Raw genomic sequence first — 102,555 nt, forward strand, 5'->3', positions numbered from 1 at the left:
TAAAAAAAAAAAAAAAAAAACCCTTAGTATCTATCAAATAGCCATCTCTTCCCAATCCCAGCCTCTACCAGTTCCCCTTCTAAGGGAGAGAGGGGGAACTATCTGTTCAAGGGTAAAAGATGAATAAAATCTAATTGTGGGATAGGGGTGGTAGCAGGGTGGGTAATTAGGGTGAGAAAAAGTCTCCAGAGTTACTGCCAGACTCAGCTACCTCACAGAGCTCATCTACCCTGAGGTACAAGGGGGGGATCTTCCTTTTCACCTGGTTCAGTTGGGGAAACCTCATGGCAAAATAGGTCCTGGAAGTTATAGCTCTTTAAGTTCACACATGGAGCTATATCACCAAGCAATATCCAGAGTACCTGGATCACAAGGGGTTCTAGCATCAATGCCACCTTGGGCCCACAATACGGACTTTCAACAAAATACACCCTGGTGTATTGAATCACCAGTTCAAACTCCCTCATCTTCATGGTGAGTTTTCTCTCAAGGACATTCACTGCTTTCTTCTACCTTCCTATGGACTATTTCTTCAGTCAAAGCCACCCGAGTTCTTCAGAGCTCTTTAAGACTCACTAGGGGAAGACTGGAGTCCCTGGGTGGTACGTTCAGCTACTAATTGAAAGCTTTGAGGTTCAAGTCCACCCAGAGGCTTCTTGGAAGAAAGGTCTGATCTACTTCTGAAAAGTCAGCCACTGAAAACCCTATGGAGCACAGTTCTACTCTGGCACACTTGGGGTTGACATGAGTCAGAATCAACTCTACAGCCACTGGCTGGCTTTAGTGGGAGATTAGAGTTCCAAGCTCTTTTCTTCCAGATTTCTTCACTCAGCACCCTGGAACCAAATGCAAATGGGTTTTTTTGACAGAGAGGCGACAACTTACACCTCTAGCCAATGAAGGTTAAATCCTAGGCCTCGCCGAACCAAAAATGTCCTGTTACAGCCTGCTGCAGTTAAAACAGAACAGAGGGTAAGAAGTCTAAGGTTGATGGCTGGCCACTTGAGCAGGGCCTCCCAGAACAGTACAACCCTTAGGAAAGGGACTTTTGGAATGAAGTGAACTGGGTAACCATAGCCTAGCGACTGTCCTCAGATTAGCAAACTCAGAAACAGTATTACCACTACTCCTGGTGGACTGATTTGATTTAAAAGAACCAAACTCTCAAGAGGCAGATGCATAAGCCAGTATATAACAAAGATAGTAATGGGGACAGGTTAAAGATATTCTGTTCTAATGAAAAATCTATTTCTCTTCAGGAATAAAATAAAAATCATAAGATTGAATAAAGGACCATTGAGAAGGATAGAAGGGAGGTAGCTAGAGATAAGGGATATTTCTTTCAAGCCCTGGTGAGACCAGAAAAAATATACTTGGCCCCACAAGAGTCCAAATCTCTACTTACTGAAATATTTGTGCCCAACAGGTCTGGAGTGGTAACTAAACATCAAATTCTTGCTCTCTGAGTTTCTCTCATTCTAGGCTCCATGTGGCTATCTCCCATATCCTCTCTTCATTCTGTACAATTTATTAGACTGAAGCTTTCTTAATTACAGTCACAAGTTCCAAACAGACCTTCTTGAACTTACCCCAAATCAGATTAGTTTGAACCGTTCTTCTTACATACAAGACCCATTTACTGACAGTCTTTAGTTCTAAAGGGTTTAATACATCTGCTTGTCTTATTTCCAAGCTTTTGGAGGGGACCTCACTCTTCCCTGCAGTATTGTATATATTTATCCCGCTGACTTTTCCATAAAATAAATATATACATATTTTAAAGTCAATCACCAAAGTGCCAAATGAAGACCGCCTTTAACTGCCATCTACATGAATGTGGTCGACTGTAAGCTCAAAGGAGCCGAATTAACTAGCATGAATCCACAGTTGACAGCCAAAGTACTAAAAGGGCGAGAGAAAGAAGTTTGGTGAACTCTAGAGGGGAATAACAACAGATTAATCTCAGGCCAGGAGACATGGTCGCACAGTGCTTAAGCACTTAGCTACTGACTGGAATCCACCAGCCGCTCCAAGAGAAAGATGTGGCAGTCTGCGTAAAAACTACAGCCTTGACAATCCTATGGAGCACTTCTATTCTGTCCTATATGGTCGCTATGAGTCAGAATGGGCTCGATGGCAAGGGATTTGGTTTTTTTGTTTGTTTTATCTCAGGCCACTGACAGTTCAAAAAAACGAAAAAGCAAACCCACCGCCCTTGAGTTGATTCCGACACACAGTTACCCTAACCCTATTACAGGGCAGGGTAGGACTGCCCCACAGAGTTCCCAAGGCTGTAAATCCTTTTTTTCCCCCGGAGGGGCCGGTCGGTTCGAACCGCCGACCTTTCGATTAGCAGCCCAGCTGTTAACCCACTGCGCCACCAAAATCCGTACCGCTATCTCAGTGACCGGGTAATCTGAACACCACCCCACTGAGGAAACCCCGCGCACACACTGCCTACCTCCGGCGCCTCCGAGAGCCTCGAGGTGCCGGAGCCAATGCCGCGCCCCCACAGCGTCCCCAGCAGTCACGGCTCCCATTGGCTGAGGGAGGAAACGGTAAACCAATCCGCATGGACTTTACCCTCCGCCTTTCGGGATCACTTCCGGCGCTGGGGTCAGGCTCCGCCCAGCCTGCCCGGCTCCGCCCAGCTTGCCCCGCTTCGCTCGCGCTGCTGGAGTCAAGATGGAGGAGTATGCGCGAGAGCCTTGGTGAGCCTTATCCGCTGTCCTTGCCTTTCTCCTGCCCTTCTGCCCACATCCGCCTTTTTCCCTTTTCTACGCCCTGAGGTACAAGCCGAACTCGGCCGCAGGCTCGTCGATATAGGCTTGGTAGCCGTGGGCAGCGCGGGCTTGAGCGGCCAGTGGGATCCTCAGCCCTGTACTTCCCGGGCCGCGTGAGCGCCTTGTCGGCCCAGCCCAGCGCCCCGGCCACCTTGCGGCGAGTGGTCAGGAGACCCAGGCTCGGACGCATGGAGCCGCGGAGCCTCCTGGCAGCCCGGGCACAGTCGGCCTTGTGCGGGGTCAGTAGTGCTCGGCTCGCTCGGATGACCTTGGACACGGCTCTGCGTCTCGCTTCGCTCAGTTTCTGCATTGAGAAAGGGGAGATAGGCCTCTGAAGCGGTGCCGCTGGCTTGAGACTTACTCATATCGTGATATGTCTCCGCAGGATGAAGGTTTTCAAATGAATAGAACATAAGCTTTACCCAGAGAGTCTGGATAAACCCCTTGTAGGCTGGAGCCTCCTTTTCTGGCTTGGAATTCTCCCTTCGGGGGGGGGGGGGTGCAAAAATGACCTGGAAAAAGGGATAGTAGTTTGTGTTTCCTGAAAAGCCATGAGCAAAAATTCATTCATTCATTTATTCAACGTTTTTTGATTGAGGGCTCTGTGCCCAGGCATTGTTAGGCTCAAGGAATAAAAATATGAATAAACCAGACACTAACAAAACCGTTGCCGAAGTCGATTCCGACTCATAGCGACCCTATAGGACAGAGTAGAACTGCCCCATAGGGTTTCCAAGGGTGTAAATCTTTATGGAGGCAGACTGCCACATCTTTATCTCGCAGACCAGCTGGTGGGTTCCAACGGCCTACCTTTCCATCAGCAGCCCAGTGCTTAATCACAGCATCATCAGGGCTCCTCAACCAGACACTTAGTTAATTATGAAACAATGTAATTGCTGTCAGAAATCCAGGTTGCCTGAGTTTTAGGCTTCTGGGACCATAAGTGAAAAACCAGCTCTTGTTATTTGGTCTTATCCACTGTTGTGTAAGAGCAAGAACTGAGGTGTCCTCAAGTTGTGAAAGTGTCCAGGATTTTAAATTATTAACCTTGTCAGCATGTAGCCCTGTTGCTTGCTTTGTGTCCCCTGCCCCTTAACAGGTATGCAGGATATATGTTTCAGCCCCTCCCAGCTCTTTTAAACAACCTTCACTGAGGCATTGTCCCCCTTACACTGGATTGTACTCAGATTGCAGCTTTCAGCACATTGTAGAAGTTGACACTGCTCTTGGATGGTGTATGATGACACAGGTTGGCAAGAGGGTAAAATATTTACCTTTGTTGGATTAAAAGTTATAAGAATAATGGGTTTGGATTTACTAATTCACTAGTACCTACTTTTTGCTTTCTCTTAGTATGGATGTCCTGAAGCAGTACAGTTTTCTGGGCAGCTTTGCTGTCAAAGCTGCTTTATCTTCTGACGGCCTGTTTTTATATAGTAACAGCATTTCCTCAAGTCATCCCAGCTCAAAACTACAAGCATATTTTCGTACAATACTTATCTTTTCGTGACTGACTTTTTTCACTCGGTTTTGAACCACTGCTAAGAATTTGCATTTCTAACAAGTTTCCAGGCGATGCCAATACTGCTGGTTAGGGACCAGTTGTGAGAACCACTAGTAGAGCAGTGTTTCTCAGAATTTATCATACGTAAGAATCAGCTGGAGATCTTGTTAAAATGTAGATTCTGATTCAGTTTATCTCGGGTGGAAATGCAAATTCTCAGCAGGGCTTCAAACCAGAATGAAGCCCTGATTTCACTTAGCATAATGCTTTCAGGATTCAGCCATCTTGTAGCATGTATCAGGGCTTCGTTTGTCTTTATTGCTGAGTGACAGTCTGTGGTGTGAATATGCCCCGTTTTGTTTGTCCATTCACAGGTCGAGGGGCGTTTAGGTTGTTTCCGCCTTTCGGCTGTCGTGAATGCTGCTGCAGTGAATATCCGAAATACTCCTTTTTATCATGTGTTCTCAAAAACCCTTAGACCATGTGATAATAGTGGAGAGAATATGGGCCTTTGGAGTACTAGATGTTGCATTTAAATTGATTCTACTAGTTACTGCCCGTATGATTTTGGACTAGTTACTTAATCTTTCTGAGCCTTGGTTTCCTCACTCGTAAAATGAAGAGGATAGTACTCGTTTTTGCAAAGTTAAAAGATTTTGGACTGTATATGAATTAGCCTAGCTTTCTTGGAATTCATAGGTTTTATTTGAGTTATGGGACACCTAAAACATAGTTGACCCTTAATAAATGGTAACTTTTAAATCTTATTACTGTTAGTTACTGGCTCTCTGTTGCCTGCATTTGCCTGACATTTACCTTAAGAGTATGGCTTCAGCCTTTTTTTCATATAGCCCATTATTTCCCATAGGAACATTTATTTGATTTAGCTAGACTATGTTCGGAAACTTTTTCCATCCTGCCTTTGTTTTGGACATCCTGTCTTGAATACGGAAACCCTGGTGGTGAAGTGGTTAAGTGATACAGCTGCTAACCAGAAGGTCAGCAGTTCGAATCCACCAGGTGCTCCTTGGAAACTCTATGGGGCAGTTCTCTGTCCTATAGGGTCACTATGAGTAGGAACCGACTCAACGGCAGTGGGTTTGGTTTTTGGTATCTTGGATACTGTGGCTGCTCTCTGATCTGAATCCTGCCGTTCTTCATCAGTTATTTTAATGCCCATTTATTTTAGCTCCAGCTAATTAGTGAGATCAATTAGGCAAGACGACAGATCTTGAGCTTATTAGACCCCTACCCTAAACATCTGTCAGTGATTTCCACGTAATATTCTGTAAACAAACAAAACGCCATTGCTGTTGAGTTGATTCCAACGCATGGAGACTGTAGACAGAGTAGAACTGCCCCATACAGTACTCAAGGCTGTAAATCTTCACCGATCTTTCTCCTGTGGAGCGGCTGGTGGGTACGAATTGCTGACCTTTCACTTTGCATCTGAGCACTTTAACCACTGCGCCATCAGAGCTCGTTATAGTCTGTAAAAGTTAAGCCTAATTGATCAATCTTAGGGCAAAAAAAGATGCTGATTCTTGCCTCTGGTAAATTGCCGGGGAGGAGGTATATAAATTGAAGTAATAAACTTTCTTTTAATGTGAAAAAAAGTTTGTGGTAAGAAAAACTCAAGCGGTTGGGTATTGGCTGTTATTAGTTGCTGTTGAGTTGAGTCCACTCATGGCAGGCCCATATGTGCAGAGTAGAACTGCTCCTCTGGGTTTTCAAGGCTGTGACCTTTTAGAAGCAGATGATCAGACTGTTCTTCCGAGGCGCCTCTGGGTGGGTTCGAACTGTCAGCTTTTCAGCTAGTAGCCAAACGCTTAACTGCACCATTCAGGGACTCCTTGGGTATTTTTAGCAGGTCTGAAATCATCCAACTCCCTCCTCCATCCCTGTATCCTGTCCTTTTTCAGCGGAGAGAATGTTTTGTTGCAGAAGTCATGGCAACCAAAGGGAACAGTCCGTGTGATGTGAAGGCCGTTGGATAACAGAGCTTTGATTTGTTTTTTAATCATTGAAGATTTGGTTTTTCTATTACTCACAAGTACATAAGTATCTATAGAGCAAAAAGCTAGCATACTAGATGTTTTGTTTGTATTTTTAGGTTCCATCATTTAAAATTTTTATTGTTAACCTTTTGATTATAAAATATAACCCATGTAATTTTTCTGTTCTTTTAATAATTATGTTGTTGTTGACAGTTGCCGTTGAGTTTATTCCAACTCATGGCGACCCCATGTGTGCAGAGTAGAACGGCTCCATAGGGTTTTCAAAGCGGTGCCCTTTCAGATGCAGATCTCCAGGCCTGTCTTCCCAGATGCCTCTGGGTGGGTTTGAACCACCAACCTTCCAGCTAGTAGTCAAGCGTTGACTGGTTTGTACCGTCCATAGCTAACATCTGTTGAGCACTACCTGCCAGTCACTGTCCTTAAATGTTTTTGGTTTGGCCTTTAATCCCCACCCCAACCCTATGAGGTATTATGTTCACTTGGTGGATGAGGAAACGCTGGGATTTTGTCACTTGCTGCAGATCATGGAGCTAATAAGTAGTAAATCAGGATTTAAACTCAGGATTGGAACTAACCTAATAGCTGCCTCCCATGGAACAGAATTCATTCATCTGGGAAGAAATTTTGAAACGCGATGTATAGGCTCTTCCCACTGCCCAGCATCAAATGAATACCCAGCAACATTGACTGAGGATTTGTAAAAACATCTGTTTTATTTATCTATTTATTTATTTATTTTTGAGTGTCCACATAACATAAAGACTGCTTGTCTGCTCTTTCCTGGGCCACTGTAGCTGCACATATTATTCCTGCCTCATTCCTGGTTACTGACCCACCACTCACAGAGGGATCGCTACTAGTTCATTCTCCTCTACCTTCCCTCTTTATTTCCCACTAATGTTCCTACCATTTTCAAGAAGTTTTCCCAATTCTTTGTAGTCCTTCAAGGCAGTGCTTCTCAAACTTTTAATCTGTAATCAGGTCACCTGTGGATCTAGCTAAAATGTAAAATTTTGATTTGATAGGTTTGGAGCGGGACCTAAGAGTCAGCAGTTCAAACAAGCCCACAGGTGTTGCCGATTTTGCTGGTCTTTGGCCCACACTTTGGATAGCAGAGCCACAGTGAATCCTGCAGGTTGAATTATCTACTGCCTGATGTATGTGCTGGTTCAGTGGTCGAATTCTCACCTTCCATGTGGACACCCTGGAGCCCTGGTGGCTCAGTGGTTAAGAGCTTAGCAGATAACCAAAAGGTGGGCTGTTTGAATCCACCAACCGCTCTGTGGGGAAACTCTATGGGGCAGTTCTGCTGTGTCCTATAGGGTCACTATGAGTCAGAATCAACTTGATGGCAGTGGGTATGTGGGACACCGAAGAAGATTTATGCCTGTGTTTTCATCTGGCCGATGTACCTCACGCATAGACACCCCCCATCTGTAAATGGAGCCTTGTGTGTTGCTATGATGCTGAACAGGTTTCCACGGAGCTTCCCGGCTAATAGGGACTAGGAAGAAAGGCCTGATGATCTACTTGCAAAAATCAGCTAGTGAAAACCCTGTGGATTACAGTGGCCTAATCCTCAACCAATCATGGGGATGGCACAGGACCTGGCAGCGTTTCATTCCGTCTTACATGGAATTGCCATTAGTTGGGGGCTGGCTTCACAGCAGCTAACAACTGCATGAGATAGTCATTCTCTACAAGGTCCTGGTTTCTATCATTCTTGAAAAGGATACAGTGTTTTGACTTCAGGGCCTTGTATTATATTACCTGGCAAAATCAGAAATTACTCATTATTTAAATTCACCAGCAGCAACAGAATATACTGAATTCGCAAGTTTATGTGAGGAGGTAGATTGCCCACAGGTTCACTATAGCATTTGTCCTTTGGACTATGTAAAAAAAATTCTTTTACTTCTAGTGGTTTGAAAGTGAGTTTAACTACTCACACATGGTTCTCTGAGCCAAGTTCGTAGAAGAATAGTTCTATTCTGATCGGGCTGCTCAAATTTCACTTTGTCATATAGGTGGGGTGCTACATTGGGAACCTCGGTTTATAGATTTAACTCTAATTACTGGGTATTAGAGTATCCCAGTGTCGTAAATGGATCTGAAACAAACTCCAGTGCTAAGCACTTACTTGTCCTAAGTAACCCAGAAAGAATTTCAGACTTTTAAAAGTTTCGAAAATCTGTTTTCTTTGGTAGTTATTGAATCTTCCTTCTTTGGGTCTCAGTTTTAAATTTTACTCATTTTGGAGAGCTTACCTTGATCACCAAGAGACTGAATCGTCATTGTTGATTATAGTGTTACTTCCTGTGTACTTGTTCATTTGCTTTTGACACAGTGCCTGGCATATAATAGATACAATAATTGCTAAATGAATGAATAAAGTACTGTTAAGAGTAGGCAGTTAACGCCAATTCCTTTCCTTCTAACTTAGATGATTTGGGACTAAATATGAATATGCTCAGAATCCTTTTTCTGTTTATAATTTATAGGCCAAATGCTTATTGGTCACAGTGGGCCCTGAATTGGAATCTGTTGCACACCTTACTGCCTTAGCAAAGAAGGTTTTATGGATTATAATCCATCTTTGTTTTCGTCCCTCTATTCTTAGTCCCTGGCGCATTGTGGATGACTGTGGCGGGGCCTTTACGATGGGCACAATAGGTGGTGGCATCTTTCAAGCAATCAAAGGTTTTCGCAATTCCCCAGTGGTAAGTGGGTGAACGGCTTTATTTTATCATCACTTGAAACCTCAGTTTGATAACATCATTCATGGTCCCACCAGTGGGTTGGAAATGTATTGTATTTCTAATACGTTGTATTTTTGGTTACTTCCCTTTCCTTATAGGGCGTCAACCACAGACTACGAGGAAGTTTGACAGCTATTAAAACCAGGGCTCCACAGTTGGGAGGTGAGCAGACTTTTTCCATTTGTCCTCTAGACCCTTTTTCCTATTTGTTTGAAGATGGAGCTCTTTTTTTCTTCTTTAGATTATATCAATTAGTGATTTTTGTTTTCTCAAACAATGTGTCACAAGCTAATATCCCTATCGGTTCATCTTCATTTATGGTTTATTTAGAAAGTTAACTTCAGTTGCACCCATTTGAAAATGTTATCTCTGTCCTTCAAAATATATATTTTTTCTCCTTACCCAGAAGAAAGACAGTGTCTTTAAAGGTTAGGTTTGTGAGGGTCAGGAACAATAGCTTCAGAGGTCACATAAAGCTAAAGAGAATGTGATCTGAGGGATTGGGGTTTCATAGAAGGGAAACTGGTTGGGTTTTTCTCCAAGGTTAGCTTTTAGATATTTGTAGAGGTCAATTAAAAATTTGAAAATATTCTATTCATTACACCTTTTAAACTTGGTCATTCAGAGCCTGGAGAAGGGAGATGATAAAAAAGCTTGGAGGTTATAGTCAGTTACAAAGGTTGGAGAGACAATATGTGAGATAGGAAAAAGACTATTCTTTCAGTCATTTCTTGGAAATTCTGTGGGTCAAAAGAGATACCTTTCTTTTTGTTTGTAGCATATTTTTCTTTGGAAGATAATAGCTCACAGCTACCATTATTGAGTGCTCATTATGTGCCAGGCGCTATGCTAAGTGTTCTACAGCATTATTTCATTTAGTCCTCACAGAAACCTACGAGGTGAGTGCTATTATTATCTCCATCTTCCAGACAAGGACATTGAGGCTTGAGGCTTGAAGTGATGAGTATATTCATTTCCTTTTTTTCCCTCTAATAACTATGCACCATGAAAAGTAAATAGTGACAGAGTTTCCTTTGTTTTCATGATCTCCATATTATTCAAAATGATACTTAGTACTATAAAAAAAAAAAAAAAAAAAAAAAAGTACTATAGTACATGCCAAACCCTAAACCTCCAGTATCTCCTGAAGTCTTAAGGTTTTTACGTGTTTTTTGAGAGGCTGGTTATATCTCCTTATGCATTTTCAATGAGTAAAAAACAATCAGGTAACTGTCACAGCCAAGAGAAGCCTAAGGAGGCATGATAACTAAATGCAGTGGGGTATTCTGGATGATATCGTGGAACAGAAATGGATATTAGGTAAAATCTGAGGACATCTGAATTAAGTGTGGACTTCAGTTAATAATAAGGTGTCTGTATTGATTCATTCATTGTGACACGTGTACCATGGTAACGTTAGATGTTAGTGATGGGGGAAACTGGTGGTGGGATATGTGGGAACTCTGTACTGTCTTCACAACCTTTCTGTAAGTCTAAAACTATTCTAAAATAAAAAGTTTATTTAAAAAAATCACTGAACTATAAAAATCACTGAACTAGAGGGAAGAGGAAGCAGTGGTGTGAGTGAACTGGAATCATCCATGTTGAGTCCCTGGCATCAGCTTTTTTACTTTCTCTGTTTCCTATGCTTGAGCCCATTGTTGCAGCCACTGTGTCAGTCCATCTTGTTGAGGGCTTTCCTCTTTTCCCCTGATGCTCTTTTTTTTTTCTTTTTTACCAAGCACGATGTCCTTCTCCAGGGACTGATCCCTCTCGACAACACGTCCAAAGTATGTGAAATGTAGTCTCACCATCCTTGCTCCTAAGGAGCATTCTGGTTGTACTTCTTGCAAGACAGATTTGTTCATTCTTTTGGCAGTCCATGGCATATTCAAATATTCTTCACTAATACAATTCAAAGGCATCAGTTCTTCAGTCTTCCTTGTTCATTGTCCAGCTTTCACATGCATATGAGGCAATCTAAAACACCATGGTTTGGGTCAGGTGGAAACAACATGGCTTGAGTCAGATGCACCTTAGTCTTCGAGGTGACATCTTTGCTCCTGAACACTTTAAAGAGGTCTTTTGCAGCAGATTTGCCTAGTGCAATGCATCTTTTGATTTCTTGACTGCTGCTTCCATGGGTGTTGATTGTGGATCCAAGTAAAATGAAATTCTTGACAACTTCAATCTTTGCTCCATAAATGTGTGTAGATTTATAAATACACATATACCACGTGTATATGCACACATAAATTTGTGTTTATTACTGTGTGTGTATACATACTGAAAACCCTGAGTTCATGCTAATACTTCTAACTCCAATCCAGCCTTGCAGGGTTCATTCTTATTTTCTCCCTTTTTTTATTCTTATGCTTCTCTATATCCTCTGCTTGGGCTCTGGCCCTTCCAGGTGGCCCTTCCACGTGGATACACATGGAACACTACATACCAAGCCATCTTTCCTTGTGGTCCCCTCCTCATTCTGCTTGGGCTTTGACACTTTGAGCTAGGCTGCCCGGGGGCATGGACACCCTCCTCACCCTGCTTGGACTCAAACTCTCCACTCTCATCAGTAACTGTAGCTTTCTGCAGCAGGGATTTCAGACTCTCAGGAGGAAGTGGGAGACTTTGAAAAATTTAGAGAGGTAGTTCTAATATACCTAGACCGCATATCTCCCCCAAGGCATGGAATGACTGAGGTGCAAGAATGAAATGGTTTAAGTGCAAAGGAATCTGCTGATTTAGGGTTGTTTTAAGTTTTATGCTTGAGAAATATAAAGGATAAAAAGGAGGAAGGAAAGGTAATTTCTATCCCCTTTATGTTCCATAGCTCTTACTATTTGTATTCGTCATTTGGCACTTCAGCACGTATTGGTTTATGCCTATAATACGTTCCAGCATAGCTGGGTTTCTTTTGTATTCCAATTGGTGGTTTTCATAGAGTAGATGTTCAGTGACACTTAATGAAGAAAGGAAAAAATAGAGGTAAGGTAGAGCTATAAAAGAAAAAGAAGATGTGGAAACAGGGTAGATTTATTTATTTGTTGCTTTTTAAACAAGGATACATTGTTCTGAAAGGGGACTTGAATATTTTTACACATCTACATCCTAACTTTCTTTTAGGCTTTGGACCATTGCTAGTTTTCCAGGCGTTATAATATAATCTAGGGCTTTATTAAAAAGATAAGGATTCTGATTTCTGCTCAGTGCTTATTCAGACGTGCATTTGCATGTATTTGTTTGGAGTATGAGAGTTTTTAGAGTAGAATGAATGTAGGTATTTAAAGTTATTTTTGACTATAACAGTTTAAATATAAGATGAAAAATGACATTTAAATTTGCATTGTACTTTTTTTTTTTTTTTAATAGGCAGCTTTGCAGTTTGGGGAGGTCTGTTTTCCATGATTGACTGCAGTATGGTTCAAGTCAGAGGGAAAGAAGATCCCTGGAACTCAATCACAAGTGGTGCCCTAACAGGAGCCATACTGGCAGCAAGAAGTAAGCAATAGCATGGGTGTGTATGGTGATTAAAGGGGAAAACATACATAAGGGAACTCCACGTTTGAGAATGAGAGAGGTTGGAGTTCTTACCTTTTTACATTGCACTGGTTAAAGCGGTTTGAGTCCCAGTCCTGCCATTTACTAGCTGTGTGGCTGGGCAGTTTGTCAAACTTTTCGTGCTGTAGTTCCCTCATCAGTACTATGAGATTAATAATAATACCTGCCACAAAGGATTGTTAAGAATAAAGAGCTTAGAATCATCTTTTGAATCTTTGGGACAGAGAGCAACCCAGAATTTTTTTTTGGACTCTGTGACCTAGGCCAGATGTTGGCAAACTTTCTGAAAAGGTCCAGATAGCAAATATTTCAGACTCTGTAAGCTATGTGGTCTTTGTCACAGCTACTCAACTCTGCTGTCATAGAGTGAAAATAACCATGTTCTTAGTTGCCGCTGAGTCAGTTCCAACTCATCATGACCCCATGTGTGCAGAGTAGAACTGCTCCATAGGGTTTTCAGGGCTGTGATCCTTCAGAAGCAGATCACTAGGCCTGTCTTCTGAGGAGCCTCTGGGAGGGTTTGAACCATCAACCTTTTGGCTAGAGTCAAGTGCTTAACTGTTTGCACCACCCAGGGACCCTGAAAGCAGCCATAGACAATACAGAAATGAGTGAGCGTGACTGAATTCCAATAAAACTATTTACAAAACCAGGTGGCAGGCTGATGTGACCTGCGGGCTGTAATTTGCTGACCCTTGGTCTTGGCCAAGGAGAAAGAGAAGGCTTGTAAAATGGAAGGATCATGTAGTCATATGGAGAGCTCTTTCCTTTATTATATCTTACATTACACTAGATTTCTATTAAACTAATCTCTGTTACTAATACTTTCAGATGGACCAGTGGCCATGGTTGGGTCAGCTGCAATGGGCGGCATTCTCCTAGCTTTAATAGAAGGAGCTGGTATCTTATTGACAAGATTTGCCTCTGCGCAGTTTCCCAATGGTGAGTCTTCTTTCTACTTAATATCACAGCTCAAACATTTTGGAGTAGTTTGGATGCTTAGAGAAAACATTTTGTCTGCTAAAATGTGAGAGGTTATAGTTTCTGAGTTATGTATTAATATGCAGTGTTCATGAGGAATATGATAATAGACTGGTTTATTTGAAAAGGTAGATATGGGTGCAATCACTATGTTTATGGATAGATGAGATTATTTCAATAGTGTTGATTACTGTGAAGAAAATAAGAGTGGTAGAAAGTGGCAGAATGTTTGGGAGGGCCACTTTAGGATTCACAGGGAAAGTGTCTTTGAGAAGTTGGTAATATAATTTGTTGCTAATTGTTCCTATCTTTTAATAGGGGAAAAGTTAAATTGTAAGCTACATGATTATTACATGGTCATGGAATATCTGTTTGGTTGTTATCTTGTGCTGTTTCTTATAACTATTAAAAACTTCAGTTGTCCTTTTGGCCAAAGCTTCTGTAGAAGAATCCTGATCAAAAAGGGGAAAATGCAGAACAGAATTTCAAATCTCATGGACTCCAAACTTTCTGGAGCAACGGACGGTGGGTGAACCCCTGAAACTATTGCCCTGAGATAATCTTTAAACCTTAAACCAAAAATATCCCTGGAAATCTTAAACCCAAACAGTAGTTTAGATTAGCTAGTAAAAAACGTCTGCCTGAGGAGTATGCTGTCTTAAGAACTAACTGTACAGGATCTAATTGACAACAGCAACTCAAAAGATTAGACAGGAACCTTACAGGACAGTGAGTTTATGTTCACGGGGGAGGAACAACTCAGGAAAGGAGGGTGAGAATGGTTGTACAATTCAAAGAATACAATCAGTGTCACTGAATTTTACATTTAGAAACTATTGAATGGGTGTGTATTTTGCTGTGTATATTCTCAACTGCAGCAATACCCCCAAAACATCAGTTGTCTAAGTGAGAATATTCCATGACATCAGAAGGAAGCAGAAGGATATTGTGAGGATCACAGTGGTAAAAACTTGACCTGCTGTTTTGGGGGAGGAAGTACACAGAATAGTGAGACAGGTTGAAAACAGGGTTTTGAACGGGCTAAAAACGGTTCAGTAATTGCCATCATAAACAAGGGCCGTATATGTGTTGCATAGCAACCAAATTTGTTGCCCGTAGGATTTTGACTCAAGGAGGAAGAAAACACTGTTCCCTGCTCAAAGATGGCAGATGACTGCACCACTTCGAATGTGTCACTCTCCGCAGTCCTGCCAGTAATGTTGCTCTTCGAAAGTCCTGCAACAGTGCTTCCTTCTGAAAGTTTCCGGAGCATGATGTGGGAGATTAGATTGTTGGCAGGACTGTGGAGAGTAACACACATACAAAGCAGCACAGCTGGCCGTCATCTTTGAGCAGAGCACAGCTGTTTCCTGCTCAGGTCAAAATCCAGCAGGCAACAAGATTGGTTGCTGTGCAACACGTAAGTGGCCCCTATTTACAGCAGCATTTACTGAACCATTTTAAACCGGTTCAAGGCCTGGTTAAAAATTATTTTTGGACCTTGGAAAGGATTCAATATAAAGTTAGGAATAGATCATACCTCCCAATTTTGATTTGATTTCCCTGAGGCACCTAGAGAGAGATTCAGTATCTTTTTGGCACGATTTTCACACACACTGCTCTCTAGATGATCTAGATGACCTCATGGACCCTTCCACCTTATGTTTTTGCTTTTCGGTCGTTACTTCTGAGTTAACATTATTATGATGGTCACTTTCTAATTTTGCTTTTCAGTTTGTTTTTACCGTTTCAGTGTGAAAGAGTTCAAATAAAACATCTAAAGAGTTCTGTATTTTCAGAACTTCAGAAATTGATATAACAAAATATTTGTATTGGTCTTGGTTACCTTGCCTTAGGCTTTTTTTCTCCTTTTGAGTGATCAGAACTTAGCATTTAGAAGTAGCCTAAGAGAAGTACATTTTGTTTTAGAAAGGAGATGTAGTTCTGAAAAGCTGTGTAGGAAGAAAATCTTTGAAGAGTTAATATTTTTCCAATTAACTTACACGAAAAAGTTCTTAATACAGTGGAAAAACAATTAAATAGAAATGTATTTAACAGTGGTTACCTTTATCTTTTCACCCAGTATCTTCTCGAGTGTTTTTTAATGAACAGGTACTGATTTTATAGTGAAATAAAAATGTAACGTTGGAGTAAAACACTTGGAAAGCTTCAGGGGATTTTACCGTTGCGCCTTTTCTCTCTTCCTTCCTTCTAGGTATTTTTTAGTCTGCTTCAGTTTCCCTAAAGGAAAAAAGAATGATTATTCCCATAAAAGCGTTTTTTAAAGAACCACAGTTTTTTCTTCATTTACAGGTCTTCCCATCCTTTGAAAACTAAAGATTGTGAGACTGTTCTACAGAGGGTTGGGATGGGGGATATCTTTTCATGTTTCAGAGCTCATTCTGTGTGTAATTGGTTATGTAAATTGGATTACCGAGTTCTCTTAAAAGATGGCTAAGATACCTATGCTTTGTGAAGATAATTTTAAATAGCTACTGAAAAATATGTCAAGAGCTGGGAGAGGGTTCCTCCCGTCTGGATAGGTGGCAGCGTGGTACAGCAGTTGCTTTAGAAACTTGAACCTTGCTTCTTGCCGTAGTTGATCCATCTGGCTTTCCTGGCGTAGCAGGGAGAGCTGTTCACTCTGGTCTTGCCGTAGTTGATCCATCTGGCTTTCCTGGCGTAGCAGGGAGAGCTGTTCACTCTGGTCTTGCCGTAGTTGATCCATCTGGCTTTCCTGGCGTAGCAGGGAGAGCTGTTCACTCTGGTCTTGCCGTAGTTGATCCATCTGGCTTTCCTGGCGTAGCAGGGAGAGCTGTTCACTCTGGTCTTGCCGTAGTTGATCCATCTGGCTTTCCTGGCGTAGCAGGGAGAGCTGTTCACTCTGGTCTTGCCGTAGTTGATCCATCTGGCTTTCCTGGCGTAGCGTGGGAGAGCTGTTCACTCTGGTCTTGCCGTAGTTGATCCATCTGGCTTTCCTGGCGTAGCAGGGAGAGCTGTCCACTCTGGTCTTGCCGTAGTTGATCCATCTGGCTTTCCTGGCGTAGCAGGGAGAGCTGTTCACTCTGGTCTTGCCGTAGTTGATCCATCTGCCTTTCCTGGCGTAGCAGGGAGAGCTGTCCACTCTGGTCTTGCCGTAGTTGATCCATCTGGCTTTCCTGGCGTAGCAGGGAGAGCTGTTCACTCTGGTCTTGCCGTAGTTGATCCATCTGGCTTTCCTGGCGTAGCAGGGAGAGCTGTTCACTCTGGTCTTGCCGTAGTTGATCCATCTGGCTTTCCTGGCGTAGCAGGGAGAGCTGTTCACTCTGGTCTTGCCGTAGTTGATCCATCTGGCTTTCCTGGCGTAGCAGGGAGAGCTGTCCACTCTGGTCTTGCCGTAGTTGATCCATCTGGCTTTCCTGGCGTAGCAGGGAGAGCTGTCCACTCTGGTCTTGCCGTAGTTGATCCATCTGGCTTCCCTGGCGTAGCAGGGAGAGCTGTTCACTCTGGTCTTGCCGTAGTTGATCCATCTGGCTTTCCTGGCGTAGCAGGGAGAGCTGTCCACTCTGGTCTTGCCGTAGTTGATCCATCTGGCTTTCCTGGCGTAGCAGGGAGAGCTGTTCACTCTGGTCTTGCCGTAGTTGATCCATCTGGCTTTCCTGGCGTAGCAGGGAGAGCTGTCCACTCTGGTCTTGCCGTAGTTGATCCATCTGGCTTTCCTGGCGTAGCAGGGAGAGCTGTCCACTCTGGTCTTGCCGTAGATGATCCATCTGGCTTCCCTGGCGTAGCAGGGAGAGCTGTCCACTCTGGTCTTGCCGTAGTTGATCCATCTGGCTTTCCTGGCGTAGCAGGGAGAGCTGTTCACTCTGGTCTTGCCGTAGTTGATCCGTCTGGCTTCCCTGGCGTAGCGTGGGAGAGCTGTTCACTCTGGTCTTGCCGTAGTTGATCCATCTGGCTTTCCTGGCGTAGCAGGGAGAGCTGTCCACTCCGGTCTTGCCGTAGTTGATCCATCTGGCTTCCCTGGCGTAGCGTGGGAGAGCTGTTCACTCTGGTCTTGCCGTAGTTGATCCATCTGGCTTTCCTGGCGTAGCAGGGAGAGCTGTCCACTCTGGTCTTGCCGTAGTTGATCCATCTGGCTTCCCTGGCGTAGCGTGGGAGAGCTGTTCACTCTGGTCTTGCCGTAGTTGATCCATCTGGCTTTCCTGGCGTAGCAGGGAGAGCTGTTCACTCTGGTCTTGCCGTAGTTGATCCATCTGGCTTCCCTGGCGTAGCGTGGGAGAGCTGTTCACTCTGGTCTTGCCGTAGTTGATCCATCTGGCTTTCCTGGCGTAGCAGGGAGAGCTGTTCACTCTGGTCTTGCCGTAGTTGATCCATCTGGCTTTCCTGGCGTAGCAGGGAGAGCTGTTCACTCTGGTCTTGCCGTAGTTGATCCATCTGGCTTTCCTGGCGTAGCAGGGAGAGCTGTTCACTCTGGTCTTGCCGTAGTTGATCCATCTGGCTTTCCTGGCGTAGCAGGGAGAGCTGTCCACTCTGGTCTTGCCGTAGTTGATCCATCTGGCTTCCCTGGCGTAGCGTGGGAGAGCTGTTCACTCTGGTCTTGCCGTAGTTGATCCATCTGGCTTTCCTGGCGTAGCAGGGAGAGCTGTTCACTCTGGTCTTGCCGTAGTTGATCCATCTGGCTTTCCTGGCGTAGCGTGGGAGAGCTGTTCACTCTGGTCTTGCCGTAGTTGATCCATCTGGCTTTCCTGGCGTAGCAGGGAGAGCTGTCCACTCTGGTCTTGCCGTAGTTGATCCATCTGGCTTTCCTGGCGTAGCAGGGAGAGCTGTTCACTCTGGTCTTGCCGTAGTTGATCCATCTGGCTTTCCTGGCGTAGCAGGGAGAGCTGTTCACTCTGGTCTTGCCGTAGTTGATCCATCTGGCTTTCCTGGCGTAGCAGGGAGAGCTGTTCACTCTGGTCTTGCCGTAGTTGATCCATCTGGCTTTCCTGGCGTAGCAGGGAGAGCTGTTCACTCTGGTCTTGCCGTAGTTGATCCATCTGGCTTCCCTGGCGTAGCAGGGAGAGCTGTTCACTCTGGTCTTGCCGTAGTTGATCCATCTGGCTTCCCTGGCGTAGCAGGGAGAGCTGTTCACTCTGGTCTTGCCGTAGTTGATCCATCTGGCTTCCCTGGCGTAGCAGGGAGAGCTGTCCACTCTGGTCTTGCCGTAGTTGATCCATCTGCCTTTCCTGGCGTAGCAGGGAGAGCTGTTCACTCTGGTCTTGCCGTAGTTGATCCATCTGGCTTTCCTGGCGTAGCAGGGAGAGCTGTCCACTCTGGTCTTGCCGTAGTTGATCCATCTGGCTTCCCTGGCGTAGCAGGGAGAGCTGTCCACTCTGGTCTTGCCGTAGTTGATCCATCTGGCTTTCCTGGCGTAGCAGGGAGAGCTGTTCACTCTGGTCTTGCCGTAGTTGATCCATCTGGCTTTCCTGGCGTAGCAGGGAGAGCTGTCCACTCTGGTCTTGCCGTAGTTGATCCATCTGGCTTTCCTGGCGTAGCGTGGGAGAGCTGTCCACTCTGGTCTTGCCGTAGTTGATCCATCTGGCTTTCCTGGCGTAGCAGGGAGAGCTGTTCACTCTGGTCTTGCCGTAGTTGATCCATCTGGCTTTCCTGGCGTAGCGTGGGAGAGCTGTTCACTCTGGTCTTGCCGTAGTTGATCCATCTGGCTTTCCTGGCGTAGCAGGGAGAGCTGTTCACTCTGGTCTTGCCGTAGTTGATCCATCTGGCTTTCCTGGCGTAGCAGGGAGAGCTGTCCACTCTGGTCTTGCCGTAGTTGATCCATCTGGCTTTCCTGGCGTAGCGTGGGAGAGCTGTCCACTCTGGTCTTGCCGTAGTTGATCCATCTGTCTTCCCTGGCGTAGCAGGGAGAGCTGTCCACTCTGGTCTTGCCGTAGTTGATCCATCTGGCTTCCCTGGCGTAGCAGGGAGAGCTGTTCACTCTGGTCTTGCCGTAGTTGATCCATCTGGCTTCCCTGGCGTAGCAGGGAGAGCTGTCCACTCTGGTCTTGCCGTAGTTGATCCATCTGGCTTTCCTGGCGTAGCGTGGGCGAGCTGTCCACTCTGGTCTTGCCGTAGTTGATCCATCTGGCTTCCCTGGCGTAGCAGGGAGAGCTGTTCACTCTGGTCTTGCCGTAGTTGATCCATCTGGCTTCCCTGGCGTAGCAGGGAGAGCTGTTCACTCTGGTCTTGCCGTAGTTGATCCATCTGGCTTTCCTGGCGTAGCAGGGAGAGCTGTCCACTCTGGTCTTGCCGTAGTTGATCCATCTGGCTTTCCTGGCGTAGCAGGGAGAGCTGTTCACTCTGGAGCACAGGGGAGCCGGCCTGTCGTCTCTCACACCACGTTTGGAGGTTCTCCAGTACTCTCATGGGAATTAGGCAAATCTAGAAAGAAATTCAGATTATAGCTCTAATTCAGCATATTATTTGTATTGAGTTAGTTGATGACTCTCCACAGACGCTTGCTCTTTTTAATTATATCATATTCAGAAGATTTTTTTTAATATGTATTTTATTTATTTTTGGTGGCAGTAGTCACAACCAAACATATATCCATTCTCGTTTTTTGGATAAACAACTCAATAACATTGGTGATATACTTCACATTGTGTTATCATTCTATCTCTACTCATAGTGTTTCGTCACCATTAATTTGGCCTCTCTTCTCCTTCAAGTTCTCATCTTGCTTTACATTAACTGCTATTAGTTTACACACCTACAGATAATTCTTTTTAACCTGGAAACCCTGGTGGCGTAGTGGTTAAGTGCTACGGCTGCCAACCAAAGGGTCAGCAGCTCGAATCTGCCAGGCGCTCCTTGGAAACTCTATGGGGCAGTTCTACTCTCTCCTATAGGGTCGCTATGAGTCGGAATCGACTCGATGGCACTGGGTTTTGTTTTTGTTTTTTTTTATGCCTGAACCCTGGTGGCATAGTGGTTAAATGGTATGGCTGCTAACCAAAGGGTCGGCAGTTCAAATCCACCAGGCACTCCTTGGAAACTCTATGGGGCAGTTCTACTCTGTCCTATAGGGTTGCTATGAGTCGGAATTGACTCGACGGCATTCGGTTTGGTTTTTTGGTTTTATGCTTAAGGAAGATATTCTTTATTAATTGGGCTAAACCGTTGTTTAGTTTAATTATGGCTTCATGGGGATAGTTTCAGTTCAGGGTTTAAAGATTATTTCCAGACATTAGATTGGGGGATTCCCCCAGTCTCAATGGATCTAGTAAGTCTGGTTTCCATAAAAGTTGAAGTTCTATTCCATGTTTTTCCTCCTTTTGATCAAGATCCATCTGTTGGGTCCTTGATCAAAATGCTCAGTAGTGGTCATATTCAGATGATTTTAAAAATACTTTTATTTCTTAACTGCAGGTCCTCAGTTTGCTGAAGATCCCTCCCAGTTGCCTTCAACTCAGTTGCCACCCTCACCTTTTGGAGACTATCGACAATATCAATAGGACGGTGCCCTAGGATTTAATGGAATGAGCTATGTAGTTCAAGAAGGATTTTGGAAGACCAAGTTACAGTCTGTTTTTAAAACCATAGGTGGGACAACTGTGGCCAAATAGGCTATAAGAAGACATTTAGAACTTTTTTCTATTTAAAAGAACATGGGGAGGGGAGAGGTATTAAAAGATAATACATTTATTTATTGACACTTGGATTGAATTTGTGATCAAAATAAATGTCTAATATCCTAAAAAGAAAATATAATGAATGCTTAGAAGATGAAGGACCAAAGGACAAATAACAATGCAGCAGGACCATCGTTTCCTTGGGGACTTCTCTGCCGGGTTTTGTGTGTTCTGTTATTCAAACAATAAAAACTCCTGGAACTTGCTCTTTCTTTTAAGATAAGTTGCGGAGTTCTACTTTTCATCCTCGAATACTTCAAATAACGCAAAGTACATTTAAAACTGCATGTTTTATAGTTAGTACCTCATCCCACTTGCAGTGTATTGTATATGAGAAGAATTACGCAGAGTCAACGTGGAGCGTTTCACAGTAAAACACTTTATGGACAAAAGGTTATGGTACATGTTTACTTTGAAAGTAACGTGTGCTATGTCTTGGTTTGGAGGATGTTGGCTACAAAGCTGTCTTACCTTTAGGGCTTCTGTGTCTTGATTCCTGGTTGTCAGAAACCTCACCAGAAACAGTTTGCTTCCAATGTACCCAGCTCTGTATGAGAAGAATTGATAGAGGGTGCTGTTGGCATTGGCGAAATATGGTGTTGGTTGTGTGCTTGAAAATAAAATACATGCTGTTTTCAATGTGTTTGAAGTCCCCTGGAGCTGATCTTCATAAAGGGTGTGTTTTGGGATCCAGCTGGGCCTGGAAAATAGATTAGCGTTTCAGAATAGGTCATTTTCCTGCTTGTGTTGCAATGACACGTGGCCTTGCAGAAGGCATGTTAGTAATTCCCCATTTGCCTACATTGGCGTGTGAAAAGGAAAAGAAATCTGAGTGTGTACTGTCAGCACACACTTGTCTCCCAGCCCAGCACCACACACCAAGCCAGCAAATCAAACCCATTGCTGTCAAGTCGATTCCAACTCCTAGTGAGCCTATAGGACAGAGTAGAACTGCCCCATAGGGTTTTCAAGACTAAAAGCAGGTAGCCACATCTTTCTTTGGCAGAGTGGCTGGTAGGTTCCAATTGCTGACCTTTCGGTTAGCAGCTGAGCGCTTTAAGCACTGTACCACCAGGGCTCCCTGTGTTATGCACAGTAACTGGTTTGATTGTTTTTAAGTGTGTTAATTTTAGGTCATTATAAATTCAAAGCTAGGTATTTCAGGAGAGCAAATCCAAGCATGCCAAGTTGCAGAGAGAGGCTTTGATTTCTTAAGGTCTGAATTCCTTCTCGTTTGAAGTGGCACATCAGTTTGAAAAGAAGTTCTTTTCATACAAATTCAGATTCTTTGAGGATTGTGTATATATGATGCTGGTATGTACTGGGTTAACTCTCGTGTCTTCCAACTCAGCATATGTGAGACAATCCTTGGTGACAGATGAATTGTCTGGAATTAGTGATAGGGTAAAAGAGAGGAAAGCTGTAAAAGATGGAAAACGGGTTTTCAAAGGGCTTTAAATTTTGTTCCACCATGTGCAGGACCCTAAGTTGAAACCCCTATAAAACTCTTCCCAGTTACCTTTCCCAGGCCTCCTGCCTCTCTCCTCAGCTGATAGCCTTTCTTTTTTCCTGTAGCTGGAAGAGGCTCTGCTCTTGTGGAAAGGCCTTCCGCCCGTGGTGCTAGGGCTTGGCTTAAAGGCAGTGGTTCACACTTACCCTGTCGTGTGTCAGTCTGGAGATGGGAGGTGGAGGGAAACATAAAAGAGGAAAAAAGGCGAGTTTTATTCCTCTGATTTTCTACTTGAAACTCTAAGTACCCTCTGTGGTGTTCCCTGCCAAGGTGTTTTATAGCCAGCCAAGAGCTTTGCTTATGCTGTTTTCTCTGCCTCACCCACTCTTCACCCTACCCCCTTTTATTTTGCTGGCTCATTCCTGGTAGTCTAAGACCCACCTCTGATGTTGCCTCTGCAGCCTTCTCTGAGTGCTTGGGCTGAGCCGGGTCTCCTCTCCCTGCCCTGTTTTTATACTCAGCACAGTAGGTAGGGATGGTCAGGGTATTTTTTGTTTGTTTTTTCCTTTTTTCCTCCCCTTTCGCCCAACATTTTGTTATGAAAAATTTTAAACCTGCAGCAAAGAAATATCTTTTCAAAACACTGATTAGAATATTTTAATGATTATTCTAAAACTAAGTTTGGCAAACTAGAATCGGGCCCAGGATAAAAGTTAAAATGATCAAATTGTTTTAATTACCAAAATAAATGATTGGAGAAACAAGCAGACAAGGTTTTCTTTCTCTAGGTCTTTTCTGGAATAACGGAGTTAGTTCCTCAGCTTCAAGGCTGAAATGCCCATCAGAAGACCCCATCTGCCTCTCCCTTATTTTCTTAGTATCTGACACTTTTGTGTGAAATTGGCATGTAATGGTTGATTTCGGAATCAGGATTTGGAAGACTTGTGGGTACAACTGCACCTGCTATTGAAAATGCATCTGTTTTCATGTCTGAGATGCCTGGGAAGTGTGAAAGCATGGTTATAGCTCCACCCTGTGGCGTGCTGGTTTTGGTTAAAACTCATAAATTCAGCTCGGTCTCTCAGATCAACGGTCAGCGAACCGTGCAGCCTGTTTTTATAAATAAGTTTTATTGGGACGTACCCATACCCATTCAAATATGTGTTATGTGTGGCTGCTGTCTTGCTACAATGGCAGAGTTGAGTAGCTGTGAAAGAGACTGTACAGCCCACAACCAAAACGAGAAGCAGCAGGACTGCACCCCAGTAGTCACTGAAATTGGATTTCCGGAGGAGAAGAACCACATGTAGCACTGGTGCTTGATCAGTGTGGAGCGCGTTAATAAATTACAGGCAGAGGTTTCGGCCTTATGCAAAGTCTGACGCTTTTTAGACGAACGTATTACTGGATATCTTAGGCCTAAAACCCAAAAGAAAACCCACTGCCTTTGAATCGATTCTGACTCCTGGTGACCCTGTAGGACAGGGTGGAGCACCCCCCAAGGGCTTCCGAGGCTGTAAGTCTGCACAGAAGCAGAGTGCCACGTCTCCCGCAGAGCGGCTGCTGGGCTTGAACTGCCAACCATTCCGTTACAGCCAAGTGCTTAACCGCAGTGCCACCAGGGCCCCTTATTTTAGACGCAAATATGTAAAAAATGAAGATTATCCAGTTTATCAATGATTTATGGATCATGCTTTTGGTGTTGTGTTTAAAAGCTGTGCCTTGCCGGAGGTCATCCGTCTATGAAGTGTGAGGAAGAAGCATTACTCAGATAGTTGAAGCCTCTAGTGCACAGCTCCCTGATTTCATTCACCTACCTCCTCACAAGAGTTAACTATTATCCTGAACTTGGTGCTTATCAGTCTCATTTTTTTTTTTTTTTTGAATTTTCAATTGTTTTATTTGGAGACCATTTTAGACTTACAGGAAAGTTGCAAAAATAATAGAGTTCCAGTATGCCTTTCCCTCGGCTTCACTCGTATGTCAGCATCTTTGTAGAACCATAGAACAGTTACCAAATTATTCACCTTGGAATGGATAAGGGTAATGGTTGAATGTAACGACACTGAACTGTGCATGTGAAGGTTGTTGCAGTGTCCAATGTTGTGTTACGTAGATATTTGCCACAATGAAAAAAAAATAACTCACACTGGTTACGATACCATCAACTAAACTACAGACTTTATTTGGATTTCACCAGCTTTTCGGTTTCAGGCACTGATCCAGGGTCTCACATTCCATTAGTTATCATGTCGCCTGAGTCTCCAATCTGTGACAGTTTCTCAGCCTTTCTTTTGTGACTTTAATACGTGGAAGAACAGTGTTCTATTTTTTTGTGGAAACTCTCAGTTTGGGTTTAGCTAATGTTCCTATGATTATTGTGCATAATTAAAGTGCTGCATTGTTGAAAGGATACCACAGAAGTGATAGCACCCTTCTCAGTGTGTGACATCGGGGTAGACGGCGTCTGTGTGTATTACTGGTTGTGGTAACTTTGATCACTTGATTAAGGCGGCATCTTCTCCGTTGTAAAACTACTGTTTTTCCCTTTGTAATGAATAAATCTTTGGGGGAAAGTACTTTGAGACTATGTGACTATTCTGTTTCTGCTTAAACTTTTGTCCACTGATTTTGGCATGTGGTATTCTAATAGTGATTTTCTGTTTCTCTCATTCCTTCTTTATGTATTAATTGGAATTGTACCGTAAGGAAGAGTTGCCTTGTCTTCCCCATTTATATATTCAGTTATTTAAATCAGCATGAACTCATGGGCATTTATTTTATTTTGAGGTTGTAACGCAATACTATCATTATCTGTTTGCCCAAGTTGTTCTAACTTTGACCATTGGGAGGAGCTCTTTCAGGTTGGCGCCTATGCGCCTTCAACGTTGCTTTTTACTTTTCAGGAATTCCTTACTTTATGGCACCACAAGATGCTCCAGTCTCATCTGTATTGTCCCTGCCCAAATTCTAGAATCAACTTCTCTAAAGAGACCTAGTTCCTTTTACTGGAGAATGTTATTTAGAAACCAAAATCTGGGTGGTAGGTATGCTCATTGCTACTGGAGTGTCATTGCTAGACTGCTCCCTTGCAGTGGATAAAGCTAGAAAACATGCAGTATACTAACTATGCACATAACAGAAAGCACATATACGTCTATATTTATATCTATCCATGTGTACACAAAAAACACAAACCATGAGTCCCTCCAACTCCAATCCAGCATCAAAGGATTCATTCTAGCCTTCTCCCTTTCTTTATTTGCAACTTCTTTCTCCAACAAGAAGCCTGATTCTATAATAATTTGCTTATTCAATCCTAGTTACACAAAAAGTAGTTTCAGAGTTGCTAAAACATTCATCTATGAGAAGCAAATTTGCCAACTAGAGTACGACGTTTTACACAGTTTTTTGTTTTTAGCCTTCCAGTTTCTACTGTTTCCCAAAGCTATTTCTTCCCCACCCTCTTCAGTGTGGTTATGTGATTTATTGTAATAGATTCAGTTGTCACAGTCGGCATTCCATCTTTTGTCCACATCCTAGTTGATTCTTTTTTTGTAAATTTACGTACAGTAAATTTCACTCTTTGTGATCTACCGCTCTATGGATTTTGACGAATGCACAGATTTGGGGATCCACCACCACAGTTTTACATAGAATAATCACATCACCCCAAGAATTTCCTCATCCTGCCATTTACTGTCAACTCCTCCCCCTACTTACTTCAACCCTTGGCAGCTCGGATATGTTTTCCATCTCTGGTTTTACCTTCTCATGAGTATGATGTAAATGGAACCACACAATGTGTAGTATTGGGGCCTGACTTCTTTCATTTGCCAAAATGCTTTTAAGATCCATCCATGATACACAGATCCATAGTTCCTTTTTATTGCTGAGTGGTATTGCACTATCCTATATTTGTAGCTGTATCGTTTTGTTCATCCATTTGCCAGTTGAAGGACACAGATTGTTTCCGATTTTTGACAAATACGAAGTTGCCGTGAGTATTCACTTACTGGTTTTTGTGTGAACGTGTTTTCATTTCTCTTGGGTAAATCCCTAGAGTAGGATTGCTGGGTCATATGGTAGATATATGTTTAATTTTATAAGAAACTAAAGTTTTTCCAAACTGACTGTACTTCTTTGCATTCCCACCAGCAATGTATGAGAGTTCTGGCCACTCGGCATCCCCACCGGCACTTGGTAGTGCCAGTTTTTGTTTACATTTTTTAATTTTAGCTTAGATAAGTGCATAGTGGTATCTTACTATGGTTTTAATTTTCATTTCTCTAATGACTAATGATGTTGAGCATCTTTTCATATGTTTATTTTCCACCAGTATATCTTTTTTGGTGAACTGTGTATTCGAATCTTTCACTCTTTAGAAATTTTTTTCTTAGTGTTTAGTGTTGAGAGTTCTTTATATATTGTGGATACAAGTCCTTTGTCAGACATGTGATTTATAATTTTTTTTGGTCAATCTGTGGCTTGTCTTTTCATCCACAACTGTGTCTTTTTTAGGGCAAAAGTTTTTAATTTTAATAACAAGGGAAGTTTATTAATTATTTCTTTTACAGATCATGCTTTTGGACCTTCCTCAGAGCCAGCAAGAGAGAAAGCCTTCCCCTGGAGCTGGCATCCTGAATTCACCCAAGATTATGCAGATTTTCTTCTAGAAGTTTTATAACTTCATATAATTTTGTATAAGGTGTGAAATATAGGTTGATGTTTAGCTTTTTTTTTCCTTTTTGCGTATTGTGATCGTTAAGGTTGTGTGTCACCTTGGCTGGGCCATCATCCTTGGTAGTTTGGTAGTTATGATGAAGTTTGGCAGCCGTATGATAATGTGATCACCTCCACGATGGGATCTGCTGTGAGTAGCCAGTTAGTTGAATGGGAGTTTCCTTGGGGGTATGGGCTGCATCCAGTATAGGTGGACTTCCTGGCAAGGCTCATGGGTTTTTGCTCGCTCTGAATTCTGAAGCTGGCTCCTCTTTGTCTGCCTTCAGGTTCTTGGACCTTGAGCTAGCCGCTCACCTGCCACCTTGCCTGCTGATCTCGGGATTTGTCAGTCATTGCGACCTGTGAGCGAGAGCCCTGCTGTCTGATCTGCTGATTTTGGGTTTGCCAGCCCCTGTGGCTACATGGATCAGAAGTCTCCAGCCTGACTCACAGACTTGGCACGTTCCAGCCTCTACAATCGTGTGAGCCATTCCCTTGATATAAATTTCTCTATATAGATATTTATATATATGGGTCTATTTCTGAGCTCCCTATTCTGTTCCATTAATCTGTGTGTCTGTCTTTCACCACTATCATACTGTAGCTTTATAGAAAGTTTTGAAACTGGATAGTGTAGGTTTTCCAACTTTGTTCCTCTTTTTCAAAATTGTTTTGGTTATTCCAGTTCCTTTGTCTTTCCGTATAAATTTTACAATGAGTGTATCTATAGAAAAGCCTGCTGGGATTTTGACTGGGATTGAGTTTCATCAGTGTTTTATAGTTTTTGTCACATAGATCCTGCATGTGTTTTGTTAGGTTTATGCTTAACTATTTCATTTTGGGGGGTGCTATTGTAAATGATATTGTTTTTAAATTTCAAGTTCCAGTTGTTCAATGCTAGTATATAGAAGGAAACTCTGGTGGCATAGTGGTAAAGAGGTATGGCTGCTAACCAAAAGGTTGGCAGTTCGAATCCACCAGGTGCTCCTTGGAAGCTCTATGGGGCAGTTCTACTCTGTCCTGTAAGGTCTCTATAGGACAGTAGGAATCGACTGGACAGCAACAGCTTACGTTTTTAGGAATACAGTTGATCTTTATGTATTGACCTTGTATCCTGTGACGTTGCTGAACTCACTTATTATCTCTAGGAGTTTTTTTCGTAGATTTTTTGGGGTATTCTATGTAGGCAATCATGTTGTCTGGAATAGAAAAGGTTTTATTTATTTATTTCCAGTCTGGTGGCTTTTATTTCTTTTTCTTCTCATATTACGCTGGACTTCCAGTACAGTGTTGAATAGGAGTGGTGAGAAAGGGCATTCTTGCCTTTTTCCCCATCTTAAAGTGAAAGTATTCAGTTTTCACCATTAAGTATAATGTTACCTATAGAATTTCTGTAGTTTTTTTTATCAGGTTAGAGAAGTTTCCTACTATTCCTAGTTTGCTGTGGGTTTTTTTTTGATCATGAATGGATTTTGTCAAATACTTTTTCTGCATCTATTGAGAAGATCCCATGTTTTTTTTCTTTAATCTGCTGATTAAATATTAATCATATATGATTAATATGATGAATTACACTGATGGATTTTCAAATGTTGAACCAGCCTTGAATTCTAGAATAAACCCCACTTAGTCATGGTGTAGGTTTCTGGGGGGTACAAACAGTTTGCACTTACTACTAACTGAAAGGTTGGCAGTTCAAACTCACAGAGAAAAGACTTGGCAATCTGTTTCTGTAAAGATTACAACCAAGAAAATTCTATTGAGCAGTTCTACTTTGTAACGCATGGGGTTTCCACGAGTCAGAATCGACAATGGGTTTTTATATATTTCTGGATTTGCTTTGCTGATGTCGTTAGGTGCTGTCAAGTCGGTCCAACTCATAGTGACCCTGTGTACCACAGAACGAAACACTGCCCTGTCCTGTGCCATGCTCACAATCGTTGCTATGCTTGAGCCCATTGTTGCAGCCACTATCAGTACATCTTGTTGAGGGTCTTCCTCTTTTCTGCTGACCCTGTACTTTACCAAGCATGATCTCTCCTGACAACATGTCCAAAGTATGTGAGACACAGCCTCACCATCCTTCGTTCTAAGGAGAGTTCTGGTTGTACTTCTTCCAAGACAGATTTGTTCATTCTTTTGGCAGTCCATGGTATATTCAATATCCTTCACCAACATCACAATTCAAAGGCGTCAGTTCTTCAATCTTCCTTATTCATTGTCCAGCTTTTGCATGCATATGATGTGATTGAAAATACCATGGCTTGGGTCAAGCACACCTTAGTCTTCAAGGTGGTATCTTTGCTTTTCAATACTTTAAAGAGGCCTTTTGCAGCAGATTTGCCCAATGCAATGTGTCTGTTGATTTCTTGACTGCTGCTTCCATGGCTGTTGATTGTGGATCCAAGTAAAATGAAATCCTTGACAACTTCAGTTTTTTCTCCGTTTATCATGTTGTGGCTTATTGGTCCAGTTGTGAGGATTTTTTTTTTCTGTTGAGATGTAATTCATACTACAGGCTGTGGTCTTTGATCTTCATCAGTAAGTGCTTCAAATCCTCTTCCTCTTCACTTTCAGCAAGCAAGGTTGTGTCATCTGCATAACGCAGGTTGTTAATGAGTCTTCCTTCAGTCCTGATGCCGAGTTCTTCTTCATATAGTCCAGTTTCTCAGATTATTTGCTCAGCATGCAGATTAAATAGGTATGTTGAAAGGATACAACCCAGATGCACACCCTTCCTGACTTTAAACCATGCAGTATCCCTTCGTTCTCCCCAAACAACTGATGTATGTACGGGTTCCGCATGAGCACAATTAAGTTTTCTGGAATTCCCATTCTTTACAACGTTATCCATAATTTGTTATGATCCACACAGTCAAATGCCTTTGCATAGTCAATAAAGCACAGGTAAACATCCTTCTGGTATTCTCTGCTTTCAGCCAAAATCCATTTGACATCAGCAATGATATCCCTGGTTCCACATCCTCTTCTAAATCCATCCTGAATTCCTGGCGGTTCCCTGTCAATACACTGCTGCAGCCACTTTTGAATGATCTTCAGCAAATTTTTGCCTGCATGTGATATTAATGATATTGTTCAGTAATCTCCGCATTCAGTTGGATCGCCTTTCTTGGGAATAGGCATAAATGTGGATCTCTTCCAGTCAGCTGGCCAGGCAGCTGTCTTACAAATTTCTTGGCATAGATGAGTGAGCACTTCCAGCGCTGCATCCGTTTGTTGAAACACCTCAATTGATATTCCATCAATTCCTGGAGCCTTGTTTTTTGCCAGTGCCTTCGGTGCAGCTTGGACTTCTTCCTTCAGTACCATTGGTTCCTAATCATATGCTATCTCTTTAAATGATTGGACGTTGACCAGTTCTTTTTGGTATAATGACTTTGTGTATCCCTTCCATCTTCTTTTGGTGCTTCCTGTGTCGTTTAATATTTTCCCCATAGAATGCTTCACTATTGCAACTCAAGGCTTGAATTTTTTCTTCAGTTCTTTCAGCTTGAGAAATGCTGAGTGTGTTCTTCCCTTTTGGTTTTCTCTCTCTAGCTCTTTGCACATGTCATAATACTTTGTCTTTTCGAGCCGCCCTTTGAAATCTTCTGGGCAGTTCTTTTACTTCATCATTTCTTCCTTTTGCTTTAGCTGCTTGACATTCGAGAGCAAGTTTCAGAGTCTCTTCTGACATCCATTTAGGTCTTTTCTTTCTTTCCTGTGTTTCTAATGACTCTTGATTTCTTCACATGTGATTTCCTTGATGTCATTCCACAACTTGTCTGGTCTTCGATCATTAGTGTTCAAGGTGTCAGATCTATCCTTGAGATGCTCTCTAAATTCAAGGTTGTACTTTGGCTCTTGTGGACTTGTTCTAATTTTCTTCAGTTTCAATTTGAACGTGCAGGTAAGTAATTGATGGTCTGATCCACAGCGAGCCCCTGGCCTTGTTCTCACTGATAATATTGAGCTTTTCCATCGTCTCTTTCCACAGATGTAGTCGATTTGATTCCTGTGTGTTCCATCTGGTGAGGTCCATGTATATAGCTGCCATTTATGTTGGTGAAAAAAGGTATTTGCAATGAAGAAGTTGTTGGTCTTGCAATCTCCGTCATTGTTTCTATCATGAAGGCCATATTTTCCAACTACGATCCTTCTTCTTTGTTTCCAACTTTCGCATTCTAATCACCATTAATTATCAATGCATCCTGATTGCATGTTCAATCAATTTCAGACTGCAGAAGCTGGTAGAAATCTTCAGTTTCTTCATCTTTGTCCTTAGTGGTTGGTGTGTAAATTTCAATGATAGTTTCATTAACTGGTCTTCCTTGTAGGCATATGGATATTATACTATCACTGACCATGTTGTACTTCCGAATAGATCTTCAAATGTTCTTTTTGACAATGAATGCAAGGCCATTCCTCTTCAAGTTGTCATTCCCAGAGTAGTGGACCATATGATTATCCAATTCGAAATGGCCAATACCAGTCCATTGCAGCTAACTAATGCCTGGAATATCAATGTTTATGCGTTCCATTTCATTTTTGACGATTTCCAATTTTTCTAGATTCATGCTTCGTACATTCCAGCTTCCAATTATTAATGGATGTTTGCTGCTGTTTCTTCTCATTTTGAGTCGTGCTGCATCAGCAAATGAAGGTCCTAAAAGCTTGAGTCCATCCATGTTATCAAGGTTGACTCTATTTTGAGGAGGCAGCTCTGCTCCAGTCGTCTTTTGAGTGCCTTCCCATCTGTGGGGCTTATCTTCCAACACCGTATCAGACAATGTTCCACTGCTATTCATAAGGTTTTCACTGGCTAATACTTTTCAGAAGTAGACTGCCAGGTCCTTCTTCCTCGCCTGTCTTGTCTGGCATCTCAGCTGAAACCTGTCTGCCCTAAGTGACCCTGCTGGTATCTGAATACCAGTGGCATAGCTTCCAGCATCACAGTAACATGCAAGCCCCCACATTACGACAAACTGACAGACCCATTGGGAATTCGTTGATACTGTATATATTTTTAAAGCTTACTTACATTGTTTTTATTTTAATTTTATGTGGTAAAAATATATACAACAAAAAGCTTGCCATTTTAACCATTTATAAGTGTACAATTCAGTGATATTAAGTGCTGTGACCATGTTGTGCTACCATCACCGTTACCCATTTCTAAAAGGGTTACATCACCCAAAACAGAAACTCAGTACCTCTTCAGGAGTAACTCCCAGGTGATCCACGGAGAATTGTCTCCTGATATTGATGTCTAACTTAACTTCACTGCAATTGGAAGAATGGTCTGTATGCTCTTGATTTTTTGGTTTGTTAAGATTTGCTTCATGGCCTGTCTGGCGTTATTGTAGTTGTCTTATGTGTTCTTGAAAACAGTGTTTTCTCTAACTTTTAGGTACAGAGTTTGGTATGTGTCAATTAGGTCATGCTTGTTACTTTTTTGTACAGATCTCCTGTATCTGTAATAACTTTTTGTCTGCTTGATTGGTTCGTTACTGAGAGAGTTGTTCATTACCCATTATGTTGATGGGTTCGTCCATTTTCCTTTGTAATTCTGTTAATTTTTGTTTCATATATTTTGAGTCTGTATTATTGGGCACATCTCCTAACGTGAGAGCTAGAACACAGAGTAATTTACATCTAGGTATTTGTAAGCTCCTCTTCTGTCCCAGCTCCCTGCTTCCCCCAACCTGAGGTAACTGCTCTTTTTCTTGAGTTTTTTTCACTCCATATTTTCCCCATTTATTGGTTTGTGAGCTATATATTCAGTTTTTATTCTTTAAGCAGTTTCCTTTAAAATGTTAATATACATAAGAAAATCTCACACTTACCCCTAATAATACAAGGAACCTAGAATTCTTTAATTTTAATCACCTCTCATGTATTTTTAGTCTAGTGTTTTAGTTTTATCCTGATACCCTCATGTGATCTGGTGGTGTCTGAACTGGTCTAAATTCCCCAGGGGGAATGAGAATCAGGACCACCACAAAGCTGGTTCCTGTTAGATGGAAGTCATACATACCTCCACTCTCCCTCCAACTTTTTCACCATTTCTAACACCAACTGTTCCCTCCACGGCACTCTCTACTCTGCTAGGTTTGATAAATTCATTACAGTGGCCACACAGAACTCACAGACCATACCCACAGCTGTTGGTTTATTAGGGAAGTAGCAGGCTACATACAACACAGGATCAGGATCAACTTGGAAGTAACAGGATACAATTCAGAAGACAGGATCAACTTCGTCAGTCAGGACAGCTGCCAACCAAGGCTGCTCTCAGCTTCTCAGCCATGCTGGCAGGGAGGCCTTCCACTTGGCCTCTACCCACCTCAGGCAAGTGTTATAGCTCTTTAGCTCCATCAGCAAGCCTCCTGTCAAGGTGCTCAGCTCTCTCTCTCTCTCTTTAGGCTGACAAGTCCACTGTGCCGTCTCTCATTAGTCTCCTGGTTCCTGCCTCTCATTCTGCTGCTGCTGTTTATCTGCCACTGGGCTCTGCTGTGCTTGCCCCCTTTCTCCCCATCCTGAGCTGCCTTCGGTGTCACAGCTCTCCCTCTTCTGGGCCTGGAAGGTTCTCAGTGAAGGGACCCTGGGTCCGAAGCACGTGCTCCACTCCAGACTCTTCTTGATGGTCCTGAGGTCCCCCTCAACCTCTGTGGAATTGGCCCTTATATTCAATTTCAAGGTATAGCTCTCCCAGCTAGGCAACAAACTGACCGATCCCCACAAGGTCACTTAATCCTTATTAGATGATTTTACACACCCTATTTGCATAGTAAACTGACTAATCCCTGCAAGGTGTATAAAATAGACCTATCACAGGGCAGGCTGCAGCCCAACCAGTTATTTTTGGCAGAATTATAAACCTGAGGCCAGAGAGGCTGTATGTAAGGAGAAACTCATTGCACTGCACCTCATGTAAACATTAGTTATATATTATTATTGTTTTATACAGACAATGTTAATTTAGATGTACCTGCCTTTTTTTTTTTTTTTAGCTTACTATTCCTTTTTGCATGTCATTCCTTCATTCTGTAATAATTTTCCTTCTTGACATAATTCCTTTTGTGGGAGTCTGTTGATGGTAAATACTCTCAGTTTTATCTAAAAATCTGTTTTGTCCTCATCCTTAAATAAGTGTTGGGTATACAATTCTAAGTTGATAGTTGTTTTTTTCTCAGTATTTTGAAGATAATGCTTTCTGGCTTTATTGTTGCTAATAAGAGAGCTGCTGTTGGTCCAATTTCCAATTATTATTCTGTTGTTGGTACTTTGTCTTTTCTCTTTGGCTGCTCTTAAAATCATGTCTTGGTCTTCCTCAATTTAACTACAACACGTATATATGTAGACTGACTTTTTTTTTTTTCCTTTTGCGTGGCATCATTATGACTTTTAACTCTACAGAGCCCTACTCTTTGTCAATTCTGGAAGTTTTCAGCCATTATTTTGAGATGTTCAACATACATTGTATTCTAAGCATTCAACAGCAAATAAATAAATAATGAGAGATTTGGGGGAAAGTTAGGTTGCATCTACATTGTCTTCTTTCTACACAGGAACAGGAAGCAGAGGAGGGAAGGTCAACTGGAGCATTCCTGAATCTCTGCTGTGCAGGCCTCTCCTGAGGCAAACCAGATACTGTGGGAGCCACGCCAAGAAGCAGAAGCAGGAATGATGGGAATGAGACTCCTCATGTCCCCAGGAAGAAATTAACACTAAAAAGAGACATAACTACAAAAATGTTTTACCATAGATCCAAGGATAATAGATTACATTCCTCTGGAGAGATTTAGCTGGAAAGATCAGGCTGGGTGTCTGTCGCTTGTGCACGCATAACGCCCTGTTCTTCCCAGATCATACCACAGGACGTGCAATCGTCATGACCTTTTCTTAAGTCTTTGCTAAAATGTGAGCTAGACTGTGAGCACCGTAAGGACTGGAACTGTGCCAGATTTATTCAAAATTGTATCCTTAGCACCCAAGCCTAATGGCTGGTGTGTACTACATGTTCAGGAAAAAGGTATTGTATCCGTGAATAAATAATTTCAAGATTGTTGTTGTTAGGAACAGTCAAGTTGGTTCCAACTCATAGCGACCTATGTACCACAGAATGAGACACTGCCTGGTCCTATGCCATCCTCACAGTCGTTGTTATGCCTAAGCCCAATGTTGCAGCCACTGTGTCAATCCATCTTGTTGAGGGTCTTCCTCTTTTTCACTGACCCTGTACTTTACCAAGCATGATGATACCTTCCGATAATATATCCAAAGTATGTGAGATGTAGTCTCGCCATCCTTGCTTCTAAGGAGCATTCTGGCTGTACTTCTTGTAAGATAGATCTGTTCATTCTTTTGCCAGTTCATGGTATATTTAATATTCTTCTCCAGCACCATAATTCAAAGGTGTCAATTCTTCTTCTATCTTCCTTATTCATTGTCCAGCTTTTGCATGGATATGAGGAGATTGAAAATACCATGGCTTGGGTCAGGCGCACCTTAGTCTTCAGGGTGACATCTTTGCTTTTTAACACTTTAAAGAGGTCTTTTGAAGCAAATTTGCCCGTTGCAGTGCTTTGTTTGATTTCTTGACTGCTGCTTCCATGGATGTTGATTGTGGATCCAAGTAAAATGAAATCTTGGACAACTTCAATCTTTTCTCTGTTTATCACAATGTTGCTTATTGGTCCAGTTGTGAGAATTTTTGTTTTCTTTGTGTTGAGGTTTAATCCATACTGAAGACCTGTAGTCTTTGATTTCAAGATAGATGTATTCAATGTCAAATAGATACTGTTATGGATTGAACTGTGTCCCCCCAAAAAAATATATATCAATTTGGCTAGGCCACGATTCCCAGTATTGTGTGATTGACCACCATTTTGTCATTTGATGTAATTTTCCTATGCGTTGTAAATCCTATCTCTGTGATGTTAATGAGATGGGATTAGTGGCAGTTATGTTAATGAGGCAAGCCTCAATCAACAAGATTAGATTGTGTCTTAAGCCAATCTCTTTTGAGATATAAAAGAGAGAAGCTAGCAGAGAGACATGGGGACCTCATCCACCAAGAAAGCAGCACCAGGAGCAGAGCGCATCCTTTGGACCCAGGGTTCCTGTGCAGAGAAGCTACTAGTCCAGGGGAAGATTGATGCCAAGGGCCTTCACCCAGAGCCAACAGAAAGAGAAAGCCTTCCTCTGGAGCTGGCACCCTAAATTCAAACTTCTAGCCTCCAAGACTGTGAGAGAATAAATTTCTCTTTGTTAAAGCCATCCACTTGTTAGATGTTAGAGCAGCTGTTAGATGTTACAGCAGCTGCTGTTAGAGCAGCACTAGATAACTAAGACAGAATTTGGTACAAGAGGTGGGGTGCTGCTCTAACAAATACCTAAAATGTGGCAGTGGTTTTGAAACTCTGAATGGATAGAGGCTGGAAGAATTTTTTTTGTTTTTGTTTTTAAATTGTGCTTTAGGTGAAAGTTTACAGCTCAAGTTAATTTCTTATACAAAAATTTATACATATATTGTTATATGACATTAGTTGCAATCCCTGTAATGTGATAGCACACTCCCCCTTTCCACCCTGGGTTTCTTATGCCCATTTAACCAATCCCTGTCCCTTTCTGCCTTCTCATCCTGCCTTCAGACAGGAGTCACTTATTTGATCTCATGTATCTGACTGAACTAAGAAGCACACTCTTCACAACTATTATTTTATGTTTTATAGTTCAGTCTAATCTTTGTCTGATAAGTGGGCTTCAGGAGTGGTTTTAGTTCTGGGTTAACAGAGTGTCTGGGGGCCATGGCTTCGGGAGTTCCTTCAGTCTCAGTCAGACCATTAAGCCTGGTCTTTTTACATGAATTTGAGTTCTGCTCCACACTTTTCTCCCACTCAGTCCGGGACTCTTTGTTGTGTTCCCTGTCAGGGCAGTCATTGACGGTAGCCAGGCACCATCTAGTTCTTCTGGTCTCAGGCTGATGGAGTCTGTGGTTTACATGGACCTTTTGTCTCTTGGGCTCATATTTTTCTTGTGTCTTTCGTGTTTTCATTCTCTTTTAAAAGCTTCAAGTGCGTTGGGACCAATTGATGTATCTATCTCAGATGGCTGCCGGCAAGCTTTTAAGACCCCAGATGCCACTCAGAGGCTGGAAGAGTTTTAAAGTGCCTAATAGTAAAGGCCTAGGTTGCCTTGAAGAGACTATTGGTGGAATTATGAACATCTGAGACAATTCCGGTGAGGACTCAGAAGGAAATGAAGAGAACTGTTACACTGGTGACAGCGCAGATGGTGAGAAGCAGCAGCAGAGAAATGGCAGCAGAAGAACCAGGAGACCAGTGTGTCACAGCACTGGAGCTGACTCACGGAGCAAGAAAGTTGAGTGCCTTAGTGCAGGAGGCTTTCTGGTAGAGTGGGGTACCTCCAGGCACTTATCAGTGGAGCTGGGCTTGCTGACTCATGGAGCAAGGGAGCTGACTGCCTTCCGGCTATAATACGTGAAGCCACAGAGCTTTGGAACACTTGCCCCCACAGGGCAGATGCGGGCGGTGAGGCCTGAGGGCCTGAGAGGCCAAGGAACCAGGAAACAGAAGCTGAGGACACAAGGAACACAGGAGACCGAGCTGCCTCAGTCTCAAAGGTAGGGATACAATCTGTGGGATCTCAAAGGGTGGAGCCGCCACTCAGATGGACTAGGGAAATGGGGCCACCCAAATTTGAGGGAGCAGAGTTGCCATTCTAGTGGACCTGAAAGGCAGAGCTGAAGCCCAGGGCTGAGGAGCCTTCAGATGGAATCTGGAGAGTGTGGCCAATACCTAGAGTCTGGAGGGCAGGACCATTGTGTAAATGGTCTCAGAGAACAGATGATTATTTTCAGACCTTGAGGGCTGATGTACGTGTTCTGGTGACTTGCTTCGTGCCTGTTATCCCTTCTTTCCCTGCAATTTCTCCCATTTGTAATGGAAATGTCTAGCTCGCCTGTTCCACCATTGTGCTTTGGAAGCAGATAACTTGTATTCTAGATTTCACAGATGAAGAGGAATTTTTGGATTTTGGACTTGGAGTTGAATTAAGACCTTTGCTATGATATGATGGGGGTGAATGTATTTTACATGTGGCAAGGACATGAATTTTGGGGGACCAAAGGGTGGAATGTCATGACAGGCACCAAATACTACACTCAATGCCATAGAAAAGTGATTTTCCAAGATTTTTGAATTTTTTTAACCAGTAAGTTAAAAAAAGTAAAACTGACATTGAGGTTATGTAGAATTTAAAAAATCATCTACCATAAGCATAATTTCCATGAACTAAAATATATTTCAACAACATAAAACTAGGAAGCACATAATGGGATATTTTCTTTTATTAAAAACTCCTTCTTGTTGTTGCTAGGTGCCGTCCAGTTGGTTCTGACTCATAGCATCCCTGTGTAAAGCAGAATGAGCACTGCCCGGTCCTGTACCATCCTCACAGTCCTTATACTTGAGCTCATTGTTGCAGCCACTGTGTCAATCCATCTCATTGAGGGTCTTCCTCTTTTCCGCTGACCCTCTACTTTGCCAGGCATGATGTCCTTCTCTAGGGACTGATCCCTCCTGACAACACGTTCAAAGTATGTGAGACACAGTCTCACCATCCTTGTTTCCAAGGAGCATTCTGGTTGCACTTCTTCCAAGACAGATTCATTTGTTCTTTTGGCCTCCGTGGTATATTCAATATTTTTTGCCACCACCACAATTCAAAGGCATCAGTTCTTCTTTGGTCTTCCATGTTCATTGTGCAGTTTTCACATGCATATGATATGACTGAAAACACCATGGCTTGGGTCAGGTGCACCTTAGTCTTCAAAGTAACATCTTTGCTTTTTAACACTCTACAGAGATCTCTCGCAGCCAAAACTCCCTACATTGTTCTTATTTACCTCATTTTCCTGAGGATCAGTAAAAGCATCATCATTGACTACTTTTGCAACCCACTGATTGGCACCGAAGGGAAAGTATATTGGACGGATATCCCCAGTTCAATAAAGTGTACGACACAGTAGGGAGATATAAATGACACACAATGGACAATCAAGTGTTATATAGTGGGATGCTGATTCCAGTCGCTGTGCCTTTGAGGAAGAATGGAAGGGTAGATGTGCCTAAAGCCGCTGGGGCACAGCCCTTGATCTGGTGTGAAATTCCATGTGTGTTCAGATACATTCATTACCTGACTGAATTCTCACAATTGCTTTGTGAAATAGATTTTATTATCCCTGTTTTACAGGTGAGGAGCCCTGGTGGCACAGTGGTTAAGCACTCAGCTGCTGTGCTAACTAAAAGGTTGGAACCCACCAGCTACTCTGGAGAAGGAGGTGACAGTCTGCTCCTGTAATGGTTACAGCCTTAGAAACCCTGTGGGGTAGTTCTACTCTGTCCCACAGGGTCACTAGGAGTCAGAATCCACTCGAGGGCAATGAGTTGTTGTTTATTTGTTTGTTGTACTTTACAGGTGCAGAGAGAGGCTCAGAAAAATTCAGCGACTAACCCAAGGTGACACACAGCCCTAATAAGTGGCCGAGCACCAGGAGATCTGGAACCCCAGTCTTCCCAAACCCATGCTCAATCCACCACGTCCCTCGGCCTGCCTGGAAAATCGTTGTCGTTAGGTGCCATGGAGTCAGTTCTGACTCACAGAGACCCTATGCACAACAGAAGGGGACACTGCCCAGTCCTGCACCACCCTCACGTACATTGTTAGGCTTCAGCCCATTGTTGCAGCCATTGTGTCAGTCCATCTCCTGAGGGTCTTCCTCTTTTTCACTGACCCTATTTTACGAAGCATGATGTCCTTCTCCAGGGACTGATCCCTCCTGATAACATGTCCAAATTATGCGAGACACAGTCTCACCATCCTTGCTTCCAAGGAGCATTCTGGTTGTACTTCTTCCAAGCCAGATTTATTTGTTCTTTTGGCAGTTCACGGTATATTCAATGTTCTTCTCCAACACCACACTTCAAAGGCGTCAATTCTTCTTTGGTCTTCCTCACTCATTGTCCAGCTTTCACATGCATATGAGGTGACTGGAAACACTGTGGTGTGGGTCAGGTGCACCTTAGCCTTCAAAGTGACATCTTTGCTTTTCAACGCTTTAAAGAGGTCTTTTGCAGCAGATTTGCCCAATGCAATGCATCTTTTGATTTCTTGACTGCTGCTGCTTGACTGCCTGGAAGATTAAGAAACAGGAAACATCAGCACCGAAGGCTGTCCCGCCGGGACAGTGGATAAGTTTGAGGAAATGTCTGTAGACCAAGCTTTCCCACCATCCTCTTCTGTCTGAAGTCTTGGACAAAGGTGCTCCTATACAGCTAGAAGAGTTGGGCTACAGGAAGTTTGAGAGAGAGACTGGGCCCCGCGCGCAGCGAGGGTCCGGCACAGAGTCCCGCGCGCAGCGAGGGTCCCGCGGGGCGTGGCCTGTGGGGCGTAGTCTGCGGCGGTGACGCGCTCGGGGGGCGTGGTCTTTGAGGAACCGGCCGGCTTCACCCGGCGGGTGCGCAGCGACGCGGGACCATGGCGAGCGGCGGACCCTCGACCGGCGGTGGCATGGCCCGGCGGCCGTTGCACTCGGCGCAAGCCGTCGACGTGGCCTCGGCCTCCAGTTACCGGGCCTTCGAGATGCTCCACTTGCATTTGGACCTGCGGGTGCAGTTCGGGCCGCCGGGGCCGGGCCCAGGCAGCCGGGAGCTTAGCGGCTCGGCGACCCTGGAGCTGCGCTGCCTGGTGCCCGATGGCGCCAGCGAGCTGCTGCTCGACTCGCACCCGTGCCTTGAGGTGACGGCGGCGATGCTGCGGCGGGAGGGGCCCGGCTCCGAGGGGCCCGGCTCCGAGGGGCCCGGCTCCGAGGGGCCCTTCGAGGAGCCCCTGGCCTTCCGCACGCGGCCCTTCTCGCACTACGGCCAGGTCCTGTGCGTGGCCTTCCCGCAGCCCTGCCGCGCTGGCGAGCGCTTCCAGGTGCTGCTCACCTACCGTGTCGGGGAGGGACCTGGGGTGAGTAGTCCCGGTGCCCAGTCCCCGCAGGCCTCCCCGCCGCGTCCTCCCCGCCTTTCCGGTGTCCCGACCGGCGCCTACCCCACCCCCTCGGGGAGAAGGGAAGGAAGAGATCGTGCAGCCCCGCTGGGCGGGGGTTCCCGGCCTCCCCGTGCGCGCCGCTCGGCCGCCCGCGCTCTGCTCCCCTCTTCCTCACGGCCTCCCTGCCTTCCCCTCTTCAGGCTCTTCCTCGTGCTAGACCGTTTGTCCTTTCCGTGTCTCTTGCCTGTCCTCCCTGGCAGTTGTCGTGGCTTGTGCAGATCGTCCTACATTCTCCTTCTTCACGTACCTCTGTTTGTAGTTTGCATTTCTGCAGGAGCAGAGAACCTTACCCCTTCTGGATAACCAGCAATTCGCAAATTGAACTAATGCTTTCACGCGGCTTTTCGGGCCAAGGTCGCCGCTGAATCCATAAACCCCTTAATTTCTGCTTTATGGTGGCCCTGGACGGTGTGGGTTAGTTAGCCAGACGCTGACTCAGGCCTTTGTTCTGTGTGCCCTTCTAGCTCCACAGGCTAAAACAATTCTGAAACCCAGATAATTTTGTTTCCTTCTGCGAAGTCCCAGATTTAATGAACTAAGAGATTTAAGAGTACAAGTGAGAACGGGATTTAGGGTGTACCAGAGCCCTGCAAAGGAGCCTTGGTGGCACAGTGGTTAAAGCGCTTGGCTGCTAACATAAAGTTGGTGGTTGGAACCCACCAGCTGCTCTGTAGGAGAAAGATGTGGCAGGTTGCTTAGGAAAGATTTACAGCCTTGGAAACCCTGTGGGGCAGTTCTGCCCTGTCTTTTGGGGTCATTATGAGTAGGAATCAATGGTAATGGGTTTGGTTTTTTTCTGTTTAGGCTGTGTAAGAAGGAGTCCTGGTGGTTCGGTGGTTAAGCTGGAACCTACCAGCTGCTCCCTCCAGGGAGAAAGATACAGAGATTTGCAGAGAAAGATCCCTAAAGATTACAGCCTTGGAAGTCCTCTAGGGCAGTTCTGTTCTGTCCTGTGGGGTCACTGTGAGTCAGAATCAACTGGACGCAACCAGTTTGGTTTTTCGTTTTTTTAGGCTTTATAATTACTTAGCCTTCTCACTGTCGGCTGACTCTCAAATTTTAAATGGGGCGGGGGGGCAAATATTGGAGATAAGAGGTTGGAAGGTTACGTGGCCCGCATCTGTAAGAGTCAGTCAGAAAATCGCTCCTGGAGAGACCTTAGGCAGTGCTTGCTGGCCATTTCTCAGATAGGGCGGGTTACAGATTGCACAATGCACTACTTGCTTGCGCTTGAAATTTGCTTATCTGGTTAGCAGTTCCCCTTTGAGCTTAGAACTGGCTCAAAGGGCGTTTCTGTTTCTTTCGCCATGGGGGAGTAAGTGAACCTTGGGATTCATTCTTTTTCTTCTTTTCTTTTTCTAATTTTGTTTATTTTGTTGTTGCTGAGAATATACACAGCAAAACGTGCACAGACTCCACAGTTTCTACATTTACCCTTCAGTGACATTGGTCATAGTCTTCAAGTTGTGTAACCACTCTGACCCTCTTTTATTGAGTTGTTCTTTCCCCATTAACATAAATTCACTGCCCTCTAAGGTTCCTATCTAATTTTTTGAGTTGCCGTTGTCAGTTTGACAACTCTGGGAGTATAGAATAGTTCTTAAAAGAGCACAATGCTCAAGGCAGACATTTTTTACTAGTGAAGCTAAACTGTTGTTTGGTTTTAAGAAGACTTCAGGGGATATTTTTGGTTTAAGGTTTAAAGATTATCTCAGGGCAGTAGTTTCAGGGGTTTATCTAACCTTCATGGCTCCAGGAAGTCTGGAGTTCATAAGAATTTGAAATTCTGCTCTGCGTTTTCCCAGTTCTGATCAGGATTCTTCTATGAAATCTTTGCTCAAAACATTCAGTAATAGTAGGTGAGCACCATCTAGTTCTTCTGGTCTCATGGCAAAGAATCTCCTTTGTTTAGTTTTATTGTGCTTTAGGTGGAAGTTTATAGTGCAAGTTAGTTTCTCATTCAAAAATTTATGCACAAATTGTTTCGTAACGTTGGTTGCAATCCGTGCAGTGTTCTTTTTTTTAATGAAAAAAAAAATGTTTAAAATTTAAAAAAAGGAAAGAAAGTCCAAAGCACCTGATGCAAGGTGACTCTAAGGCAGAGGAAAAGCCCAGTGCCCTGTAGGGATAATGTAAGTCTGTAAATGTTTGGTCGCTCTGTTATATTCTGGTTCCTGGTTTTTGGCAGAAACTAGACATTCAACAGGGGGACTGGAAAAATTAAGCCCTTGCTGAATTTGCCAGCTGAATGTGGCACCTCAAATGAAACATCAAAATCAAATAGCTTGGAGACATAATGGCCTACCCTTTGCAAAGAACTGTCCTTTGCTCTGTGAAGGTCTGCATTAATGGCGCTTGTATTTCTTCCCTTCCCTCTTCTCATTGCCGCCATCTCAGTGAAGGTTCTCACTTTAGTCACTGTAGCAGCCTCTTCCTGACTTCAGACTCTCAGTAGTGCAGGTGCAGCCAGGCTCCTTCCGTCATTTCATTTTCTTTACGGCATTCTTCTAAAAACTCAAAAATGATGAGTAAGAAATTATGGCAGAGGGGGTAATAGCCAATATTTATTAAAAAGATGTGCTGGGCACTAGCCTAAGTGCTTGACGTAAGCTGTCTTTATGTAAGTGCCTAACACGGTGCCTGGTACACAATGAGGATTCTATAAGTGTCAGCTCTTATTGTCAGCACGTTAAAAATGTATTTTAATTAATAGACTTTATCCCTCAGTGGTGCAAACAAGTTATGCACTTGGCTGCTAACCAAAAGATTGGTGGTTCAAGTCCACTCAGAGGCACCTCGGAAGAAAGGCCTGGTGATCTACTTCTGAAAAATCAGCCACTGAAAACTGTATGGAGCACAGTTCTCCTTCAACACACGTGGGGTCACCATGAGTTAGGATCGACTCGACAACAACTAGTTATTGGTTTTTTTTTTTAAAAAACAGCTTTAGATTAACGGAAAAATTGAGCAGAGTTCCACATCTTCCTTCACACACACACACATTTTACATATTAGTATTTTACATTAGTGTGATATGTATATTACAATTACTGAGCCCATATCAGTATTATTAACTAAAGGCCATAGTTTATTCCTATTTCCTTAGTTTTTACTTGATGTCCGTTTTTATTCCAGGATCTGATCAGAATACCACCTTATATTTTTAACTGTCTTGTCTCCTTAGACTCCTTTTGGCTATGACAGTTTTTCAGACTTCCCTTATATTTGATGACCATGACAGTTTAGAGAAGTGCTGGTCAGGTATTTTGTAGGATGCCTCTCAATTGAAATTGGTCTGATGGTTTTCTCATGGTTAAACTAGGTTTATGGGTTTTTGAATAGAAGATGACAGAGGTAAAGTGCCATTTTCATCCCATCTTTTGAGGGTATGTGCTATCAACATGATTTAGGACTGTTGATGTTGACCTTGATCACCTAGCTGAAGTAGCGTTTGTCAGGTTTCTCCCTGTGGAGTTACCCTTTCATTCCCTTATCCTGGCTGTATTCTTTGGAAAGAGGCTCATTAAAATTTTCCCACACCCACACATACACACACACACACACACAAAACTCAAGCAAAGAATAAACCAACATGCCAATGTGACTTCCTTAGGCTTCTTAAAATCAGCCTCAAAAACTTCTGTATTCAAGGCCCTTTGTTATACCTGCCCGTTCATCCTCCCACCACTCTGTGTCCGAAACCTACCTCCGGGTCCCAGAGCCTGCTTCCATCCACACTGTTACTCAGATTGCTGCTCACTCCCTGAGAAGGTCTTCCCTTTACTTTCCAACATCTAAATCCTGCTCGTCTTTGAAGGCCTGACCAGAAAGCTTTCCTTCCCCTACGAAACCTTCCTGGAAAAATCCAGTCTTTCTCTTAAATTCTAAATGATGTACCTTCTTCCGCACCGGTGAAGCCTGTGTCATAAGTGAACACCTTTTCGTTGTGGGCAAAAACTGGGTTATAATCATTTCAGATTTGTCTTTGGTTTAGGGGCTAACAGAAAACAAATTAAGAATCATATAACCAGTGCCTATAATGTAAAATGCATCCTTCCCGAAAACGTAGATTTTAGGAACAGAGAGCACATTAATCATTGATTCCCAGTCAGTTAGGCTCTACTTTTCTCTGTCTTTTATCACAATTCCAAATACAGGTGATTCAGTGTTTGAGTTTTGATGAGAAACTATGCAGTGAGAGGGACACAGAGGAGGACAGAGTGACAGAGTCAGAGGCCAGGTCTGAGATGACCCATGCGAGACAGTAAGGAACAGGCCCTTTGTGGTGGCTCTACCTCGTGAAGTGTAGGTAATAACTTGGCGTGGATTCCAGGGTGAATTAAATACACAGGAGGAGAGAGCATTCTAATCACAGCCAGACTGGCTAGTGGAAAGATTTTAAGAATTACCTAAAATTCTCCCATGCGGCCAGCTCCTTTTCTCCGGCTGGGCTGAGCTTCTGGAGGGGGAGGTCGGTTCTGAAATGTTCTGTTCTCTTAGGTTTGCTGGCTGACTCCTGAGCAGACAGCAGGAAAGAAGAAGCCCTTTGTCTATACTCAAGGCCAAGCCGTGCTAAACCGAGCCTTCTTCCCTTGCTTCGACACTCCTGCAGTGAAATACAAATATTCAGCCCTTATTGAGGTAAGGGGGCTAAGGTTAGGTGCACCTGCCCTTGGGAGTCATAATTTTATATCTACCAGCTCACATTTCAGTTGGTAAATCATAACATCGGTCCAGTGGTACCTGTGAAAAATTCCTTACTCCAGATTCTCCCACCTACAGAAATTGTGTATAGCCTTCCTCCAAATCCCATCGGTTTAGCACAGATTTAGTTTCTTGAAATCTTTGTGCTCCCCACAGTGGACTCTGGATTATTATCATCCACACACAGGTTGCTGGTCATTGCAATTCGTCAAGCTAATCAAAAGGAGTCTCCGTCTGGGTAAAATCTCCTAAGCTTTCTCTGTTGTCAGGTCCCAGATGGCTTCACAGCTGTGATGAGTGCCAACACCTGGGAGAAGAGAGGTCCAAATAAGTTCTTCTTCCAGATGTGTCAGCCCATCCCCTCCTATCTGATAGCTTTGGCCATCGGAGATCTGGTTTCGGCCGAAGTTGGACCCAGGTAGGAGACAAAGATCCCACAAGCTAAACTGAATTGACTAAGAGGCAAGGAGGACTGTGATCAGTGGACCTGCTGGGGCGGCTCCTGGAGCCATCTTTGATCCTCTCTGGAGTCCGGAACCTTTCTACAGCAGAGGAGCACGGGATATGAGCCCAGCTGGGCGAAGTGCTTTTTCCCTCCATCCCTCCAGTTCTATCCCTACTGTCTGGGAGGAGATCATCAGACCTGCTAGTGGTAACTGCTGTCCTGGGCCAGCTTGCAGAGGGAGCTGAGGCAGCAGTTTTAGAAGCTCGATCTTTATTAATACCTTTAAGTTCTAAATTCTCTTATAGCAACTGTATTTAGTTTTTCATCTTTGCACCAAATCTGCCCATTTTCTGTAGCACTTAATTCCTGGGAACACATCATTTTGTTCTCATTAATTCCCTCTCGAGAGGGAAGTAGCATCTAGTTTCTGTTTGTGGCAGGTGCGTTAACCCAGACCTCTGCCGACCAAGTCACCTCCATGATGTTAGATGGATTTAATGGAGATTTAAAAAAAAAAAAAAAATGGATTTTTCAAGGTTTCTGGAGAAAAGAATTTTGACCAAAAACATAGGCTTCTCCTGGCTCTCAGATTACCTGCCACTATAGCTTGTTGACACAGTGGCAGAAACAGCTACAATTGTGAGGATGGTGCAGGACCGAGCAGTGTTTCATTCTGTTGTAGATGGGGTTGCTATGAGTCGGAACCAGCTGGACGGTGCCTAACAGCATAGCTTACCCCTCTGTGAGAGCATCAAAGGTCGGACAGTGGAGTAGTGACACTTCTCCCAGCTCTGTTGCAGTTCTTTACCTGTGGCCCTGCTCTCGGTTTCTGGAGGTGGTGGTGTCCTTAAAAGGATTAGTTATAAGCCTCAGACTTCATAACTGAGCTCAGTGGCACGGCCAGGTGGAAGAATAGGTAGGATTCCATTGGTATCTGCATCCAGCACACACGAAACAGTGCCAGTCTTAAAAGACAGTGTGCCCTCTTCTCTTGAAGGACTGTCTTCCTAATAGACAGGAAACAGATAAGCAAAGGAATGTCATCTTTGCAATAGACAGGAAAATAGGTAAGTAAAGAAATGACATTTTTGAGAATTTACTCTTAACCAAGGTTCTCTGGAATGAACAGTCATGTGCTGGATAATGTCTGTTAAGTGTGCAGTAGCATTATGTCCAAAAAAGCAATGTACATACCTTAATTAAAAAAATACTTTATTGCCAAAAAATGCTAACCATCATCTGAGCCTTCAACAAGTCATAACCTTTTTGCTGGTGAAGGGTCTTGCGTTAGTGTTGATGGCTGCTGACCGATCGGGGTGGTGGTTACTGAAGGTTGGGGTGGCTATGGCAGTTTCTTCAGATAAGACAGAAAATGAAATTTGCTGTATCATTGACTCTTCCTTTCACAAAAGATTTCTCTGTAGCATGCAATTCTGTTTGATAGCATTTTACCCACAGTAGAACTTCTCTTTCAAAATTGGAGTCAGTCCTTTCAAGCCCTACCCCTGCTTTATCAGCTAAGTTTATTTGATATTCCAAATCCTTTGTTGTCATTTCAGCAGTGTTCCCAGCACCTTCACCAGTAGATTCCATCTCAAGAATCCACTTTCTTTGTTCATCCATAAGAAGCAATTCCTCATCCATTCAAGTTTTATCATGAGATTACAGCAATTCAGTCATATCTTCAGGCTCCACTTCTAATTCTGGTTCTCTTGCTGTTTCCGCCACACCTGTAGTTACTTCCTCCACTGAAACCTTGAACTCCTGAAAGTCATCCATGAGGGTTGGAATCAGCTTCTTCCTGACTCCTGTTAATGTTGTTATTTTGGACTCCTCCCATGAATCGTGAATGTTCTTGATGGCATCTAGAATGGTGAATTCTTGCCAGAGGTTTCCAGTTTACTTTGCCCACATCCATCAGAGGAATCACTGTCTATGGCAGCTATAGCCTTACGAAATGTATTTCTTAAATAATAAGACTTGAAAGTCGAAAGTGCTTCTTGATCTGTGGGCTGCAGAATGGATGTTGTGTTAGCAGGCATGAAAATAATATTAATCTCCTTGTACATCTCCATCAGAGCTCTTGGGCGACCAAGTGCATTGTCAATGAGCAGTAATATCTTGAAAAGAACCTTTTTTTCTGAGTATTAGGTCTCAACAATGGGCTTAAAATACTCAGTAAACCGTTGTGTAAACAAATGTGCTGTCATGCAGGCTTTGTTGTTCCATTTATAGCGCACAGGCAGAGTAGATTTCTTAAGAGCCGCAGGATTTTTGGAATAGTAGGTGAACATTGGCTTCAACTTAAAGCCACCAGCTGCATTAGCTCCCAATAAGAAAGTCATCCTGTCCTTTGAAACTTTGAAACCAGGCGTTGACTTCTCCTCTCTAGCTGTGGAAGTCCTAGGTAACATCTTTTTCCGATATAGGGCCGTTTTCGTCTGCATTGAAAACCTGTCCTTACTGTAGCCCCCTTCATCATTTACCTTGGCTAGACCTTCTGGACAACCCCCTTTATCAGTTACCTCAGCTAGACCTTCTGGACAACCCCCTTCATCAGTTACCTCAGCTAGACCTTCTGGACAACCCCCTTCATCAGTTACCTCAGCTAGACCTTCTGGACAACCCCCTTCATCAGTTACCTCAGCTAGACCTTCTGGACAACCCCCTTCATCAGTTACCTCAGCTAGACCTTCTGGACAACCCCCTTCATCAGTTAACCTCAGCTAGACCTTCTGGACAACCCCCTTCATCAGTTACCTCAGCTAGACCTTCTGGACAACCCCCTTCATCAGTTACCTCAGCTAGACCTTCTGGACAACCCCCTTCATCAGTTACCTCAGCTAGACCTTCTGGACAACCCCCTTCATCAGTTACCTCAGCTAGACCTTCTGGACAACCCCCTTCATCAGTTACCTCAGCTAGACCTTCTGGACAACCCCCTTCATCAGTTACCTCAGCTAGACCTTCTGGACAACCCCCTTCATCAGTTACCTCAGCTAGACCTTCTGGACAACCTGTTGCAGTTTCTACGTCAGCACTTGCTACTTCACCTTGCACTTTCATGCTATGGAGATGGCTTCTTCCTGCAAACCTCATGAACCAACCTCTGCTAACTTCGGACTTTTCTTCTACACCTTCTTTACCTCTCTCAGCCTCCCTAGAATTGAAGAGAGTTTAGGGCCTTGTTCTGGGTCAGGCTTTGGCTTGAGGGAATGTTGTGGAAGATTTGATCTTCTATCCAGACCACTAAAACTTTTTCCATGTTAGCAATAAGGCTGTTTCGCTTTCTTATCATTTGTGTGTTCACTGGAGTAGCAATTCCAATTTCCTACAAGAACTTTTCCTTTGCCTTCACAACTTGGCTAACTGTTTGGCACAAGAGGCCTAGCTTTTGGTTTGTCTCAGCTTTCGACATGCCTTCCTCACTAAACTTAATCATTTCTAGCTTTTGATTTAAAGTGAGAGGCATGGGACTCTTCCTTTCACTTGAACACCTACGGGCCTTTGTAGATTATTAATTGGCCTCATTTCAATATTTCTGTGTCTCAGGGAACAGGGGGGCCCCAGGCGAGGGAGAAAGACTAGGAGAAGCCAGTCGGTAGAGCAGTTGGAACACACACAACATTTGTTAAGTTCACTGTGTTACACGGGCGTGGTTTGTGGGCTCAAAAACAATTCCAATAGTAGCATCAGAGATCACTGATCACAGATAATTGTAATAGATATAGTAATAATGAAAAAATTTGAAATATTGTGACAATTTTCAAAACGTGACAGAGACAGGAAGTGAGCACATGTTGTTGAAAAATGGCGCCGATAGACTTGCTTGATGCAGGGGTCGCTGCAAACCTGCAATTTGTAAAAAAAATGCAGTATCTGTGAAGTGCAGTAAAATGAGGTATGCCTGTACGTCCTATCGTTATTTTAACGTGAACTTTCCCTACTTAGGAAATTACTGTGTAACAGTGTGTGCTTCGACCCATAGGCAGCAGCATCCAACATCGTGTTTGCACAACATCCAGGTCACAGAATGTGTCACGGACATTAAGCGACTCATGACTGCATTGAAAACATACTGAATAATAATGATTTTTCTGAACCTTCTGTAATAAAATGACAACACAGTACATCAATCCGGGTGGCAGAATCCATTTAACTGGTGATGATAATTTATTCCTCCCCCATCATGAGTCACATCTTAGGGCCTTCTAGGTACTATGTGTAATATGTTAAATGGGAAAGTTTTCTGGCAAAATATGCCACCAAGCCCAGTCCCTGTTACCACAGGAGGAAGAGTGATGGATGTATTCCAGTAGTCCTTTTCCTATGTAATCTCTTCTCATCCTCACATCAGCTCAGTGAGGGAGATGGTGTTTACCATAAACTCCATTTTACAGAGAAGTAAACTGAGGCTCTGGTGAAATGGCTTGTACAAGGCCACATGGTGGGCAGAACTAGAATTCAAATTCAGATATTACTGTTGAACATCCAGTATGCTTTTCACTGTACTACTGGTGATGAGACTCCAGCTTGACTGAGAGCATCCTAATTTCTTTTGACAGAAATGTGTGTACTGGTGGGAAATATCTTGGATGGTCCCTGTCTAGCTTGTCTTAAACCTTCAGGTACCTGTAACAAGTTGAAGTACTGTGGGCTGATGGACTTTTAATTATGTCATCTGAGCTGGTGATAGAGCAGTTCACTCAGAAATTCCTTGAAGACTTTGACCCCTGTGCCATGGTCTTCTTCTCAGCCTTGTGCCCTGTCACATCATCTTTGGTGACTTTGTGTCCCATGTGGATGACCCATCCAACACCCTGGCTTTCTTGACCTCGTCTACTCCAGGAACCTTCTCCACTCCTTTCAGGCCTCCACACTCAAGGCCATACTACAGAGTAGGACTTTAGACGTAGGTGTTATCTCCAACAACCATATCAGAAATTTTAAACATCTTGGTCTCATTCATTCTCTATTGCTAAGTCATAACCTTTTTGCTGGTGAAAGGTCTTTCCTCAGTGTCGATGGCTGCTGACTGATCAGGGTGGTGGTTACTGAAGGTTGGGGTGGCTATGGCAATTTCTTCAAATAAGACAGAAAATGAAATTTGCTACATCACTGACCCTTCCTTTCAAGAAAGATTTCTCTGTAGCGTGCAATTCTGTTTGATAGCACTTTACCCACAGTAGAACTTCTCTTTCAAAATTGGAGTCAGTCCTTTCAAGCCCTACCCCTGCTTTGTCAGCTAAGTTTATTTGATATTCTAAATCCTTTGTTGTCATTTCAACAATGTTCCCAGCACCTTCACCAGTAAGTGAGCTCCCTGATGGCCTCACTCCCACTATATCTCATTGTGTCTGCTGCTTGAGTTCATGGAGTCCTCCCTTCCTTCAAGCCACACATTTCTTCTGGGCAGCGTGCCTCTCCTGGCCGGCTTCTCTCTGTGGTCCAGGTGCATGGTTGATCACCTAAGCCATCTTGCTCCCTGTCCTGCTGCTCCAGTGATCCTACAGTTTGCCTTCCTCCACTTCTATACCTGGGTGTTTGGGAGATGGAAAAAATAATGAACCTGTGCACATTCCTAGTCCCTTAGTGAAAAGCTGGAATTGAAAGTTGAACAGACATTTACATAGTTTTTCAAGAAAAAGAAAACAAACGCATCATCTTCAGCTACAGGTGTGCTTTCAATATTGCTCAACAGTCCTCTTCCATATCATTTCCCCTTCAGCTATTCCATGACTTTACGATTTTCCTTATATTCCTCATCAAACTCCATACCCATGCTCTAAGCAGATGGCCTTGGTCTATTTTATTTGAGAATAGTTAATCCGTCAGATATGAATGACTACATCAACTTCCCAGTCTGCATTAAAAAGTCATCTTCATCTGCTTTCATCTTTCCCTTTTTCCATCTGGACTCTGAAAATGAGGTATCCCTCCGTCTGTTTAAAACCAAATCTCTTCATCTGAGCCCTTGCTGCAGTCCCTTCCTGGGTCCCCTGGGGCTTTATTTCATCACTCACCTCTCTTCACATCTGCCCCCTCCGCCTCTCCACTGGCTCCTTTTACCTGTAAACATGTCCCAGTCTTTCCTAGCTCTACAGCAAAGCAGGAAATGAACTAAAAACTTGACTCTGTATCTCCTCCTAGCACACTGCCCTCTCCTTCCCTCCTTAGCCAGGTTTCTTAGAAGAGTAGCTCGTATGTGCACTGTTCCCTCCTTGACCTCCCACCCCATTACTGCTTCCACCCTTTGGAATCCAGCCACCCCCCGCCACCCACCTGCAATCCTGCTGTTGAAACTCCTGGAATCACAGAGGCCGTTGGCCTCAATATGAACAATACTTTGGATACTTTTCAGTCCTCGTCTTAGTTTTCTGCCCTTTTTCATCTGCCTCTGTTGACCCTCCTCTGGCTCTCAGGACACCACTCTGTCCTGCTTTTAGGACCTCTTGGCTGTTCTTTTCTGGTCTCCTTTGTGGACCCTTCTCTGCCCGGCCCCTATGTGTCAGTGTTCCCCAGACTTCTGTCCTTGACCCAGTCTTCTCTCCTACGTGCTTTTTTTGGGGCAGCTCACCCACTTTTGTAGTTTAACAGGTGTGCTGCAGCCAGAGGGATGTCTCCAAACTCAATCTGACAGTATTACTCGTTTGCTTAAAACACTGCTGTGGCTCTGAGGGTCCAGCTCTGCAATGCAGCAAATAAGGCCCTTTGTGACCTGGCCCTCTAGGGCTTCTCCTGCCCACCTCACTTAGTCCCCCATTTGATACTGTGCATTTCAGTAATCCCAGACTCTTGGTGGTTCCTCATAAGCACGATGCAATTTTCCACTGCTACCAGCTTGCAGCCCCACGTGTGTCAAAGTAGAACTGAGCTCCATAGGGTTTTCAGTGGCTGATTTTTTGGAAGTAGATTGTCAGACCTTTATGCTGAGATGCCAACCTTTCCGTTAACAACTGAGTGCTTTAACCATTCGTACCAATCAGGGACTCCTTTCCTCTGCTAGGCCTTTGTTTTGGATGCTCCCTTTATACAGGGAGTATCATCTTCCTTTGCCTAAAACAAACAAACAAAAAAACCAGACCCAGTGCCGTCTTTGCCTAGCTAAGTGTTATTTAATCTTTGAATTCAGCACACATGGCCTCTGAATGCTGAGAGGCATCCATGAGCTCCCAGCCTGCGCTGCGTGTCCTTCCTTGCACTCCACAGCACCCCAGGCCTGCGTCTCGTCGCATTTATCAGAGAAGCTGTTGTTGGCCTCAGCCAGGTGCTTGCCAGTGTGCTTACAATTGGAAGCCTGAACTGCTGTTCCCAGGTCAGAGAGCCTCAAGCCCCACTCAAGGCTTGAGAGATGGCTGAGACTGGCTTTCCTGTTCCATTTCCTCGTGCTAGAGTAGTTTCTGGGTTCTGCAAAGGCAGGGGAAGCCACCCCTATCCTGGTCTCGAGCCCACCCCCTCTGCCTTCTGGCTCTGTCTTCAGTATGCCACGTGAGAGAGGAGTTCCCAGACCATCACGGCCCAGAGAAGTCCTAATATAGAGAAAATTGAAAGAATAATATATTGAGCTCATGTATACCCATTCATTTTGCCTTATTTATTTATGTGTGGATTTGTTTTTGTTATTGCTAAAAAAACCAAACCAAACCCATTGCCCTTGAGTTGATTCTGACTCATCGCAACCCTATATGTTATTGCTAGACCATTTAAAAGCAAGTAAATCAGCATGCCTGTCTAAGACTAAAGACTTCTCCCTTATAACCACAATACCATTATCACACCGAAGAAAATTAACAATTCTTTACAACATTGATAGGTTCCTCCCTTAAGGTTCCTTTCAGTTCCAAAGATTGTATCGTGAGAGTCCTTTCTGGACCTCTCCTAAAGCAGGAACAAGGGCAGGGATATTTATCGTGTAGCCAGTGTAGGAAGGGCTTTTCTGTGCTTTACCACTCATTTTCTAGGTGAGGAAACTGCGGCTCAGAGAGGTTAACAACTTTTGCGAGATTTCATTTAGTGTTGGAGCCGTAAGCTTTATAGCACCACGGGTTTGGACCCTCTGGCCACCTCCATGAGGCTGTCTTGGGTTCTTACTTCTCAGGTGTGGTGAACAGTCTCTTGTTTCTGTGCAGGTGATCTGATCTTGCCTTTCCTGTCTCAGCGGCTGACCAAATTGTCACATTCATTTGGCTCAAAGAGGAGACCGAGGCCAATTTTCTGCCTCTTCTTGTGTTTTCAGAGTCAGATCACCTAGGTGGTCTTTAAACACTATTCTGGTCTCTCTACTCCCTTATCTATAGGAGCCATGTGTGGGCCGAGCCCTGCCTGATTGAGGCTGCCAAGGAGGAGTACAATGGGGTGATAGAAGAATTTTTGGCAACCGGAGAGAAACTTTTCGGACCCTACGTCTGGGGAAGGTGTGGTATCACATTGACTCCAGTGTCTTTTGTTAAACTGAGTCTCTGGTTCCCCTCTCTTTTCTGGTGCTGCTTTTCTTCCATCTTTCTCCTAGAGCAGGGTCTCCAAAATCCCAGATGTGAAGGAGGGAAGAAAAGGAAGAAGGGATGAACTGGCCTCCTCCATTGTTGCTGAGGAGGGGACCTTGGGAGGGAGGGTCCCTGAGATGATAAAAATGTGCTTCACGGTTGCGAAGTTTGGGGATTGGGATACACTTGTCAGGGGAATTCTGTTGACTTGTTTTTCCCTGTGCTGGAAGTTAGCGTCACATTCCATGTTTTCCTTTGACATCTTCAGACTTTAGCCTCCTTAGAGACTTAGGGTCTACTTTGACCGTTATGACCCCAGCAACCAGCAATGAGCTAAATGTGATAGAGCAGGTAATATGTTCATACCCCTCTTGGAATAGGGGAGGGGGACCGAGTAAGCAGATACTAGTTGGAAAAAGGAAGTCTCATTCTGTTGGGGTTGCCACTTGTGAGAAGGACAAGGAGCCTGGGCATCATTTTGAAGAGTGGGCCTTTGGTGTACACAGCCTGGTTAGTGGCCGCCTCTCTTGGAGCCTGAAAGTAGACTGAGGAAGTCATTGCTCAGGCACGTTAGGCCAGATCTGCTCCCGGGGAGCTGGGGCCTCTGTGACCTCTGGCTTCCTTGGCAGGTATGACGTACTCTTTATGCCGCCATCCTTTCCATTTGGAGGAATGGAGAACCCTTGTCTGACCTTTGTCACCCCGTGCCTGCTAGCAGGAGACCGCTCCTTGGCCGATGTCATCATCCATGAGATCTCCCACAGTTGGTTTGGGAATCTGGTCACCAATGCCAACTGGGGTGAATTCTGGCTGAACGAAGGCTTCACCATGTATGCCCAGAGGAGGATCTCCACGACCCTCTTTGGTAAGCCACTCCCAGGTACCCACCCCCCATTCCTGAGCCTGGGAGCCCCTATGAGATTCTTTTGAGAGTTGGGGACAGAGATGGGCATGAAGGGAGGGGGTAGTAGTACAGGAAACTCAGGTGAAAGGCCGTGGAGGGCTAAATGTAGACCAAAGTTGTTGTTTTTAAGTAAATAATTCCCACTTCACTGCATGTCCCTAGAATCAGTAGGAAGTAATGAAGGAGACAGAATCTCAAACAGTGTACGTCGAATAAATGAACTAATAGGTGAACTAACAGATTATCTCTAGAGTCTCCCATCCCCACCATCAAAGCTGAAGCCACACTTGATGCTCTGTTCCTTCTAAAACCAGACACAGCCTCCAGGGGGAGAGTTACCCAGGGTTATTCACCCAGATGGCTGGTTAATTTTAAGAATGAATCATAAAATCATTATAATCATTACCTGCTATTGAAAACCTATGTGCCAGCTTTGTGCTAGATACTATATAAAAAATACATTATTCAGCAATTTCACAGGAGCCCTACAGAACCAATATTTCCATTTTGTATATGAGAAAACTACAACTCGAGAGGCTAAGAAGTGTGCCCAAGCACTTAGCCGGTGATTGTGGAGGGTGGGAGTCGCCACCGCCTGCGCTTTCATTATACTGTCCCATCTATTAACAAATACGACATTCCTTCCTTTTATCATTTTCTCTGATCAAGACCTGTGTATTTGGCATATCTGGAAAAACCCACACACACAAAGAAAACATGTACCAGTAATCTCACTGTCCAAGGTAATCAGTGTATGTATCTGTCATGGTTGATTGTGTCCCCCCAGAATGTGTCATCTCGGCCAGGCCCTGATTCTCAGTATTGTGTGATTGTCCACCCTTTTGTCAGCTGATGTGATTTGTGTGTTGTAAATCCTACCTCTCTGATGTCAGGCAAGATTAGACGCAGTTGTGTTAATGAGGCAAGACTCAATCTACAAGATAAGGTTGTGTCCTAAATCAGTCTCTTTTGAGATATAAAAGAGAGAAGCTAACAGAGAGACAGGGGACTGCATACCACCAAGAAATCAGAGCCTGGAGAACATGTCCACTGGACCAGGTCCCTGTGCTGAGAAGCTCCTACACAGAGATCCCTAACAAGGACCTTCCTCCAGAGCTAACAAAGAGCTAACACCCTAAATTCGGACTTCTAGCCTCCTAGACTGCGATGATAAATTTCTCTTTGTTTAAGCCATTAACTTGTGGTATTTCTGTTATAGCAGCACTAGATGACTAAGACAGTATTCTTTCAAACATTTTTCTGTGTGTGTGTGGTGTGAATTATCAGGCCATACGTGATTTTACAACCAGGCTTTTTTTTAGCTTAATAAAGTTAAACATTTTCCCAAGTCCTTCAATTTTCTTTTAAGACCGCATAGTGTGGATGTTGACGGCACTGGGTCTGGGTTAGTGTGGATGTTTCATAATTTATTCAACCTCCAGTTGTTAGATAGGTGGTTTCCAATTTTCCATAGAAAGATTTTGACAAACATCCTTACATAGAAATCTTTCATTACCTAGAAATCTTAATGCAGATCTCAGATTTTTTCAATTCAATAAGGATAAAAATTTCTGAGTATGATTTTTAAGGCTTTTTAGTGTATGTTGTCCTGTCACCTCCGAGAAAGTTCATACAAACTTACATTTTCATCCAAAGTATACACAGCAGGAGCCTATTTGTGAACAGGCTCGTAATTAAGCACTGAGAACCCAATAGAACAAATATTATTACCCCATTGTGCAGATGAAGAAACTGAAGCTAAGAGGGATTAAGTAAGTTGCCCAGAGCGAGAACATCTAGTAAGCCGTAGAGCTGGCAGGTTAAAAAACCCCTTCCCCTCCTCCATTTCCTCGGGCAGTATTGGAGCCTAAAGGATCCTCAGAGACTCTTAGAAAAATTGTGTCAGTTTCTCATTTCTCAGAGGAACAGTCCGATGAAAATACTCTAAGTTTCATAGGAGATCAAACTACTATCTCGAAAAATAAAAACACATTGACAGGGAAACCTAATTGTTAGAGGAATAGGTGTAAACAACTCCTCCACTGTTTTTTTTTTTTTCTTCTTTTTAATTGTGGTGGAAATATATAACGTAAAATTGGCCATTTTAACCATTTTGGGGTATACAATTCAGTGGCATTAATTACATAATTTGAATATAATTCACCGCCATTTGTTTTCAAGACTTTTCATCACCCCCCTTGAAAAAAAAAACTCAGTACCTATTAAGCAGTAGCTCCCCGTTCCCTCCTCCCCTCAGCCCCTGTTAACCACTGATCTGTGTTCTGTATCTGTATTTGCCTATTCTAGATATTTTGTATAAGTGGGATTAAGCAGTATTTGTTCTTTTGTGTCTAGCTTATTTCACTCAGCATGATGTTTTCAAGCTTCAACTAACTTCATTAGTCTGTTTTTTTAGTAAATTCCTTATTGTGCATCAAGTGAAAATTTACAGAGCAAATTAGTTTCCTGTTGGATAGTTTGTACACAAAGTGCTTCGTGACACTGGTTCCATTCCCCACAATGTGCCTGCCCTCCCCCGTTTCCCTTCTAGGTTCCCCATTTCATCTTGAATTGCTACCCCTTTCTGTCTTCTCATCTTTGCTTTTGGGCAAATGTTGCCCATTTGATCCCATATAATAGAGACTGTTCTAAGGAACACATGTTCCTGTCAGTTATTGCTGTTTATTTTATGAGCCCGTCTGTGGTTTGGCTGAAAGGTAGTCTCTGGTGATGGCGGCTTCAGTTCCAGTTCAGAAGGGTGTCTTAGGGCCATAGTCTCCGGGGTTCCTCTAGTCTCTATCAGACCAGTAAGTCTGGTCTTTTTTGTGAATTTGAATTTTTGTTCTACGATTTTTCTCCTGCTTTGTTAGGGACCCTCTGTTGTGATCCCAGTCAGAGCAGGTGGTAGTGGTAGCCGAGCACCATCTAGTTCTTCTGGTTTTAGGGTCATGTAGGCTATGGTTCCTGTGGTCCATTAGTCCTTTGGACTAATTACTCCTTTGGGTCTTTGGTTTTCTTAATTCTTTTGCTCCGGATGGGAGGAGACCAATAGTTGTGTCTTAGATGGCCGCTAGCAAGCTTTTAAGACCCCAGACACGACTCACCAAAGTAGGATGCAGAACTTATGTACTGTGTTGTGCCATTTGATGTAAATGTCCCTCGAGTCTCGGAACATCGTCCCACGGGGTGGTTGGTTGTGTCTAAGAAGTTGCCCTGACCGTTGCCCTTTTGTACTCTATTGTCTGTGCTGATATATAAGCATCACCTACAGTTATGTATGTAGAAATAGCCACCTGTTATCTGCAGATGAGTGTCTTCCCTTTCCCCCAGTCCTCACTTAGGGGAGACACTGACCGTCTGTGCTTACCAAGTCCTTCGTAGCCACAGGTTGATAGGAGCTGAGTCAGGGTGTACCAGGAGGGCACACTTCAGGTACCTGCCATCATTCTCCTTGTGACCATCAGGGGGCAGCACAGCCTGTTCTGCCAGGAAAGTGCCCTTGGGTGTCCCAGGCGAACTCTTGGGGCTTACGGTTTCTTTTTACTGCAGGGGCCGCTTACACCTGCTTGGAGGCTGCCACGGGCCGGGCTCTGCTCCAGCAGCACATAGACATCACCGGCGAGGATCACCCGCTGAACAAGCTCCGAGTGAAGATCGAGCCAGGTCCTCTGTCTGACACCCCACCCCTAAATGGAGCACAGAGCCCCACATTGGTTCAGCTTCGTGTCCATCAGTGCACACTTAGAATAACTTCTTTGGGAAGTGAGGGGCCCTCCAGAGCCCTTTTTAGCCATTTCCCAGCCTCTGGACAGACTGAAGCCCAGCCATTTCAATAAGACAGGAGTTCTGTCCAAGTCTCTGCAGTTCTTAGTGACCTCACTGCCGCTTTATTTTTTTATTGTGCTTTAAGTCAAAGTTTACAAATAAGTCAGTGTCTCATTCAAAAATTTATATACACCTTGCTATCTACTCCTAGTTGCTCTCCCCCTAATGCGACAGCACACTCCTCCTCTCCCCGCTGTATTCCTTGTCCATTCAGCCAGCTTCTGTCCCTGTCTGCCTTCTTATCTCCCTCCCCTCCAGACAGGAGCTGCCCACACCCCGCTGCCGCTCTACATTTGTACTGGTCTGTATAGTTTACAGGGTTCTTTCCCATTACTTTTCTTTTTTTCTTTAGTTTTTGTGCTTTAGATGAAGGTTTATAAAACATACTAGCTTCTCATTAAACAGTACACATGTTATTTTGTGACATTGGTTACCAACCCCATGACATGTTAACACTCTCCCTTCTCAACCTTGGGTTCCCTGTTACCAGCTTTCCTGTTCCCTCCTGCCTTCTAGTCCTTGTCCCTGGGCTGGTGTGCACCTTTAGTCTTGTTTTGTTTTATGGGCCTGTCTAATCTTTGGCTGAAGGGTGAACTTTAGGAGTGTCTTCGTTACTGGACTACAAGGGTGTCCGGGGGCCATGTTCTCAAGGTTTCTCTAGTCTCTGTCAGACCAGTAAGTCTGGTCATTTTATTTTCTTGTGAGTTAGAATTTTGTTCTACGTTTTTCTCCAGCTCTGTCCAGGACCCTCTATTGTGATCCCTGTCAGAGCAGTCGGTGGTGGTAGCTGGCCACCATCTAATTGTGCTAGACCTCAATCTGATGGGGGCTGTAATATTTGTGGTCCATCAGTCATTTGGACTAATCTTTCCTTTGTGTCTTTGGTTTTCTTCATTCTCCCTTACTCTAGACGGAGTGAGACCAGTGGAGTATTTTAGACCCCATTCCTTTTTTATCATCAGGTCAGACCTGTGAGTTTTGTAGAGCAAGAGTTAGCCTTATTTTACAGAGGATGGGATGCAGCTCCATCCAGACAAGTTAAATGGCTTGTCCAAGGTCATGCATCTCATCAGGGCACAACCGGAACTCTGATCCAGGTCCTCTGTCTCAAGTTCAGAGCTTCTTTATTTTCTCACAGTTTTTTTTTTTTTTTTCAGTTGCATGTGTGACTAATCTAAAACCTTCTGTGCAGTTAAAGCTCTTGTTCCTTAGTGCCCTTGACTGTGAAAACTAACTTTTTGTAGACGGGTAATTAGTTCATTTTAGTCTAGAACAGCCATAGAAACAACACATTGTTCTGGGCTTGGGTGGTCAGGTATGTAGGTGGTAACTAACAGGACTGGAGAAGCAACTATGCCCTTTGCTGAAGGCTAAGAATTGACAGAGCCCACCTGAGCAAAGCATAGCCTAGGAATATGGAAACTCACCAGCTCCTCTGAAGGCTGGTTTCTTTGTGCTCTTACTGGGTTTGTAGTTAATGACTCTAAGGTTTTCTTTGAATGGATCTGGAAACATTTTTGGCCTTGTGGTTTCTGGGGAAGCTGAATTCTGATCTGTTGTTTAGTTGGTCTGAATCTGGAGCGAGAAAAGGGCAATGAGGATTATAGGTGTTAAATGCTGACATCTTGTCCATTTTCTCCTCTGCCAGGTGTTGACCCAGACGACACCTACAACGAAATCCCCTACGAGAAAGGCTTCTGCTTTGTCTCCTACCTGGCCCACTTGGTGGGTGATCAGGATCAGTTTGACAATTTTCTCAAGGTATAGTCAACTCTGAAGGAGGGGAGAAGGGAGAGGAGCAGAGAAGCAGCTGGGTTGGAGGGTAGCGGCAGGGGGCAGACGAGGTGGGGGTTGGAGGAGGGCCTGAGTAATACTCCCCAGGGGATCCAGAAAGGATCTGAAAAGCACCTCCCTTCTCCCAGGCCTATGTCGATGAATTTAAATTCCAAAGTATCTTAGCCGACGACTTTCTGGAATTCTACCTGGACTATTTCCCTGAACTAAAGGAAAAGAAGGTGGATTCCATTCCAGGTGAGCAGGAGAGCCAGCCCACAGGCTTCCAGGACACAGGATTGCTGCTTTACATTTGCAAACACCAAGGTGGGGTAGGAAGATAACCAAGGTGGGGTAGGAAGATAACGGATCAAGGTCATTTAGAAAGTGGCATTTTAGGGAGCAAACCCAGGGTCCTCGGCTTGAGATCACAAAGATGGCTTCTCTTTTTTGTTTTCCTTGCACCTGGACACACACAATCAGCTCTTTAACTCTGCCCAGAGAGCTGCTGCTGAGGTCCAGGCCGAAAGTCACAGGGCAGCCGCAGCCCCAGCCTTAGGATCATGAGTTGCCTTGTACGAGCAAATTCTGAATGAAGGGAAACCCCAGTGGTTGCCCTGGTTGAGGTTTGGGGGGCACTATCTCCAGAGAGAGAGTGGAAACCCATGGATGAGACAGTCCATTAAACATCCCCCCCTTCGTGCCGTGTACTCTGAGCTGCTCTGGGATTGCTTTGGAAAAGTCAGCTTACCCCGGCAGCTGGGACTGATCAGGCCTTAGCAGCATCTACTCTGTGGTTAGAGGCCTGCATTTCAAGGTTATGAGATTCCATAGCAAACGACAGTTAATAATAGTGCTTACTAGGCACAAGGAAGCCCTGGTGGCATAGTGGTTAAGGACTGTAGCTGCTAACCAAAAGGTCAGCAGTTCAAATTCACCAGGCACCCCTTGGAAATCCTATAGGACAGTTCTACTCTCTCCTACAAGGTCACTGTGAGTTAGAATCAACTCAGCGGCAGCAGGTTATGGGCTATACTGTGCACGAGGCAGTATAATCCTTACAGCACCCAAGCAAGATAGAATCCATGGCTGTCAAGTCGATTCTGACGCAAAGCGACCCTATAGGACAGACTAGAACTACCCTATATCTATATTCTATATCTGCCATATCTTTGTCCTGCGGAGTGGGTGGTGGATTCGAGCCACAGACCTTTTGGTTGGCAGCCAAGTGCTTTAACCACTGCGCCACCTAAGCAAGATGGGGCCACCCTCATTTTACAGACAGAATTGAGGCTCAGAGAGATGAAGCAACACACTCATGGCCTCCCAGCTAGTTGATAGCAGAGCTAAGGTAGGAACCCAGGCAACTTTGTCATGGATAGAGCCCAGGTGCTAAAGCACAAGGCTGTTCTGGTGGTCCAGAGGAGAACGTGAACTTGAATAAAGCCAGGAAAGCATCCATCAACCTGGCCCTGACAACACAATGTTCATTTGCAGGAAAAAAAAAAAAAAATTTTTTTTTTTCTTAACTGTAGGAAAAGGTACAGTCCAGTCTTAAAACTGGGAGCCTGCTGGAACAAGTAGTGGTGGGAAAGTGGTATTAAATATTGGAGACAGAGTTGGGGGTGGAGAGGCAGAAAGGAGCTCGAGGTATCTGGGAGTTGTTTGGGCAAGTTGACCATGACCCTGCCAGAGACATTCTGACGGTATCTTTTTTCTCCTTCTACTAAACAGGTTTTGAGTTTGATCGATGGCTGAATACTCCTGGCTGGCCCCCCTACCTCCCTGACCTCTCCCCTGGGGATGCACTCATGAAGCCCGCTGAAGAGCTGGCTCAGCTCTGGGTAACTGAGGAACTGGACATGAAGGCCATTGACGCTGTGGCCATCTCTTCCTGGAAGACCTACCAGCTGGTCTACTTCCTAGATAAGATCCTCCAGAAGTCGCCTCTCCCTCCTGGTAAGAAAATGGGGGTGATTTCTTTCAGCCTGGTAAACAGAGTCTTTTTGTTGGAAGAGCTAATTATATCAGGGCCCAGAGAGAGACTCAGAAAAGAAGTTGTGGTGCTTGCCCTGGGTGGCTGGCGGGTGAACACAGCCCTTCTGCTGGGAGTGTGACGACAAGAGAAGGGTACAGGTTATACAAGTGCATGGGGAAGCCAAGGCAGGCTGTCAGGTCCTTGGCCTCTCAGGCAGCTCTTTACATCTGCTAAGTCATCTAACTCTCATAACTCCATAGTGACCTTACGTATAAAAGAATAAAACATAGCCTGGTCCTCTGGCACCTTCAATCACTGGCATGCAGCTGCCATCTTGCCAAGGGCCTCCTTTCTCCCTGCTGGCCCTCTGCTTCCCCAAACATGGTGGCCTCCTGCAGTGATTGATCCCTTCTGATGATGTGTCAAAGCAAGCGAGCTGAACAGTGTTCTGTTGTGATCTGTAAGGTTTTCATTGGCTAATTCTCAGAAGTAGATTGCCAGGCCTTTCTTCCGAGTCTGTCTTAGTTTGGAAGCTCTGCTAAAACCCATCCACCATGGATGACCTTGCTGGTATTTGAAATGCTGGTGGCATAGCTTCCAGCATCACAGCAACACACAGGACAGCAAACTAACAGGTGGTGGACAAAGTAGATACTGTAATTACAATCCCCAGGGAACACAGCATGAACCTGAGGCACAAGTAGGCCACATAAGTGGTGGGACTGCGATTTGAACCTACTCAGCCTCAGCTCTTCGCCATGAATGCTGTGCTGGTGCGCAGTCAGAAATAAGAGTTACCAAGTGGTGTTATTTAAAAAAAAAAAATTAAAGCCAAGATGACTTTTAGCAGGTTAGTGGTAAAACAAAAAGTAGGCCAGGGTATTTTAGGGGATACGTATGCTTTAACCTGGGGCGGAAAAATAGGATGATTATAAGAAAAGAGCAGAAGGTTTGTAGGAACATTAAGGAAACATTTGGTGGATTGAAGATAAACACGAGAACGAATGGTCAGGTGGCAGCCGGGAACCTCCGTGAAGTCTGTTCCCAGCTTTCAGAGAGCCTGAGGGCAGACACTCTGGGTCCCTGAGAGCCGGGCATTTAGGCCTCCGACACAGGACTGCTGGCAGAGTTGTTAACAACTCTTTTCTTTCTCTTTTATAGGGAACTTGAAAAAACTTGGAGAGACATACCCAAATGTCTCAAACGCCCGGAACGCAGAGCTAAGGCTACGATGGGGCCAGATTGTCCTTAAGAATGACCACCAGGAGGATTTCTGGAAAGTGAAGGAGTTCCTGTGGAGCCAGGTGGGTGACTCCCACCTACATGCCTCAGGCACAGGGTGGGCCCCGCAGCTAGTGTCATCAGAGCCTCAGGGGTCTGAGGTGTGTACTGACCTTCTCTGGAGCTGAGACGGGGAGATGGCCTCCTGGAGGACCCTGCACATCAGTCATGTGAAAAGTGGGGCTTGTGGAGGACTTGCCCTGGGGGAAGGGAAGCTTGTGGGCTTGGGGAGCTTTTTTTTTTTGTAAGTTTTTTTTTATTGTGGTGAAAATATACATAATATGCCATCTCAACCATTTCTACATGTATAATTCAGTGACATTGAGTGTAACCTTGTTCATGTTGTGCAAACATTCTCACTATCCTTTCCAAGTCATTCCACCACCATTAACATAAACTCAATGCCCCCTAACCTTTGGTTTCTGTATATTTGCTTATTTCATACAAATACCATATAATACTAGTCCTTTTGGGACTGACTGCTTTCACTCAGCATGATGTTTTCAAGGTTCACCCATGAAGTGGCAGGCATCAGGACTTTATTTCCCTTTATGGCTGAGTAGTATCCCGTTGTGTGTTGGGGAGCTTTTTGCAGATCGGCTGGTGAGGCCTGAGGAAGAAATGGTCAGAGCTGGTCAGAGCTAACCCCAAACTGAGAAGCCTAATGAGTAATGGGGGTGGGGTAATGGGTCAGAGGACAAGAAAGATTAGTGACAGATAAGCCCTGTGACTTGGGAAAAATTGAGACACACAGCAGATGACCTTGTCAGAGTCCCCTGCTGGGGAAGGGCCTAGGGCTCTTTCGGTGAAGTTATCAGATTCTAGAGCAGGGAGCAAGACCGGCTGTGGATATAAGGCAATGCTGACTCCCCCATCCCTTTGAGGTGGGTACCTATTTGGAGGTATTGGGAGCCCTCTGAAGGCCTCACCAAGGTTCCATGATGTCGCTGGCTTACGTTATGTGAATTTGACTTGTGGATCTTTTGCTTCGCTACACTTGACCTTTACGTAGCCCTCACCTTTAGGTGGTACAGCCTTTGGTATCTGCCTGTCTGTCTCTAGCCACCTAATAGCTTTCTAAAAGCTTGCAGCCCTGTTATGTCACTCCTCATTGTTTTGTTGGGTGTAGAGTCCCTGTGTTACCATGGATTGGGGTGAATAATGGGATCTATCTCCATGGGTCTGTGGCCTCTAAGAAAATGGCAGAATTAGAGCACTTACCTCTGAGAAGCTCCTCAATCCAGTACTGATACCTACGTCCCTTTTGGCACTTGACCATGACTGCCATTACACTGGTACCAGGGGACAGGAGGGCTGGCCAGACCCACCAAACAGGCCGCTCAGGCCGTGTGTATATGTGTTTCATGCAGGGGAAGCAGAAGTACACCCTTCCGTTGTACCACGCGATGGTGAGTGGCAGCGAGGTGGCCCAGGCCCTCGCCAAGGAGACCTTTGCTTCCACTGCCTCCCAGCTCCACAGCAACGTGGTCAACTACATCCAGCAAATCCTGGAGCCCAAGGGCAATTAGGGGCTCAGCGAGTGGCCTCTGCCTCTTCAGCCTTCACAGGCTTTCAGAATAATCGCTTGTTTCCAACTTCCAATTCTCCAGTCAGCTTCCTGCAGTTTCTATCCCCTCAGGATAACCTATTCTCTGGGCTTCGGTGTATGTGACTCTCAGGCCATTGCTGTGGTGGGAACCTCTGGAACGCTGAGGCCTGAGACCAGAGAACTTCCACAGCTCTCCTCAGTATACCAGCACGCTGCTGGCCGGGGTGGGGCAGTCAGTCTTCTCCCGCCTCCCCACTTAGGTCTGCAGAAAGGATTTTACTATTTCTTTTTTTGCCATTTCTTCAGGTACTATGCAAAGGGCCGGCGTTCTGGTAATTTTTTTTAGGTTTGATCTTTATTTTAATAAATGTTTTTAAGTGGAAAGTATTTAAGTTGGAGTTATAGATGGAGTGTTAAATTTCTTCTACCACTCGGAACAACTGGAAGGTGCCTGGCTACCACCACTGACTGCTTTGACAGGGATCACAATAGAGGGTTCCGAACAGAGCTGGAGAAAAATGTAGAACAAAATTCCAACTCACAAAAAAAAAGACCAGACTTGTTGGTCTGACAGAGACTGGAGAAACCCGAAGAGTATGGCCCCTGGATACCCTTTTAACTCAGTACTGAAGTTACTCCTGAGGTTTCGCCCTTCAGCCAAAGATCAGACAGGCCTATAGGGCAAACGATAACTCACTTGAGGGATGTGCTTCATTTGTAGTTCAGTCATGATGTATACGAGACTCATGGGCATACCAGCCCAAAAGCAAAGACGAGAAGGCAGGAAGGGACAGGAAAACTGGATGAATGGAAACAGGGAACCCAGGGAAGAGGAGAGCGTTGACACATGGCAGGGTGGCAACAATGTCACAAAACAAGTTGTATGTTGTTTAATGAGGAACTAATTTGCTCTGTAAACTTTCACCTGAAGCACAATAAGAAAATAATAAAACACACAAAAATTTAATTATAAAAAAAAGTTTCTTCTACCAGGTATCCCCTCTGTGTACAGGTGTTCTAAGAAGGTCACTGGAGGAGACCCAGAGGATGACAGTGTCCCTGCCCTTAGGGGACTCCCAGGCTAGATAAGTGGGGGTTCCACACCTGCACCTGGAAGTATGGCGTGGAGATTATTGGTGGAACGATGTATAAATGGGTACACTCCAGTCCTCTGTGAAACCCCTAAATTCTCCATCTGCAGTACCCTCCTCCATCTGCGGTATCCTCCTCTCCATCTTTTCCATTGCTAAAAAATGAGAGTTCTGGTGTTGTTCTCAGTATCTCAGTATCCCTGGGCTTCACTGGGCCTCCCCTCCTTTGCTCCCGGATCACTATTTTGATGGTATGGTAAAAAAAAAAAAAAAATGGTAAGTAGAGTCTATTCAAAATTTGGCATGAAGTTGAGATTTCCTGGCTTCATCCTGGAGATCTAAGCAGTTAGAAACTTCAGTTTGGTGGTGTGGTGAGGGGAGGGTTGTGCAGAAATATTGAAATATATTTAAGTTGTCTTTTATTTTATTTCATTAAATTCCAGGGCACCCCTGAACCAGTCTCCATTTGTGGCTTTGCCCTTGGCTTTGAGGTTATCAATACTAGCCTCTGCCCTTCCCTGCATGGGGTTTAGGAAAGAAAACACAGCTCAGCCGCTTAAATAGATTTGTTTTCACCCTCAGCAAAAGCAAGGAAATAGTGGTGACCATGTGGCTGGCTGCTGAGTGCCTCTGTCCCATGGCACACCCAGAGCTTCATCAGAAGAGAGGGTATTTTGGGTCTTAAGAGGGGGTTTTAGGGGCCCAGGATTGTAAGAGCTACTCTAGCTCCAGGCAATGTGATGGCTCTTTCAGGGCTGTCGTGTCCCCGGCAGTGTGCTATAAAAAAAATGAGGGCTATTTAATGGCTATCCGGGTGCCTCCAGCTAGCTTAGCCCTGAGACCAGTGGCTGCTATTCCTTGCTGCGTATGAAAACCTACAGCATTGATGAGCCCAGTAATAGTGAAGAGTCACTGAAAGAAAAGGGCTGGAAGCTCATCCTGAAAACAGTTCTTTGACTCCATGTGTCCTGAGTTGTGTTGCCTACCCCACCCACGTTCCTATCATCTTAGAGGGCTGGGGCAGTGCTCCCTGCCGTCCCCAAGATGGGGCTGTGCCACTGTCTGGGCGGCTCTGTGGGGAAGGTCAACAGGCTGTCCTTGGCATTGGCAGAGTATTGGGAAGGCCCCTTGCCTCCTGCTTCCTAGCTGCTCTGACCACCACCATGGAATCTTCTTTCCACCCCCACCCCTATCCCTCCAAGTAAGACCTCAAATCCAAGCCTTTCCCACTTATTTTCCATAACCTTCACTTGGCTGTTGAAGGCATTACTACTTGGAGATAAGGATTCACATATCTCACCTCCATTTCTGCACTTAAGCCCCCTGAAGGCAAGGGAGCAGATCTTAATCCCCTCTCTATACATCCTCCTCACCCCACCCATCCTCAGGGCAGGGAGCACGTGAGCAGTCCTGGGGCTAGAAGCCGGTTCACCCACATTCCAGAGTGAGTGACTGGGCCCAGGGTGTGCCTGCCTCTGGCTCCCTGGGGGAGGTCCCCCGAAGGGCTGGGGAAAATCCTATCGCCAGAGCCCGAGGCAGCCCTGGACATTAGCCCCCCTGTCTTCTAAGCACCCCGTAGTTTGAGAGACAAGATAAGCAGTAGATTCCCTGGGTTGGATTTTTTAGCCTTCAGTCTGTAGAGTTAAAAGAAAGGGGTCTCTGGGGTTGGAGTAACCTGTTGTTTCAGGAGCCCTCCACCCACCAAGGCTGAGTGCACCCTGGGTCACCCAGGGCCTTGGGCATCAAGGAGTGGAAAGGAGAGAGAGAAACACCTTGCATTGTAGATGCATAAAAAACTCCATCTGGAAGGTTTTAGGGATTAAGTCCAAACAACCTTCTCACTTGACTAGTGGGAAACTGAAGTGCAGAATCTTGCCCAAGACTACATAGTCGTGGAAACACTACAAACCTGCCTTCTCACCACTCTGTTACCGCTATCTCCAGGGTCTCAAGGGGGCCGTATAGGACCTTGTCTATAGAGAGGACCACACCCGTGGGAGACTCACTCTGCTCTTAGGGGAGGCAAGAGCTCTTTAATGGAGTTGAGGGTGGGTTCTGAAGCCAGGAGGCATGTCGTATGGGTAAAGCATGGGGTTTGGGCATCTGACATACCTGGGTTCAAATCTCAGCCATACCGCATAACTAGCTCGGTGTGGCCTGGGAGAATCATTCAAGCCCTCTGAGCTACAGTTTCTTCACCTTTAAAATGAGGATCGTTGTGCATTCCTTACAGGGATTTTGTAGGGATTAAGTTGGGGAATACGGTAAAAATGCCTGCTAAATAATAAATTATTACTGTGTGTACCTTTTTATTCTTTGAATGACATGACCCAGGTAGTCAGGCTTCTGACCACTAGAGGGCGGTAGACAGGTACTGGTAAACTGGGCAGAGTGAACAGGTGATTCGATGGGGGACAGGGATAAAGAGATCCTCGTGGGTCCCAGCACCTCCGGCAGCACCCAGCAGAGGAGGGGGGGCTCCATCAGAGCCTGAGGGAAGAGCATTCAAGCAGAGCCAGGTCTCCAGAAGTGGCTGTAGCAGCCTTGTTGGATAGATGGGGTTCAGGCAGGCGAGAGTGTGCCAAGACTTTGCCAACAAAATCTAAGAGTGGCTCCTGTGGCTGGGGACCTTGGAGACCTGGGCCTAGGCTGGCAGGCCTGGCCCCCACCCACTAAAACCTGTTGCTGTGGAGTTGAATTCCAACTCATAGCAACCCTGTAGGACAGAGTAGAACTGGCCCATAGGGTTTCCAAGACTGTAATCTACGGAAGCTGATTGCTACATCTTTCTTGTGCAGAATGAATGGTGGTTTCAAACTACCGACCTTTTGGTTCGTAGCTGAGTGCTTACCCCTGCACCACCAGGGCTCTTTCCCCACCCACTAGCCCATGAATATTGCCTGGTGTTAGGCCTGGAGGGCCTCCCAGCCTGTGCCCAGAGGTGCCTCGGAAGACAGGCCTGGCAATCTGCTCTCTAAAGGTCACAGCTTTGAAAACCCTGTAGAGCAGTTCTATTCTGCACATGTGGTGGAGTCGCCAGGAGTGGGAATTGACTCAACCATGACAACACCAACAGCCTTTTGACCCAGTTCAGCCAGGGGTTTGGATTCCCCCACCTGCCCTTCCCCCTGGCCTGACCCCTGGGAGGAGTTTCCTGAGGCAGGGGGTGGCTGAAAGCACAGATGCCCACCTCAGCGACTCCCACCCACCCTCCCAGGCCAGTGCCCTGTGCCCAACCCCACAGGGTGTGGGATTACAGACTCTGACAATCATTAAACCAGCCGGGCCTGATTTCCCAGCACCCCTGCTAGGATCCGGGCCGAGTGGCACATAATATGCAAATCACCTGGGGCCAAGAGCCCAGTCTAAAGGCCAGGAAATCCCCTCCATCCAATGAGCCAGCGGCTCAGGTTACCGCCGGGGAGCACACTATAAAGGCCCTGGGGCGGGGAGGAGCTCACACTCTATTTAGGCGGGTGGGGGTGAGCGTGGCCAGCTGCCTTGGTGCTACCTGGCGAGCTCTTGCCGCCTGAGTCACTCGCCTGCCTGCTGTCCCTTTAGCCTGCCTGCTTGCCTGCCTGCCTGCCTGCGGCACCTATACCCCACACCACTCTGGTAGGACCCCGTCTGTATACGCCCTAGCCTGGGCCTTGGGAAATTGGGGAGGCGTCTAGTGGATTTGCAGATCTGAACCTGCCCGTGCATCTCCGGATCGAGAATTTCGGAGCAGAAGTGTCAGGCGGTGGGGGTGTCCTGCGGGTCGGGGAGTGGAGCAACAGTTTTGGGAGGGACAGGGTGGTCATGACTGCCGGTCCCACTTGGGCCCAGGTGGGCTGAGGAGGGAGCCCCCAGCAGGGGGAGTCCTGTGCCCTTACCTCCCAGACCTTGGAACCCTTCTTGAAGAAAGGGTGCCCCAAGAGACGTTCGCCTTCCTACTCTGGGGTTACCAAGGTAGCGGCTTTTCCTGCCCCAGGCTTGGCCAGAACAGAATAGGTGGCATGTAAGGCAAAGACCCTGGCCCCTTACCAACCTCATCTCCTCCCCGCCCCCCAGGTAGCCTCATGGCTGCAACCTGTGAGATTAGCAACATTTTTAGCAACTACTTCAGTGCCATGTACAGCTCGGAGGACCCCACTCAGGTGTCTGCTCCCCCTGCGGCCAACTTTGGGGCTGATGACCTGGTGCTGACCCTGAGCAACACACAGATGCCTCTGCAGGGCACAGGTGGGTCTCGGCAGGGTGAGGGAGCGATAGATCCATCTGAGGGCCTGTTTGATAAACAGGGCTTGGACAGGGAGGAGGCTTTCCTGAACCAATTCTAGGGCTAGGGGCTGGGGTGATATAAGTGCCTGAGGTGTAGGGTTGGGAGAGTTGTGGCTGCTGTGAATGCCACGTCCTGCCCCTACCCTGGGAGGGTTCTCTGAGGGGTCAGGTGGAAATGGGCAAAGAATCCAGTCTTTTCTCCTGTTCCAAACGGGCGTCAGGAAGGGGGGTTGGAGGGTCTGCCAGGTCACATGAGCTGACCCTGTTGCTGCACCCCGGCCCCTTATAGAGAAAGCCAGTTGGTCAGGGGAGCAGCCCCAGTTCTGGTCAAAGGCCCAGGTTCTGGACTGGATCAGCTACCAAGTGGAGAAGAACAAATACGACGCCAGCTCCATCGACTTCTCGCGGTGTGACATGGACGGGGCCACGCTCTGCAGTTGTGCCCTTGAGGAGCTGCGTCTGGTGTTTGGACCTCTGGGGGACCAGCTCCATGCCCAGCTGCGGGACCTCAGTGAGTCCAAGCTCCTGGTCAGGGGCGGATTAACCAGTAAGCAAGGTACGCGTGGGCTTACAGTAAGCAGGGTGTGCATAGGGTTACTTGTGTTTGCTTACTAATCTGTAGTGCACAATTGCACATGGGTGAAAGGTGTGAAAAATAGGTGAAATTGTGCGCTACAGGTTAGTAAGGAAGCAGAGGTAAGCCTGTGTGAACCTTGCTTATTGGGTAGTCTGTCCCTGTTTCTGATGCCGAGGGGGCTCAGGGGTTGGGAGGAGGCTGGCTTCTTTCCTGGTCCCCCTTCTTAGTCAGAGAGGCTGAGCGGAGTTTGGCACAGCGATGGGAAGGACCCCAGACCCTGGCCAGAGGGCACAGCCAGAGAGGAGCCCTGAGGGTGAGAGAAGTGTGCCACAGCCTGGGCCGACCTCTTCCTCCTTCCATGCCAGCTGCCAGCCCTTCTGACGAACTTGGCTGGATCATTGAACCGCTGGAGAAGGACGGCATGTCTGACGAACTCAGCTGGATCATTGAACTCCTGGAGAAGGACGGCATGGCCTTCCAGGAGACCCTAGGAGACACGGGCCCCTTTGGTGAGAACCCTCTTAACTCTCCTCCCAGCCTGTCCTGTCCCATCCCTGCCCCTCCCAGAGCACTAGAGATGACCCCCTATCCCAGGTTTCTTCCTCCCCTAATTAGAAAAATTCCCAAAGGCAGCTTATCAGACTCCAGGCAGCCTTCCCCATCCTGCCCGGTCCTCTGAGTCCCTCTGAACTCTGACCTCTCCCTCCCAGACCAGGCAAGCCCCTTCGTCCAGGAGCTGCTGGAGGACTGCCCGTACTACCCCAGCAGCTACGGCGCCGGAGCCCCCTCCCCAGGCAGCTCAGATGTCTCCACTGCAGGTGAGAGCCCTGTCTGGAGCACCTTCCCCGAGTGCTCTGAGCCCCTTGGGCTTCTCTGGGAGGGAGCAGGGGTGGGGTGGGCAGCGTGTCCCAGGAGCCTCAGGGGCCCTGCCCAGCAGAGGCCATGGGCAGCATGGGGCCTCACCCTGTCCACCTCCCCAGGCACCGGGACACCTCAGAGCTCACACTCCTCAGACTCCGGTGGAAGCGATGTGGACCTGGATCACACAGACAGCAACAAGCCTTTCCCTAGTGGTGAGTCCAGGGAGCTTCTGCGTCCCAAGAGGGTGTCCCACTGGGCAGGACCCAAGTTTTCCTGTGGAGGGCTGCTCTCCCAGCACTCCTATCCTGCCCTCTCCTGACTGGCCACCTCCGCTTCCCATAGATGGCTTTCCAGACTGTAAGAAGGGGGACCCCAAGCACGGGAAGCGGAAACGGGGCCGGCCACGAAAGCAGAGCAAAGAGTCCCGGGAGTGTTTGGAGGGCAAGAAGAGCAAGCATGGTGAGCTCCAGGGTCTCCCACTTTGTGCAGGGCCAGGGGGTGGGCCTGCGAGTAGGGGGAGAGGGGTATTATGGCATCACTGGCATTCCCCCTTCTCCTGTGTTCTCTGCCTTCCACGCTGCCACCCACCCTCGTGACAGCTGTGCACAGCGGGGAGGGCTACATGGTAACTATCAGCCTCCACCACATTGCACAGCCTGGCTGGGTGGTCCTGGAGCAGAGGGAAACAGGCTCCAGAAGGAAGGGCCCAGCTTCCTGCACAACCCATTCCAGTTCTCTCTGCACTTGACCCCTGTCCTGCCTACTGGGACACCTTGGTGGGGGAGGAGGCTGGTGTCTGCCAGGGAGGGCCAGAAGAGCCCACAGTGGGCTGAGACCACCAGCAAAGAGCATGGTCCGGGGGTGCCTAGGCTGCTGGACTCCCAGCCCGCCAGAGGGTGGAGAAGGGGGCGACCCCTCCAGCCACCACACCGTCCTGTTCCTGTGGGCCTGAGTCCCCCAGCCTCCGCGAACCACCGAGAGGCTGCCACAAAGCTCCGTGGTCTCTCTTGCCTCTCTGCTTTTGCTCACGCAGTTGCCCCTCACGCACACTTTGCCTGGCTTTTCTCTCTCTGTCCTAGGGGAGGTATTTTTGCAGAGACGCTGTCCCACGGCCCCCCAGGCTGGGGCCAGTTCTTTGCTCCCTGTTCTTGCCACCATTTGGCATGGTTACTTTTTAACCACTGGACCAGGAGCCCCTCTGGGCAGTACTGTGTCTCAACCACTGTATCCCAGCCAGACATTTGATAGATGTTGAGTGAGTGAAATGTCTCTTGCTGCTTAAGATGCAAGCCAGTCCTCAGGGAGCTCCCATCTAGTGAGGAGGCAAGGAGGAAAGCAGCCGCTACAGTATGTGGCACCAAGTGAGGCCTGTTCCATGTGTCTGCCATTAGTACGCGGCGTGCTGGGATGGGCAGGGCCAGCTGGCCTGCGGTGCAAGGGGGCATAGCCCACACACCTGGCCCACTCACTGAGGGCATCTGGCCTTGCAGCCCCTCGAGGCACCCACCTGTGGGAGTTTATCCGGGACATCCTCATCCACCCGGAGCTCAATGAGGGCCTCATGAAGTGGGAGAACCGGCACGAGGGTGTCTTCAAGTTCCTGCGCTCTGAGGCCGTGGCCCAGCTGTGGGGCCAAAAGAAAAAGAACAGCAGCATGACCTACGAGAAGCTGAGCCGGGCCATGAGGTGAGCTGGTGGCTGGGACCCCCGTGCCCTGGCTGGACACCTGGGGGATCCGGCGCAGAGATGAGCGGGGTCAGCAGGAACAGAATGGTATTCGTGTGCCCGCCCACTGCCCTCTCCCAACCACTACCACCAACTTCTGCCAACCCTGTTTCATCCAACAAGTTTGGATAATAGCAATGCCTGCCTACTTCATGGAGTCCCTGGGTGGTGCAAATGGTTAACATGCTTGGCTGCTAACTGAAGAGTTGGAGGTTTGAGTCCACCCAGAGGCACCTAGGAAGAAAGGCCTGGTGATCTACTTCTGAACAATCAGCCATTAAAAACCCTGTGGAGCGTGGTTCTACTCCGACCCACACGGGGCCTTCATGAGTTGGAATCGACTCGACAGCAGCTGGTGGTACCTACTTCATGTGATTAAGTGATCACACGGAGAAAATCTTAGCCTGACACACAGAAAGTCCTCAGTAAACTTTAATTAACAGGAAGATTTCTTTGTCCTGTCTGCAAGGCTTGTCCTAACCAAGGCACTTAGCCAGTGGTGGAAAGAACATTAGCCTCAGTCCACGCTCGAGTCCTGGCTCTCCCACCACAGGGCAGCTTGTGTCTGGGCCTCAGTTTGCTTCTGTGTACAACGAGGGTGGACTGGCTCATCCCTAAGCTCCCTTCCAGCCCCAAAATATGTGGTGTCATGGTGTGCCCCAGGACACAGCCATAAGTTACAAAGAAACAAAAGCAGAGCCAGGTAACCTGGACACAATCAAAGGCCGTAGATAGCTTCCCCTTGCAGGTGGGAAAGAGAGAGAAGCTTCAGGAAGGCTGAACCATGGTGGGTTAGGGTCAGGGTAGTCCAGCTGGAAACAAGTGGGGACCTCCTGAGGATAACCGGGACAGGTGGAAGGCGCCAGCACACCAGGGCGTGTTCCTGCCTGACACCTCTGACCACCCATCCCAGGTACTACTATAAACGGGAGATCCTGGAACGAGTGGATGGCCGGCGGCTTGTCTACAAGTTTGGCAAAAACTCCAGTGGCTGGAAGGAGGAAGAGGTTGCCGGGAGTCGGAACTGAGGGTCTGAATTAGACCCAGGACCAAACTCATGGACTCAAGGCCTGCAGCCCTCTTAGGAGGACAGCTGAGCATGGTGGCTGCCCCTGTTTGGGCACGCTCCCTCGTGTGCTTCTGTGGACAGAAGCTGAAGTGTTGGTTTATTGTCAACCACTGTCCTGGGATTCGGAGCCTGTGGCCTCTCCTGTCTGCCCTCCTCTTGGAATTACAAGTGACTCGAACTACTGACTATAACTGCAAGTGTAGTTCCTTTTATCTGGTGCCTCCTCAAACCCAGTCGCAGACACTAGATGCAGATGGCACCTTCCTCCTGCAGACACCTGGACTAAGCCAAGGAGGCCAGGGAGGCCCTAGGAGAGCACCGTGTGTGAGAGGGGTCAGGATGAGACCCTCCAGTGACCTCCAGCGACTTCCCTGCACTGGCCCCTACCTCCCTTCTCAGTGCTTAGACTCCGCGGGCGGGGGTCAGAGCGGTCCCTAATTTATGTGCTATAAATATGTCAGATGTACATAGATCTATTTTTTCTAAGTCAGTCCCCTGCCCGCTCCTCTCTCAATGAGTGCTGGTGGCCAGACTGGCTGTTCTAGGCCCTTGGCTGGGCCAGCCAGTGAGGGGTAGGTGACGCCAGGACCCTCAGAGCGGGCCTTCTGGCTCCTTTCTCAGTGGATGGAGGTAGAGACCTCCAATAAAGTGCCTTCTCGGCTTTTTCTAACCTTCGTCTTGGCTATGTGTGTCCTGAAGTTTGGGCCTCTGGATTGGATAGGGTTATGGGACCAGGGAGGGAAGCAGGGCAGGGGACCTTTAGAGACAGACTTGAAGAGGGGCTAAGCATGACCTCCTTTAGCAGGAGGGCTGGGCTCAGACATACTGGCTGGGGCTGGGAGGAGAGCAGAGGAAACAGGAGAAAACCTTCATGTGTGAGAAAGCTTGCGAGACCTCATTGCAAGCAAGGACATGAGCTTAGGAGCTGAGGCCCGGGGCCTGGTCCTGCTGCTGCCACACTGGATCTGTGACCTTGGCCAAGTAGGTGCTCTCTGGTCCCGCTCCCTCTCTGTAAGGCTGGGGCTGGACCCAGTGTTCTCTAAGAAGTCTAGATTGCATGTCTGGCCTTGTGTATAGATGCTTTCACGTTCCAGCCAAGCCGGCTATGAGCCGCATGTCTGTAATACGAATCCTAGCTTCTGTTGTCTGACCTGAAATCAGAGTTGAGGTTGTGTAGAGAGAAGAATGGAGATGAAGGAGTGGAGCAGGAATTGACATCTGTCGGCAGCCTACTCTACGCCAAGTGCTAGATGCCACTTACAGCCTCATTCACTAATCCCCCAAGAAGGGAGAAGGTTTATTACTCCTGTTTTACAGACGTAGAAACAGGTTCAATAGGGCCAGTGACTTGGCCAAGGTCACTTAAGCAGTACCTTGGTGCTGCCCTGGAGCCTTGCCCTGGGAGCTTCTGCTAGGTCAGGGCTTTTCCAATGTACTCCTCATTAGATTCCAGAATTGTACTGTCCTGTTTCCAGTGGTCAGTGCATTTAGGTTTTAGAAAGGATGTTTTCTTGATGTGCGCTGTACACTACCTTATGTAAAACACCTTCTAGGTGGAATGTTTCTTAAGTTTGAGCCTTCAAATTCCACAGAGTTCATTAAAAACTCATTTGGCAAGCTTTAAGTGCTGTTTAGTTGGTTTGGAAACACCAGATCATTCCCTAAAGGGTTGTGGGTAAAGAAGGGATTTTGAGAAGGCTGTGTATATCTGCGTATGGAAACAGGCTTACCCTGGAGAAGCAAGTAAGGAGAGTGGGAATGTTGGTTGGAGACAGACATGGGGTCATGAAAGAACCTATGACCTTCTGGAGCCATCTTGGAAGAAGATGGTGTCCCTTACATTTCCCTTCTAAAGTGTGAGCAAGTTAGCCCAAGAGGGTAGCTGGTAAGGGCAAAGGTTTTAGCCTAAGATAAGACCTGGGTCCCATCCTGGCTAGGCCACTTATAGCCGGGGAAGCTTAGCCTAATAATAACCATCATTTCTTTAAAAAATTAATACATGCTAGGCATTGTGCTGATTTCTCTACATACATTATCTTGGGGTCCTCCCACATTAAGGGTCACCTGCATCCCTAAAGTCAGCCACATGTGGGAGGTGAGACTTTGGGACCCAGGGCATACTTGGCAGCACCTCCCTGGAGCTTCAGTTTCTTCAGCTCTAAAAAGGGGATACTAACATCGTGCTTGGTAAAGCATCAGCTAAAAAGAGGAAGACCCTCAACGAGCTGAACTGACACAGTGGCTGCAACAACGGGCTCTGCAGAGGACCGGTGTTTCATTCTGCTGTATGGGTCGCTGTGAGTCGGAAGCGACTCCACAGCATGCAACAAGAAACAAGAGTGATAGTGAGAGACGCAGACGGTACATGTGGGGGAGGAGGGTTGAGAATATGGAGCCCAGCCTCTTAATCCCCTGCCAAAGGGCTGGGGAGGCAGCCGTGAGGCACAGCACTATACTCTGACCTTTGTCCTGCTGTTTTCAGTTTATGAGGCGCTTTCCTCATCCCATTATCTCATTTGATTCGCACTACAGCTCTCGGGGGGGACTGAGTGTCCGCATTTCACTGATGAGGCTAATGTCTGGCCCAAGGTCACAGCCTGGCCAGAGTGGGGACTAGACCCTAGACTCCAGGCCAGAAACTAGGCAGCAGCATCCCCACCCCACTGTTGCTCTGTGAGAGAGTCTGGGAGGGTGGCCTGGCAGAGGGCAGCCTGGCAGTGGGGGAGGGAGGGAAGTCTGATAGGGAGGGAGGGACATGTTTCTTACTCAAGACTTCAATACCAACATTGCCCTCCATCCTTCAGGACCCTGCAGAGCCGCAGGCACAAGCCACAAGCCCACATCAAGTCCAGAACCCACAGTTTGGGCGTCCTCATCCCCCGGTGCCCTCTCTGTCAAGCGTCAGCCACCCTTACCCACAACTCTTACCAGCTCAGGATCCTCTGAATGGACTCCCACTCAGAGATGGAAGGTGGGGGAGGAGGGGTCCCCTCTGGTGTGGCTCAGACTGAGGGCTGTCAGGGGAGGGCACGGGGCTGGGCTGTTAGATCCAGCCCTGAGCCGCTGGTCACCTCTTATCTGCTTCTGTGGGACTGGGTGTGTTGTGCAGGTCAGAGGGAGGTTACCCCCCCATGTTTGGGTGTGCCTGCTGGGGGCTGGGCTGGTGGCCTGGGCCTTCTGTCTGCTGCTGCCTCCCCTGGATTCTCCCCGGCAACCCCACCCCTCCCACCTAATTCAGGAGAGGTCTTGCTTCACCTGCTCTCCTCAGCGAAGTAGGTAAAGTGGTTGTGTTTTTATTCAGGGGCCCTTTCAATCTGTTCTTTCATCCCAGTCATCTGTTTACATGTCTCTCTCCCCTGCTGGGTTGTGAGCACCTCTGGGCAAGGACTGGGGCTTACTCATCTCAGCACCTTCCACAGTGCCTGGCACAGAGAAGGTGCTTGATAAATATTTGTTAAGCTGCCCTGTGACTCTCCCTGCCTCTCCCTGCTCTGGCCACCGCCTCCCCAACTCTCACACCACACACATTCACACACACACACACACACACACACACACCGTGCATACACACCACACTCACAAACCAGACACAATCACATACACCATGCCCTCACATATACCGCACACCTCACACGCATACACTCACGTGCACACACCACACACACATACACCACACACACACTCACCCACATATATACCACACACACTCACACACCACCTCACACATACACACCACACAACTTGACACATACACCACACACACATATACCACACATCACACTCATTCACACACACACACCAGTCACACACTCACACACATACACCTCACATATACACACACCCACACTCATACACACTCACACACACACAACACACACACATATATACCACACGCACACCACCTCACACATACACCACACACACTGACACACATATACCACACACACGTATACCACACATCACACTCACACATAACATATACCACGCACATTTACACTCACACACATTCACCTCACATATACACACACACCCCACACTCACACACACACTCATACACACACACTCCAAACTCATATACACTCACATACACACACCACACACACATATATACCACATACACTCACATATAGACACACACTCACATATACACCACACACACATACACCCCACACTCATACACACATACACACATTGACATATACGCCACACACACGTATACACCACACACTTTCACATATATAGCACACACATTCACATATACACCACACATACATATGTATCACACGCACTCACATATGTACCGCACACTCATATATACACACACACATACACCACACACACTTGCATATGTACCATACATACACACACAGCCCACACTCATACACGCACCACACTTGCATATACACCATACACACTCAGATATATACCACACATATACCACATATCACACACAGTTACACTCTCACACACACATAACCCAAAAAAACATACCCCTCGCATATACAGTCACACATCACCTCACGCACACTCACACCACAGTGCACATAGCCACACCCACTCACACACATGCAGCCCAACCCCTTACTGCGGACCAAACTTACCAGGATAGCTCTGCCTCAACCCTTTATTTACATCACTCACCTCCTCCTTCAGGATCCAGCTGCCCTCTGACCTCCCTTTTGCTGTTTCCCCCCACCAGGTGGGCTCAGCCCTTCCCTTCTCATGTAGCTGAGACCCTCATGGTAGCCATTCCTTGGAAATGTTGATTGGAGTCAGGACAGGCTACATAATTTGCAGGGCCCAGCGCAAAATGAAAATGTGGGGCCCTTGTTAAAAGAAAAATTTAGGTTAAGGCAGTATCAGCAGCGCAGGACATTAAACCAAACACAGGCCCTTCAGAGCATGCAGTCCTCTGAGCCAGCGTGGGGCCCTGTACTACTGCACAGGCGATGTGCCCACGAAGCCAGCCCTGACCCTGGTGACCCACTGGCCTGTTTAGAGTGCAGCTGAACTACCCACCATCCCTTCTACTACAGATATCATGTTTGCAGCCATCATAAAAAAAAGGAGCAGGTTGCCAACTTGAAAATCAGAAAAATTTTCACAGAAAACTGAATATGTGGCTTCTCTTTAAAAAAAAAAAAAAAATCCGCTCTGGCAGAGCTCAGCCAGCTTTCCCACTGGACCACAATGTGCAGAAGTGAAGTCATGGCTGCCCCTACATGGTCTTAAGTTCATCACCGCTGCCACCATGCAGTGCCTGTGTGGTCCCAGAGGCGTTTGAGTTTTTAATCCCTGGTGGAAAAAATCTATGCCTGCCCCCCACCCTCTGCTCCCAGAGTAGGGGCTCATTTTGTACCCCCTAAATTTGGAAACCCCAGTGGAGAAGTGGTTAAGTGCTATGGCAGCTAACCAAGAGGTCAGCAGTTTGAATCCACCAGTTGCTCCTTGGAAACTCTATGGGGCAGTTCTACTCTGTCCTATAGTGTTGTTATGAGTCAGAATCAACTTGACGGCAATGGGTTTTTTTTTTTTTTTTCTCTATGTGGCAAGCTGATGGCTTGTTGAGGACATTGATAAGTAAATGGTTGGTGGGGGTTAGGAGAGGGTCAAGTTCATGAGTATGGAAATGCAGCCAGCCCCTTTACCGCCAGGGCCTGGGCTGGGGACCAGAGCCCTGTGCTACTTGCTAGGAAGTATCAAATTTTCTCATCTCCAAGACCATTTTAGTCCATTCAGTGCCTGGCATATTAGGCACTCAACGCACACTGGAATATCCATGTGTGACATTGCTGGGCTGGCCATGGCTGATTTACCCAGAGTTCTCAAAGGTTGCCACTGTGCAGCCATCTTGTCCCATCCATGTACCCCTTCCCTGCTGAGGGAGAAGGAGGTTGGCAGAACCTCATTCATCTAGGCAATGTCTCTTCATGTTTCTTCCCCTAACCCACCCCTTTTCAGAAAGAACAAGTGCCCTAAATTAGTCCCTGCATCATAGCCATTTAACAATGATTTGTAGACAGAACGCTAGATCCAGAAGAACAACACCCATCTTATTGATGAGGAAACTGAGCCTCAGAGAAAGAAGGTGGTTTGCTGAAAGTGAGTCAGCATGCTGCTGTGAAGCCTGAGCTTAATATTGACAGCCGACTCCTTAATGAGCAGCTAGGAGGTGCCGACCACGTGCCAAGTTAGTGCTGTACATACATCATTCATTCGTTCTCTCAGTGAGTACCCGCTGAGGGTCTGCTGAGTGCTTGGCTCCGTGCTGGGTGTAGGGGACCCAGTAGGAAAGGGGTCACCCAGGGAGAGTAGAGGGCCTAGACTGAAGCCTAAGAAATCCCAAAGGCAACTGTTTCAACCTCCAAAAGAGTTGGCAAGGTAGAGGATGAGCTCTTCATTTTACAGATGACGGAACTGAGGCTTCAGAGAAGGTGAGCAACATCCCAAAGTTTCAGAGCTAGCAAGTTTAGGAAATCAGGATTTGAACCCTGGTCCCTCAACCTCACAACTGACTACTTTGAGAGGTGCTGAGCAACACAAGGTTCTCAACTTTGCATAAACCAAAAAACCTATCGCAGTCAAGTCAATTCTGACTAATAGCAACCCTGTGGGACAGAGTAGAACTGCCCCACAGGATTCGCAAGGCTGTAATCGTCACGGAAGCAGACTGTCACATCTTTCTCCCACAGATGACTTTTCGGTTAGCAGCCGAGTACTTAACCACTGCCCCACCCGGCCTCCTTCACCTCTGCATGTTGTTGTTGTATGCCCTCCAGTCGATTCCCATACATAGCTACCCTATGGAGTAGAACTGCCCCGTAGGGTTTCCAAGGAGCAGCTAGTGGATTCTAACTGCTGACCTTTTGGTTAACAGCCTGAGCTCTTAATCACTTAGCCACCAGGGCTCCATAGAACTGCTCCATAGGGTCAGACAGATCACCAGACCTGTCTTCCAAGGCACCTCTGCGTGGATTTGAACTCTCAACCTTTTGGTTAGGATCCCAGTGCTTAACTGTTGGTGCCACCCAGCCTGAAATCGCACCATTCGCTGTGCAGTTGCGAAGGGCCTCGTTTACAGGCAAACATGCCTGGGGTGGGGTGGATTCAATTCGAGTTGCTTTTCAGGGACTCCTTGATCTTGTCGGAAGGATGGAGAGTTCTCAGGTCCTAGCCGGCCCAGGTGGCTGAGACCCAAATGGTGGGCATTTCTCAGAGCGTTGCCTCCTCGTTCCTGTCCCCCATCCCTCCTCCTCCTCCTGCTACGTGCAGGGCTGGGCTGGGGCCGCAATAGCAGCTGCAGCAATTAGCCCAGCTCAGCCGCCCGTTACTGGAACCTGCGTGTCAACTCTGGAGCTGATCCAGGAAACCACACCCACTGTCCTGCATGACTCAGTCTCACCTGCCCACCTCCACACCTGCCAGTCTCAGTGACCCAGGCCGAAACACCTAGGGGAAAGTCCCAGTATCCCTTGGTTCGTCCTCACCTTCTCTGTGTGTCTGCAAGGCATGCTGGGATTTAGAGTCCCTGTATCACAGTCTTGTCTCCTGGACTGATTTCTGGTTAAGCCAGAAGGCTTCAGGCAGGGCAAACGTTGGGATTAATAAAAGCGAGAATCTCAATCAAGAGTACAGACAGCAGCATCTATTCTCTTTCATATCAGTATTTGAAATACAAACAGTTTAAGACCACAGAGAGATACCACTTTTCATATATCAAATTGGCAAGGAATCAAAAGAACGCCCCTGAAGTCCAGGGCTGGTGACGATGGGAAGAAACTCAAACTCATCATATACCATTGGCTGAGGTGTGAATCGGGAGACCCTTTCTGAAGAACAGGAGTCTCTGGTTGGTGCAAATGGCTAATGTACGCAGCTGCTAACTGAAACGTTGGCAATTTGAGTCCACCCAGAGATGCCTTAGAAGAAAGGCCTAGTGATCTACATCCCCCAATCAACCATTGCAAGCCCTGTGGAGCGCAGTTCTACTCCAATACACATAGGCTCATCATGAGTCAGAATCAATAGCAATCGGTTATTTGTTGTTATGGGCTAGCAGCTGTGCCTCTCAACCTGGCACGTTCCTTTGGGTTACTTGTCATTGTTGTTAGTTGCTGTTGAGCCAACTCCAATTCACGGTGACCCCACGTGTTACAGAGTAGAACTGCTCCGTAGGATTTCCAAGGCTGTGGTCTTTCGGAAGCAGATTGCAAGGCCTTTCTTCCAAGATGCTCTGGGTGGGCTCCAGCCGCCGACGTTTTGATCTTCTGGTTAACAGCCAAGTGCATTACCATTCTGTGCCACCCAGGGACTACATTCTTTGTTTCTTGACAGCAGGTTTTTGTTTCCTTACTTTTTTTGTGTGGCTTATAACTTTTTGTTAAATGTTGGGCATCTTATGTAGAGCGATAAAGACTGGGATCAGTAATATTTATGCCTGGAAAGGGCACATCTCTTCTGTTAGGCCACTGGTGTGAGGGTTGAGTCAATTTAGCCAGGAGCTGAGTTGAGTTTGAATTTTGCTATTGCTATGTTTTTTTTCTTTCATGGTTGCCTACAGTGTGCCACTGGCTTCATGTACCTCTAGCATTACCTTAAAGAGCCCTGGTGGTGCAGTGGTTAAGTGTTCAGCTGCTAACCAAAAGGTCGGCAGTTCGAACCCACCAGCTGCTCTGCAGGAGAAAGATGTGGCAGTCAGCTTCCATGAAGTTTTACAGCTTGGAAACTCTATGGGGCAGTTCTACTCTGTCCTATAGGGTTGCTATGAGTTGGAATCGACTGAACGGCAATGGGTTTGTTTTGTTTGTTTGTTTTTTAGCATTACCTTGTGTTCGGTATGGGTGCCGGAGGATTTTCTATGTCTGTGCTTCACCCTCAGCTTTCTGCCTTCCCCAGGTACCTGTGCCACAGAGGAGAGCTTTCTCTAGGCTCTCTCCCCTCCCCCGGGGTAAACTGCTGTTCCTTGTTACTTGGTGCTTTCTACCCTGGTGGGGTGACGGGGTGGGGTCAGGAAGGCTCCTTTGTCCTGGTCCAAGCCAAGCGCCATCTTAGGCAGGCCCCAGAGATGGGGCTTTTTCAATGATCTTGCTCCTTCTTCCTGGGGCAGCCAAACTCTGCCTTGTGCCTATGGCAGATCTTGTGTGGGGAAGTTCCCTGAGCCCATTCCAGCAGCAGAAACCTATAACCCAGCTTTCTCCACCTTGGCACTAGTGACATTTTGAGCTGAAGATTTCTTTGTTGTGGGGGCTACCCTGTGCATTGTAGGACGTTTAGCAGCATCCCTGGCCTCTACCTACCATATAGATGCCCAAAGCACATTCCCTCTCCACAGTTGTGACAACCAAAAATGTCTTTAAAACTCACAAACTAAACCCACTGCCGTTGAGTTGATTCTGACTCATAGTGACCCTACAGGCCAGAGTAGAACTGCTCCACAGGGTTTCCAAAGCTGTAATCTTTACTGAGGGAGCCCTGGTGGCACAGTGGTTAAGCACATGGCTTCTAACCAAAAGATCAGCCATTCAAACCCATCAGCCGCTCTGCAGGCAAAAGATGTGGCAGTCTACTTCCATAGAGATGGAAGCCTTGGAAACCTTATGGGGCAGTTCAGCTCTGTCCTATAGGGTTGCTATGAGTCGGAATCAACTCAATGGGCAGTGAGTTTTTTGGATCTTTATAGAAGCTGACTGCCGCCACATCTTTCTCCCACGGTGCAGCTAGTGGGTTGGAACCACCAATCTTTAGTTTACCTGTTGACTTCGAGTCAATTCCAACTTATAGTGAGTCTATAGGACAGAGTAGAACTGCTCCATTGGGTTTCCAAGGAGTAGCTGGTGGCTTTGAACTGCTGACCTTTTGGTTAGCAGCCTGAGCTCTTAACCACTGCACCACCAGGGTTTTCATTTAGCAGCCGAAAATCACTCTCCCGACAGGAAGAACCACTAGTCTAATAGGATCTTGGGTCTAGGACTGCTAATTCTGCCCTTCCCACAGAGGTAAAAGGCTTTTTTTTTTTTTTTTAACCCTCTCTTGCAATGGGCCTTTACCTGAGCCCTGAGGCAACAGAATTTGCTGCCCGTCCTCCAGCAGCTTCAGTTTTTTGCTTCCTGGAGAAGAAGCCTCTGGGTGGGGCTGGTGGTGGCCCTTTGCTGCTGCCACCCGTCCTCAGGCTGTCTCTGGTCTCCTGCTTTACCCTGCCTTACCCGTGAGCCCCGGGCGGAAGTCTGCGGACAAGAGCCCTTGGGTATGCAGCTCCCAAGGACTCTATACCGCCATGCTAGCCCACGTGCGGCCTTTAGCATTTTGTTACAAAATATTAGATGAATTCTTACCGGCTTGTATTGCTCCGGTGTCTCTTTCTCCTTTGCTTTGCCCCAGGTGAGCTAGTTCCCCTTCTCGTGTATCTGAGGAGGGGCCTGTCTGTCCTTGGAGTTTGGGCTACTTGGCTGCCTGTGACCCCAGCTCTCAAGAGTTCAAGAGAAGTTATAATTATGTAGTTTATCTGACTTTTTCACGTTACCAGGGCAAGAGCAAGGCACTTTTCAGCTTTCTACAGTCCTGAGTAGAAGGGCAACCTTCATTCATTCTTTATTCATATTGAGGTTCACCATCTATCACATGCTGTGTATATTGGTTCTTTTATGGGGTTCTAGACCTCAATTTTTTTTTTTTTAGACCTCTTTGAAGGAGTCCCTGAGTGATGCAAACGGTTAAGTGCTCAACTACTAACTGACAGGTTAGCTATTCGAACCCACCCAGAGGCGCCTCGAAAGATAGGCCTGGTGATCCGCTTCCAAGAGCTCACAGCCTTGAAAACCCTATGGAGCAGTTCTCTGCACACATGGGGTCACCGTGAGTAAGAATCAACTCCCAGGCAACAACTAGCAACAAGAGCAACAACAGATCTCTTTGAGAGTCTAAGAAAAATAAAATCATTTTTCCATTCCCACTCCAAAATGCACATAATTTTGCCTATCAAGGAATTCTCCCCAACGTGATCAGGAAACTCTTTTCAGTGCTTAAGATAAATTAACTGCCCTAAATTTACTAAAAACTAGAGAAATGTACATCTGAGCAAGTTGAGATACTGTTCTTCTCTTATTGTATTGGGGGAAAAAAAAGTTGGATAACATGTTGTGTTGGCTTAGGAATGGAGGTAAAAATAACCACTCTCCCATATTTTCCATAGGTGGGTAAACTGGAACAGCCTCTTTAGAGGACTTCACAATTTAAAACGCACGCTTCCTCTGATACAACTATTTTATTTCTAAAGATTTATCTTCCAGATACACTTTTCACATGAGTATAAGGATAATCATTGCTGCATTTTATCTTGAAAATATCAAAATACTAGAAACAAATTAAAAATAAGTCACTTTATTGAGGGGCTATTATGTGCCAGAAACTGTTAGCATTTTGTATGTGCAAACTGAATTGTCACAACCACCTTTTGAGGTAGGTCTATAATCATCCCCATTTTACTGATGAGAAAACCAAGGTACACAGAGCTGAGGTCAATTGCTCAAGGCTTCACAGCTAGTAAGTCGTAGAGGCAGTACTAAAACTCATTCCTGAGCTTCTGCTTTTAAGTACAAGTGGTTAAAGAGGCTGTTGTTGTTACGCAGTGCATTAAGAGGGATGAGGTGGCTCTGTATGAATTTATGTGACCCAATCTCCAAAACGGAAACCCTGGTGGCTTACTGGTTAAGAGCTACGGCTGCTAACCAAAAGGTCGGCAGTTCAAATCCACCAGGCACTCCTTGGAAACTCTATGGGGCAGTTCTACTCTGTCCTATAGCGTCGCTATGAGTCGGAATCAACTTGAGGGCAATGGGTTTAGTTTTTGGTAATCTCCAAAGCAGATTAAATGGAAAAAGCAGACACACAGCAATGTGTATAATTTGTTAGCATGTGTGTGTGTGAGAGAGAGAGAGATCTGGAAGAACACACACAAAAAAACTGGTAACCTGTGTCACTTTGGAGTGGAAATGTGAGTCAGGATGGGATGAAGAGATTTTTTTTATAGTATAACCTATCGCACCGTTTGACTGTTTTACCATATATAAGTATTACTTTTAAAATGCTTTTAGAAAAAAGTTTAAACACACTATCTCATTAACCTCATAATAATTATACCCACTGCCTTCGAGTCTATTCTGACTCGTGGCAATCCCATGTTTTACAGAGTAAAGCTGTGCTCTCTAGGGGTTTTTTGAGCTGTACTATTGGAAACCCTGGTGGCGTAATGGTTAAGTGCAACGGCTGCCAACCAAAGGGTCGGCAGTTCAAATCCGCCAGGCGCTCCTTGGAAACTCTGTGGGGCATTTCTACTCTGTCCTATAGGGTTGCTATGAGTGGGAATTGACTCGACGGCCCTGGGTCTTGGGTTTGTTTTTGGTTATCTTTAAGAAAGCAGATTGCCAGGCCTTTCTTCTGCAGAGGCCCTGGATGAGTTTAAACTGCCAACCTTTAGGTTGGTAGCCGATTGTAAACTGCTTGTGCCACTCAGGCTCCTAGGTATGTAAAAGTAATTATATCAGGTATGAATTGTGGTGTCCAATTCATACCCAAGTAAACCAAAATTGAATAAGGTTAGGTGACTCGTCTGTGATCTTATAAACATTAGACAATGGAGCCTGTGTCTGACCCAAGTCCAGGGCTTATCCCACACGCTACGTTATCGCCATATATTTGTCTTCACTCATCCGTTCCTCATTCATAAAATACTTACTGAGCGCCAACTCTGTGATTATTTGTGGGGAAGACCCTGGCCCCAAAGGTGCTCAGCATTCTCTCAAAGGGAATAGAAACGTAAACATTCCTCCTCCCACCCACGCTGACAAAGAAGAAATTAGGTAAGGGCGGGGAGACTGATACTGTCTTACATTGCTGGTAGAACTATAACACTGGTATACTCCTCCTGGAGAACAACTGGCCAAAGCTTTAAAAACGTGCAAATCCCCAACCCAACAATTCAACTTCAAGGACTATATTTTAAGCAAATAATCAGATAAGTGTGCAAAGATGTATCTATAAGGAGAATCATGGTATCTTGTGTAACAATATTTGTAACAAACCAAAAGGTCAAAGAGAAGGGATTGGTTAAATAAACTGTCAAATCTATACAATGAAACACTGTGCAATTATTAAAAATGATATTAATATTTAATGACATGGAATATTGTTCATAATATACTGTTAGGTGAAGAGGGGTGTTTGCAAAACAACATCTGCAGTATGTCTCAGTTTTGGTTTAAAATGAGATAACTACAGGTATCTACATATGATACGCATGCACAGAAAACAGTCTGAAAGAATATATATCAGCTCCGTAGCGACGGCCATCTTTGGATGGTGAGAGTATGTCTGATTTTTATGCATTTCTGTATTGCCTGAATTTTTTTTTTTTTGCAATAAGCCTATATTTCTTAAAATAAAAAAGAAGACAATGTTTTTTTCCATTATGAAAAATAAATGTTAGTTCTTCAAAAAATAATATTTGGGATAAGTTAAAATAATACTTGGTATAAGTTAAAATATGACTCACCTATTTATAATATGGAATACCATGCCTCCATTAAAAATGATGATTCATTGAAGGATATGCTATGTGCCAGGCATTAATGATTTAAAGGAAGCCAAGAAAAGGACTCTTCCCTCATGAAGTCATATGAGTAAGCAGAAGCTTACCACACATTGGAATTAGTATTACGATGGAAGTATATAGAATGTGATATCGGAACCATAGAATAGAGGACAGAAACTGGAGCCAGGTGTAGATGGAGTCTGGGAAGATGAGTGGGAGCTCACCAGGACACAGAGGTGGGGGTCATCCAGGCAGAAAGAACATCATGTGCAAAAGTCATGCATGAAATGGTGCCATTTATACAGAAAATGATAAGAAATTGGAAAGGATTGGAGCATAGCCTTCCAGGCAATGGTGGCAATAAATGAAGCTGAGAGGTTTGTAGATCACGAAATGCTTCGTTAGGCCTTTAGGGTAATGACAGCCACCGCTGAAGAGGTTAAGGTGTTTGGAGGGAGGTTGCACAGTCATAACTCCTTTTAAGAAAGATCCCACCAATTGCAGGGTGAGGGTAGATGTGATGCGATAACACTGAAGATGAGAAGACTAGCTCAGTAGAAGACCGCTGCAGTCCCCAGAAAGAGGGGATGATGGCCTGAGCTACAGTGATGGCAGCAGAGATGGACCTCAGACGGGGCAAGGGTTCAGGAGTGTCATGGAGATCTAGTGAGCAGGACTCTGTGAGTGAGCAGATGTGAGCGGCGAAGGAGAGGGCACAGTCCGGATAACGCAAAGATTTCTGACTTAAATGACTAGGTAGATGGGCTGCCATTCTCCAAGCTGTGAAACAAGGGAAAGACTGCATTGGGGGGGGATGCTGATCCGATTGCTGGGCTAGTTCGTTAGGGTTGAGGGGCTTGAGATGTTCAGTAGGCAAGTGTTCAGGAGGGAAGTTTGGGCCAAAACTCTTAAGTTTCAGAGTCATCAAGCCAATAAATGATAGTCACTAAGCTAAAGGTTTGGGTATCATTCAGCAAAGATACGTAAGGAAAAAAAGTCCAAGGACAGAGCTTTTGGGTGTTTAGGGGCCAGACGGAGGAAAAAGGGCAGGTAGACTGAAAAGATGAAATAAGGAAGGTAGGAAGACAACAAACACCAGGAGCAGATGGTGTCCAGAGACATGAGGTGTAAAAACTTCATGGTGGAAATGGTCAAGGGTATCAACTGTCAAAAGAAAATTTAACATATAAATCAGAAAGTGTTTATGACTTGAGCACCTGGGTGAATAGTGGTTTCACTGGGGTAACTGAGATTGTTTTGGCTACGAAGGAAAAAAAAGGGAGGAAGTGAAGTCAGGGAGTCTTCATTCATTCAACCACGGTTTACTGGGCATCTTCTAGACATGGGACACTATTCTACATGCTGGGAATATGTAGGCAGTGAACAAGACAGAGAAGTCTACTGTACTCATGCACAGCCTAGTTCTCCAAACTCTTTACAAATATAGACAGTTCTTTTGAAAAGTTGGGTAACTGTGTAGGAGAATATGGTTAGATTTTAATTTTTAAGATAGAAAACTTGGGCATGTATACACATCAAAAGGAAAACCCAGTAGGTAATAATATTAAGAATTTTCTGTACATGCTAGGTAGGAGCTTTGGGGCTTCTCACTCAAATTCTGATAATTAAAATTCACATTTTACAAAAGAATAAGACAGATGGAAGACAAAAATATTACATTTATTCCTGATAAATCTTATATTGGAGAATGTAGATTTTCTCTGTGGGCAGAAATACTAAGCCTACAATGAGATGGACTCACTCATCCACTCAGAGGTAGCACTAGACAAATACTCCTCCACCCCTACCCCCAAGCCATGCTGAGACTTGATCCTGTAAAAACTAGGCATGTAGAAAGCACAACAGAACCTGTACTTCTTGTGGGCAACTCACTCATGAGAGAAAGAGGAGGGGGGGGGTCTGAGGTGCAAGTGGCCTGTTCTTGTTTCCAAATATACTCACCTTTCCAGGAGAGAAGGAGCCTTGGTGGTTGCAGTGGTCAAGAGCTGGGCTGCTAACTGAAAGATCAGTGGTTCAAACTCGCCAGCCTCTACATGAGAGAAAGATGTGGGAATCTGCTTTTGTAAAGATTATAGCCTTGGAAACCCTATGGGACACTTCTACTCTGTCCTGTAAGGTCACTCACTCTAAGTTGGAATAGACTCAAGGGCGACAGGTTTCTCTCTCTTTTTTTTTTTTGGCTTCCAGGAGAAAAGTGAGTGAGGGGCATAGAAAGGACAGGAATGTTACCCTGATGAAGCTCCCTCCACTAGAGAGAAACATTAGGAATGGGAAGTAGGTGTTTCCACTTAGGTCCAGGTACTCTGCTAATGGACAATCTGATTCAAACTTCACCACAGCCCTATAAAGGTTGCACTATTATAATTTACATTTTACAAATGAAAAAATGAAGCTTCAAGAGCTTAAGCAATTTGTCTGGTATAACAGAGCCAAGTAAGTAGCAGAACCAGGCTCTGAACCCAACAGCCTAACTCCAGTCTTAGCTCTTAATCATTAATGTCATGTGATCTTAGAGAAGACAGTGGATGAAGAATGGCTGATGGAACAGGGTTCCAGGAGAATCAGAGGGAGCGAGTTCAAAACATTAATAGACAGGAGGTGAGACACCCACCTCTCTTTTTGTGGAAGGAGCAGACGGGAAATAGATGGGTGCAGATGGAGGACTCTGAGGACTTTCTCTCCTGACGGCCTCCAGTTTTTCAGTTAAGTAAGGGGCTAGGTACGACGTTTTAACACATGTCTAATTCCCCTCCTCCTGAGTCCAATTCAGCGTTAGTACCTCTAGGAAATAGATGTGGTGGAAATGCCTCTGTGTCTTCAGAAGCCAGGTCATAAAAGGCAATGTAGTTTCTGCCTGACTCTTGGAACCCAGACACTATCCTGTGAGAAAGCCCAAGCCACAGGATAGGTCACATGTAGGTGTTCTGTCCAACAGCCCCATCCAAGGCCCCAGACAACAACCAGCATCAAAGTAAGGGAAGTATCTGAGATGACGTCAGCCCTAGACACCATCTGACCACGACTGTATAAAAGACCCTGTCTTAGTTATCTAGTGCTGCTATAACAGAAATACCACAAGTGGGTGGCTTTATCAAAGAGAAATTTATTCTCTCACAGTCTAGTCAGCTAGAAGTCCAAATTCAGGGCACCAGCTCCAGGGGAAGGCTTTCTTTCTCTGTGAAGAAAGGTCCTTGTCATCAGTCTTCCCCTAGACTAGTAGCTTCTCTGTGCAGGAACCCCAGGTCCAAAGGACATTCTCTGCTCCAGGTTCTCCTTGATGGTAGTGAGGTCACCCCTCAACCTCTGTGAGATTGATCCCTATATTCAATTTCAAGGCATGGCCCTCCCAACCAGATCAAGAATAGACCAGTCCCCTCAGTAGACTATAATCACTCAATTTGTATAGTAACAGATCAATTCCCACAAGGTCATTTACTATTAGATGTTTACCTACCCTATTTGCATAGTACACTGACCAATCCCTTGCAAGACTGTGGCCTAGCCAATCATTTTGGCAGAATTATAAACCCAAGGCCAGAATGGCCACATATAAGAGAAACCCATTACACTGCACATAGCTTCCAGCATTGTAGTAACACAAAAGCCACCACAGTACAACAAACTGACAAATGGGTGACTGACTGAAAGATATCAAAAAACATTACTAACCTCACCAGAGAAGACGTTCAGCGTGCTAACAAACACATTAAAAGATGCTTGCAAATGTTAGCCATTGCTGTCATCATTAGGTGCCATCAAGTCAGTTCCAACTCATATCGACCCTACGTACAACAGAACGAAACACCGCCAGGTCCTGTGCCATCCTCACAATCATTGCCATGTTTCAGTGCATTGTCGCAGCCACTGTGTCAGTCCCTCTCATTGAGGGTCTTCCTCTTTTTCACTGACCCTCTACTCTACCAAGCACGATGTCCTTCTCCAGGGATTGGTCCCTCCTGATAACATGTCCAAAGTGTGTGAGATGAAGTCTCTCCACCCTCACTTCTAATCAGCATTCCAGCTGGACTTCCTCCAAGACAGATTTGTTTGTTCTTTGGCAGGCCATGGTATATTCAATATTCTTCACCAACACCATGATTCAAAGGCATCAACTCTTCCAGTCTTCCTTATCCATTGTCTGGCTTTCACATGCAGATGAGGCAATTGAAAACACCAAGGCTTGAGTCAGATGCACCTTAGTTCTTAAAGTGACATCTTTGCTTTTTAACACTTTCAAGATGTCTTTTGCTGCAGATTTGCGCAATGCAGTGCGTCATTGATTTCTTGACGGTTACTTCCATGGGTGTTGATTGTGGATCCAGGTAAAACGAATCCTTGACAATTTCAGTCTTTTCTCTGTTTATCATGATGTTGCTCATTGGTCCAGTTGTGAGGATTTTTGTTTTCTTTATGTTGAGGCGCAGTCCATACTGAAGGCTATGGTCATCGGTCTTCACCAGCAAGTGTTCAAGTCCTCTCCACTTTCAGCAAGCAAGGTTGTGTCATCTGCATGTCAAAGGTTATTAATAAGTCTTCCTCCAATCCTGATGCCCTGTTCCTCTTCATATTGTCCAGCTCCTCGGATTATTTGTTCAGCATATAGATTGAATGAGTATGACGAAAGGATACAACCCTGACGCACACATTTCCTGCCTGTAAAACTTGCAGTATCCCCTTGTTCTGTTTGAATGTCTGCCTCTTGATCCATATACAGGTTCCACATGAGCACAGTTAAGTGTTCTGGAATTTCCATCCTTAACAATGTTATCCATAATTAGTTACGATCCACACAGTCGAATACCTTTGCATAGTCAATAAAAAACAGTTAAACATCTTTCTGGTACTCTGTGCTTTCGGCCAAGATCCATCTGACATCAGCAATGATATCCTTTGTTCCACATTCTCTTCTGAATCCAGCTTCAATTGATGGCAGATTCCTGTCAATGTACTGCTGCATTAGCCATTAAAAAAAAAAAAAGTTTTTTTTTCAAGGTGCAAATCAAAACGACAATGCAATATCATTTCACTCCTGCAAAAACGACACTAATCAAAAAAACAGAAAACAACAAATGCTGGTGAAGTTGTGAGGCGACTGGAACTCTTACACACTGCTGGTAAGATTGTAAAATGGTACAGCCACTATTGGAAAATAATATGGCACTTCCTCAAGAAGCTAGAAATAGAAATGATCCAGCAATCCTACTCCTAGGTATATATCCTAGGGAACTAAGAGCAGTGACATGAATAAACATATGCACATTCATGTTCATTGCAGCACTATTCAGCAAAAAGATGGAAACAACCTAAGTGTCCATTGACGGATGAATGGCTAAACAAAATGTGGTACGTACATACTGTGAAATACTATGCAACAATGAAGAATAATAATGAGTTCTTGAAACATAACAGGGATGAATCTGGACGACATTACGCTGAGTGAAATAAGTCAATCACAAAAGGACAAATATTGTATGATACCACTTTTATAAAAAGCCTAGAATAACTTTACACACAGAAAGCAATATTTTTTGATGGTTACCAGGGGTGGGACGGGGAGGGAGGGAGAATCACTTATTAGATAGCAAATATGTGTTAATTCTGGTGAAGGGAAAAGTAATACACAATATGTGGGAAGTCAGCACAACATAACCAAGGTAATGAAGAACTGAGAGGTAAGCAAGAATAAAGGACAACAACGATAAATGCTATAACACATACCATTCTGCAACCCCAGTAATAAAATAAAAAAAAAAAACTTTTTTTTTTTTTAGCAACCCAAAATTTGTGAGTGGTTACATAGCTAGATATGTATGCTGTATCAGTGTGGGAGGCATATGGGAGTACGTGTGCGTGCATAAATAGGTATAGTTGTGGGCATTTGTGTATACATACTTGTATGTCCTGCATATATATTCATATATATAACAGAACACCTGGGGGCACAGTTATGGAAACTTCTTAGACATATCCAAACACCTTGTGGAACTAAGCTACTGGGCTTGAAGGCTAAGGACCACAGTCTCGGGGGACATTCTAGATCAACTGGCATAACATAGTTCATAAAGGGAATGTTCTACATCTTAGTTTGGTGAGTAGTGTCTGGGGCCTTAAAGGCTTGCCACCAGCTGTCTAAGAGACGACTATTGGTCTCTTCCCGTCTGGAGTGAAGGAGTGTGAAGGAAACCAAAGATCCATGGAAGCAATTAGTCCATAGGACTAAGGGCCCATACAAACCACAGCCTTCTCTGGCCCGAGACCAGAAGAACTAGATGGTGCCCGGCTACCACTAACAACCACTCTGACCGGGGATACAATAGAAGGTCCCTGTTAGAATGGGAGAAAAATGTAGAACAAAACTCAAATTCATAAAAAAGACCAGACTTACCGGACTGAATGCGACTGGAGGAACCCCTGAGACTGTCACCCTAAGACATCCTTTTAACCTGGAACTGAAGCCACACCCGGAGGTCACCTTTCGGCCAAATAAGCGATTGGCCTATAAAATAAACAATAACATGTGCTCCCTAGAACAATCAACTATATGAGACCAAACGGGCAACATTTGCCCAAAGGCAAAGATAAAAGGCAAGAAGGTCAGGGAAATTGGAGGGACAGAAAGGGGAGGGCAGGGTAGAAATGGGGAGAGTGCTGACACATTGAAGGGATAGCAAACAATGTCATGGAACAAATTGTAGATAAATTGTTGAATGAGAAGCTAATTTGCTGTGTAAACTTTCACCTAAAACACAATAAAATGTTCCAAAAAATTACTACCCATCCTCTGCTAATCACTGTTTTAAGTGCTCTAGATACAGCTGCGTGGAAGACAAAAGCTCTCTCCTGGAGCCCTGTGACTTAACAGGCTGTTCAACTAGGGGTCAGCTTGACATCAGCTTCTAAAACTTGAGGATTCTAATAAGGACGTTGCCGGATAGAATAATTCACTCAGAGGTGATGAGGGGCAGCAGTCTTCTAAGATGACTGTTCGTGGTCTACTTTAATGTGTAAAAGAGTAAGGAAGGCTCCAAATTTACACTCCTTATAGCAGAGCCTCGGTAAGTTTTTTTAGAGCAGTTTTACTGAAATATAATTCACATTCCATACAACTCACCCGGTTAAAGTCTACGATTCAATGGCTTTTAGTGTATTTAGTTGATGCCATCGCCACAATTTAGGACTATTTCTATGGCTCCAAAAAGAAACCTGTAGTAGTCTTTTGATTCCCCCAATCCTCCCAGCCCTAGGCAACTACTAATCTCCTTTCTGCTTCTATACCCAAAAAAACCAAGCCCAGTGCTGTCGAGCTGGTTCCGGCTCATAGCGACCCTATAGGACAGAGCAGAGCTGCCCCATAGAGTTTCCAAGGAGCGCCTGGCGGATTCGAACTGCTGACCCTTTGGTTAGCAGCCTTAGCACTTAACCACTACGCCACCAGGGTTTCCTCTGCCTCTGTGGATATGCCTATGTTCAACTTTTTACATAAATGGAATCCCATAACATGTAGTCCCTTGAGATTGGCTTCTTTTCCCCAGCATCATGTTTTCAAGGTCCATCCATGTTGTAGCACATATCAGTACTCCATTCTCTTTTATTTCTGCTGTATGACTACTGTTGTTGTTAAGTACCACCAAGTCAATTTCAACTCATCGTGACCCCACGTGACAAAGTAGAACTTTTCCAGGCTGCAATCTTTACAGGAGCAGAGTGTCAAGTCTTTCTTCAGCTGAGTGGCTGGGTGGGTTCAAATTACCAAACACCACATTTTATTTATCCTACGATCAGTTGATGGGCATTTGGGTTGTTTCTGCTTTTGGGCTGTTTTGAATAATGCTGCGATGGACATTTGTGTAAGTTTTTGTGTGGACAGTGTTTTTATTTCTTCTGGGTATATACTGAAAGTGATTGACTGCTAACTGAAAGGTCGGCAGTTCAAAACCACCAGCGGCTCTGCAGGAGAAAGATGTGGCAGTCTGCTTCCGTAGAGATTTACAGCCTTGGAAACCCTGTAGGGTCGCAATAAGTGAAATTAGGCTCAGCGGCAGTGCCTTTTGTTTAGGATAGGTACTGAGGGGTGGAGTTGCTGGGTCATATGGCTTGACTAGTGGCCAAAAGGTTGGCAGTGCCAACCTACCCAGAGGCGCCTCAGGAGACAGGCCTGGTGATTTGCTTCCAAAAAGTCATAGCCTTGAAAAACCCTATGAAGCAGTTCTACACTGTACACGTGGGGTTGGTTGGCATGGGTAGTTCTATGTGTAACTTTTTGGGGAACCACCAAACTGTTTTCCACCATGGCTACACCATTTTACATTCCCACTGGCATTGCACAAGCATTCCAATTTCTTTGCATCCTCACCAATGTTTATTATTATTATTATTTTTAATAATAGCCATCCAAGTGAATGTGTGGGCTCAAGCATAACAACAATGGTGAGGGTGGTACAGGGCCAGGCAGTGTTTTGTTCTGTTGTACACAGTAGGGTGGACAGCACCTAACAACAGCGGGTGCGTGTGAAGTGGGCTTGACCTGCATTTCCATAATGGCTAATGATGTTATCAACTTTCTTGTGCTTCTTGGCAGCCTCAGTAATTTTAGCCTGGAATTAGAATTATCCAGTTCAGAGGTTTTCATACTTGCTTGAGTCTTAGAACTCTTTCTTCAGATGAGAATTCATAGGAAAGTCTAATATGTAAAACAAAGAAACCTAGAGCTGAGGGTCAGGGTGGGTGAAAAATTGAGAAGGAGCCAAGATTGAGGCCACTCTGCCCGCGTCTCCCCAGAGGCCACCCTTATCATCAGTAGGTCCAGAAACTACTAGAACTTTGTAAAGCACAGTTAAAAAAAAAAAAACCACTGATTGGGGCATCAGAGATAACTGACAAGCCTAGTAGGCTAGAAGTCCAAATTCAGGGAGTCATCTCCAGGGGAAGCCTTTTTCTGTGGGCTTTGGAGGACGGTCCTTGTCATCAATCTTCCCCTGGACTAGGAGCTTCTCCACACAGGCACCCTGGGGTCCAAAGGACACGCTCTGCTCCCCTGCACTGCTTTTTTGGTGGTATGAGGTCCCCCTTGTCTCTTTGCTCACTTCTGTCTTTTATATCTCAAAAGAGATTGGCTAAAGACACTATCTAATCTTGTAAATCTCATCAATATAACTGCCATTAATCCATCTCATTAACATCACAGTGACAGAGTTCACACACACAGGGAAATCACATCAGGTGACAAAATGGTGGACAACCACACAATACTGAGAATTATGACCTCGCCAAGTTGACCGATATTTTTGGGGAACAAAATTCAATCCATGACAGATTCCAAGTGAGAACCACCTAGCTGAGCCCAGTCAAACCATGAAAGATAATAATAAAGTGGTTATCTTTTTAAGACGCTAAGGTTTTAGGTGATTTCTTATGCAGCAATAGATAACTGGAACAGATTGTGTACCCGGTAGCGGGATATTTTTTTTAGGGGGATGCTGCTGCAGCAAAAACCTACAACATGTGGTATTAGCTTTGAGACCACGTGGTGGGCAGAAGCTGAAAGAATGTGAGGAAACTGTTAATGAAAGTCTAAAGGCTCTTGGAGGGCTGATGGTCCTTGAGTGTGTTCTCTGTGAAGGTATTAAAAAAAAAAAAATTTTTTTTTTTTTTTTTTTTTGGCTTGGAAAATATTATTAGAAGCTGGGGGAAAACAGTTCTTTGTTATATAGTGGTGGAAAGTTCAGTAACAGTGTTACCTGCAATAACATGAGAAATAGGAAATATACCTAATGAACCAGATGGTTTAGCCAGGGAGATCTGATTCTCAGGCAGAGTGTTTAGCCATCTGTAACAAAATGAGAAAGAAGAAAGAATGACCTCTTAAGCATAAAGGGCTCAGAACTTGGTGGGTTAAAAAGTGTTTCTCATTTCCAGTTTCTCCAGATGATAAACTATTCTTAAATTAAAGAATAGCTTCCAGGCAAAGAGAAAACCCAGGGCACTATCAGGAACATGGTCTAAAGATGAAGTCAAGGATGTGATTGTAAAACCCTTTAAGACTTCATTGGTCCTGACCACATTAACTCAACTATCCACTCCCGTGGTTATCCCTTCTTGTTGTTGTTATTGGGTGCCATTGAGTCAGTTCTGACTCATAGTGACCCTATGTACAACTGGGGGAGGGGGTTATTCCCTAGACCTTATCGTTACCAATAACTGATCCCCTCAATATTCTCCATTTCAATCATTTCACTCTCTGACCACCACCTCCCATTTTTACATCTTGCCTTTTATGGACTCTGGCCACCCTTCCCCACCAGGACCTCTAGTCCATTGATCCTTCCCTCTTTTCTTTGTTTCTCACCCCTCAAAAAATGGTCTCTCTACCCTCTTTACCCAAATTAAAGTCCATAGTCAATCATTATACTTACTCCCTTTCAGAAAGCCTTGACTTCTTTGCTTCCTCTTATTTTGTCCTACTCACCTGGCAAAACCACAGTTTTGAGTAATCCAACTCTCAGCCCACTCCAAGCTGTGACCTGAGCTGATGAACGTAGCAAGGGAACGTACACAGTCATGTTGGCTGTTGTCAGTCTAAGTTACTGGTCCTCAACCAGGGGCAACTTTGCCCTTCTAATGCACAGGATAGGCCCCCGCAACAAAGAATTATCCAGCCCAAAATGTCAATAGTGCAGAGGTTGAGAAACCCTGGTCTAAATTAATGACCATGAATCTCAAGTGGCTCTTAGCATGGCCTGACAATCATGCTCCATTCTCTAGATGACTCACTCCCCCATTCTCCTAGAGGATAATTTCATACCTTTTCTCTCCTCAAGGAGCCCTGGTGGCACCAGTGGTTAAGCATTTGGCTGCTAACCAAGAAGTTGGCAGTTCAAACCCACTAGCTGCTCTTTGGAAAACTATGGTACAGTTCTAGTTTGTACTATAGGGTTGCTGTGAGTTGGAATTAACTTGGTGGTAATGAGTTCTTTCTATTCCACTGCGAAAATGGAAACAATCAGAAACTCCCAGCATCTCCTACCACTACATCCACTCCCACTTACCAACATTCATGCCTAAACTTTCTGCCTTCTTCCCTGTTACTTCAGATGGGCCATCTGGGCTCCTGGCTGGGGCTAAACCTCCACCTGTGCACTAGGTCCCATCCTATCTGCTGACTCAAGGACAATGCTCTAGTAACTCTCCCCCCTCTCCTCACCTCAAAATTTCCTCTCTATTTGATTATTCTCATTGGCATATAAATACAGTATAATCTTCTTATATTTAAAAAAAAAGAAAACCCTCGCTTGGGCAAAGGACTTGAATAGACATTTCACCAAAGAAGATATACAAATGGCCAATAAGCACCTGAAAAGATGCTCAAAGTCATTAGTCATTAGGGAAATGCAAATCTAAACTACAATGAGATACCACTTCACCCCCACTAAAAAAAAAAAAACCAAACCCATTGCCATCGAGTTGATTCCTACTCATAGCAACCCTATAGGACAGAGTAGAACTGCCCCATAGGGTTTCCAAAGAGTGGCTGATGGATTCAAACCTTTTGGTTAGCAGCCGTAGCTCTTAACTACTGCGCCACTAGGGCTCACCCTCACTACGATGGTTATTATCAGAAAAAAATGGATAACAAAAAGTGTTGGAGAGGATTTGGAGAAATTGGAACCCTTATTCATTGTTGGTGGTATTGTAAAATAGTGTGAAAAACTGGCAATTCCTCAAAAAGTTAAACAGGTTTACCATGTGATCCAGAAATCCCATTCCTAGGTATGTCCAAAAGACTTGAAAGCAGGGACTCAGATACTTGAATACCATTGTTTATCGCAGCACCATTCATAATAGCCAAAAGGTGGAAACAACTCAAGTGTCCAACAACAGATAAATGGATAAACAAAATGTGGTGTATCTATACAATGGCATATTGTTCAACCACAAAGAGAAATGAATTTCTGATACATGCTACAACGTGGATGAACCTTGAAAGCACCCTGATGAGTGAATTAAGTCAGTCACAAAAGAACAGATATTATACGATCCCACTTCTATGAAACATCTAGAATAGGCAAATGCATAGAGCCAAAGTTTACTAGTGGTTACCAGGCGCGTGTGAGAGGGGAAAATGGGAAGTTATTTCTTAAGGGGTGCTGAATTTCCATTAGGGGTGATGAAAAAATCTGGAAATGGTGGTGATGGTTGTGCAACATGGTGATTGTAAATAATGCCACTGAATTGTACTCATAATAATGGTTGAAATAGCAAATGTTTTGGTATATATATACTTTACCACAAAAAACCCCACCCTTGACCCACATTCCCTTTTATCTACTGCCCATCTCCCTGCTCCTCTTTAAAGCAAAGACCCTTCTGTATTTGCTGTCTCCTAGGCTTTTGCTTCCGTCACTCTCCTCAAAGTGTTCTTATCAAAGTAAGCAGTGGCCTTCATAGCATTACATCCAACAGTTAATTCCCAGTCCTCATTTCTTCCTTGAGCCAGCAGTAGATTTGACACTGCTGATTATCTCTTCCTTCTGAGACACTTTCTTCCCTTGGGTTCCAGGACACCACACTCTTCTAGGTTTTGTTCCACCTCAAGGGCCACGCCTCAGGCTCCTTTGCCAGTAGGTCCTTATCTTCCCGACCTCTGAGTGTTGGAGTGACTCAGAGCTCAGTCCTTGCTCCTCTTTCCTATCTTTCACTCGCTAGCACAGTGATCTTACCTAGCTCCACGGCATGAAATACTACCCATACACTGGATTACACCTCAACATAAAGAAAAAAAAAAAAATCCTCACAACGGGACCAATAAGCAACACCATGATAAATGGGGAAAATATTGAAGTTGCCAAGGATTTCATTTTATTTGAATCCACAATG

General features: G+C 45.4%; 3 protein-coding genes across 4 annotated transcripts; all 3 read left to right on the forward strand.

Annotated features, from left to right (window-relative positions):
• The first annotated feature begins 2,642 nt into the window (after nucleotides 1-2,642).
• On the forward strand, nucleotides 2,643-21,896 carry TIMM17A (translocase of inner mitochondrial membrane 17A). Its single transcript, XM_049858099.1, has 6 exons — nucleotides 2,643-2,711; nucleotides 8,926-9,025; nucleotides 9,163-9,226; nucleotides 12,437-12,565; nucleotides 13,457-13,567; nucleotides 20,993-21,896. The coding sequence occupies exons 1-6, from the start codon at nucleotides 2,686-2,688 to the stop codon at nucleotides 21,076-21,078; spliced, it is 516 nt and encodes a 171-aa protein (XP_049714056.1). The 5' UTR covers nucleotides 2,643-2,685; the 3' UTR covers nucleotides 21,079-21,896.
• A 16,920-nt stretch (nucleotides 21,897-38,816) lies between these two features.
• RNPEP (arginyl aminopeptidase) lies at nucleotides 38,817-67,904 on the forward strand. Its single transcript, XM_049858070.1, has 11 exons — nucleotides 38,817-41,467; nucleotides 46,049-46,189; nucleotides 46,522-46,670; nucleotides 54,995-55,111; nucleotides 55,810-56,045; nucleotides 59,634-59,747; nucleotides 61,558-61,670; nucleotides 61,832-61,940; nucleotides 63,417-63,641; nucleotides 64,822-64,964; nucleotides 66,312-67,904. The coding sequence occupies exons 1-11, from the start codon at nucleotides 40,991-40,993 to the stop codon at nucleotides 66,468-66,470; spliced, it is 1,983 nt and encodes a 660-aa protein (XP_049714027.1). The 5' UTR covers nucleotides 38,817-40,990; the 3' UTR covers nucleotides 66,471-67,904.
• A 2,948-nt stretch (nucleotides 67,905-70,852) lies between these two features.
• Nucleotides 70,853-77,801, forward strand: ELF3 (E74 like ETS transcription factor 3). 2 transcript variants are annotated; one of them, XM_049858258.1, is made up of 9 exons: nucleotides 70,853-71,196; nucleotides 71,635-71,805; nucleotides 72,134-72,355; nucleotides 72,787-72,930; nucleotides 73,132-73,239; nucleotides 73,402-73,494; nucleotides 73,625-73,741; nucleotides 74,773-74,968; nucleotides 75,921-77,801. In XM_049858258.1, exons 2-9 carry the CDS (start codon nucleotides 71,643-71,645, stop codon nucleotides 76,033-76,035), a joined length of 1,158 nt encoding a protein of 385 aa, XP_049714215.1. In that variant the 5' UTR covers nucleotides 70,853-71,196; nucleotides 71,635-71,642; the 3' UTR covers nucleotides 76,036-77,801. The 2 variants fall into 2 exon arrangements, with proteins under 2 accessions (XP_049714215.1, XP_049714214.1); XM_049858257.1 differs by having other exon boundaries at nucleotides 71,017-71,196; nucleotides 72,134-72,400; nucleotides 75,921-77,799.
• The last annotated feature ends 24,754 nt before the right edge of the window (nucleotides 77,802-102,555 follow it).

This window comes from Elephas maximus, chromosome 18 (genome assembly GCF_024166365.1).
Source record: "Elephas maximus indicus isolate mEleMax1 chromosome 18, mEleMax1 primary haplotype, whole genome shotgun sequence".
Taxonomy (NCBI): Eukaryota; Metazoa; Chordata; class Mammalia; order Proboscidea; family Elephantidae; genus Elephas; species Elephas maximus.

What these genes read in the sequence shown, in the direction of transcription:
- TIMM17A (XM_049858099.1), top strand. Translation starts at nt 2,686, where the DNA reads ATGGAGGAGTATGCGCGAGAGCCTTG. An exon ending in AGCCATACTGGCAGCAAGAA is followed by an intron (nt 12,566 to 13,456) that starts GTAAGCAATAGC and finishes TAATACTTTCAG; the next exon opens with ATGGACCAGTGGCCATGGTT. An exon ending in CTCTGCGCAGTTTCCCAATG is followed by an intron (nt 13,568 to 20,992) that starts GTGAGTCTTCTT and finishes TCTTAACTGCAG; the next exon opens with GTCCTCAGTTTGCTGAAGAT.
- ELF3 (XM_049858257.1), top strand. Translation starts at nt 71,643, where the DNA reads ATGGCTGCAACCTGTGAGATTAGCAACATTTTTAGCAACTACTTCAGT. An exon ending in GATGCCTCTGCAGGGCACAG is followed by an intron (nt 71,806 to 72,133) that starts GTGGGTCTCGGC and finishes GGCCCCTTATAG; the next exon opens with AGAAAGCCAGTTGGTCAGGG. An exon ending in AGGAGACACGGGCCCCTTTG is followed by an intron (nt 72,931 to 73,131) that starts GTGAGAACCCTC and finishes TCTCCCTCCCAG; the next exon opens with ACCAGGCAAGCCCCTTCGTC.
- RNPEP (XM_049858070.1), top strand. Translation starts at nt 40,991, where the DNA reads ATGGCGAGCGGCGGACCCTCGACCGGCGGTGGCATGGCCCGGCGGCCG. An exon ending in TCGGCCGAAGTTGGACCCAG is followed by an intron (nt 46,671 to 54,994) that starts GTAGGAGACAAA and finishes CCTTATCTATAG; the next exon opens with GAGCCATGTGTGGGCCGAGC. An exon ending in GGACCCTACGTCTGGGGAAG is followed by an intron (nt 55,112 to 55,809) that starts GTGTGGTATCAC and finishes CTTCCTTGGCAG; the next exon opens with GTATGACGTACTCTTTATGC.